Source organism: Mus musculus, chromosome X, assembly GCF_000001635.26.
Source record: "Mus musculus strain C57BL/6J chromosome X, GRCm38.p6 C57BL/6J".
Taxonomy (NCBI): Eukaryota; Metazoa; Chordata; class Mammalia; order Rodentia; family Muridae; genus Mus; species Mus musculus.
The window spans coordinates 140,519,860-140,650,417 of record NC_000086.7 but is presented as its reverse complement, the minus strand read 5'-3'; the positions used below and the strand labels follow the sequence as shown (position 1 = coordinate 140,650,417).

Below are 130,558 nucleotides of genomic sequence, written 5' to 3'. Positions count from 1 at the left end.
AAGAAGAAGAAGAAGAAGAAGAAGAAGAAGAAGAAGAAGAAGAAGAAGAAGAAGAAGAAGAAGAAGAAGAAAAGATAAAGAAAAGACAAACAAAAGACTAATATGTTGTGGATAATGGGAGTCTCATCTTTCATCACTAATAAACCAATATAGAACAGAGAAAGAACAAAATAAATCCTGTGATGCTTAGTTGGAATTAAAGGATTGGTGCAAAGCCATTGCTTTTAATATAGGTACAGCTTGATATAGAGAATATGATTTAGAAATACTGAGCTTTATGTACATTAACGTTTACAGAACTTTATCTGAATGGAAACCCATGCATATGCACACATAGATATATACATAATCTATTCTGTAGCTCAATCCACCAAGATAGATTACAAACAAAAAGAACACAATATGTGTCTTAACTTCCAAACCTGATGTAAGTACAGAAATTGGAAAATTAAAATGGGACCATTGGGGTGGGAAATAAAGAGGAAAACAACAAAAGTACTCGTGATCTGTCTGGTCAGGGAAGGGAAAAACAGCAAGGGGCTCTAATTAGGGAAGGAAGAGCAAGTTAATTTTTTTTAAAATCATGTGGGATAGTAGAGTGACAATAATAATTAAGAAGTCATAAAGAATCATACTACTAACTCTCTACCTAGATAAGTTGGTGTATAGATATATACATGCACTTTTAGTAACAAGGTCCTGTCTAGAGCAGAAGATCATCTCACAAACACCTTAATGTGAGGCATGAGAAGCACTTTTCTGAGTTATTGGCCAGGGTAGTGAGAGATTTTCCAAAGGCTAGCTAGTGTTATTGCCCTCAGTTGTTCCTTGAAGGTAGAAAGTTATTGCTGAAGAAACTATTTGCTTTAGACACAAGGTCCTAAGGACCCCCAAGCTGGAATGGGCCTGAAAGTCTCCTCCCTGAGGACTAGCTTTCATGGTACCAGAAGTTACCATGCAAGCTTCCAAAAGATGGGGAGAAAACATCAGTCCTACCCAGCTATGATGCCTAGGAACCACAAGGACCATCATGGCATATAGTCATAAGGGTGCAGCAGTGGCATGCATGCCTTGGCAGTAACCAGCATCCTTCTAATTGGACTTAAGATCTGCTCAACAAGAGGAAAATGATGCCTGGTACTGGAAACCTAGACAACTACCCATAGGAGAACCTATGGACATCACTTTACTAAGCCAGGACAATCCCTAACTATATTCTAAATATCTGTCCTTGTATACACAGATAAATGGAGTGCTTACCCTTCAACAAGGAAACTTCCCAAAGACTGTTAGAGAAACCCACAGGAAGAACAACAATATCATCCAAGCAGATAAGCAGATCCCCCAGAGCTCCCAGGGACTAAATCACCAACCAAAAAGTACACATGGCTCCAGTTGCATATGTAGCAGAGGATGGTCTTGTCAGGCATCAATGGAAGGAAAGGTCCTTGGTCCTATGAAGGCTCAATGCCCCAGTGTAGGGGAATGCAAGGTCAGGGAATCGGGAGTGGGTGGGTGAGTGTAAGAACACCCTCATAGAAGCATGGGGAGAGAGGTTGGGATAGGGTATTTCCGGGGGACAAGGGGGGAAACCAGGAAAAGGGACAACACTTGAAATATAAATAAAGGAAATATCCAAAAATGAAAGAAGAAAAGAAGAAACAGTGTTGTGGGGCCCAGTACCCACTGATACATTTACAATACAAGTCTCTTACTTAAGGCTCAGAGATTATTGAAAAGAAGGGGCTGGGAGATTTGCAAGAGCAACGGAACAAGAAATTTGCTGTGAAATTACATCTTCAAGGAATATTAGAAGATCCATCCATAAAGTCTCACCAATATAGCTCCCTAAATATCACCTAAACAAGGACACTGCCAGTATTTCCTGCCAATATGGATGGGGGAAAATCCTCATAAGATCTCAATCCTAGACAATAATTACAGCCAATGAAGGAATTCTGAGAGCTAAAGAAATAATCTTCCCCAGGGAAGAGCACATCAATTGGTTATGCAATACCAAATCGTCAGTCCTGAAAACATGTATATAGAAGTAACATTATACAGACTGAATAGAACAGATAGTATTTATTTAGGAGAAAGAGAGAGAATAATTAAAGAAAGAAAAAGATGTTATGGTGGTTTGAATAAGAATGGCCCCCATACTAAAGGGGTCTGAAACCCTACAGGAGGAACAATATGAACTAACCAGTACCTCCCCCCCCTCCCAGAGCTGTGTCTCTAGTTGCATATGTAGCAGAGGATGGCCTAGTCAGCCATCAATGGGAGGAGAGGCCCTTGGTATTGCAAACTTTATATGCCCCACTACAGGGGAATGCCAGGGCCAAGAAGTGGGAGTGGGTGGGTTGAGGAGCAGGTGGGGGGGGGTATAGGAGGCTTTGGGGACAGCATTTGAAATGTAAATGAAGATAATATCTAATTAAAAAAAAAAGAATGGCTCCCATAGAGACTGTGCCAGCCAAGACCCACAGTAATTTGATGCGCGGGGGAGGGGAGGCTTCAGAGGAGGATGGCAAGATGGAATTGGGGGGGACTTAGGTGATGAGGTACTGGGAGGAGAAGAAGGGCTGATAAGTTGGTTGTAAAGGTAATAAATAAACAAATTTAATAAAAAGAAAGACCCCTTCACCTCAGGGGGGGGGGCAATAGGGACAAACTTATAAGGTGGGACTGAGAAGTGAGGAGGGAAGGGGGCTGTGATCCAGATGAAAAATTAATTTTAAAAAAATTTAAAAAAGAATGGCTCCCATAAGCTCATACATTTGAATACTTTGTCATCAGGGAATGAGGCTACTTAGAGGGATTAGGAAGTGTGGCCCTGTTGGAGGAAGTATGTCATTGTGAGAGCAGGCTTTGAGGTTACAGAAGCCCAAACCAGCCCCACTGGCCCTTCTCTTCCAAATGCCTTTCCATCCAGATGTAGAACTCTCAACTACCATTTCTGCCTGCATGCCACCATGCTCCCTGCTATGAAGATAATGGACTAAACCTCTGAAACTGTAAGCAAGCCCCCAATTAAGTGCTTTCTTTTTCTAAGAGTTGCCGTAGTCATGGTGCCTTTTCACAGCACTAGAACACTGACTAAGACAGAGGCCATAAATTTGAAAGCAAGCGAGCTGGTACATGAGAGGTTTTTTAGGGAGGAAAGGGAAGGAGCAATAAAAATGGAATCATATTATAACCTTGAAAAAGAAAAATAAATAGCATCTAATTAAACATTGGCCTGTAAAGGCCACTCACTACTAAAAAGAGCAGGAGTTCTTAGAGAAATGACTGGTTCTGAGGCTGGGTTTCCCCCATAATAACTGAGTCAGAACAACCCTGAATGATCTTACACACATATCCATGTAACAAAGAATAAAAAGAGCCTGAGTTTGACAAGGAGTGGGAAGGGCACTGGAGGAATTGAAGGAATGGGGGTGAAAATGATGTAACTATAATGTTCATACATAAAGGTCTCACAAATAAATACAATTTTAAAAATAATACTTCAATCAGGGAATAATCCCCAGTGACTGATAAAACTATCAGATGAAAGTTTGGAGAATAATGAGAAACTTGTATCATTTCAAAATATCTCAAACAAGTGGTCAAACTTAATATGGCCATTAAAGAAACAAAAACTTATCCCATGCTATTCCTTTTGAAAGTGCATAAAGTCAATGTAATAATGAATTTTGAGGGAATTCCTATATGCTCATAGTGCATACTGGGGAATGCCCTACAAAACAGCTGGCCTGTACTCTTCTAAGTCGTCAGTGTTATAAAACACATCCAGATTAAATGACACATGAAAACTGAGTACATTATTTGAACAATAAATGTAGTAAAATCTGAATTAGACCTGTACATTAACTAATCCTTGTTAATTCTACGATTCTGAGTAGCTATACCTGGCCATTTAAGAGGATGTCACTTGTCTTCAGATAGATGTTGATGACAGGATTCAAGAATAAGTGGCATTGCTTCAGCCATGCACTATCAGATCAGAACAAAAGAGCTGTGTATGAGAGTATGAGTAGGTGTCTGGACACTTGTATAGAGGGTGGGAGAGAGGAGGAGCAAGGGGGAGTGGAGAAAATATATACGTAACATGTCACAAATGTACATTTGAGGAATCTAGGCAAGAGTAAATAAGTTTTTCCTGCTACTCTTGGTGCAACTTTCCCATAAATCTGAAGTTATATCAAATAATTAGCTAAAAGAAATTATTATGAAGTGAAGAAGTGGAGAGAGCAACTTAATTTCAACCAATATGATTTTTCTTTCTGACTTCATCAAGTTTGACTGAAGGGACCTGCTGGTTTGTAAGGCTGAGAAGAATTCTTGCCTGTTTATAGTCTCCAGAAAACATCAAATGGCCACAGTATAACAATGAAGGAGAGGTCAGACAATGTTGACATCAGAAACATTGACAGGATGCAGCCTTGGATGGGAAAATAGACACATACATTCCTGCTCATGAGAACATGGAAGAATGTAGAGGGTTGATCTGAGAGCTTTCTCTCCCACTAGAGCAGTGGTTCTCAACCTGTGAGTGGCGCGACGTTTGGGGGTCAAACAATGTTTTCACAGGGGCTCACATATCAGGTATCCTGCATATCAGATATTTGCATTATGATTCCAAACTGGCAAAATTATAGTCATGAAATAGCAATGAAAATAATCTTATGATTGGGGGTCACCACCACATGAGAAACTGTATTAAAGGGTCACAGCACTAGGAAGGTTAAGAACTGCACTAGAGTATTTATGGAGCCTTAGCAAAGTCATCTAAGAAGTGTAAAGAGAGTGGCAGAAGAGTAACATGTTTGGAATGTGGTATACAATCAAAATAGCTGTTCTAAGAATGGAAGAGGAAAACAAAGAAGAAACGCTGACTTATCTAGTATGTGGCATACAGCTGTGGTTCAAGAGAGTTAAACTCGAATTATAAAAAACTGATTTGAAGCCTAGCACAATGGTACCAAGCCTTTAATCCCAAGAGGTAGGCCAATCTCTGAGTTCAAGGCCAGCCTGGTCTACAGGACAGCCAGGGCTTTTACACAGAGAATCCCTGTCTTAAAAGACAACAGACAAACAAACAAACAAACAAAAACTGACTTGAAATTAGATGTATTGCCAACAATTAACAAACGGATGCAGGAGAATCTGGAGTTCAAGGCCATCCTGAGCCACATGGCATGTTTGCAAAAGAGCAAACATACTTCTTAACTCACTATATAAAATAGTTCGACCTCCTACTCCAAAAAGTTGGTGCTTCAGTATTCATGTTGGTAAACCACAGACTTTCCAGTCCCTTTACCTGTTTGTCTCCCATGGTCTTTATCTTAACTCCAACTCAGCCATCTACATCCACCCTACTTCCTTCCAACTTCAACTCTGGAATATTTTTATAAAAAAAAAAATATGCCACTTCTGCCATCTTTATTGGAATACCCAATTCTCTACCACCCACCATCACTGACAATATACATTCCTTCACACACACTGTTTATTGCTAGTCTCAACATTCAGCAGCCTGCCTTCTGACTTCACTCCTTAAGCAAACCTGAATGTATGTTTCATCCTTACAAATAGATTCAACTCTTTAGGCCATTCATTCAGTCCTCTGCCTCCAGACAAAAGCCTAACCCTAAATGCACCCTGGCAGTCGCTTTCTTTGAGTCTGACCCAAGCTACTGAAGAGTGAAGGAGACTATCACACAACAGAGCTGACTGCTCTCACTTCAGAATTATGAACTTAAACCTCAAACAGTAACCCAGTCCCTCTCCTGTTCTTGGAGTCACATCTTATTAATCTCAAAGAATCTGCTCTTTTTATGATTTCCCCCTTTTTCTTTTGTGATATCAATTTTTCCCTCTCCTTTGGACCATTTCTGTCAGGTTCCATTTAGGCCTCAATACTCCTTAACAAGTAAATATTCTCCCTTGACCATATTTTCAATTCCAACTTTTCATGTATTCCACTTTCGCATCAATTTCTCATATTTGAAGCTGTCTACATATGCTATCTCAACTTCCTGCCCTTACATTCAACCCTCTGTTCATTTTAATCAGAACTCCCCACCAAAATAGCCGCCCTCATCAGTAACCTACATCTTACCAAATGTACTGGGTCCTTTCAGGGCCTCATCTACTTTGTCTTGTCAGTCCTCTTCAGCACTGCTGAGTGAGCGCTCCTTCCATTTTGAAATGCGCATGACTCTTGCCTTTCTAGAAACTATAGTTACATGGCTCTTGTCTTAAATACTCAGCTCTTCCCCCTTCTCCTTTGATGTCTGCTCTTCCTTTACCTTCTTCAAAACTATTGGTACTCTGAAGCAAACTTCCTGTACACTAGTCTCTTTCCACTCTATATTCTTTCAGTGGGTGAATACATCCACTATTATGGAACACAACGCTTTTTATTTTGCAGCAGTCCACAAAGATACCTCACACCCATTAGTGGTCACTCTCCCTCTACCGGTCTTCAGATTTGACTCCTTAACCAGTTTCATCTCAAAACTTATCTTTGCAAACACACTCAACTCCCTTAGGCATTTCTTATTTTTTTGGTGTGATACCTAAGAAGCCACTGCCTAGTCCAGCCTCCTAAAATATATACTTGTGTTTTCTCCCAAAAAAATTATAGACTGTTTTTAAATTTGTGGTTTTGATCCATTTCGGACTAATTTTTGTTGATGTTGTTAAGTAATGGTCTAATTCCACTCTTTGCATGAATATATGTAGCCATACATCATTTGTTTAATAGGCTATTCTTAAGTCAGATGGTGATTTCTTTTAGGCCTAGATACTTACTGTCACACAGATATTCCAGACAAGGTTAAGAGCATTAGCTGATCTTCCAAAGGACCCAGAGTCAATTCCCAGCCATCTACATGATGGCTCACCAATGGTTTATATCTCCAGTCCCAAAGGGTCTAACATCTTCTGGCCTCCACAGATACTAGGCACATAAGTGATACAGGCATACATGTAGGTAAAACAGCCATACTCATAAAATGGAAATATAAACACCAAACAAAAATCCCACTCTCAGACGATTTCTCTCACTACTTTTCTGCTGTTCATTACCTGAGGACTTTGTTCCATATCATGATTTTTCCTCATTCTGGGGCTGACCATTCTCTAAAATGTTGGTAATAGGGGATTAAAAAGTGACAAAGTATATACCATCTATTCAAGCTTCTACCTCTAAATGACACCTTTGCTAAAAATTTTGGCTCTCAAACCATATGGTCAAAACCAACTTCTGGGATTGGGGAGTAGGTGGAGAGATACCTGCAGAAAGAGGCTTTGAATATAAAATGGGTTCTTCAAACCTCTCATGAAACTTTTAAATGAAATGCGCCCCACTTTGGTCCCCATAATCTTAGCTGTCCTTGTATAGGGCTTCTTAACCTTGGTTCTATTGCCCTTTGGACCGATGATTCTTTATTGTGGGTGCTATTCTGTGCACTTTAGGATGCTTTACAGCATCCTTGGCCTCATACCTATACCAATTACATATAGTAATCATGTTTTTGTACAATTGCTTACACAGACATACACTCATAATCCAAATTATGATGAACAAAATATCTCCAGATATTGTCAATTGTTCCTGGCATCATAAGCTGTGTTTCATTTTCTTTTCACTTACTATGATGGTCTTTCAAGCAAAATTTCCAATTAAGAGATTTTTTTTTAATCTTGTTCTTCCTCTCCCTTTTCTCTGCTTTACATATGATCTCTATTTGTTAGACAGTGGAAATCTTAGATTAAATATCTAATTTCCATAGGCTTAATTTATGAAAATCAGCTATGACTACCCAGTTGATGGTGATCAGTTTAGGAACACAGGCATGAGGAAATCAGAATTGCTAATCCTGTGATAATAGTTATTCCTAATTTCCAGGTGGGGCATTACCAATGAGGATCCTAGAGAGACCAAAAGAAAGGATTTTTACTTCATTCCTGAAAGAGAGGCAGGTAATGGGAACAAGCATACATATAGTAATAATATGGTAATTGCTACAAGCTAGACATGATGGTTCATACCTTAAATCCTAGCACATAATACATAATGAGTTCAAGGCCAGCCTGGTCTATATAGTGAGTTCCAGGAGAGTCAGAACTACCTAAAAAAGCAAAACAGATGTGAGGGCGATCTGGCTGCGACATCTGTCACCCATTGATCACCCAGGATCGATTGGCTGATCTGGCTGGGAGGAGGGTGTCCTCTTCCTCCCTTTCCTCCCTCACCGCCCCACATGCGTGCGTCCTTCCCAAAGCTAGTGGGAGCTTGGGCTTGCTCAAAGAGGACGACCTTCCCTGAATAGAGGAGGACCCCTGTTTAGTCAAGGGTACGCTCCCCTGCTGGAACCTCCAAACAAGCTCTCAAGGTCCTAAAAAAGCAAAACAACGAAAAAACTGCTACAAACAGCATTCTTTCTTTTCTTTTTCTTCAGATCCACCTGCCTCTGCCTCCCAAGTGCTGGGATCAAAGGCGTGCGCCACCACTGCCCGGCTACAAACAGCTTTCTTATGAACAGGAAAAACAAGGCTAGGATGACTGGGATACTTTAGATGGAAATAAAAAGGACTAAAAATCTTGTGTAGTTCTTGAGATTATCTAGCTGTTGAATTAACAAATCCTGTTGCACACAACTATGTTTGGATGTCCATTATGTTAGATTATTATTATTATTTATTATTATTTCATCACAGTTGTTATTTAAAATATTTTTCTCACTTTATATGCCCCAGTACAGGGGAACGCCAGGGCCAAAAAGGGGGAGTGGGTGGGTAGGGGATTGGGGGGTGGATATGGGGGACCTTTGGGATAGCATTGAAAATGTAAACGAGGAAAATACCCAATAAAAAAATATTTTTCTCATTCATGAACTTCCTCATAAAAAGTTGTTAATAAAAACTCACACACTGAAATTGACTAGAAACAAAAATCTATAAATCTCATTGAACATCTATACAGTTAGAATGGCCCCTTGGAATATAACCTGTGTAGCTTCATATTTGATTTTTTTTTTTTTTTTTGGTTTGGCTTTTCGAGACAGGGTTTCTCTGTGTAGCCCTGGCTGTCCTGGAACTCACTCTGTAGACCAGGCTGGCCTTGAATTCAGAAATCTGCCTGCCTGCCTCCCAAGTGCTGAGATTAAAGGCATGTTCCACCACTGCCCAGCTTCTTATTTGATTTTATACTTTCACTACGGAATATATTTTTTACCCAGTTATCCACCACCAGTCCTGAAAAGCACATGACAGAATTAGGACAAGAAAAACAATTAGCTTTCTACCATCTCTCACGTGTAGAATCTAGCCATATATAGAGAACAAGCAAGGCTAATGATTAGGGGGTACGGAAGAAGTGGATGCAGGTCATGGGCATGAGTTCTAAAAGGGGACGTGCTTTATTGTTTAAAGTTGATGTGGCAGGATTTTCTGTTTCATCAGCACTCTGATAGTAAACCTCTTACATTTCACCTTTAATTGTACCCTTCTGTTTTTGTTTCATTTTTGAGACAGAGTTTCAAGTAGCCCCAGCTAGCCTTGAACTGACATTATCGTCAAAGATGACCCTGAACTACATGTTCCTCTTGCTTCTACTTCCCAAGCCTGAAAAATTTTATTCTTGCATAACAGAATTAAAGAAATCTTTCAGGGCTCGTGATCTTTCAACTGGAAACTTGAATGAAATTACTTTCTTAGTCTTAACTCCAAGTTGGTGAGCTGAAGTCATTGTCTCGGATCAAAAACACTATTTGCTGAATCAGGAAGAAAATGGATATCCATCTGACTTTTGAAATTATTGTGTGTATGTGGGCTTGTGTGTACCACGGTGTTCATGTGGAGGTGAGAGGACATTTCTGTGTAGTCACTTCTCTTTTTTCACCTTTATTCCAGATCTCAAATTCAAATCATCAGGCTTTTGAGGGAAGGGCTTGTACCCATTGAACAACGTCACCAGCCTGGAACATTCTTTGTAAAAGATTACTGTGTGCTAGGTACTCAGCGTTAAAGCACAATTTCCCTTAAAAACAAAAACAAAAAACAGAAAAACAGCTCCATGCTTATTGCAATAGGCGAAAAAAACGAGGACTGGGGAGGTAAACTACTTAACATCATCATAGTAAAAGTGGCAGACTTACTTAGGATTCCAACCCTGAGAATTTAGTTTCAAGTCGGTACCCTTAACTAGGGTACATTATCCTATCTTTCCATTTCCTTTATTCAGGTTGCTAGAAATCAACTTCTGAGTTTTCTTTATTCTCTGAGAACCAAGTATCTCTAGCTACTTCTCTCTGGATCTCTCCCACAAACAAGTATGGTCTCCTTTCTGACTTGACTTCTAGAATGGCTCAGATTCCACAGTTCTGCCACCCAGCCATATTATCCTCTCTGTTTGGGAGGAGGCCCATCCGTCAGTTTTTTTTTTTCTGGCCAATTTAGTGTACACTACACTCACCAGTGAAGTTTACTGATTTTTTTCAGCATCTTTAAAATAGTAAAAAAAAAATAAAGTTACAAAATTAAATGATTTTTTAATCACAGGGTATTTCTAGATGGGTTCTCTGCGGTATCTCTCAAACTCTCCCTCTAGTGGCTTCCCACATAAATTGTATCTGAGTGTGTCTAGGTTCAGAAAAACTTTTGACAAGGTCCTGTGAAGAATACTTCAAGGTAAGTTAGGGAACTTTCTAGCTGTGTGCCTAGAAGACTCCTGTAACATTTCTTACAATGTACACTTCAAATTCATGCTGAGTACACCAATGGAATACAGAACCAAAACTACATGATCATCTCAGCAGACTCAGACAAGGCATTTGAAAAAATTCAATACTTTTTCTTTATGAAAAACTCTTAGCAAACTATAAATAGGACAGAACTTTTTCACCATGATTAAGGGCATTTCCAAAAGTCCTACAGCTGCTATCATCAATAGTGAAGACTAAAAACTTTCCTGAGAACACAAACAAGACATTTATATCCAACATTGTAGTGGAGGTTTTACATTAGGGCATAACGTTAGGCAAGATAAAATAAAAATAATTTAGATTGGAAAATAATAGTTAAATGATCAGTTTACAAGTACTATGATCTTGAGAAAGAGATACATATATATGCACATATGCATGTATAGATATAAATATACCCTAAGGAGTCCACAAAGAGGACTATGGAGATTAACAGGTCAACAAACCTGCAGAGTAGGAAGTCAATACCCATAACTGTATTTTTAAACAGTCCAAGAAAAAAAGTCCAAGATATAATTGAGAAAGCATCTATGAGGGGGATTTAAATGGGAAAATGGGAAGGAGGGAAATATAAAAGGAAAAGAGGTTGAGATAAATAACCGTTTTTATTACTTGAAAAAGACATAGGAAATTATTATTTTATATTTACCTAAAATTGCATTTAACATATAACACATATTTATACATTGTAATACAAATTACACTTACATATAATACATATTTAATTGAAGTTACATCACTGGGATGATATATAATTCTCCAGGAGCCATAAATTATCTAACAAAAACCCCAATACTGGGTATGAGAAATGTCTTTATAAGTTGTCACTGAGAGGAGACCAAGACGCTCTAAAAGCAATATAAACTATTGCTATTGCCCTTGGCTGTCTCCCAGAAGCTGAAGATAAATCTCTATTGCCAAAGATACTACACACTTTGGACATAGAATTTCAGGGATTTGCCACATACACCCATCAAACAAACCAAAACAAAACAAAACAAAACCCTCTTCCTTTATGATACTGGAGGTGATATGCAAGCTGTTAAAAGAGAGCAACCAACAGTCTTACCCAGCTGGAATGCAGTTGTGTGACAAGACTTTTCCTGGGAAGATGCCACACATATTTCTACTCAGGAAGCCTATGACAGACCAACCAATGAGTTTTTTTGGAGGGTTACTTACAGGAGCAGAAATAACTCAAAAGAGAGTTGTATCACCAAAGCCCACCTCAGCACAGGTGACAGGGCATCAAAGCTAAGAACTTAGAGCACACTGCATACCCGGCATCACAGGTGACAGGGTATCAAAGCTAAGAACTTAGAGCACACTGCACACCCGGCAGGCAGCTCGGCATGTTAAAGCATGTCCTTTCCAAGTGACTCAGGTTGAAACCTCTTCAAAGCAGCTCAACTGGTTTCAGTCTTTTTCCAGCTTGGCTGTACTGGCGTGACTCAGCAGCAGTTTGGCTTGTTTGCTCTTGGGAAGAAGGGACCTAGTGTATCTGGTCAGTTTCAGGTACTTCCTGGAGTTATTTTAAGTTGTTTGCTCTCTGGCTTAAATGTTTCCCTGCAGGATGGAATGTTTCAATTTGGTTACTCAATACTAGGTGGGTCGGCTCCAAAAACATTCACATTTAGACAACACTGAGTGAACTCAGCAAATTGTACTTACATGTTTATTCACTTATATTTATACTGAACAAAATGGTTTCAAGGAGGGAGAACCATGAATTTGAGCAGAAGGGGGGGCATGGGAAAAGGAAGAGGAAGGAGGAAAAACCAATATAATTGTGTTTTAACTAAATTTAATTTTTAAAAAGAAAGCAACTGTGTTCATAATAACATCATTGTTATCCAAAAGCAAATCATTAGCCTTAAAAACTTTTACATGCAAGCAGCATTACACAGACTTATCAGGCTGTATTTAATGTATTTTATATAAATATTCCTATTTATATAAAAATAATAATTAAAGAAAAGAAGCCATAGATTTGAGAACAAGCAGAGGTAGTGTGGTGTTTTGAATATGCTTGGCCAATAGGAAGTGACACTATTAGGATATGTGACCTTGTTAGAATAGGTGTGGCCTTGTAGGAAGTATGTCACTGTATAGGCAGACTTTGGAGGCTCTTAGTGCTCAAGTTCCACGAGTGCATAAGAAAGAGCCTCCTCCTAGATCCCTGCAAAAGAGTGCCTTCCTAGCTGCTTTCAGATCAAGATATAGAACTCTCAGCTCCTCCAGCACCATGTCTGCCTGCATGCTGCCTTGTTTTCTGTCATGATGATAATTGGTTAAACCTCTGAAACTCTAGCCAGATCCAATTAAATGTTGTTCTTTATAAGAGTTGCCTTTGTCAGGTGTCTCTTCACAGCAATGAAATCCTAACTAAGACAGGTAGAAAAGCATTGAAAGTGTTAGCAGGAAAGGCAAAATGATATCATTATATTTTAGTTAAACAAAAAGAACACAATTACTTAAAATAATTTAAAATGTTAGGAAACAATATCATTCACATTGTACTATATGTTTGAAGAAACTACTATAAAAGTTCAAGTTCATCTTTTTTTTTAGAAGAAATTGACAAAATGATCTTAAAATGTATGTAAAAATGCAATGGAATAGCTAAAAATTCTTGAATAGAGCAAAGTTGAGAGAGTCACACTTCCTCATTATAAACTTACTATGAGATATAATTAACAATCTAGAAGTGACTTTCTCATTTGTAAACAATAGATTTTTAATTGATATTTAAATTATATGTATTATTTTATTTTATGCATTGTTCCATTCCCAGCCTGGAGTAGTATTTGGCCACCAGACTTTTGAAGATTGTGACAGAGACCATGAAACAACAGAAAAGAAAAAGTTGTCAATGCTCTTGAGAAACTCATGAGTACAGAAGTATAAACAGCAGCAGCATGTATGCAAAGTCTCCCTTCACGAAGGAAGAAAGTCAAATTAAAATAAACAGTCATTTTATTTAGAGCTAAGAAATAAACTCCCCTGCTCTTCCGAAGGTCCAGAGTTCAAATCCCAGCAACCACATGGTGGCTCACAACCATCTGTAACAAGATCTGACTCCCTCTTCTGGTGTGTCTGAAGACAGCTACAGTGTACTTACATATAATAATAATAAATAAATCTTTAAAAAAAAAAAAAGGGGGCTGGTGAGATGGCTCAGTGGGTAAGAGCACCCGACTGCTCTTCCGAAGGTCCAGAGTTCAAATCCCAGCAACCACATGGTGGCTCACAACCATCTGTAACAAGATCTGACTCCCTCTTCTGGTGTGTCTGAAGACAGCTACAGTGTACTTACATATAATAATAATAAATAAATCTTTAAAAAAAAAAAAAAAAAAGGGGGCTGGTGAGATGGCTCAGTGGGTAAGAGCACCCGACTGCTCTTCCGAAGGTCCAGAGTTCAAATCCCAGCAACCACATGGTGGCTCACAACCATCTGTAACAAGATCTGACTCCCTCTTCTGGTGTGTCTGAAGACAGCTACAGTGTACTTACATATAATAATAATAAATAAATCTTTAAAAAAAAAAAAAAAAAAAAAAAAAAAAAAGGGGGCTGGTGAGATGGCTCAGTGGGTAAGAGCACCCGACTGCTCTTCCGAAGGTCCAGAGTTCAAATCCCAGCAACCACATGGTGGCTCACAACCATCTGTAACAAGATCTGACTCCCTCTTCTGGTGTGTCTGAAGACAGCTACAGTGTACTTACATATAATAATAATAAATAAATCTTTAAAAAAAAAAAAAAGAAATAAACTCCCAATTAAAAATGATTTAAAGATTAAATTATTGGTGGGGCAGGCATAGGATAGTAAGGGTTGAGGTTGAAGGATTCCCTCATTCATCAAAATCTCTTCTGGATATTTTACAGCCCAAATTAGTGTTCTCACTCTCCTTTGGTGACTACTGAAAATTTCCATTTATTTAACTTTATGTCCCAGGAACATAGTTCTAGAGACCAAGTGAAGGCTTCATAACAGGAAGATACACTTTGGAGGACAAATCTTATGTATCTAATTCATTCCTTAAGAACATTTCACTCTTGACCTCTTTATGGTCTAACTGCTAATCTGGCAACCGTCTTCAAAATTAAGATGACAACAAAATATGCTATTTGTGTTTATTCATCATTTAACGGCCTTTTAGAAAGAAAAGGACATCTGAAGGATCTCTGCTCTGTAAAGAATGTAACTTGAAGGTGTTGAAAGATTTGCACACCTAGTGTTAGGTTCTGTTGATAGACTTTTCAAGAAGAGTATGCTGCAAGGCCTTTTTGTAGTGGATATTCACCTACTGTGGATGCAAACTTGATTCCAAAGCACCCTCTACTAGTGCCAAAATCTTTGTGAAACTCTTTTACCTCTCCTACAAATTGGCACTAGACATACTAACTTCCTTCTCTAACACTTCAATTCTAGTCTGTGCTGATGGCATGGCTGTCTAGGCAGGTCTGTGAGAAACTGCATGATATTTTCCACATGTTATGCATGGTATTCTGTGAAACAGAAAAGACTTGCTGGGTTTTTTTAATTATTATTCTATCCAATCTCATAAATACATTCTTCTGTTTTTCATTATCATTGCTATTTTATTTTTCTTTTTGAGACAGGGTCTCACCATGTTGTCTTGGGGCTCACTAAGCCCAAACAGTCCTCCAATTTACATTTATTTTGTCTTGGTTTTCTGAGTATTGGGATTGCAAATGCAGGCCACCATGCCCAGCTGCTCATAACTACACTCTCGCTATCTCTAAATTCATTACAGAGATCATATATCTAGTCTTGGATCATATAAAGAATAAGTATGCCCAGATACAATGTAGACATTCCTTTTAGTATGTTTTCAGGTTCATTGTCTCTACTAGTGCTCAATTTACTCCAGAAGGGACTCACTACACACAATTCCACTCACTGGATGGGATGTGGAATAGGTAGCAAGCAGACATCTTCTCTCAGTCTGGTTTAGAAAGAGTGTCATGATCACAGAAACCTTAAATTAAGTTTAAAATTTAAAAGAAGGAAGGGGAAAGTACACACTTGGGGATATTTAAAAGAGTTGTGTCCAGCTGCAAGGACAACCTCAGTTGTTCTAGGCAAAAAACATGATCATAAATAAAATCTGACATTTAAAGTCTTTCTGGACAAAAAAAAATGCTGCAGTGTTTGATTTGTTCTGACTCAGATTTTATTTACTATTTCACAGGGACAATTTCCCCTCACTGTGGCTGGACTAGAACCCAAAGCCTTGTACATGCTTGGCAAGTGCTTTACTACTGATCCTCATCCCCAGCCCGAAGAACACTGTAACGATGTGCTCTTGGGAACAACCACATAAGACTGTTAAATGTATCAAATGTTCTCAGAGAGTGAGCCCTACATCCCTGAGCTAGAGCAGGTATCAGGGCCGTCAAGACAGCTCAGGAGGTAAAGGTCTGCTAAGGCAGATGACTTTAGAGACGACTGACCTGAAAGTTGTTCTATGACTTTCACACACTTATCTTGACACGCATGTGCCCCCCTATATGTGCACACACCCCAAAATAAACAAATAAAAACTAATAAAAACAAACTTAAAGAGTAGATATTAGGGCTGGTGAGATGGCTCAGTGGCTAAGAATACTGACTGCTCTTCCAAAGGTCCAGAGTTCAAATCCCAGCAACCACATGGTGGGTCACAACTACCCATAATGAGATCTGATACCCTCTTCTGAAGACAGCTACAGTGTACTTATGTATAATAAATAAATCTTTTAAAAAAGAGTAGATATTAGATAAATCATATGCAATCAGTATGAAAGTACTTTTGGGATGCAGATTTGTGCAGCCACCCATAAGATATTTTCTTCCCCCCAGAAATTTTCTTTATTTACATTTCAAATGTTTTCCCCTTTCCAGGTCTCCCCTTCAGAAAAAAACCTACCCCATACCCCCTCCCCCTGCCTCTATAAGGGAAGATAGTCTCATTCAGAGTAGATTTATAGTTCAAAGTCTACAATATGGGAGTCAATATACTATATTGTTAAGTCAAACAAAGGGTCCCTGTATACTAGCTATCAAATATGTTCAAGTAGCTCTTTAAAAATGAGACCCCTCTGATATTATAAATTTGACCTGAAATAAGATTAGATTTTATTAGCAATAATTCTACTTGTCATCTTAGACTTTAGAGACACTTTTCATCTAATTACTTTAATAATCAAAGTCTATTTTATCAAACTTCAGAGAGAATTTTAAGTAATTCTCCTTTTCTAAATTTTCTAACAGAAGTAAGAGCCACTAAATTATTTCACTGGAGCTGGTGGCACATGCCCGTAATGCCAGCACATAGGAAGCACAAGCAGTAGGATTGAAAGTTCAAGGCCAGCCTGAGGTTCACAACAAAACTGTATCTCAAGCAAACAAAGATCCAATTGTTTGCCTCAATTTTCCCTCTCTTATTTTCAGCGACTCCAATATATTCAAAGACCTATGCCAAGGGCTAAAATAATAAGTAAAAACTGCAATTGCAGGAGGTTAGCTAGGCTTCCTAAAAAAAATCACCCAATGAGGAAGTCTTGGGACCTTGAGTTAATGTCATACTCACCTGGAGAATATGCAGATAATGTGTAGAGGGCTCATAATTTTACTTATCAAAAATGAGTGCTATGATTTTATGTATGATATGATAATATTTCCTTAAATAGTATTTAAGGGAACTGAAGATTCATATTGTTGAGCTGTACCTGAAGATTGTGTTTATTATGATTTCTATATTTTGTGTAGACTTTAACAAACTATAAGGCCTCAAAGGGGTGAAAAACAAATTCTAAAATGAAAAAATACATGGATTATATATGTGTGTGTGTGTGTGTGTGTGTGTGTGTGTGTGTGTGTGTGTGTGTGTGTATGGCACACCTTTAAGAAATTCTGACTCTGTAGATGTAGAGAGAGACAACACAGGAATCAGTGTTTAATGTGCCCTCTCATTGATCCAACTGCAAGCAGTCCAAGAAACTCAGTTAATAAATACTAAATAAACAGGAATGAAAAGTCACAATGAATGGAAATATTTTAGCAGTCATCTCAGGCACCAACTTGATATGACTTGTACACACAATAGACATGCAATAAATATCTGTTGAATGAACAAATGAATAGCTGAATGAATGCATTCTTAGATGGGGCTGGACAAGAAAATGTAATACAGTATTATTAATACTATTTTAGAGATATTTGTGACAGAGAAGAGAAAAAAGGTAACCTTTATTTGGGTTCTACTTTGTGTCAAGGGTGTCAACTTTCTACTATGTCACCCAGGAGAGGCAGTTAATTTAGCTTAGGGACAACAGAGGATGCACCTACAAGAAAAGCTACATGTATTGGCTTTCAAAGGACCAGGAATGTGTGTGAGGAGTCAAAGGGATTGTCTATTAGCCCTTACAGGGGTATGAGAATTTGGAAAATTAGACAGGCAGAGGACATAGATCAAAACACAGAGACAAATACAAGCATAGAGAACTGAGATGAAAGCCTGAAGAACCCACATGTCTTAGTAACATGTAAATAGCTATGATGAGACACCAATTGTCTTAGTTAGGGTTTTACTATTTTGAACACACACCATGACCAAGGCAAGTCTTATAAAAGACAACATTTAATTGGAGCTGGTTTACAGGTTCAGAGGTTCAGTCCATTATCATCAAGGTAAGAATATTGCAGCATCCAGACAGGCATGGCACCCAAGAGATGAGTTCTACATTGTGTTCCAAAGACAAACAGAAGACTGGCTCCCACATGGCTATAAAGGTCTCAAAGCCCACCCCCACAGTGACACACTCCAACAAGGCCACACCTACTCCAACAAGGCCACTCACTGGGCCAAGCATATTCAAACCACCACAGCAACTTTTAAATTAAAGCACTTAATTTAGGGGCTTGCAGTTTCAGAGGATAGTAAAGTCCATGACCAGTATGAAACGGAGCATAGCAGCAGGCCAGTAGGCATGGTGCTTTAGCAATAGCTGAGATAACAGCCAGAGGCAAGGGTGAGGGGGGACGAGATGTGTTAACTTGGATTGATGTAGGTCTTTGAAACTCAAAGCACATCCTCAGTGGCACATCTTCTCCAACAAGGCCATGCCTATTAATACCTCCCAAACATTTCTATCAACTAGAGGCCAAATATCCAAATATATGAGCCTATGGGGCCATTCTCATTCAAATCACCACACTAAGGGTCAACAGTAGAATTTTATAATTTTAATGTGGTGCACTGCCTATTGGACAAGGAAATATATCCTCACATATGGCAGAACCTTCCCCTAATGAATAAAGATTTCAGGGAACTGGGCAAGGAGTAGGCAGCACTTCTGGGTGGGAGAGAGGAAGAGGGGAAGGAGGAGAAAGATACTGGCTTTTTTGGACAGGAGACAGGTGTAGGTCAAAATGGAGGTAGCAGAGACCCATCACAACCCCTATCCACCATTGAGGTGGCAGATCAGCTACAGGAGAATTTAACTTAGAAAGGCTTATAAATTAGGATGATAGTTGCTGTGCCAGCAATTGTGCTACCTGTTAATTCTGAACTAAGTTTGTGTGGTCTTTTCCATCACCCTACGACTCAACTGGTTTCCAGCAGAAAAGCATGGGTTTGTGACAAGTGCATTCCAAAAGGCCATGGGAATTTGGAAGTGTGGGGCTGGCATGGCATCAACCTATCAGTGGAAACTTAGCTAGTTGGGTGGAGAGATTTTGGAGCTCTGGGTCAGAGTCTGCCTGTCCACTGTTGTCTTTCTGGCATAGCGTGGATTGCTTTTTTATATTTCCTGCTACATCACACACCAGACACACACACAAACATATGTATACATACATATACATATATGCATATACACATGTATGCATATATGTGTAACTAGTTGAATAACTATAGTCAAAGAAATAAAAGAATGGTTTGGTCATACTGGAGAAGAAGTTTTAATAGAAAATCAAGTGAGAGGCCCAAAGTGGGACCCAGCTCAAGGGGAGATCCCAAGACCTGACGCTATTACAGAAGCTATGAAGTGATCACAACAAGGAACCTATCATGACTGCCCTCCGAAAGACCCAACAAGCCGCTGAAAGGGTCAGATGCAGATATTTGCACCCAACCAAAGGACAGAAGCAGCTGACCCCTGTGGTTGAATTAAGGGAAAGCTGGAAGAAGCTGAGGGGGAGGGCAATCCTGTAGGGGACCAGCAGTGTTAATTAACATAGACCCCCCAAGATCTCTCAGACACTGGACCACCAAACAGACAGCATACATGAGCTGATATGAGGTCACCAACACACATACAGCAGAGGACTTCCGAGAATGTGTTCATTCAGAGATGATGCATCTAACCCTCAAGAGACTGGAGGCCCCAGGAAGTTTAGAGGTCAGGTGGGGTTGAGGTGTGGGGTGGGGGTGGGGGCATCCTCATGGAGACAGGGCAGGGAGGAGGTATGGGATATGGAACAGTTGGAAGGTGGATCAGGAGGAGAATAAAAATCTGGAGTTGGGAAGGAAGGAAGGAAGGAAGGAAGGAAGGAAGGAAGGAAGGAAGGAAGGAAGGAAGGAAGGCAGGCAGGCAGGCAGGCAGGCAGGCAAGCAGGCAAGCAGGCAAGCAAAGCAAGGCAAAAGTCTCTTCTCTAGCCATGTCTTCTTTAGCTAATTGATAATTTTGGCTCACTATAATAAGAGGTTTAAAGATGCTTACAAAAGTCCAAAGATAGAGTGTCTACCTTGAGAAATAATGAGCTCTAGACACCAAAGGATTCAAGCCAAACTTGAACAGCCTATATTGTCTGGTAGCCAAATAGTAAACAGAACCTTTTAATTAGTGTGGTATTTCTAATCAAGCATGAACTTGCAGGGGGAAAAAGCAGCTGAAGGGTGGACTTGATGGAGCATACCTGAAATTCTATTCCTAATGAGGCTGAGGAAGGACGATAGCTAGGAATATGAGATCATCCTGAGCTACATAGAGATCGCTAGACCAGCCTGGGCTACAGAGAGAAATCCTGCCACAAACAAGCAAACAAACAAGACTTTAATTCACATTTCAGCTTCACTACTTACTAAGAATGGGGCCCTGGGCAGGACGTGTAACTAAATTAGTGTTAATTTCCTCATCTGTAAACAAGGGAATCAAAACACTTAACCTGGGCTGGAGAGATGGCTAAGCGGTTAAGAGCACCGACCACTCTTCCAGAGGTCCTGAGTTCAAATCCCCGCAACCACATGATGGCTCACAACCATCTGTAATGAGATCTGATGCCCTCTTCTGGTGTCTCTGAAGACAGCTACAGTTTACATAGATATAATAATAAATAAATCTTTAAAGAAAACATTTATCCTGCCGCAAATACTTTAACAACATATATGTAAAAATACAAAACCCAAGGCTTGGGACATTGTTAGTATTTAGTAAACAGGACATCTTATACTAGTTATTTTTTGTTCAGTGACTCGAAGGACATACATACAATTACATCTCAAGTCTACCTACGACCTAAAGATGTAAAAGATTTAGAATTGAACTGAATAATCTTAGTTTACCTCCCCTCCAATTTTAAAGTTAGATGAGATGGATCATTAGGTAGGTAAAAGTACTTAACCACCAAGTCTACTGACCTGAGTTATAATGTCAGGCCCCAAGTGGTGGAAAGAGAGAAACAACTCCTAAAAGTTGTTTTCTGACGTCCACATGCCAACTGTGGTACTATGTACCAGAAAATAAAATAAATAAAATGTATTAGATTTTGCCATGCTCACACTGGCAAAATGATAGATAGTCCTTATCAAGAATATATGTAAAGCATTATTTCTATGCTCAACATATCATTAAAGGATAGAATAGAGATGATCTGACATGATCAACAGGCTTAGAAGCTCTGTTTAAAAATAGAACACTCAATAGCTTACTTGTTTCCACTCCTTTCTTCGTTTGTACAATAAATACTTGTTGAGCATTCTCCTGGATCCTGTGGAAGCCATTAGAAATAATATGCTTGAGATGGGGAGATGGCTAAGTGGTTAAGAGCACTTACTGCTCTCCCAAGGGCTTCGGATTTGAGTCCCTGTACCCTTTTCAGAGACCCACTTCTTTTTCTAACCCTCTTCTGGCCTCCTCCGGCTCTGCATGCATATGATAATCAGACATTTATTCAGGCAAAGCATCCATATCCAGAAAAGCAAAAGTTAAAAAAAAAACTGAAAGCAATGATGTGCCCCCCCCTTCCTCAAGGAGCTCACAGTATGGGACAATACGAACGAAGACAGTGTGATTATTTTAATCACAGATGCTTGTGGTGACTCAGAGAAAAGTACTCTAAAGGGGGTACAAAAGTACAGGGTTGGAGGTCAAGTGGGGAGATAACTTTTACAGGACATGACTCCTAAGCCTTTTAAACTCTTTTTTTCCCTTTTTTACTTATTCTTTCAGAAAACCATACATTATGTTTTATTATATATTCCCATCCTCTGACTTATCCCAGATTCCCCACCCCTACTCTCTCTGTACCCACATAACTTCATGTTCTTTATCTCTCTTTACAGCAAAACCAGGACTGTTTATAGTCCAGTTTGTATTGGCAATCGCCTCCTGAGCATTGGGCCTATACTAGAGTATAGTTGATATACATTGTCACTCCACTGGTGAAAATGTAGTTTCCTCTCTCCCAGCAGTTATCAATTGCAAATAGCTTCTTAGTTAGGCATGGGACTTTGTGCCCACCTCCCCTCCTTCGTGTTGAGAATTCTGACTAGCTTGAGTCTGTGCAGATCTTGCCTATGCTGTCACAGTGTCTGGGGATTCATATGTACATCTGCCCTGCTGTGTCTGGAAAATTGTCTAGAACCTCTGACTCTTACAGTATTCTTTGTGCCCCCCTCTTCCACATTGGTCCTCGAACCTTGATAGGGGTGGTGTAACCAAGACATCCCCGCAGGACTAAGTACTCCATAGTCTCAGTGGTGGGACTTTGTGTTCACTGATGGCAGTCAAAGCTTCTCTCAGGAGGGTTGAGTGAGGCCCTCATCTATAGCTACTGCATCATGGCATTAGGAGTTCATTCAGCAGAATAATAGTAGTAGGCTTCCCCTAGGCCCATGACTTATCTCGTCAGGTTCTGCACTTTAGCAGTGTCTGGCATGGGTTATGGGTTCCATTTTAGGGAATGGGCCTTGAATCCAATAAAAAAATGGTTGTTTATTTTTGTAATACATTTTTGTAATACCCATGCCATTATTATACCAATGTGCATATGTTGTAGGCAGATTGATGTTATAGCTAACAGAGTTCATAGCTGGCTGAAATTGGTGGTTGCTTTTCTCCTGGAATGCAGAATACTTCCCAGCACCACAAATGCTAGTCAGTAAGGGAGAAGCTTCCAGGTGAGCACCTGCTCAATTTTTCCGTGTTTTATGACATAAGTGATATATTCAATAGTAGGGCCTTACCATCCAGTGGTGGAGGGTAACCAATGGCCTCAGCAATAGTCTATGATGTTTGGGTGGGTCTGTGGAGCCCCTTTGGACAGTGAATCCATAAGATATAACCCATTCATGCTACTTGGAGTTAATCTGGTAGCATATGTTATCTAGGTAGGTTATTGTCTCTCCCATGTGGTGACTCCATTTAAACTTCTTTTACATATGTACATATTTTAGGAAACTTCTGCAGTAGTAGGCTCCATATGTCTTTTCAAAAAGCCTTTAGCACTTGTTAATTATCCCTCCTCATATCCTCTCCTCTACCCTTCCTCCATTCTATATTCCCTTTAATGCTCATTAATTTAATTTAATTTACATTATTGATTATGGAGAAAACCATGTTAGTATGTCAATAGATGCAGCAAGACCATTTGATAAAATTCATCATTCTTTCATGCTTGTAAGAAAAAAGCCAAAATGGGGCATTCAGAAAAAAACAAAAACACAAAAACAAAAACAAAAAACCTTAAAACGGTTCTGACGTACATGGACAGAATGGGAGCTCAAAAAATATATCCGCACATATATGCCCAACTATGTTTTGACAAAGGTGCCAAGAATAAACAAAAGGAAAGGGCAGTCTTTGCCACAAATATTCTTAGGAGAATTAAATATCCACATGCCAAAGACTGAAATTAGATCTTTATATTACACACTGATGGAAACTCAAAATAGATGAAAGACTTTCTTTTTATTTTTTAAAGATTTGTTTTACGTGTGTGTGTGGTGTGTGTGTGTGTGTGTGTGTGTGTGTGTTGATGTGCATTGAGGCCGGAAGAGTACTAACTCTCCTGGAATTGGGATTGCAGGTACTGTGAATTGTGTAATGTGGGAGCTGGGAAACAAATTCAGATTCTCTATATGAGAAACACACAGCTATTTTAACAGGAGAGCCATTTCTCCAGGCCCTTACATGTTTTTACTGTGAGTGTGGCGCTCGCCTTTAATCCTAGCACTTGGAAGCAGAGGCAGGTGGATTTCTGAGTTCGAGGCCAACCTGGTCTACAAAGTGAGTTCCTGGACAGCCAGGGCTAAAAGAGAAACCCTGCCTAGGGAAAAAAAATCACTTTACATCTTGTTCACTGTGCTTCTCCCTCCTCTTTCCCCAGTCCTACCTTTACAAATCCCTTCCCCTCCCCAACCTTCCCCTTGGGTACCACTCTACCCAGGAACATCTACTTCCAGGAGGACTAGGCACATCCTCTCCCACTGAAGCCCAAACAGGCAGGCCAGGTAGGGGGAAGGAGATCAAATGGCAGGGAACAGAGTCAGAGACAGCCCCCCTCCCCGCTCCAATTGTTAGGGGATCCACATGAAGACCAAGCTGCACATCTGCTACAAATGCGTAGGGGGCCTAGGTCCAGCTCCCTGGTTGGTGGCCCAGGCTCTGTGAGCCCCCATGGTCCCAGGTTAGTTGACTCTGTAGATCTTCTTGTGGTGTCCTTGACCCTTCTGGCTCTCTCAATCCTACCCCCCACTCTTCCACAAGGCTCCCCGGGCTCGGGCTCTGCCTGTTGTTTGGCTGTGGGCCTCCTTGTCTGCCTCTATCTGCTGCTGGATGACACCTCTCAGGAGGTTCCTGCTAGCTTCCTGTCTTCAAGCATAGCTGGAGGGAATTCCGGAAGAAAAGGCAGTTCAACAGAAGTCAAGTAAGTTAAACTGCCTGTTTGTACTGAACGCCCTCCAGCCAACTGCTTATCTTACCTCCTGTTAAACTGTTTGCTTCAAGCTGCTTGCTTCTGCAAAGCCCCCTGCAGTTACTGAGGGAAATGCCCCGGGAGGTGGTTTCTGCCTTTCTGGACACGTAGGTCCCTAAACGCTTGGGTGTGGTCCCAGCCAGCTGGAATAAACACTTTCAATTGCCTACAAACTGGGTCTGAGTGGTTATCTTTGGTGGGCTTCCCATAACACTAACTTCAGTTTGTGGCTATGATAAAACAATCCGGTGAAAGAAATTTATGGAAGAGAAGGGGTTCGTGTGGCTTACACTTCCTGGTCACACACAGTCTATCATTGTGGGAAGTAAAGGCAGGAGCTCAAGCAGGAAGTTTGAAACAGAAACCATGGAGGAACACTGCTCAGTGCTTGCTCATTCTCGGGTTCAGGCTGAGCTAGCCAGCTAACACAGCCCAGACCCACGCACCTGTGGATGGTGCGGCTCGCAGTGGGCTGGGCCCTCCTGCATCAATTAACAACCAAGGAAATCTCCCCGAAATACACCCACAGGCTAATGCTGTGTAGGTAATTTCTCAGTCTAGAGGCTTTCCTCACAGATGATTCTAAGCTGGGTCAAGTTGACCAAGCAAATCAAGAAAAGCAACCTACAAAATTGGTTTAAAAAATATTCCTACTAAGAGTTGATAGCTAAAACAGGCAAATAGAATAAGAACTTGGATCAGCAACTTCAGTAAATCAGCCAGTGGCAAATCAAAATATCAGTGGCTTATCACCGTACACCTGCTGTATGACTATGAATGGGAAAAAAAAGCAGCAAAATACATGTGTTGTGGAGTCATAAGGGAATTGGAACCTTTGATAGGAATGCAAACTAGTTAAGGTTCTATGGAAAGCACTATGGGGGAGACCCTCAAAAATGAATTTCGATTCTGAGCATTGACATAAAAGATGGGAACAATCTTTAAGACATCTGTACACAAGGAAATAAGGGACAGTGAAGCAGAGACTGAAGGAAAGGCCATCCAGAGACTGCCCCACTTGGGGATCCATCCCATATACAGTCACCAAACCCAAACACTATGGTGGATGCCAACAAGTGTTTGATGTCAGGAGCCTGATATAGCTGTCTCCTGAGAGGCTCTGCCAGAGCCTGACAAATACAGATGTGGATGCTTGCTGACAACCATTGAACTGAGCACGTAGACCCCAATGGAGGAGTTAGAGAAAGGACTGAAGGAACTGAAGGGGTTTGCAACCCCGTGGGAAGAACAACAGTATCAACCAACCAGACCCCCCAGAGCTTCCAGGGACTAAACCACCAACAGGGTACACATTGGAGGGGGGGGACCCATGGCTCCAGCCACATATGTAGCAGAGGATGGCCTTGTCAGACATCAGTGGGAGCAGAGGCCCTTGGTCCTGTGAAGGCTTGATGCCCTAGTGTTAGGGAGATGCCAGGGAGGGGAGGCAGGAGTAGATGGGTGGATGAGAAAATGGCCTTATAGAAGCAGGAGGAGGGGGAAAGGATTAGGGCAATTCTGGGGAAAACTGGGAAAGGGGATAACATTTGAAATGTAAATAAATAAAATAACCAATAAATTAAAAAAAGACATATCTATACACTAAGGATCATCATACTATTTACTATAATACTCAAGGTTTATAAACAACACAAATGTCCACTGACAGATGATACATTAATGTTGGATCCAGATATATAAATAATATTTATTCTGCCTTAAATAAAGAAGGAAATCATACCACACAGGCAGTGTGGATGATGAACCCAAACATTTATACCAAATGAAATAAGCCACTAAAAGGGGTTAAATTTCGTGTGTATGCACTTAGACAATTCATCTGAACTAATTTGTGAAAGGAAAGAACACAATGGTATTTTTTGTGAGCTGGGAGAGAGAAAAAAAGTTGTTAATACATGAACATAAAATTTCAATTATGATCAATTAGTTAATTCTAAAAATCTGCTGCAAACCACTCACTATAAATAACACTAATACACTATATCTTTAAAATGTGTTAAGGAGGTTTATGCCATTTTAACTGTTTGTTAACAGTAAATTTTAAATTACTATCCAGTAACAGTAAAATCCACAATATTATATATCCAGTTAAAATTTGTAGGTATATAATTAAGATGAAAAGGTCTGTAGAAATCTCTGAAACCATAAGACAAAATAAATCATTCATCCTTGAAGGTAATTTTATTATTTGGTCAGAGCTGGAAGTCTGACAATAGAGGAAAAACTTTTTATAGAAGAGAGTAAAAGAAATGTTGGATAACCAAAGCTTTGGGAAACCACTATCCTTATTACCTTTATGTGTATAAGATTCTTGGAATCCAATATGTTTGTGAACCAAGTGACATTTAGGATGATGGGATACATGCCACAAATATCTTATTTCAGGCTCCTTCCTTAAAAAGAAAAAAAAAAGAACTGGTATGGGGTAGGGGATATAACACAGTGATAGAGTACTTGCCAAGTGAAAAACACCCCCTTCAAGCAAAGAAAAACAAGAATTAGCATAAAAGTTGAAGCAATTATGTTACTTTGTGTTAAAAAAGTAAAGTTACTCTTCTGCCATCCCTCCTCCACCTTCATCAGATCCTTGAACCATACAGGTAAGCTTCCCTTCCCCCACCAACCTTCCCTGCTCTCGGAGCTCTCTGGGCCAAGCCAAGCTGCTCTGAGCAGCCTGGTAGCCCAGGGAGACCTCCACTCTCCTGCCACCTCTCTGCCACCTTCATTGGACCTGAAGCTCCTGAAGCAGATAGACCTGAATGTCCGGAACCAAATAGCCCACAAATAGCCAATAGAGGCCTGCCACATCTGGACCATCGAAGTTCATCCCCCACACCCAATACCCATTACAACAAAAACATCCAGAGACCAAAACCATCCAGATTGCTAAAGGCTTTCAAAAGAACACAATCAACAAAAGTCAAGGCAGTGCACTATGACACGTCCTAAGCACTGCTACTCCACTACAGAAAGCCCGGGGATATCGTTAACACAACAGAAACACAAGAAACTGACCTTAAATCCAATCTTATAGAGATGATAGAGGCTGTTTGTTTGTTTGTTTGTTTGTTCAAGACAGGGTTTCTCTGTATAGCCCTGGCTGTCCTAAAACTCACTCTGTAGACCAGGCTGGCGTTGAACTCAGAAATCCGCCTGCCTCTGCCACCCAAGTGCTGGGATTAAAGGCATGTGCCACCACTTTAAAGAGGAAATGAATAAATCCCTTAAAGAAATACCCTCCAGCCTGGGGGAGGCGAAGTGCAGTTACCCTCCGGACCTCTGATCATGTCGCTGCAAGGAGCTTGTGGGTTATGACCTACAGCCTGCTAACTGCCCTGGCCTTCTCACCGGATCTGCTTTGCTGCCGGTGCGTGCGTAAATTCACAAACATGAATGGATAACAACAGAAGAAGGGATTGGAACGGTGGGAATCAGCAATTTTGCACAGGAAACTTTGGGAGATGTTGTTTACTGTAGTCTGCCTGAAGTAGGGACAAAATTGAAAAATCAAAGGGAGTTTGGTGCTTTGGAGAGTGTGAAGGCTGCCAGTGAGCTCTCCTCACCTCTGTCAGGAGAGGTAACTGAAGTCAGTGAAGCCCTTGCTGAAAACCCAGGGCTCACTAACAAATCCTGTTAAGATGGTTGGCTGATCAAGATGACACTGAGCGACCCTTCAGAGCTGGATGAATTCATGAGTGAAGAAGCATATGAGAAAGATGTGAAGTCTACTGAGGGGTGACCATGGCACCCCTCCACTTCCAGATAAAACTGGATGTGACCTGCTCCAGCATGATTGTCTTAAACCAGCAGAGAATAGAGGACTTGAAATAACTTAGCAGTACTGATGGAAAGAAACTGTTCTTGATTGACAGTGCTACTTAAGACCCACCCCTAACTTCCTAATGGATATGGATAAACACAGCGTACAGGTTTTTGATAATCGCCATACTAAGTATTTAGACTAAGAGTTAAGCCCTGGTGTTTAGAATTTTTAAGATCATCTGCAGTGAAAAGTGGTTATGAGGCTAGGTTTGGTGACAGACCACCTAATCCTAGCACTCAATAGGCAGATGTTGGTTCAAGGTTGGTCTACACAACAAGTTTTAGACCAGCCATAGCTACATGGTGAGTGAGACCCTACCTACTGGTTATAAGACTTTCATAATTCAAGTTAACAGTGCTGTCTATATTTTGCATAATTTTGTAACTTGCCCATATCCACCACTGGATTTGGGTCAGAGACTTGGTGTCTTCTTATTGGAAATGTCTGGGAATGCAGGGAAGTGTTGTACAGTGTCAGAGGCAGGAGAGTACTATCTTTGTTTCACCATGTGCTGTGTTGGCTGTTGTTTTCGCACCATAAACACAAGCTTTGCAACACTGAGAAACAAATAAAACATTCATCCTCTTAGAAAGAAAGAAAGAAAGAAAGAAAGAAAGAAAGAGAGAGAGAGAGAGAGAGAGAGAGAGAGAGAGAAAGAAAGAAAGAAAGAAAGAAAGCAAGCCAGCCAGCCGGGCGGTGGTGGCACACGCCTTTAATCCCAGCACTTTGGAGACAGAGGCAGGCAGATTTCTGAGTTCGAGGCCAGCCTGGTCTACAAAGTGAGTTCCAGGACATCCAGGGCTATACAGAGAAACCCTGTCTCAAAAAACCAACAACAACAGCAAAAAAAAAAAAAATACAATCAAACAGATAGAGGTCTTTAAAGAGGAAACAAATCCCTCAAACACATACAGGAAAATACAATCAAATAGGTGAAGGAAATAAATAAAACTGTGAAAGACCTGAAAGTGGAAATAGAAGCAATAAATAAAACACAAACTGAGGGAATCCTGAAGATGGAAAACCTAAGGAGGAGAACAGAAACAACAAATACAAGCATCACCAACAGAGTACAGGAGATGGAAAAGAGAATCTTAGACATAGACGATACAATAGAAGAAACTGATACATCAGTCAAATATATGTTAAATCTAAAAAAATTCCTGACACAACACATCCAGGAAATCTGGGATACCATGAAAAGAGATAACCTAAGAATGATAGGAATAGAAGAATGTGAAGAGTCGCTCCTACAATCACTCTGGAAATCAGTCTGGCAGTTCCTCAGAAAATTGAACATAGTACTACCTGAGGACCCAGCTATACCACTCCTGGGCATATACCCAGTAGATGTTCCAACTTGTAATAAGGTTGCATGCTCCACTATATTCATAGCAGCCTTGTTTATAATAGCCAGAAGCTGAAAAGAACCCAGATGTCCCTCAACAGAGGAATGGATACAGAAACTGTGGTACATTTACACAATGGAGTACTACTCAATCATTAAAAACAATAACTTCATGAAATTCTCAGGCAAATGGATGGAACTAGAAAATACCATTCTGAGTGACGTAACTCAGTCACAAAAGAACACACACGGTATATACTCACTGATAAGTGGATATTAGCCCAAAAGCTCTGAATGCCCAAGATTCAATTCCCAGACCATATAAAGCCCAAGAAGAAGGAAGACAAGACCAAAATGTGGAGGCTCCAGTCCTTCTTTCTTTCTTTCTTTTTTTTTTTTTTTGTAGCTCCAATGTCACCTGTAACTTTCTCTTTTTTTACATTTCTTTTTTCATTAGATATTTTCTTCATTTATATTTCAAATGCTATCCCCAAAGCCCCCTATACCCTCCCCCCACCCTGCACCCCAACTCACCCACTCTTGCTTCCTGGCCCTGGCATTCCCCTGTACTGGAGCATATGATCAAAGGGGTCTGCAACCCTATAGGAGGAACAACAATATGAGCTAACCAGTACCCCCCCAGAGCTGTGTCTCGTCTCTAGTTGCATATGTAGCAGAGGATGGCCTAGTTGGCCATCAATGGGAGGAGAGTCTTCAGTCCTTCTTAGAAGGGTGAACAAAATACTCACAGGAAGAAATATGGAGGCAAAGTTTGGAGCAGAGACTGAAGAAAAGGCCATCAAGAGACTGCCCCATCTGGGGATCCATCCCATATACTGTCACCAAACATAGACACTATTGTGGATCCCAAGAAGTGCTTGCTGACAGGAGCCTGATATAGCTGTCTCCTAAGGGGTTCCACCAGTGCCTGACAAATACAGAGGCAGATGTTCTCAGCCAACCATTAGACTGAGTACACGGTCCTGGATAGAGGAGTTGGAAAAGGGACTGAAAGAGCTGAGGAGGTTTGTAGCCCCATGGAGGGAGCAACAATGTCAACTGACCAGATCCCCTGAAGTTCCCAGGGACTGGACCACCAACCAAAGAATACAAATGGAGGGACCCATGGCTCCGGCTGCATATGTGGCAGAGGATGGCCTTGTTGGACATCAGTAGGAGGAGAGGCCATTGGGCCTGAGGGTGTTTGATGCCCCCAATGTAGGGCAATGCCAGGGAGGGAAAATGGGAGTGGGTGGGTGGAAGAGCACCCTCATAGAGGAAGGGGCTCGGGGATGGGATAGGGAGTTTCCAAAGGGGAGACCTGGAAAAGGGAAAACATTTGAAATGCAAATAAAGAAAATATCCAATAAAAAAAAGAAAAAAACATGAGTCCCAGCTCCAAGGCCCAGAAAATATTCTCAACAAAATCATAGAAAATTTCCCCAACATAAAGAAAGAGATGCCTATAAACATAGAAGAAGCTTATAGAACACCAATCAGACTGGACCAGAGTTCTCCATCTTGATCAGCAGGCAGCAGGAACTGAATTGACTCACTTCCTCCGAGACCATGCCTACTCCAACAAAGCCACACCTCCTAATAGTGTGACTCCCTAGAGGCCTATAGGAGACATTTTATTCAAACTACCACACTGTGATACCTTCTGTCATATGTATAATTGACAATGATTTTTTTTGCCATTCTGTAGGCTGGCTCTTTGCTCAGAAAATGTTCTTTGCTCTATAGGGGATTTTGTTGTTGTCCCTACTTGTTAAATGTTGGTTTTAATGCCTGTGCTACTGGGACCCTATTCAGAAAGTCCTCTCTTGTGCCACTGTGTTCAAGGATAGTCCCCACTTTCTCTTCAATTACATTTAGTGTATCTGATCTTTTTTGAAGTTTTTGATCCATTTGGAGTTGAGTTTTTGTGCAGGATAATAAATACAGGTCTATTTTCACTCTTTCATATCCAGTTTGACCAGCACCGTTTGTCTTTTCTCCAGTGTAAATTTTTGGTTTCTTTGTCAAAAATTAGGTGTCTGTGGTGTATGGACTTATGTCTGAGTTTTCAGTTTGATTCTATTGATCAGTGTGTCTGTTTTTATGCCAAAACTGTTTTGTTTTCATTACTATATCTCTGTAGTACAACTGGGTATATTTGTAGTGTGATGTGGGATCCGAATACTTCCAGCAGTTCTTTTATTATTAGGTTTTTTTTTAAACCGTGTGTGTGTGTGTGTGTGTGTGTGTGTGTGTGTGTGTGTGTGTGTTCATAGAATCTGAAAATAAGGATGCTTTGACTTTTTCTTTCCTATTTGTATCCCTTTAGTTTCCTTCAATTGTCCTACTACTCTCACTAAGACTTCAAGTGCTATATTGAATAAGTATGGAGAAAATGGAAGTCATTGTCTTGTTCTTGATTTTAATGGAAATGCTTGAATTTCTCTCTACTTAGTATGATATTGCATATAAGCTTGCTGTAAATTGTTTTTATTATATTGAGATATGTTCCTCATATCCCTAGTCTTTCTAGGATTTTTATTGTGAAGGAACTTGGAATTTTCTCAAAGGCTTTTTCTGTATCTACTAATATGGTCACATGGTTTCTGTCCTTTAGATTGTTCATGTGGTCAATTAAATTTATTGATTGACATATGTTATACCACTCCTACATCTCTGAGATGACTCCAACTTGGTCACGATAGATAATCTTTTTGATGTGTTCTTGAATTTGGTTTGCAAATAGTTTGTTGAAAATTCATATGTCTATGTTTATAAAGGATATTGATCTATATTTTTTCTGTTGAGTCTTTGTGTAGTTTGGGTATTAGAGTAAGAGTGGCTTCATGAAAAGAATTTGAAAATGCTCCCTCAGGTTCTATTTTGCAGAATAATTTTAAGAGTATTGGCATTATTTTTTCTTTGAATGTCTGAAGAATTCTTCACTGAATCTATCTGATTAGAGGCTTTTCTTAGTTGGGAGAGTTTGAATTACTCTTTCTATTCCACTAGTAGTTATGGTCAGTTTAAATTGTTTAGTTCATCTATATTTAACATTGGTAGGTCAATACCAAGAAATTTATTCATTGTTTTAGATTTTCCTTATGATTCGCTAAATTTTCTCAATGTCTGTTATTATGTTTCACCTTTAATCTCTAGTTTTAATCATTTAGGAAATTTCTTCTATAACTTCATTAAAAATATTTTCTGTGCCCTTAATCTGTGTTTGCTCTCCTTTCCCTACACCTACTCGTATGTTTGGTCTTTTCATAGTGTCCCAGTTTATTGGTTGTTTTGATCCTGGCAAGTCATAGGGAGACTAAGAAGAAGGACTGAAGTGGAGGTAGCATATCTAAGGGTATTTACCATAGAGAGACTAGAGTGGAGGAGGGTAAAGAGGGCACAGGTGTCCTACCTGGGTCCTCACAAAGTGTGGCCTGATTATTTTTAAAAGTCATGTTTATTTTAAAATAAGTAGCTTAAATTTACAGTACAAAATGCACAAAAGGATTAGCAAAGTAACACTTCCACTCATCCCTGTGTCCTCTCCATCTAGTTCTTTGCAGAGGAAAATCACTGTTAGCAGATCTTGTAACATACTCAGTATCCAATTTTGAAAGTAGAATAAGGGTTTGACTAAAAAATGAGAAATGATCTTAGACAGAAAGAAGAGTGTGTGGAGAGGTGAGACCTGATGCTGTCTGTGTTCAGGGTGACAGTACTTTGGCAAAGAAGATTTTTTTTAAATGGTGATAAGAAAGCAAGGTCAGGTTATAAAGGGTCTTATGAAGCATGGAGATCAGCTTGGACTCCACAGGTGGGGAGTCATGCTAAGAGTTTAATTGGAAGTGGTAGGACCTCATTTACATTAGAGACAACACATTCATGAAAACAATGTGGTTTAATCAGCATAGGTAAAGAAAAGGGAAAACAGTTATTTATATAATTCAGAAAAAGACATGATGGCAATCCAAGATGGTTAATGATGCAGCACCACAAAGGAGAGGTGATTCAGATACTTAGAAGATTTACGTAATAGGTCATGCTGACTGACTGACTGACTGAAGGAATTATTATGACTCTCAAGTTTCAGGGCTAGACAACTGTGAAGATAGATGTGAGTCACCAAATTGGTGGCAGTGAAATAGATAAGAAGGATAAGTAGAAAATTAGGAGAGGTGGATTTGTGTAAGGAAAATGACATTAAGACATAACTGTTTTGCCTGTAGGTATCTGTGGGATATATGTGACCTACGTGTCTGGTATCAACTGAGTATATATGGTTTGAATCTTAAAGAGAGAGGTGGCCTGGTGATACAGATAGAGAGTTAAGGCTCAATAATGCAACTGGAGTATATGAGGTGGGTGATCAAGGGGAGATATAGTCTAAGAATAACCCTGAGAAAGACTGGCATTTATGGAATGCTGAGGAAGAGTCCAAAAAATAACATGAGAAGAATGAGAAGAATCAGGAAAGGGGTGTCATCATGAAACACAAGGAGGTGCTTCCAAGGGAGGCATGAATCCAGAAGTAGGTTAAGAGTGATCAATTACAATCCATGCAGCAGAAAGAGACTTTAATTTGTTCATTGGGTTTGCCAGTAGGAGGCTACTAGTTTTTCTTTTAACAGGAGCAGTAGAAGTAGTGTTCTGATCCACAAATAAGAGGCTCTCTGTCTCTCTGTCTCTCTGTCTCTGTCTCTGTCTCTTACACACACACACACACACACACTATATACACACATAAACATACATACACACACATATATATACACATACATATATATATATGTGTATATATATGTGTATATGTATGTATGTGTATATATATAAAGATTTTCATTGGTCCACGTGTGGTGGATCACAGAGAAAGTTGAACATATCTAAATGCTATTGGGAGGACTGCAGTAAAAGGAGGAGGAGTTCAAGATACAAATAACAAAAAAGATAACACTGTGTTTAATAATTATCTGTAACACAAGTTCCAGGAGATCAGATGCCCTCTTTTGACCTACTTGGGTACCACATGCCTATTGTGCACAGAAGCACATGCAGGCAAAACATCCATGCACCAAAAATAGATAGATGGATGGATGGATGGATAGATAGATCCTGTATTTAAAAAATACCTGGATATATTTAAAAAATAAAGAAAATATTCTTTAAGAAAGTGAGAGCCCATGGGCTCCAAAGCATAGGTTGATGGGTTACATTTAAGCTAGAGAATGAAGGTTTTTTTAAGCTAAAATGTTTTCAAGAGAATAGGACACATGGAAGTGAAATATTGTGATGTTATGAAGTGAAAACGGGAGGAAAAAAATCAACACTTTCTTCTTGTTACCTAGATGCTTATAGTATAATAAGAAGTGGGGTTTTCTGCTTGGAGTAAAGTAAATCGTGAAATCGGGCTGGAGAGTTGAAGTGGGAGTGAGAATAACCGACAGGATCGGGGTATAAGGCAAGGTTGGAAGTGAGAGAAGTACAGGGTAGCTAATAGTAGAAAGGATCAGAAGAGATAAGCCGTACTGTGTGCTGGCCTCATGGGAGAAGAAAAACCTCTAAACATTGCTCATTTGGAAAGGTTGGTTTCTTGATAGATGGGAGATATCTGACCAAAGTTGGTACCCAATGAACATGAAGTGACTCTGTCTTATTTAAGCTTTTGTGATCATAAAACTATATCTGAAGATCACAGGAAGTAACAGTTCCAATGTTCCCAGCATTGGACAAAACACAGAGAAAGCCTTATTTTACAGTGCATATTTACAACACATGCTGTGCCCAAAGAACATCCAATCCCTAAGGATTTGAGGATGTCGTTCTGTTAAGTACTTGCTTAACATATGAAAGGCCCTGGGTTTGATCAGAAGACCTGCAGAGATATGAGATATAGAGACAGAGAGGCATGTGGGTGGGGGACAAGAATTAACACAGGAAGTGAGTATGCCTAGTCTACGAAAAGATGCTTACTGTGGGATATGACAGCTATTGTGACACACTATGTGGTAGAAATAAGCTTGCTGCATAAAAAGCTAGAAGGTTGCAATTTTTTTAGCAGTGATGAAATGTGAACTCGCCTCATTTTTCTTAGTAAGCATAAAATAAACAGCTACCTTCTAGGGGTTTTAGAAAGGCTACCCTCCAAGACTAACCTCCCCCAAGTTAAAGAGAAGATGGAAAAGTTGTTAAGGGCCACAGACCATCGAGTGGATTTGTAGACATTTATGAAAGACTCTATTCTCCCTAAACATATAGCTTGGTTGGCCTATAAGGCCCTCTCCCTGATGCGTGCTATTGGGGAAGAGTTAGTCATAGACTCTAAAAATAGAAGAAAACTTGAAGAATACTTCAAAATGGTCACATTCAAAACATAAAGGGAGGGAGGTGGCAAGAAAAACCAAATAACCTTCCAGGAAACAAATTTTACTGGGCTTCTAGAAGTGCCAAGAGGGCTCTGCAAAGAATCTTTCCAGTGACTGCCTTAGACTAATACTTGGTACTGTTTCAACTATGTGAAAAGAGTACGGATTTGGACTCTTTAAAAGGCTAGGCTGTTTCCTGCTGCAGATGAAGGCAGTGGCTCTGAGAAAGGAAATTTGAAAGAGCTTTACCTTTATAAGACTGCTCAGGGGGTAGGGAGTAGGGTAAAGGATGCTTAGAGCAGCTGTTGAGGCCTGAAGCTCTGTGGCCAGGGTTCTAGCTTGTGCTAAGAAAAACTAATGAGATGGCTTGGAGCTTACAATGGGAGAATGTGCTCATATATATTTAAATGAGCAGTTAACCATAAGCTAAAACAGACTGGCAGATCCAAAGCAGAGACAGTGGCTTTGAGAGCAGCTTGCAGAAGAAAAGAGAGTAAGTGACTGTAGTGTAGAAAGTTATTTCAAGGGAGTTAGGAGGAACCAAATGTTAATGGATGTTTGTCATTTATAGTATATATAGCCTTGCTATTCAAGGTGTTGTCCTTAGATCCAGAGGCACAGCGTTAGCTGAAAGTTTGTTAGAAAGGCTCAGGATCTCAGGCTCCTTCCCAGACCCGCTGAACAATCATCTGCCTTTTAATAAACAATGGGTGTGGTTTGCATGCACAGTACTGTTTGAGATATACTGCTGCGTGGAGTTTCTCAGTTAACTCATTTGAAAATGCAGAACACTATATGCTTTCCTTCATAACGTGAAGATGAAATGAGAGGGAATCATTTAAGCTGCCTACTAGCATAGTATCTGACATACAGTAGGTGCTCACTGTATAGTAGGCATTATTATTAAAAATCATCAGTTTTGAGCTGGGCGTGGTGGCGCCCAGCACTCGGGAGGCAGAGGCAGGCGGATTTCTGAGTTTGAGGCCAGCCTGGTCTACAGAGTGAGTTCCAGGACAGTCAGGGCTATACAGAGAAACCCTGTCTCAAACAAAACAAAACAAAACAAAACAAAACAAAACAAAACAAAACAAGACAAAACAACCCCATAAAACCCCAAAACATCAGTTTTAAAGCAAAATTAGAATTAGAAAAAAGTAAGCTTGGGAACTCTGTCTACCTCTTTGACCACAATGCTAAAACATTTCATGTTCCCTTGGGTTTTCTTCTGATTCTTGTGGAATTAGCAAGATTTCCTACTTTGCATTGCAAGTGGCCCATGCTTCTAGTATATTGGAGCTTTAAAGAAACATTCTTCTGTGGGCTGGCCTGGAAATATAATTCCATTTACCACATTTTTTTCTTCTATGGAAAAAATGCATGTCACCTTCCAAATAATTGACTTCAGAATGAACTTGGAGAACTTAGCCTGCCTATAGGGTAGAGGCTGCCTGTATGTTCATGGATTAAAAACCAAACCTAGAATTTCAGAGATGCAAGTCAGAAATAATACAAGGGCTAAAGAAACCCTTCCATTGGTAAGGTGCTTGCTAGGCAAGCATGAAGGTCTGTATTTGATATCCATAAAAACAGCCGATGTAGCAACTGGTGCTTTGGGGCCAGACAGTCTAGCCTAACCCAAGAGCCTGAGGCCTTAGTGAATGATCCTGTCTCAAAAATGAAGGTGGGTTTTTACTGTACTCTCGCCCTTCATCCGTCCTCTGGTTTCTCCTGATCATTCCTGTTCCCATCCCTTACTCACCCCCCAGTCCACCAGCAAAATCTATTCTATTTCTCCTTTCCAGGGAGATCCATACATTCCCCACTTGAGTCCTCCTTGTTACTTAATCTCTCTGTTCTGGGGATTGTAGCATGATTATCACTTCCTTTACAGCTAATGTCCACTTAAAACTAAGTAATAATTTATTTGTCTTTCTGGGTTACCTCACTCAGGATGATTTTTCTTTTGTCCAGTTCTATCTCCTTGCCTGCAGATTTCAGGATATCCATTGTTTGTAATAGCTGAATAATACTCCATTATGTGAATGTAGCACATTTTCTTTATCTATTTTCCCATTGAGGGACATCTGAGTTGTTTTCAGGTTGTGGCTATTACAAATAAAGCTGCTATGAACATAGTTGAGCAAGTGTTCTCATGGTAGGATAGAGTGCCCTTTGGGTATATGCCCAGGAGTGGCATAGCTGAGTGTTGAGGTAGATTGATTCCCAATTTTAGGTGATAATCACGGAGCCTGGAGGGGTCTGAAGTAGATCCTCTGCATATATGTTATGGCTGTGTAGCTTGAGGTTCTTGGAGGACTCCTACCAGTGAGAGTGGGAACTGTCTCTGACTCTTTCACCTGCTATTAGGACCCTTTTCCTTCTACTGGGTTGCCTTGTTCAGCCTTGATATGAAGGTTTGTGCCTAATCTTATTGTAACTTGTTGAGCATGTTCAGTTGATATCCCTGTGAGGCCTACTCTTTTCTCAAGGGAAACAGAGGAGTGATGGGGGGGGGGAACCTGCAGTTGATGGCTCCTGAGGAACAATGCCTGAGGTTGACTTTTGGCTTCCACATGAATGCTCACACAGTGATGTACCCAGACACACTCAAACAGTCACACACGGGCATACATACACACACACACACACACACACACACACACACTCACACCACTAAAAGAAGTGGTAAATTGGGCAATCAGATCAATCTGAGTTCATAGTATCAAGATTCAGAGAGCTAATGTGAAGGGAGCTGCATCTCAAATCAGATATTTTTTTAAAATAGCAACAGTGAGACACAGCATTTTCTACTATATTGGGTAAGGGGCCCCTAATCAGTAGCTTAGGCTTTGCAAACAGTACTAGTAATGGGTTTTTGTAAAGCTCATTCTCCAAAGAAGTCACCTACTTCTTGCCACTCAAGTAGCAGCATGTATGGGCAGCTGCCCCAGTCCTATTTACCTCCATACTCTAGCATCCAGCCTTCAGGTTAACTCATCTGCCATCTGCCCTTAACCTGTCACATTATGGTACCAGGAAAAACCAGTATAGGTTTTCCATACAAAGGAAGAAGACTGCTATATTGTGTAAAATGAACTGGCCAGTAAAAAGGTGGTCCCAGGATGAAGAGAAATGGAAAGCCCAGAACGAAAGGCCATGAAAAAGCAAAGGAATTCAGAATCTTCCCACTGAACGTGTTACTAATAAAATGAACTGTATCTGAAAGAGCTCTGGGTTAATGTGGCAGCAAGCTAGCAGTGTCTGATGACCACTATGTATGGATGTCCATTAACATAGCCATGAAGTTGTAAAAAGACACTAAAATTTGTACTAGCTTAGGAAACATGGGGAAAGTAACCTACTGAGGATTTCTGCCAGATGTTGTAGGAAGATGGCGTTGGATTGACAAACATAGTTCTGGCCTACTTAGACTCTACTGTCTGATCAGAAAACATCGAGGGTACTCAAGAAAAATTAAGAACACTTTGGATTTACTTCTATCAATCTGCTTTCTTCAGCTTTGCAATACAGAAACTGTGCTGATGAGAAAACTTGAGTCGTGTCTTTGCAGAAAATATTTTTGAAGGCAACCAGAGTTCTGATCTACTTCATATGCATTTTTAGAAACTATTTGAGCATTCCATAGGGCTGGTGTCAGTTGCAAGGGGCAGAAGTTGTTATCAGGAAAAGCTCTAAATAGAAGCACACTTGAAGGCATCGTATCTGAAATAACATAACATGACAAACTGCAGAGTCATACAACCCAGAAGATCAAAGAGAAAATTTTATCTCAATCCAGGAGAACCTAAAAGATGACCGTACTGTTAACTGTCGCCATTTAGTGTATAATTGTCATACTCTAGACACCAAATTAAATACTAAATTACACATGATCTTATTTATTTCTCATATCAAATAAACATAATGAAATGTGTTTTAAATGTTCAGGTATAATGACATCTACCATTTATTGAACACTTACTATGCTCTGGGCACCATGTTTTATACACTAGCTCCTTAGATGAATGAGAAATCCAAGAATAGTGATAAACATCTGTAATCCCAGTTACTTGGAGATAGAAAAAGGGGGACTTCAAGTTCAAGACCAGTTTGGACAACTTAGTGAGGCTCCATCTCAAAACACATAAAGCTGACAATAATTACCAATTGGAACTACATGGAATTTTAAAATTTCTGTACACCAAAGAAACTACTGGCACAGTGGACAGCTTACAGAACAGGAGAAAAATCTTTGCAAGATATACCTCAGGTTAATATCCATAATATATGAAAAACTACAAAAATTCACGCATGCACACACACTCAAACAAACAAAACATGCCAATGAACACGTGGGCTTAATAAATGGATAGTTTTTTTTCAAAAGAAGAAACATACATAAATGGGCAATAAGTATTTTTAAATGTGTTCAAAAATCTTAGACATCAGAGAAATGCTAATTAAAACTATTTTCAAATTCCATTTCACCCACTCAGATTGGCTATCATCAAGAAAATAAAATCAGGTGCTGGTGAGGATGAGGGCAAGGAAGAACCTCTATTCACTACTAGTAGTAGAACAGCCTAGTACAGCTACTATCAAAATCAATGCTCATAGTACCCAAAGGACTGGCACACAGATACTTGCACATCTGTACTTATTGCAGCATTGTCTGCAATAGCAAGGAAATAGAACCAACATAGATATCCATCAACAGAAGGATGAGTTATGAAAATGTGCTATATATACATAATGGTATTTTATTCTACTAAATAAACATTAAATCGCCAGGCGGTGGTGGCACACACCTTTAATCCCAGCACTTGGGAGGCAGAGGCAGGCGGATTTCTGAGTTTGAGGCCAGCCTGGTCTACAAAGTGAGTTCCCGGACAGCCAGAGCTACACAGAGAAACCCTGTTTCAGAAAAAAAGAAGAAAGAGGAGGAGGAGGAGAAAAGAAATGATGAAAGAGAGAAAGAAAAGAAGGAAGGAATAAAGGAAGGAAGGAAAAGGAGAAATGCCATAATTAAACATAATACTGTGTGTAACATACTAATTAAAATCATAAAAAGACAACTCAGCAAGGTGGAGAATGCAGTGCAGGGAGTCAGTACTTATACCTGGTTTTGAGCACCAGGTTGGGTGTGGACCTCAGTTGGTACAATACTTGCTCACGGGACATGAAATTCTGAGTTCAGTGCCCAGCACCACATAAAAGCAGATATGATGAAGCACAGAGATAGGAGTTCAAGATCATCTCTAGCTAGTTAGTGAATTGGAGGGGAGAGGAAGGAAAGAAGGAGAAAAATAGATTCAAAACTACCTTAATCTTCCCAACTGATAATTCGATGCTCAATTCAATATGCCTCTTACAGAAAGCCTTCCTTGAATCTCCCCATGTAGATTAGATATGCCTACTTCATGTTTCTTCTATCAATACTTCTGCATCTTTCTTACACTATCTTTATTAAATATATGTTGTGAATGGTTCAAGAAAAGAGCTTTTATTCTCACTCAGAAAACACACACACACACACCTCAACACTAAAAGCTCCAGAGTGTGTGTGTGTGTGTGTGTGTGTGTGTGTGTGTGTGTGTGTGTGTTTATGCACTAACATTTAATCTCTGCCAAACAGTTCTATAGAGACAAGGATAGATATTTCACATTTTTTTGCATATACCAAAACATCACTTTGTATACCGTGCATGCATTTTTGTCAATTATACCAAAATAAAACATAGGAAAATAAATAAAAGTGCCTACAAAGAGAAAAAGACACACATGCAAAAGGTGAACTGATTTCTCTCTGATAGACTCAAAATTATGAGCTCTGAACCCACAGGGACATGGATGTTGTAACTGTCCAAGGCTGCTTTCTTCAAGCAGGTGCCTCTGATGTCCTGCACTTGTATCTCTGGAGTCTTTATCATGAAAAGGATGTGAACACTTCCAGGTACCCACCCTGTACTTAATAAAAGCCAGAAGCCTCAGGTATTAGAGTTAAGGATCAGGGGTGACCCGAGTGTGCTACCATCCTAGTGGAGCCTCAGCAAGGGGGCTTTGTCATCAAAGGATTTGCTTCTGCACAATGTCTAGAGAAGAGAGAAAGAGCTAAAATCAGAGGCCCTGAAATGTCAACAATAGCTGCCTGTGGTGGGAGTCTGTGTTCTCCACACTATTAAGTTTGTGTCGTGAAAATGCACAGATAGAAGGGGAAAGCTGAGAGAAAACTTGCTCTTGGATGGCAAAGTCGTGGGTGAGCTGTGAGGATTCATCATCCCCTCCTACACCATCAGCTTCCTAAAATCATCTTGTATTGCCTTTCCAATAAAACATTTATATGGGCAAACCATGATAACTCTGGCAATTAAGAAAACTAAAACAAACAAACAAAACAAAACAACCCCAAAAGCAAAAAACAAAAACAAACAAACAAACAAACAAACAGCAACTTTCTCCTTCATCCCTTTTATCTAACACCCAATATCTCCTCCAGAGGTAAGCACTGCCAACACTTTAGTTGGAAGCCTTCTACAGATGAACTATGTTAACTTAAGGAACAGGAAAACATGTGTGAATTTTGTGTGGAGCAAACCTTACTTGCGATAGAAGGTTGAAAAACCACTAACTTTTGGAGTAAAATGAAGAAATATTTAAAGATCCAAGTTGCTGGCTATAAGAGGCTGTGACTTCTCTGAAGTCTGCTGTCCTGAAAAGAGAAAAAGGAGGGGGGAGGAGAAGGCAGGGGTATTAAAAAGTCAAAATTCTTGAAGACAAGGACTTGATGCCACTATTACACTCCGATTCTTATTACTACTTTCACTTTCATGATTTTTTTTTTGAGATAGAATTCTGTCTCAAAGACAGGATACATTCCTGACTGTCCTAGAGTGCTCGCTCTAGCTCTCGCTCTCTCTCCCTCCCTTCCTCCCCCTCCACTTCGCCCTCCCCCTTCCTCCCCACTCCCCTCTCTCTCTGGCTTGTGGATCATATGTATGCTCTCAGCTACTGAGTTCCCTCCTTTCTGATGACTATAGCTTGTGTCAACTAACAGCAGCAACAACAACAAAAAGCCTCACTAACACAGACTCCCATTTTTCTGTAGTGCACACCAGAGTCGTGCACTACTGTGCTAGATTTTATGTGGGTTCTGAGGATCTGAACTTTAGTAGTTGGACTTGTATGAACAGTGTTTTCCAAATTCCCTAACAGCTCTATCCCTTTAAAAGTAGTGTCTTCTGTCCACTATTTTTTATTTAATTTTGGCAATTTAATAGACGTTTGAAATGTTCTGTTATGCTTGTGTTTGTCTGTGGGCCACCTATGTGCACATGTATCTTCTGAGGTCAGGCAAGGGCATTGGATCCCCTGGGACTGGAATTACAGCCAGCTGCTCACAGCCTTGTGAGTGCTAGGAATCAAAGCCCATTTTCTAGAAATATACCCAGTGTTCTTAACTACTGAGCCATCTCTCCAGCATCCCATCACTCATTTCTCTGTGAAAGTAGGTCGTTTCCTTTTAACTCTGGTATATTTATCGTGCCTTTTAATTTTTATGTAAAAAAGTAAAATTCTGAGAACTTTCAGAATGGGCGGACACTAAGATCTTCTGGTTTACGCTTCTGTCCTGGATTACGCTTATAGCATCCTATTTGAGATTTGTCTATTTTCTATTTGATGGTCCCCAAGGACAACCTTAACATTTTCCACATTACCCATCTCCATGTTTCATTTTTCGTTTCTCCTTAGTCTATCAATCAACAAACTTCTCCTCGAGCATTTGCCAGACCAAAGCACCATGTTGAAAATATGTGTGGAAACAAAGTAAATGTCCAATAATGGATGAATGAATAGCCAAACTGTAGAGCAGGAGATATAGTCCAGTTGGTACAGTGCTTAACTAGCATGCATTAAACCCTGGTTCTAGCTCAACATCCCATAAGCCAGATGTGGTGGCATATTCCCGTAATACCAGGAGTCAAGAAGTAGAGACAAGATGATAAGTCCCAGAATCAGCTTCCCAGTGGGTTCAATGAGTTCCAGCTTCGAATTCCTAAGTCCCTGTCTCAAAAAATAACGTGCATGTGGATTCATGTGTGAGTGCATGCTTGTGTGTGTGTGTGTATTTGTATGTGCATTTGTGTGTGTATGCACGTTTTTGTGTTCACATACACCATAGGGAACATATGTTGGTTAGAGGACAACTTGTAGAAGTGGTTTACTCCTACCATGTGAGGCCTGGCTCTCCAACTTAGGAATCCAGGATTGATGAAAACCATCTTTACCTACTGATCTGCGTTCTCAGCCTCAAAACTATTCTGAGCTATTAGTATTAATATTGTACAGGGGTAGGCTGTTTTTAGATGGAAAAAATACTAAATCTTCATTTTCTTCAGTGTCCAACTTAAAATGTTTCACTTACAAAGGCAAAGAACAGACCATAGTATTACTACTACCAGAGGCTATGATTTCCCATCCATAGAAATCAAAAATAGTTGCATATCCATTGTACATCACGCGTGTGTAGTGCTTGTGTGTATGTGTATTATCATCTGTGTGTGTGTGTGTGTGTGTGTGTGTGTAGACGCCAGAAGTTGTTTTATAGATCATGTACTATCTTACCTCTGGAAACATGGTTCCCTCACTGAACACATGGTTAGAATGGCTGACCAGAAAGCTCTGGTGATCCAACCTCAGTACCCTCCCTTCCATCTGGGTGCTTGTCTCCAGACTCCACCTCCTGCCTACGATGAGAGAGTCTTGTGGTAGCATGCCAGGTTTTATTTGTTTGTTTCTTTTTTTTTTTAAACATGGGTGCTGCCATGCTTGCATTTTTTTTTATTGGAGATCTGAACCCAGGCCCTCATACATCAGGAACATTCCTGACTGATGCAGCTCTCCTGCCCTAGAAATAATTCACAGTTTTATGTCACATTACTGCTCTTTTGATTATCTTTAACTATATTCCCATCTATCATTCTGAAGTTATCACAGTTATCAAAGCTGCATCTAGAATCCTATTTTTTTATATTAACCAGGCACTTCTATAATTTTCTACTTTGTACATCTTAAAGTCTGCACTTCAGTATAATTGATTTCCTTTGTAATCGTCTGTGTTTTATCTAAGAATACCATTTTGACAAGGTGTTCCTAAGCTTCCCTATACTGTCATAATGATGTGTGGCACAAAATAGGAAAAAAATGTTATAAGCAGCCTGATCTAGATTTTGTACCATTACCAGCTTTACAAATCTGTGACACAAAGGTGTGTGAGTTTTAATGAATCTGATTTCCCCCTGTGAGGAGAAGCTAACAAAATTAAGTATTGATGATATGAAATGAACTTGCCTACAACTCCCTTGGAAATATTGATTTGAACCTAACTAGACTCTACGTGCTTAAAGGGGAGCTACTTACAGTCCAGGTGTGCTGTATCTTCTCTTTCTAGCTCAGTTTTCTGATATATTAAATGAGAGTGATGGTAGCATCAAACTCAGAAGGTTGTTGGGATAATTCATTTGGATGATGCTATATAAAGCACTTAGCTTAATACATGGCTCATAAGCCAGGCGTGGTGGTGCATGCCTTTAATCCCAGCACTCTGGAGGCAGAGGCAGGCGGATTTCTGAGTTTGAGGCCAGCCTCGTCTACAAAGTGAGTTCCAGGACAGCTAGGCTATACAGAGAAACCCTGTGTCGAAAAAACAAAACAAAACAAAACAAACCCACAAACATGGCTCATGATGGTCCTTCGAAATTCCAGCTATAATAATGTTATACTAAGGTCACCAATTTCCTTCTTGGTGCCCCACAGTATAAATGCAGCCTTTCAACATATTAGGCAGTAAGTCATTGGATGCATATATGCCTCTGTACAATCTTCTTAAAACAGATGTTGTAACTTTGTAAATATTTGACAAGCCTTCATTTAAAAAGTCACCTAATGGATAAGAATATAAGCTCTAAAGTTAGAAAATTGTTTAAGTTCAAACCCTGACTCCATCAGGGATTCTTTGTGTAACCTGAGAGCATATTTAATTTATCCAAGTTTGCATCATCACCTAAATCATACCTATTTCATAGTACTATTGTGAGAAATTAAATAATAGTGTATGCACATACATATAGATGTGTGCATTTGTGCTCATAGTTAGTATCCAATAAATGATATTTATCCTTTTCTTAATGGTTATCTAAAGCAAGGTAGATTTGTGAGACAGATAGATTTGTGGTTCGCTGATTTTAGCCAGGGTCTCTTATATAGTCCAAAGTCACTTTGAGTGTGGGATTGCAGATGTAAGGCACCACACTAGGCTCAGGACAAATTTTTCTTTAATGTTTTTTTTACACTGGGCCCCCTAAGATGTGGGTTCTAAATCTCTTCCAACTCTCGATTTTTATCTCTCATATTTTATCCTCCAGTAACACAAAACTCGTTTGAAATTCACACAGGATCCCAACATACTATTTTCATACATAGACCTCACTCCACTGGTCCCTGGGCTTTAAGGATTCTACTTACGGATTTTGTGTTTTATGATGGTGCAAAAGTCAATATGTATTCGGTAGAAACTCTACTTCACATTTAGGATTTGCATGATGGGCAGCTCCCAGTAAGCCATATGACTAGGACACATATGACTAGGACACATATGACTAGGAGGGTCATATGGACTCCTGTGTTGCTAAACTCTGGTGCTCAGTGAACTACGTAGAAAATTTCATTTTTTTTAACTTATGATATTTTCAGTTCATGGTGGATTCATTAAGATGTATCTATACTAGAGACACAGCTGGGGGGTGGGGTACTGATTAGTTCATACTGTTGTTCCTCCTATAGGGTTGCAGACACCTTTAGCTCCTTGGGTGCTTTCTCTAGCTTCTCCATTGGGGGCCCTGTGTTCCATCCAATAGCTGACTGTGGGCATCCACTTCTGTGTTTGCCAGGCTCATATGCCCAGTGCAGGGGAATGCCAGGGCCAGGAAGCAGGAGTGGGTGAGTTGGGAAGCAGGTCGGGGGTGGAGGGTGGGGGTGGGGAGGATATAGGGAGCTTTAGGGATAGCATTTGAAATGTAAATGAAGAAAATATCTAATAAAAATGCCTTCAAAAAAGATGTATCCATACTGTAATCCAAGCAAGGAGAATGTGTGGACTGTCCTTCCATTCCCAAGTAAAGCCTCCTCCACCTTCTCTAGCACATACTTTTGCCTGCCCACAAATCAGTAAGTGTCTACCTCTTACCACTTGTAGTGGTAAGCTTGGGTTTTATTTCTTGGACTTTTTAAAGGTGCTCAATTGGACCTAGAGCTTTTTTCATGTTAGCCACGTACTCCACCATTGAACTCTATCCTCAACCCTTAACACACATGCCTGTGCAGTCATACGACAGAGAGAATGACTCATGTACCTGTGATCCTCCTGCCTTAGTCTCCCAAAACCCTGGGGTTTCAGGCTCAGCTTGACGTGGAGTATGTTGTTTGTCTGTATGTCTCTTTTCCCAGCTAGATTAGGAGTTCGTGGCAGCAGCTTTGGAGTGTATCTTATTTTTCTCTGAATTTCCATTAACGCTGGACCTGGCACAGAACACGTGTACAGTAAATGGCTGTTGAATTACTCTAAGAAGTAGATGTGTTTCTTTTTTGCCCCACCCAAAAAGCCACCATCTTTGTCTGCTAGTGCCCCAGGCCCCTGCATTCTGAATCTATGCAAGACCATTTGCTTGGAATCTCTCCATCCACTACAGTGTATGACAGTAAAGCAAGGCTTCACAGAGGAGAGCCCAGGAGGCCCTGTCCAGTCAGCCTTCCCTCACGAGGTATGCAGTCTGTCAACACAGGCTGGACTTGTATGCACAGAAATGGCGGCTCTCTGAACTCTATCTCTGTACTATTTAGATTTTTCTGTGTCCCAACTTTATTTGCTCTTGATCAGTCTTGATATGTTGGGCAAATCTGTCCCGAATTATTAACAATACTTCTTGAGAGCAAGGACTACACAACAGGGAAATGTCAAGGGGACAAAAATCTTGAATTTAATGGTGCCAAATGTCAAGAAGAAAATACTTCCACCAGGGCCTCATCCCAAGGTTACACAAAGATAAGAGGGCTCAGGCAAACATAGAAGCAAAAGGTCTAGCTGTTCCCAAAACGCAAATAAACATTTATGGAACTAATATATTTTATTATAAGAGTTAACATAAAATAATTATAAACAAGAAGGAAAATAATAAACACTGTAATTAAAAAACAATTCAGAAGGCTATAAATCTACACAATGCAGATGAAATTTTATATTCTACTACCTCCTCTGGCTTTTATCCAAGAACATTTAAAAAAAAAGAAGAAGGAAATACAAGAAAAATGACGTGATGGGCTTTTAAGAGAAAAAAATAGAAGTTTCATAGTCTATGGGGATGTATATATACTCGGGTATAGTGCTTTACGCAATAGCCACAATCCTCTTTCATCCTGGGCCTTGGGATCCTCTCAGGAACTGGAGATACAGCACGATTTGGGGTCTCTAGCCACTATAGCACAGAGTACTGCCTTCCCCAGTTACCCATATTTTGGGCCTCATGTAACAGTTGCAAAGAGTGGGAAACAGGAATTAGTTGGCTGCACTTTGCTCCTAATTAATTTCAGGGGTGGCTTGAAGGCTCGTTTTATGTGGCTTGTGTTTTTTGAGACAATCTCACTGTTTAGTTCAGCCTGGCCTGACACAAACAAGCCTGCTTCCGCTTTGCGAGTAGCTGGGATCTTGGGGTGCGCTCTGCCACAGTAGTCTAGGAAATTTCAAACGTATTTAAGTCACATTTATCAGGGTTCAGGCAACTGGAACTTCAGCTTTCTTAAAACTGAGCAACTCTTGCCCCGGCTTGGAGTCCCAGTGGATTCTTCCACCAGGAGGCACCTGTAGTGTCCCGCTGAGCGGCGGAACCTTACACGGGAACAGAAAATAGTTCAGGTTTTGGGCAGAAGATGGCAGCATATACTGCTGTATTTCAAATGCCCTGGGTTCTTGAATGAAGCAAATGAAGGGGGCGGAGGGGGGTTGTAAAGGAGTAGGAATAAATAGAAATTTATTTGGGTTTTATATAAAAACCCCCTGAATATTGTGAACGGGTTTTCATTTGTCCAAGACTCAAAAACTGCTCAAATGCTCCGCATTCGACATGTTCTAAGTTCTGAGACATTCTAAAAAAGCTGTCTTACATGGTCACCTTGCGCGTCCCCGCAGCTCAGACAGCAGGGGCATCACCCCAGGGCACCAGGCTGGCCCCTATATGTGCCCTTTCACTATACCTCCGCCCCGGGTTTATTCTCCCAGATCCCTCCGCCGCCATTACGGGACAGACGCATCACTCCCCTTCTCACTCTGCGTGCGTGCGGGCTGCTGGGCAAGTCTCTCGAGGGGTCGACGGAGCCGGTTTACCTGAAGTGGCAGGTAGGGGGCTTTGGGACGCGAGGGGACAGCTTTCTGGGGTCGGGGCGCATGGAGAGAGCAGCCAAGCTGAGTGAGGAGAAAGAGGGGCGCTAAGGTGAGGTGCGGGGAGAGAAATCAAGGAGGGAAATAAGAGGGGAGGGGGTCAAGGCGCGAACGGAGAAATGGAGGCGAGGGCCGGCCAGAAATGGAGGGGCGCGGCGACACACGGGAAGGGGACAAGGTGGGGGAAAGTAAGGAGTGACCCGGCCCAACATGGGAAGAAACTTAGAAAAAGACGCCCGGTGCCCAAAATAGCGGGAAGAGCGGGAGACGCGCGGCGAGGGAGGAGAGGCAAGGCCCGGGGGAGCCCGCAGCGCGGACAGCGGGGGACCGGGAGTGATGGCGTCGAAGGGGACTCGGGGCTGAGACCCGGGGTGGGGAGCGAAACAGAGCTCAAGAGGAGGGGGCGGAGGTGACAAGTGAGGAGGAGCGGGCTCGGGCCGCTGGGGACTCGGTTCTTGGGAGTTTGGAGTTGGGGCATTTCTCAGGTGCTTGTGTTTTCTGGCACTTTCTGGGGGGTGGCGCCGCCGCCGCCACAGCCACCGCCGAGGCCTCGACACTTGGGTCTCTTGGCGCTTCCCAAAAAGAAAAAGAAAAAAAAGGAAAAAAAAAAAAAAAGAAAAGCCGGGCTGCATGGCGGGGCGGGCGGGCGGCGGTTTAAAGGGCCGCTCTCGGACGGCCGCCCGCTGACTCGGTGGCTCTCGACAGGGCCGCGAACGCCGGCGCTCCGGGGGACACCCCCCTCAGCGAGCGGTGGCGGTGGCGGCAGCGGCCCCGGCGGCGACCTTTGGCCCACTCGGGAGAGCCCTCGAGACCCCGTGCGGTGAGGGGGCGGGGGCGCTGCGTGAGTCTCAGGCGCGGTGGGGGCGGGGAGACGGGCGGACAGATAACTGCCGCCGGCCGGCCAGGGCCGGACAGGAGAGGAGCGAGCGGCTCCGCGGGGGACACCAGACGACAGCGGGAGGCGCGCGCTGCTGGACGTCCCGGCCATTCAGGCGGTGAGCGCCAAAGCCACCCAGCGCTGCTGAGGCGCGCGTCGCGGGGGAGCCGCTTGAGGCGGGCTCCTCAGGAGCACGGGCGTGCGAGTGAGCGGCCGGCGGGCGGGCGGGCGGTGTGGGGAGCGGAGGGAGGAGAACTCCGCGCGCCAGGGGGCCCCCTCAAGCTCCGGCCGGGGAGGCGGCGGCGAGTGGCAGAGGCGGCGGCGGCGGCGGCGGCGGCGGCAGCGCGTCCTCCGCCTGCCCCTCGGGGCTCATTTACATGCTGTCACGGCCCCGGCGCGGACTCCTGAGCTCGCGGCTAGCTCACACGCTCGCCCTTGGGCCACCGGCCGCGGCCGCCGGCGCCGCCACCGCTCGAGCCGCGGAACCCCGCGAGCCGGGAGAAGCGGGGCTGCCGCCGCCGAAGGGCGCGCGCGCTGCGGCTCTCTCTCGCTCTCTCGCTCCCTGGCCGCCCGCCCGCCCTTCCTGCCGCCTCGCACGCAGGTCCGGCCGGAGCCACGCGCGCACTTGGGAAAGTTGGGAGTGCGTTCGGGGTGGGGGGGGGGCGTGGGGGGGGGACGCACGGGGATCCTCCGGGGGAGGGGACGGGGAAGAGGGGGGCCGCCGCGGCTGCCGGAGCAGGGGGAGGAGGAGGAGGAGGAAGTGAGCCCGCAGGAGCCGCTGGGAGCTGTTTGTCCAGCTGTTTCTATTCGCACCCCGAGCGCTCCAACCAGAAGGGGGCCCGAGCCGACCCGCGGCGGGCACGGCTTTTTTTTTTTCTTTTTCTTTTTTTTTTTCTTTTCTTTTTTCTTTTCTTTTTTTTTTTTTTTTAAGGCGCTAATTTCTCCAACTTTGCCCGCAGCTTGTTTTTCCGGGCACCCTGGAGTCCCAAAAGGCTAGCTCCGCAGGTGCGCACCTGCCGGCCGCCCCCGACCTCCCTGAGCAGGCCGCCGCCGCCGCTGCCTCCAAGCCGGAGAAGATGGCCCAGCCCAAGACCGAGTGCCGCTCACCTGTTGGCCTCGACTGCTGCAACTGCTGCCTCGACCTGGCCAACCGCTGCGAGCTCCAGAAGGAGAAGAGCGGGGAGAGCCCGGGCAGCCCCTTCGTGAGCAACTTTCGGCAGCTGCAGGAGAAGCTCGTCTTCGAGAACCTCAACACTGACAAGCTGAACAACATAATGCGCCAGGATTCCATGGAGCCCGTGGTGCGCGACCCCTGCTACCTGATCAATGAGGGCATCTGCAACCGCAACATAGACCAGACCATGCTCTCCATTCTACTTTTCTTCCACAGGTGGGTGGCTGGCCAGAAGGACCTCGAAAGTGGCCCTACGGGATCTTTTCCTCTGACAGGGTGTGGGGTGGGGTGTGGGGGGGAGACACACCAGCAAATTCCCAGGGGACATGGGGGTGGGGGGGCTCCTAGGCTGTCATGAATAGGAGACCTCTTAGCTAGCTAGAGCCTACCAGAGCTCACAGCATTCTAGCATCTGTAAGTGTGTTTTTTGAATGGAGCCTGGAAAGGCTTGCAAACCCCGGGGCCCACAAAATGGGATGACTCCATATGGGTTGAAAGTAACTGTACGTGCACCCTACATTTTCTGTAGTCCTTCAGACAGTTCTGCCATGGGCTTCTCTTGGAATTTGAGTTCCACCCAACTCAGTGGGACTGAAACTAGAAGGACTGGAAGTAACTTCAAGTTACTCAGTGGCACTGGCAATTGACTAGTCAGTCGTTCACAAATCAGGCTTCAGATGGGGGTTGATCAGGGGAGAGGGATGGGGAAAAAGGTCAGAAGCCTGTGAGACTCAAGGTAGGGAGGAGCCCATCTACTCTAGATTATGGCCCTCCATTCTGATGCAAAGCAACCCCAGAAAACTTAGTTTAGGATTATCACTTTGAGCACGTCAAGACCTCAGAATGGCAGGAGAGTGGATGAATCCATTTCCATGTAGCCTCTGTGTTGGAGTGTGTTTCAGATTTTCTGGAAACTGAAGGTAAGAATGGGAAAGGGGGAGAAAATAAACACAGTGGAAATGCTCAGGGCAACTGTTACAACATCCCCAACAATGAGATACTCTGGTGTTAGTGACTTAGAACTCAGATAATTTAGGGGCAAGAACTTCAGGAAACCCTATGGGTTTTATGTTCTTTGAGACTGTGTGTGTGTGTGTGTGTGTGTGTGTGTGTGTGTGTGTGTGTATACACAAGCTCGAACATGTATATGCATGCATACGAGCATGTGTCTGCATGTGTGTGTGTGCATGTTGGGGTGGATTTTTTTTTTCTTGCTTAATGACACCAGTTATGTAAGAGCGACATCCCTGCTGTGGGAGACCTGGGTGGTAGTGCAAGTTATGCTTCTATCTTTTTGTATGAGCCTGAGCAAGTTACGGGACCTCAGTGCTCCCTGTACAGTGCCTGTACAGTGCATTCTATCTCTCAGATTCTAGGTCTTGGGCAGGTAGTGTGCCCAATGTGATGGGAAATGCTGAGCACTCATTCATTACGTGCATGGCAGTGAAACTCAAATAGGACATTGTAAAAGGCTATCCAGACATGCAGGAGGCACTCTTCATAACTATCAAGAGTGTCTCCCAGACAAATCTACTTTCCTCACTCCAGCCCCGTTGATTTCCTGGTGGGGACAAGCAAGGCTTAATGTTATATCGAGATGTATCTCTGAGGCATAGTCAATACCATTGAAGCATTTTTCACGTACCTCATGATAGACATCAAATTATTTCATGGCCTAAAATAAAGCCAAGCTATAGATAGAACAGGTTTCAAGAGAATTTTCCTTTTTGGTAAAATATTACTACAAGTGTATTCAGCCCACAGACACTGAAATCGTGAAAAGCACAATCCTTAATGGGTGTGGAATGATCTGCTTGCTGGCACAGCTCAGTTGGAAAGTGGCAAAGGTGGGGGAGAGGGGAGAAACCTGGAGAGAACCTTTGTATTTGCTTCTAACTGGGAAAGCAGGGACTCCTCTCAGACTTTTGGTGGAGCGAGAGGATGATTTCGGTTTCTAGGCCTTAGGAGGATCTAACCTAAGTGAGTGAAGTGGGAGGCTGAGTTTTGCAGAAGAGTTCGCATTGTGTCACACCTCTGGAGTATCCTGATTGTTTGGGGTTCTTGAAAGACCTTTTGTCATCTACTTCAGTTTTGGATACCTGGTTCTTGACAAAGCCTAGAAACATTACTTAATAGGAATATTAAAGGCACTGTATAAGGGAAGAGAACAAACTAGGGGGTATGCACCTCCCAATGACTCCTGTGACCAGAACAACTCAGTGTGCTATGCTACTATCTCAGAACAAGCTAGAAGGCTACCAGGCTTCACTGACAGAAGGGAGTGACATAATAATAATTACAGCAGGACACACCACTCTTTCCTTAGTTGGTATTGGAGATCCAAAATTCAGTTTAAGCTTTGCACATGTTCTTTGCAAACTGCAAGGCTACAATGACATGTTCTTTGCAAACTAGAAGACTGTTATTGCTGGCTATAGGCCTTCTCCAATCTCTAGGTTGAACAGCCTGCTATATGAACATTTCCTTTGTTGCTTTGTTTGATTCCATGGGTTTCTACCTATGTAATCCAGCCATAATTTTTATTCCTATTCCAATTCACAAAAAGACATTGCAGGTCTCTGATTGAGTGTGTTTCCCATTTTAAGTTTTCAAGGCCACATCTATTGGAGAAGCCAATCTTCCAGCCCTTGTCTTGTAGCCTGCTTTTTCTTCTGCTATTTCAAGGCCTCTAGCATTCTTGGGAAGAAGACATGTCCTGTTCTTGATTTATATTTGTTAATCTGTTTTGATCTGTCCCTATCTCCCAGCTTAGGCCTTGATTTTCTTGGAAGACAGCATGTAAGAAATCTGAGGGTAGACTTGGGTTTAATTTGCTTGGGTTCTTTTTGGCCTCTACTTATGCAGCCAGTATTCGGCACAGGTGGTTGTTCTGGTGATTACAAATAACCACTTCATTGTTGGTATACGCGGAGGTAAAGATGTCACAACTTAACATTTTTTTAAATGTTTTAAAGTTTTTGTTGAGGGGTGTGTGCACATGCACACATTCACACAATTGTGCAGATACTCATGGAAGCCAGAAGAGAATATCAGAACCCGTTGAGTTACAGGTGGTTGTGAGCTTCCCGATGTGGGTGCTAGGAACCAAACCCTGATCCTCTGCAAGAGCACCAAGAACTCTTAACTACTGAACCATCTCTTCAACCCCACATCTTTAATCATAGAAAATCCTTACTAGTGTTTAAATGTGGAATTTTCTTTTTCAGTTTTTTTGGGGGGGCGGGGGGGAGTTTGGAGACAGGGTTTCTCTGTATAGCCCTGGCTGTCATGGAACTCACTTTTGTAGGCCAGGCTAGCCTCGAACTCAGAAATCCACCTGCCTCTGCCTCCTGAGTGCTGGGATTAAAGGTATACGCCACCACCGCCCGGCTCTTTTTCAGTTTTAATCACATGTGGTAACTAATAGTATGGTAGAAGTTCAGATGGAGTGTTTGTACATATAGAAATCAGCAAGAATGAATATGCAGACTTTTGCTATATACCTCTAGACTATTGGGGAAAAAATGTATTTTTCAACAGCAAACCTTCAACCTTTTGTAATATAACCAATAACCATAGAGGATTTGGCTAACAATTCTTGTTCATTTATAGTGTATACCGAGAATAGCATCTGTTTAGTCTCATTTGGTATTTATAGCGACACAACAAAACTGGTGTTACACCGATATTTGTTTTTGTTTGAGACAGGGTTTCTCTGTGTAACAGCTCCCGCTGTTCTGGAACTCACTTCGTAGACCAGGCTGGCTTCAAACTAAAAATGTTCCACCTGCCTCTGTCTTTTGGGTGCTGGGATTAAAGCCACCAGGTCCTGCTTGCTTTTCATTTTTAAAAGAAGGGAGGGCTAGAGAGATGGTTCAGTGGTTAAAAGAGGTCTTGAGTTCAATTCTCAGCAACCACATGGTGGCTCACAACCATCTGTAATGAAATCTGATGCCCTCTTCTGGTGTGTCTGAAGACAGTGACAGTGTACTCACATACATAAAATAATCTTTTTTTTTTTAAAAAGGAAATTATTCTTGGGAATTTTAAGTAACTTGCCCTATGTCTCGCAATAAAGAGCAATATCAAAACTCCAACTGAGATCATACATTCTGGAGTCTATTGGATGTCTCTGATGAAAGAATTATTTCAAAAAACTAAAAACAAACAAATATATAAATAAATAAAAAACAAAACTAACACTAAAGAGGTGCTTAATCTTTAATCCCAGCACTCAGGAGGCAGAGGCAGGTGGATCTCTTGAGTTGCAGGCCAGCCTGGTCTAGAATGAGTTCCAGGACAGCCACACTGCACAGAAAAACCCTGTCTGGAAAAACAAACATACATACATACATACAAATGAAGCAAATAAAACTGATTCCAGAACCTTTGCAAATGGTAAAAATGTCCAATTATTCCATGGGACACAGGACTCTGATAATCAAACTGGGATAGTTTCAGGGAAACTGGGATGGTTGGTCACACTATTAGACTTAAATTCATTTATTTGACTATGCTTCTGAATACTAGAAAGTTTAGGAGGAAAGTAGAGTACGCTGGGAAATTAGCTGAATTTTTTCATTTTAATGCAGTGTTTTAAAAAATGAACTTCTTAAAATAAAAGTTTGTGTGAGCTTAATTACCTGAATTTTAAGGTCTAGAAAACTAACATGGTAACTGGCAATATTCTGTTTTTATGATTGCTGTTTTTATGATTGCTGTTTTTATAACCTCAGTTTTACTTCTAAGATTTTTTTTCCTTTGAGATAAAGTTTCATACTACAGACCAAGATGGCTTGGACCTCAGACTAATCTTGGCTGTCCTGGAACTCAGTATAGCCCAAGTTTGTCTTTAACTCAAGGTAATCCTTCCAACTCTGCCCTTCAAGTGCTGGGATAACAGTTATGAGCCACCACACCTGACTAAATCAACCTTTGGGCCCAGAGCATATCTTCTCAGTGTCATCTCAAATACTCTGAGTCTTAATTCTCTTAAGTTCCAAAATTTTTTTCTAGGATTCTACCTGTAAGCTGACTTGCCTCCAAAAGGTTCTCACACAAAATTTCAGAAAATAATATGAAATATTTCTATAGCTTGATAAGCTGTTATACACTAGCATGAAGGAGGAGTTAGATTTAGAGATCAGGCTGGGTTTTTTTTTTAAAGAAAATTTTCATAATATTTAAAATTCAACTCTGTCCTTGTACTGTCTGAAACTCCCCTCTTAAAACATCACTGGCATCTAGACTGCACTGTGAGAAACCCTGAACCCTGTGATTGCAACCCTTTGTCAATTAATTTACCATTTGATTTCAAGGACAGAATTCTTTGTCATAGAGAGGTTTTGAGTTTCTATGTGGTTAAGCCTGTCATTCTTTGCCTTTGTGATTTTTGTTTTTGGTATCATGCTTCGAAAGTTCTTCCTTAGCCCAAAGTAAATTAACTATTTCCCAAGTGTCTAGTAGTCTGACAAAGAATAGGCACTCTTGGATTAAGTGACAACCTCCATTAAAAAATACAAATGCATTTGAAAACTTAACATTCAGGGTTTGGATACCTCATGAGAACCCTACTATACCAAAAAAAAAAAATCCTTGTCATTTTGCCAAGGAACAGATGTGAATTGCATGTGCTGGCAGGCTAGTATATTGAGGCCAGTCCATATGCTGATGAGTAAGCTTAGTGCCCTGCTAACCCCAACCATTACCTGAGTAGGTCTGTGATATATATATATGGTATGGGTGTGCATACACATGTATTTTATGTGTATAGTGGTTCAATATTTGTTAAATTTTACCATTTTTAGCCATTGTTCTCACTAAGTGGTTACATCCCATTCTCTTGAATCTCCAGCTTTTGATAACCTGGTACTTTCTTTCTCTATAGATTTGCCTATTCTTGCTATTTCATATAAGTGGAATTGTGCAATATATGATCCTTTGCGTTCATCTTCTTTCACTCACGTTTTCAAGATTTATCTATGTTGTAACGTGTTGTAACAGTACTTCACTTCTTTTTATGACTGAAAAATATTCCATTTTATTGCTGTAGCGCATTTTGTTTATGCATTCATCTATCAAGAGACATGGATTGCTTCTACTTTGTGTGGCCATTGTGAGGAATGCTGCTGTGAGTACTATACAAGCTTGTGCTCCAGTAACTGTCTGCAATTATTTGGGGGTATATACCTGGGAATGGCATTCTTCACCTATTTTTCATCAAAAAATTTGACCATTTAGAGCCATTATTTGTCATTTATTTCCTTGTGTGGAATTGTTTCTCATCTCTGGTGACACAGTAATATAGTTCATAGAAAGTAGAATTCAATAAGAATGTAACACAGAAAAGCCAAGTTTACAGAATCAAAGTGGAGAAACAGTGCTGGATTCACGAAAGACCAGGTTAGGTGAGGTGCTGCAATGTGGGGCACTAAGCAACAAGAGAGCACAAGCAGTGTACGTGGAAGGTTTAGCTCTTAAAGAGGTTCAGAATGGGGCATTGATTTTATTTTCTTGTCAGTTTAGTCTGGAGAGGACCCATGTGAGCCCATACCTTAGAAGATAACTCTTTCCAGGGTGACCTTATTTTCCCTCCCTGTCTGAAGAGGTAGTTAACACCCTTGCTTATATTTTTACTTCCAGATAAACTGGCAAGCTCTCAATTCCAGGTAGTGTTGGCTTCTTTCCAGACTCACTCCTGAAGGCCAAGACGTCTAAATAAATGGAGATGGATATGTCTGGCCAAGGTTTCCAGGGTCTCTGGGCCACCTAAATGATGGAGCACAGCAAAATACTAGCCCCCGACTGTGAATTGCTTCAGAGGGATGAGGTCGTCTATGTTTGTATGTGGTGGTAGCCATTGGACTGTGTTTGCTCATTGTGAATCTGTTCCTACCTGAACTTTCTCCTCTTATGTAAGGCATCCCTCAAGATAACTGCAAAGCTGTAATCTGCCATGGCTGGCTGAGTTTACATAACAAATTGGTTGGTGTCATGCAATAGTCTTTTGAGCCCTTGAGAAACCAGTGTGCTGAAAGAGGCCAAAGCTTGGGCTCATTTGGAGGGGCACGTTGTGTGCTCAGTGTACTCAAGGGAGAGCATTCCATGACCACAAGGGTCAGAAAGATACTCTCCCATCCCAATGCCTGCAATAATGGGGCAAGGGTTAGGGCTTCGTTTTCTGCCAGAGCTTTGGAATTTCTCCATGGAATCACATAGGTTAGTGGGAGCCCCACAAAGAACTGAAGGCTAGAACCCAACTTTACCAGCTTCCTTCCAGTGAGGGCTCAGACTGCAAAAATGGCTTCTGGAAGTTACTGCTATCCATGCTGAATTAAGGAGTTGGAATAGGGATAAACTAGAAGAAGAAAGAAAGCTTTTGCAAATGTTATGCTAGAAAAGGGATGATTTTATCAGCAGGCAAGGTAAGTTCACTTGTACCTTCTGGCTAGAAATCATCCCCAAAGTAGCTATTGAACTTTTAGAAATGCCGTAAGAGGTGTAAAGTTCCAACCAACACAAAAGACGAAATGAGAAGTTTCCCAGCGTGCAAACACTAGTCCAAGAGAAAACAAGGTAATGTTCAGTAATGACCAAAGCATGTTAATTGCCTCCCTTTCTTGGGAATAACATTTTTTAGATAGATCAAGCCTGAAATCGGTCGCCTGCCTTTAACAAAGTATTGTAGTGACCTTCCTAAAAGGAAGAACTTGCTCATAAAAATAGCTGTGAGTATTCAATATACTTTTTTTGTCTTCACTTCAGAAAGGATGACGAGCAGCTGCTTGCAATGTAGGAGTCTGGTGGAGATTCCACTTTTCTAAGCTGTATAGGCCCGAAATTGGCTCTAACTATCCTTGAGGAAAAGGGACTGAGAAGTGAGAGGGAATGTGGATCCAGTGGCTGCATTGTAGCTTAGCCCCTTAGCACCTCTCCTACATTGCTGTTTAACCTCACTTTCCAAACTGGGCTGAGCCTATGCCAGCCTCAGGGCCCTGACTCATATCTCATGCAGTGACTTATGTAACAGTGCCAGGTTACTGAGGCATCAAGCTTCTGCTTGCTCAGTGGTGGGCTTCCCCCAGGGCCAGGCATTCAGAAGCCGTTTTCAGGTTTAAATGGAGCTCATACTTTCCAAGGAAAAGCTTGCTATTCCCTATGTGAGGCAAACATTTGGCTCAGAGTTATGTGCAGACTTCAAGGTGTGAGTCGAGTTAGTCCCACACTTAGAAGCAAATGTAAACAGACAGGCAAGCTGGAGTGGATTTGGTTTGACTGAAGTCATTTTGGAGGGGTACTGCTACTTTTTCTGAATAGTGCAGTACTAACAGAATGCTGTGAAGGGGCTTCAGAACAGGTCTCAGAAAAGCCTTTTTCCATCTTATTGACAGGCCAGGAACTTTCCTGGATACCCTAGTCTGATAGAAGGTGTACCCCAAGCTAGAGGAACCATTTAAAGAAAAGCCCTCGCGTGCCAGTTTCCCGTCCATTCCTCACAAAGTCTCAAAGTCCCCAGGTTTCCCTGATCGCACAGTGGGTTTCAGGTTTGTTGGTTTGTTTGTGTTTTGTTTTGTTTGGAAGTTTTCTTTTTGCCTATTTAGAAATTCACATTACCAGCTTGGCATCTCTGCCTTAGTAAAGTTAGGTTTGCTAGATTCTGACATTCTTCTTTTAAAAATAAGTCTATATACAACACATATATCCCCACCAATGTGATATTCCATTGGCTCAAAGTGTGTGACTAAGTCAGTAACTCCTCCTCTTTTCCTCCCTTGTGTTTGCCCCACCCTGTTCCACTGTGTTGCCACCAAGTAAGTGGCTCACAGTCTCAGGTTAGCTAAGGAGACTGCTCTATAGTCCAAGTAAAAGCGAGGGAAGCAGGGAAACGAGTTTTCTTTTTTTTTTTTTTCTTTTTTTTTTTTTTTTTAGTGGCTTGGAAATCAGTAGCAGCTGTGTCCAGAGATAGTACTCATGAGTACTTGGACAAGCCCAAAACCATTATCTCAGGACTCAAGAGAGCTAGGCACTCCAAGTTCTGAAGACACATCACAGCCAAAATCTAGGAAAATTATAAACCCTTACCACGATTTTAAACTCGTCCCTCTTCCCTCAGCCTTTTTGGCTCTTAGCTGGAAGGGGAAAGCATAAGAACTGCTGAGTTTTAAGACCACGTAATCTCCCTGCTCTCGTGCACAGAGAAATGAATAATGGTAGTATCTCATTTAGCCATGTATGGAGTGACCAAACACTTATATTAATCAGTCCATCATTTATTGACCAATGTCCTGCTATAACTGTGCTCTGAGTATGGATTTATTGAATTCCTAATTTCTCTGCAAGGCACCATAAAGGACACAGGGAGATCAGAAGCTAAGGCCAGGGTCTGAGGAGGAATTGAAGCTGTGGCCATGGGGAGTAAAGAAGCTGCCACCAAGGACTTGAGGCAAGGAAGTATTGCAGGCTTTGAGCCTCTAAAAGCTGAGTGGTGGCTATGTTCCTTGAGAGAAAGGTCTTAAGCTTAGTAGAGCGTGGGTTGTGCCAAAGCAAACTAGGAAGGGAGAGTCTCTTCATGGCGGCAGCTTCCAGCAGAGCCTTAACGAACGGGTTGGCTTTGGCAGGTGTTTCGTGGCTGGCTGGCTGGATGTAAGACTCTCTGGTTGGGAGAAGAGAGAAGAAACTTGCCAGCCCCACAGGGATCCTGGTAGGAAGGGGCTGGCCTGGGTGGGAAAACTTTTGTCTTCCTGGGCTGAAACCCAGAGTTAGCAAGCTTGAGGAACAAGAGAGAAAGGCTTGCTTTGGCATTCTCCCTCACTGTTCCTTTTTGCCTCAAAACAAGCTTAACCCCGATAACCCTCTCCTCGGGAGCTTGAATTATCCTTATGTAGATGAAGGCATCTAGAGAATGGGAGTAGGATGATACTTCTGTCTTATGGTCACTGGAACCAAGACGGTTGACTTAAATCATCCAGTACAGGGTAAGTCCCAGAAAGAGAACCTGGGGTGCAGCTTCATATCTGGATCTCAGCTTCCATTTCTACAAGGACCCTTTAGAAGCAGGGTGCTATTGTGAGTGTGTGCGTGTGTGTAAAATTTGCCTACGTCTTTCTGGGCAAAAGAGGCTGGCGGCCCAGTACAGTGTCATTTTAGGCTTGTTTACATCTCAGCAAACTCTTTTACAGATGCTTTCTAAATCAAGACCGTTGAACGGGTTAAGAAAAGTGGGAAACTTCAAGTTGGCAGGAAGGGGGAGGGAACTAAAGTAGCCAAAGGACCGACCAGCTTCAGGTCAGCTGAGAAAGTAAGCTGTTGCTCAAGGTCAGCATTTCACCTTTCTTTTCTAGTGTTCTCTATCTACCCCAGTAGAGTCTTGGACATCTGTGTCCATCATCCTTTCTTACAAGTGCTCTGAAGAAGTCACACTTAAGTTCATGAGATGATTCAGTCAACAAGAAATGCTCATTGCATATCTTTCATACTCTAGGCTCACTGAGCTAGACACTGAGGATACAATGGGAAATACATAAAAGCCATCCATGATCTTATCTGAGAGAGTTAGGCAGAAACAAGATGGTGTGATGGTAATGAATATATAAATTTCAAACTACCAAGAGGGAAGAGTATAACAAAGACTTCGAAGAAAGTGGTAACTGTGTTAAAGAAATGAATCTCTAGTATTGAAATACTCATTACCAGACACAGGCCAAAGGAAGACGTGCAGACAAAAGACTTTCTGGGAACCCTTCAAGTCATGCCATGCAAATAGTTTTCACACCCCTAGAAATATATCTAGGCCATGAGTGACCAGCAGGTCCAAAGCAGTAGGAATAACAATATTCTGACAAGGATAATAGATAAGTTTGAAGCCTATGAGGTAACTACCTTTTAATGTCATCCTTTGCTAAAAATAGTCCATGACAGTATGGAAATGTGTAAAGGCTAGCCCTGGGGACCAGGAATAAAGTGGGTATAGCCTGCGGGGAGGAAACTGGCTTTTGTAAATTATTTACTAAACAGAACAACGGCAAAAAAAAAAATCCACACCAAAAAAAAAAAACAAAACAAAATCAAAATAAACGAACGAACAACTGAGGAGAGGTCTTTTTTTCTCCCTCTTTTGAGAGAAGAGCCTTCTTATGAACTATGAATGATTCTTACTGTTCAGGTTTCACTCCTTTCTAGAGCCCAAGGTAATGTCAGATATTTGTCTAGGCTGAAAGAAATAATAACCTGGATGTAGAAGAGAAGCAGGGACTACAGTACTGAAGAGAGCACAGAAATTCATCAGAGGGTCACAAGTAGTTTTCCTTTGAGAGAAGTGATCTCATCACAGTGAAAAGGCAGATGACAGCTAAAAGGTCAGTGGGATTCAAGGGAAATCTGATTGTGAAGAGTCGGGATTGAGATATAGTACTTGCAGAGCCAACAAGAGGTAAACCTGGCTTGGAGGCACCTGTTGGCAAAGCTAAGGAACTAAGATCATTGATACATGGATTTAAGGGCAGGATAGTGGAGGATAATCAAGAGATGGAAGTTTGTTTTCAAATACAAGAAAAGTCACAACTCAGATATGTTGGCTAGCTGTTTCCCAGCCAGACTAGGGACAGAATAAGAGGAAAGAGGCCTATACTATAGCATGAACAACTGAGATTCGATAGAAAAGAGAACTTCCTGACTATATGCATCTAAAGAAGTTAGACAAAATGACCAAAAGGTATTATTTATAAAGTATGGGACAGATGGAGTGCTATCAGTGGATAGGGTGGGTTTAATAAAGGCCATGGCAGAAGGGGACAGACAGGGGAAGCAAAGAAGTTAGAAACAAGAACTTATATAGAAAAGGAAAGCACATGATACAGAATGCCAATGTGGCAGTTTCATAATTAAAAGGATAATGTTTGGCTGAAGTGATAGTTTGGCCATTAAAAGCTTGTACTGCTTTTGCAGAGAGAATCGGATTAAGTTCTCAGCACCCATGTTGGGCAGCTTGCAATGGCCTGTATCTTCAGTTTCAGGATAATCTGACAACTATGGGGTCCATAGGCCCCTTGATTCTCACACAAATCTGTAATTAAAAATAGTAAAACTAAATCTTTGTAAAAACAATTATATTTCCACTAGAGGCAAGTCATTACAGCTAGTATATGTTCCTGTGTGACTGAGTGGTATATGGGAATGAACTAAGGAACCATTAGGACCCCTTCCAGCATCTTCCAACCTTGTCTCCTAGCTAAAATAATAACAATGGATCACTCCTATTCTCTAAACTTAATGATTTGGGAGCTCATTATATTCTGAAGACAGTAGAATAAGATTGCCTATACCCAGGTGCTTGTGGAAAGAAGGAGACAGAATAAGCCATGCGAGATTACCTGCCACAGGAAACTTAAAACTTATTAGTACAGATAGTATCAAATAATAACTACACCTATGAATATATTGTTGTGCTTGATCACAAAAAAAGGCAGGAAGCTGGAGAACACAGCCTAAGAAGTCTTCACTGGGACTAGAGAAATCTCCCTTCTTAAGACCTACGTAGTAATTGCCAGTGACCCACTGTGAATGTGTCTTGGCCAAATTCGGTAGCAAGAAGATTAAAAAGAAAATCTAGTCACCATTAATGTCCTCAAAGGTGGATTTTGAATCTTCTACAGCTCACTGAAGCCTTGTAAAATAGCAGCAACCCTCTCCATGGAACTGGTCTCGCTGCCGAGATCACATAGTCTTGATTTAGCAGATCAAGAGTCTTGATTTGTCACAATGGCCTTGAAATTCTGTGTTTTGAAGAGTTCATTGCCTATCAGATGAGCAATATGAAGGTCAATTAAGTGATTAAAATACTAACATGTTGAAAAGGCTAGTCATGATGGCACATGCCTACAATCCCAGCCCTTGGGAGGTAGAGGCCTGAAGATCAGGCGTTCAAGGTCATGCTCATTTATTTATGTAATATATCTGGGACCAGCTTGGATTACATGAGACACTGGAAGCTGGCACCCCTTCCAAATAGCCTTGTCTCTAAAATTGCTATGTCCTCAAAGCTTTTTTAAGATTACCTTGTTTTGGCTGCATGGTGGGTCCAGTGCTAAAGGGCAGGTAGCTTAGTCCTAGAAATCTAAGGTCTTAGAGAGATTGGGCCACATTTTGCTGTTCTTTTATCTCTTTCTTGAAAAACTAATTGGTTCTGGACCTTCTGAAAAACTAATGGACTACTACTTGTTCAAAAGTAAACTACTAAGTGCTATGTCTTCAGGCATTGTGTGTTCATGAGACATAAGGGCTTCCCATACAATGGAAAGTCATCTAACATACTGTGAGCTTTACAGTTCTTCTAGAAGACCTTAGTGCCATTGTTTAGAAATTGGTGGCTGTATGACTAGGAAATTTAAGGGAGAAGACAGTCCCAGTATTCCTTCATTATCATTAGGCACATCATATGGTAATAGAACATCCTTGCCTCCCTTTCTCCCTAAATCCTTCTCTCCCTAGCTCCTTCCATCTGCTGTCAGTCACAATCCCTCTCCTGCCCAGAACTACAACTGAAATCCAATCTGTCAAGCTTTCTCTATCCCTCCCTTTTGCCTCTATGAGGGTGCTCACCCACCCACCCACCCTTTCCCACCCCACTCCTCCAGCATCCCCCTATGCTGGGGTATCAAACCTCCACAGGACCAATGACCTCCCCTCCCAGTTTTTATCAGAAATCAAAGCATACATAAGCACAGGGGTGCCTTCCTGACATTACTGCCAATTTAGGAAGGTGTTCATAGCACTATGAGGCTCCTGGGGATAGATAATGTCTTTGAGACCTGAACTTTCCAAGATTGGCTGATATTATCTTCTGTACCTTAGACAGAATATAGAGGCTTAGAACTGCAGAGACTTTCTCAATCATCTAGTATGACCCCTCCTACTATAAAGGAGAAATGTGAAGTCTCAAGTAGGGTGGGTACCCACCTCAAACTGAATAGCCAATTAGTGAGCAGCAGGATAAAGAAATTATGTCTCCTGATTCTCTGATCCAATGATCTTCCAACTTTTCATCTCTAGATGGCTGTGCACAGACCATCCCAGTAGGTACACAACATCTCCATGCCAGGAGACCAGTTTAAGGTCCACCAAATGCCAAAAACGTGTTTTTAAAATTTGATTTTATTTAATGGAATTGACCAGTGGTTTGGGTATTAGGGAGCCCCAGCCCTAGAATCCTACTTCTATTCAGGCTGAGGCTGCCTGCCACAGCCACAGTCGTGCAAAGGGGACAGAAAAGCTTGCTGTTCAGGTTGGAAAAGAAATCAGTTGCTGAAACATTGGTCTTTTTGAAAGTTCCAACCACAGGAGCTGGCTGGCAGAGCCTCTGTCTGGGTTCCCCAGGAGGATCTGGCCCTCCTCTTTAGTCTGGGAGTTAGTTTAGGAAACTGGCCCAACTTCCACAGAAGATCCTGAGGGCAGCACTTGCCTTAGGAGCTCCAGTCTTCCCTCAGAGCTCAAGAGCCCCCAAAGCCACTCAGGACTCAGGGCAGGGAACATCTCGCTGCTTCCACAGCAGAGCCAGCTTAGGCTGACCCTAAGGCTCCTTGAACACTTTTTGTTTGGAGTCTATTAAAGTGTTTCTAGTTGCCCTCACCCTATTCAGGAAGCTACGGGGAGAGAGTAAGAGGAGATAGAACAAGAGACAGGAGGAAAAAAACTCTAGCCAGGCAACCAAATCTTTGCTGTGCAACTGGGAAATGAAGGAGGAAATGCTGGAAGAACACCAGCTCATGGAGGAGCCCCAGCTCAGGGAGGACCCAGAGCCCGGGGAGGCACAATTTCTGGAAGAGTTACAGCTCGAGGTAGTAGAGAGTGGGTCAGAGTTGGATCCAGAAGATCTGGTTTCCAGTCCAGACTTTGCCACCAATCTGATGCTTGAGCTTGAGTAAGTAACTCCTGCCATTCTATGGACTGCTTTCCCTCATTGTACAGTTGGGGAGGGAGAGAGAAGATAGTCTGTATGCTCTCTTCCAATTCAGATGTTTGGGAAGAATAAACTTTCTTTGTGTAGGGTTGGGTTGTAGAAAAAGTTGAATCAGTTCCTATACACTCTGATGCCAGAAAGATAAGTTTAAGGAGCACAAGGGATTCACATCGGTAAGAGAGAGAAAACAGGTAATGAATGTGGGAGTTATGACCCCCAAAATACAGGCTTAACAGAATATTAGCTTTGATATTTTTAACTCAAAGAATTAGCCTTGAAGAAAGCTTATAAGTAGAGGGAAATAGGGTGTTTGAGGTCTCCTTGATGTATAGTTGCTAGTAAATCCCTCAATAAAATGTCTCCCAGTGGCACCATTCATCCTAAAATGCATATACTGAACCCGGATTGTGTTTCTTGTGCTTTTTTTCCTATGTAGCTTTGAAGGAATCCTCAGTTGAACAGGAGGGAAGTAATATTGGATATTTGTTCACATCCAGAACTGGCAAACCACAACTGTCACTAGACTCATATCATGTCTCTAGACTATATATCTAAAAGATATATAGATGATAGAGAGACAGACAAAGAGACAGTAATAGATAGATAGAGATACCCCTCTCCACAATGTGTGGCTGAGCTTGGGCTGCCAAAACCTTATCTGCTTTATGTGTGGTAGGTAGTGTTTGGGATATGGCACTGTGTTCAGATTCCTTCAATACTGGTCATCCTGGCCTGGGTTTTAAGGTAAGTGTCTATAGGGCATAAAAGTAGACATGTCACTATGATGAACTCCTCATCATGACAGGCATGATATTTTGAAGTTTCTAGTATATCAAGTTATTTACACTTTCTTCTACTGTCCTTATACCCACCAACATCTCCACTGCTGGGGAAATTGTAATGAAGGCAGTGAGTAGAACGGGAGCCTCCCTCAACTTGCCCAGCTACCTAACCACATCCCTAGAACCATTAATCACGTATTCTTTGAGCCCTGACTTTCACCTTTACACTTGCCTATAATTTTGCCTCGCCTTGGCTGAACTATTTCTTCAATAATTTCTTGATTGATATCTGGCCACTAGATTAATCTTAATAGATTTCTAAGATTAGAAAGGATATTATTTCCACAAAACAATGTTTTTTAAATAACTGCAAAATAAAAAAAATCCTTTCTGGCAACTTGGGGACTGTAGGAAAAAGAAAAAGAATGGGAGGAGAAATTTACTAAGGGGAAGAGAAATTAATTTGAGTGAGAGAAAGGGGGAAGGAAATTGGGAACAAATAAAAAGAAGAGAGGTAGATTATGCTACCACTTTCCCTAAGAGGAGATTATACTTCTAAGTCAAGTCACAAATAAGAGTCTACATGTGTCTTTAATGCTTATAGGGCTCTGGTCCTCACTTGAACTGGTTTTCATTGCCAAAGGAGTTGCATGCTCTCTACATGATGGAGGTACTACATGAGTGTTACGTTTAGGGAGCTCGGAAAGGCTGAGGAACCAGGTGGCCAGAGCTCCCAGCCTCCCATAGAGCAGATCTTCTCCTCTAAAGACCTTGAAAGTTTTTAAGTTAGATTAGGGAGGGGGTAGAAAAGGCTTGGTTATTGTTTAACAGCCACAAAGAGGCATGTAAACTACTAAAGGACCTTAACTCTCCAATCAAACAAGAATCTTACAAATAAATCATCTTTAAGAGGTGAAGACACTGCCTGGACTTGGGCAACTGGCACTAGCACAGCACAAGCCAATTCTCTTGTTGATCAGACTTGCTTGGTTGGTATACAGCCTATCTGTTCAAATCAAATCAGAATCCGTCCTTCTTGCATGCAGAACAGTTTGGCCTTGCAGTACTGTTCCTACTGTAGGCCCTCTTTGTTTCTTTACCACCCTGGTAGCAGGCTAGGGGCCAGAGGTGTTTCTGGCCTCAGTATTCCCAACTAGGGGCATCTTGTGCTTCATGGGGCCTCTATATGTACCACATATGGCACATGGGTGGGCAGATTAGCCACTGATGTGGGCTTGAGGCACTCCAGCCTATATAGCCCCTGGGACCAAGGTGGAGGAAATCCACTCCACAGAATGTATTGGTTAAGTGACATCTAGTGTGGCATTCTGGACAGGGGAAATAGCTCGAGGGAAGGAACACTTGACCAGGAATAAGGGCCCTGTGTTCTGTTGCAAACTCCAGCTTTGGCTGGGGCTGTCACCTGAAAGGAGAAAAATAATAACTGGCTCTGAGAGGAAAGGGGGAGGGAGCCAGGCTTAGGATGGTATCCTGTCCATTTGAGGCAGTCTAAAACCCCGCCGGCTTTATACTTGGAGAAAGAAATAAAGCAGGGCTTGTTGGCTATGGGAACCATCTGTGTGTACGATACAGAAAGCACTGTTTCTCCAAGTGTGGTAAACACACACTGGTAGTGTGCAAGATGACTTTAGGTGGTGTAAAGACTTTTCTATTTTTATAGCTGTTTATTGATTTAACATCTATTGCAGGTAAATGGCTGGTACATACACTCTGATTTTACAAATAGTACTTCTATTTTTTTAAAAGGTTAATGTGCTTAAAGTTAGTTTTGAGAAAATGTATTGGCAGTAAACAAGTCAAGAATATTGTACTACTACACACTGTGTCTTTAACAGAAGTGTGGCAAGAAACCCCGGGGCAAAACAGGAGCCATACAGTAAGGCCTGAGGTCTTCTTTTTCATAAGCACCTGGCTCAAAATCACCCTGACAACCTTATTCCAAGCATAAGATCAACCTGCTATTTTTATATCTTTGGTGTCCTGCTCTGCCCCATGACACTCAGCACTCCAGATTAGCAGTGGGCCTTTCACTCATGGTGAGCACTGTCTCGACCACACTTCAGTAAACATTGGCTAACAAGTATTGGAGAGCTGGTGGGACTGTCCCCACTCGCCTCTGTTGATTTCCTCTCAGCATTACCCATTGGCTTATAGATAGGTATCTTCAGGAAACAAGACAAAAGATTAGTATTTCTTTGAATGTGCAAAACTGCAGAAAGGCAGGAACTGTCACTGAGCAAATTTGCATGGATTTGCACTGATGTTTGGATTCTGTCCAATGTGTGTAAAATCAAATTGAATGGGAGACTTCTCACTTCTGCTGGGATTCTGCAATGGGCTCTGTATACATAAGTTTAGTTTATTTCCTCCTTTCAATCACCTGAGACAGAAAATATGATGCTTACAGAACCTGATGCTTAATCCTAGTTTCTCCCAGGGCCCTGCCTGGCAGATTATAAGGGTTAGCAGAAGCAATGAAGATTGTGGGCTTGGTATATATTTCCTTACGTGAGTAGGTTATATTCAGGAGAATTGTGTGTCTCTTCTGTGTATCTGGTCTCCTGAACTAGCTCAAGTAGAGTTGAGTAATCTTCAGATACATCCAAGCAAGGAAATACTACATTCTAGTGGTTAACTACCCCTTCTCTGAGAATTTTATCATTAGTTCTAGAACTTTTCAGTTCTCTTATATACCACTTTTTGCTTAAGTCATACTTATATTCTTTGTTAGCTTTTTTCATAAATTTGTGAAATACATTTTCTATATTTTTTAATTAAATCTTGGATAATTTCATATAATATATTTTGATCATATTCATCCCAACTCTTCCCAGATCTACCCTACCTTCTCACCCTTTTCCATATTTGTGTCCTTTAGAAAAAAAAAGACAAAAATAACCTGTCCACTCCTAATTTGTGCTGACACCCATATATTCCTGGGATGGGGCCATCTAATGGAGTGTAATCAACCTACTAGGAGCCACAAATTTAAAGAAGACTATCCTAATCCTAGAAGACATCAATGGTTGCTAGCTACTCAATTAGAGGTAAAAAAGTCAGAACCTCCTCCCACTCTATGCTAGAATTTTGAGTGACTTCATCTTGTACTAGTCTTGTACAGGTAAGCACAGCTGCTATGACTTCAGGAACGCAGTGGTCCTGTCATGTTCAGATGACACTGTTTAAGTCTAGTCATCCCTGACATCTGGCTCTTTCAGTCTTTCTGCACCCATCTTCCACAACATGAAAGATAAATTTAGATGGCAGTTTGATATGTCCACTTCAACAAATAGTAGTAATGGGTTCACCCCTGGAGCCTACAAACCCTGGGTTCTTGGCCAGATTTATAGTATTGAAATCTATTTTTTAATAAAACCTTTGAACCAGCTTATATTTCTCCACCCTTTATATAGTTTCCAACTTTTCCAATAGAGATTTTATTCTATTTTTTAAAAAGGCTTGAAATTATTGCATGAACACCTTTGCTTTTAGATAGTCAACCCAATCCCACTTTTGATCAATGAGTTACACTTAAAGGATGCCAGATTTGGAAACGACCAAAAGTAACTGGCCTGTGGAAGGCCCAGTCACCTGCCCCAAGCCCTTCAGCTAGCTGTTCTTCTAGAAACTGGAGCTATGTAGGATTTTATTATTTAACATAATTACTATGGAATATAGAAGGAAAGCAACCTCAAAGATTCTACTTATCTTCATATTCATATCACCTAGGATCATGTTCTTTCCTTTAAAATTACTAGATTATATAGTAGCAATTTATTGTAGCCTCTGCCTTTAGCTATCCATTCATATCCAATTTTGTATATGGTTAGCAACACATCTATACTATCCCTGCTTTTATTCATTTTGTGATTTATCCGTAGTAATCCCAAAATCTCAGGCTGTCTACTCCCATATTCTGTAGCTCGTTTCTGAGAACCTAGGAGTGCTTTGACGCCAATCCAAACAGAGTATAAATTAAGAATGATCTTATAAAAGGTAAATTACGTACTCACACTTAAATTCCATTGAATTCCCCATGGCAGGATCACTAAGGCAGGATATGTGACAAAGGATTAATAGGGAAGAAAAAAGTTGCACTATGGGTTCCATACATTTTAGTAGCTGTGCCTTTCTACTTATTTGAGCTGATATGAAAATGAGTTCGCATCCTTGAAGTGTATAAAACTAGAAGAAACTGGATATAGAGAGAAACTAAGCTAAGACCAAGTATTTGCCACAAAGTAGAGAGTCCACCAAGAAACACTTGAAAGTTGATTTTCTAGCACACAGAAATAATTTGTCTTTGGAATGTGTTATGTGGCTGTTTACCCCCATGGCTTTGTCTAGAAAGATCTAAGGAACCTACCTACTGGGACTTAGTTTGCTTTGGGGAGATAAGGCCAAGCAGTTCTCAGGAAATTAATAGCCCCCTTCACCATCCTCATCATAGCCTATTTGCTGTATCCCTATGCCTGGCCTGATCATTTGACCTGCATGAGTCTGCAGAAGGTGGTGTAATCCATCTGAGGAAAATCACGTCAGAGACAGGAAGGGGCACAGCAGCCTCTTTGGCCAAGGATTTATGTATCTGTCATGGGAGGGAAGTGTGAACTGAGAAATGACTCCCAGAAGTGCAAGAGTTGGCTGGGACAGTATTGCTACCTTTAGCAGTCAGTGGTACATTCATTGGGAATCAGTGGTATTTCAGAAGGCCAGCATATTGACTCTTTCTCCCTTCCTTCCTTGAGTCCATTCTCCCTGTTCCCTGTTCTTTTCCCTCTGGCTCAGCACATACTGAAGAAAGCAACTGAAGTGGTTTAGTGTACCCTGCCACTGGCCAAGCAGTGAGTGAAGAAAGGATAACAAGGCCTTGGACTGCTTTTTTGTGTGGCAATTAGAGGCCATGGGGACTGACACAAGATGTTTGGGTCAACCACAGCAGGCTTGCAGCTGGTGCCATGTCACCATGGCTGGCACTAATGGCAACTAATGGGGTCCTGACAGTCCTCACAACCTACAGAAACCAGCCAGTCGCTCAGTTTGACTCTATATAGTCTTAATTCTTGCTGTCTTTGTGAATTGCTTTCTGCATTTTCGTTAGCCATGCATATCATTGCTTTGGGCTCTCTGCTGAGCCTGGGACTAAGTCTTTGCTTTACATAGTTTCCCCTGCTGTGAGTCTGCCAGACTGGCTCCCTTGGCAACCTCATTAGGCATTAGTGGTGTCCATGGGAATCTAAGCTGGGCAGCAGGACTCATCTTTAGGGCTCTTATCTCCCTGATGGCTTGTAACATCTCCAACGCAAAGGGGTCCCTTCGGAAGTGTATCCAGCTGTCTTGGGAAAGGTCTACTCTGCTCACAATTCAGCCCAGCACTTACTAAGACAGACTAGAGAAATTCCAGGCCTCTAGAAGCAGCTATTTGTTTAACTTATCCTTATTTTTCTTTCCTAATGGCTGTTGTCATCTCCTCCTCTCAAGAAGCTTGAGGTAAGTCTTGACAAGCCTCGAATCTCAGTAAAGAAAGTAGGTGCCACTTAGACTCTAGACTTATTTTCCTTTCTCTCCAGCATGTTTCCTATACTGCATGGGAAAAATAAAGGAATACAGTTTGAGGGCAAATTCTTTGGTGTGAAAGGAGATTTTACCTCTTTGATTGTTGTTAAATAGAAACCATTTTCACCTGGGATGGAAGAAGCAGGCCCATCTCTCAAAAAGGAGCAAATGGTGTAGGATTTGGTTTTAGTACCATCCTTTCTCCCCATTTTTAACAAATGATCCCTCAAACAATCACCAGCTGCTTGGTGTTCTCAATAATAGGGTTATAACTTATGTTATAGAACTTTTCTGATCTCCTGGCTACTTAACCACCCATGGATTTCTACATCTTGCTATCTGCCAATGTTCATGTGATATACTGATGCCCGGTAAGTTGTAAGCAGCAAGCATGCTCTCCTACTCAGGTCACAGTTCCGTTAAACCTGGCCTTTCAAAGGGAGTAAGCCAAGTAAGAGATGCAGGCTTAGCAGGGGGCAAGTAAACAGCTTGGGGCGGGGGGGGGGGGGGTCATTGTCCAACCTATATCCTTTCAAATGGCATTGTACAGGCAGCTACCCTTTTTCCATTTGTATGTAAGGCCATTCCATGGTCTTACATAGCTATAGTGGTTGGCAGAAGGAACTAGGAACATCTTGAGCTAAGTAAAGTCCCCGTTTAAGCCTGCAAAATTCTGCCGAGGCTTCCAGGAGGAGTCACCCTTCCCACAAGCCACCCAGGCACTTATAAAGAGATGCAGACAAGAAATTGCAACTCTTCCTTCCAGGGTACCTGCTTTACTTGACTTTTTAAATATCTGAGAATGCAATAGGCAGTTCTTGCTGTAGCAAACCCACCTTTACTTGAGGGAGGAGCACTGACCACTTACAGAGGAAGGGTTATATCCTCAGAAGGATCTGGTACAAAATGATTTTTGGCTCAGTTGCTCTTCTTTCCTTTTTGAGTTCTGTTTCCTTTTAGTCCCCTCAGGAGAGCCTCTCTCCACCTCCTTCTCGATGTCTGTGCTCACACAGCTTACACAGGGGAAGTAACCCCTAGCCAAATAATTCTCTCATCCAACACATTTTCCAAGATGATCCCAGTGGTCCTTCTAGAAGATCAGAGACAAAGACTGTCTGGGTCAACCTCTTCCCCTCCGCCCAAGCACACCGGAATTCCAAATGTTCTCGTTTCCTTCAAGCTCAAATGGTTTTTGCTGCTGATCCTTTGCTCTGGGTTACCCATTTCCTGCTCAACCCTGGCACAGCAAATGTGTCTCTGTAGCAGCTACCTCAGGGTAATTTGAGAAGCAGCTTTAGGCCACCACATGTGGAAAAAGAATCAGAGGAAGACACATGTGGAATAAGAATCTCCTAGAGAAAGATGTTGGGCCTTTGCAAACAACTTTAATAATGTAGAAATGCCAGCATCAGATGTTTCTAGAATGCCAGCATAATTTAAGGTGATTTTAAACACTTATTATATACTTCCCTAAGTCTAGTGTCTTTACTAAAATCTTTGACACTCTTTCATCTGCCTTGGATAATCAGCTACTGCCCATTTTCTGGCTGTGTGAACATCTTGGGCACACATACCCCTATCCTTTTGGGAGCCTCTAACTTGTTCCTGCAATATCTGATCAGTTTCTGCCGAGTCAGTCAGATATGCCCTGTTGCTGAGCCTGTTTGGGTGGGGAGGATGGGAAAATAGAACAAGCACTCTAGGAGGAAAGTTCTCAGTTTCTACTCTCCAGCTCTTTAATGTGTTCTATCTCCTGTTTCTGGGCCTCTATCCTGATCAGGCCAATTCCCTTGCCTATAACACTAGGTTTGCATTGTTAATCACTATACTCACTTTACCATTTTGGTGCTTCCACCACTACTCTTTGGCTCAGCCCCTAGGGATAGTCGTAAACATCTGCCTGCCTGGCAACTGAGCCCACCTAAAGATGTCCTCTTGGTCTTGTCCTTCTCACTATGGCAGTGTTGCTCATTTGTGGTAGGGCCAAAAATTGGAAGCTGCTTCTTCAACAGACTTATCCTAGAGGGGCAACTGGTTTCTCTTCAAAGCTAAACAAGAAAGCAGATGTGTAACTTACTCACCTAGGCCATGGCTTTTTAAAAAATACATTTTGGGCTCTATATTGTAAATAGCTTTTTTGCATGGATTTCCAAAGCTGTAATTTCATTCTAGAATGATTGAAAAATTATGATTGAAGTTTAGAAAAAGCTGCCAACTAAAGAAAAGATGTTGCACTCAGCTTTGCCTTTCTCTAGCATTCTTTTGCCCATCTTTCCCTTGACCCATCCTCCAATTTCTCCAGTACTCAGCCTATATCCCTGGATGCCTGGAAGAACCCTGTGTTAATCAGTGGTTCCATTTCTACAGTGTCAGTTGGCAAGAGTATTCCCTTTGGAGCCTGAGGCATAGAAATCCACTGGAAGGGATCTCAAGGACAAGTTGGTCTAGCCAGTGAGGCCACATACCCCTGCTCCTAACTCCAACCCAAGTAATCATGCTTTTTGTCTATTTTATAAATAGGGTTTTACATATGAGGCTGCATTTGAAAGAAGAGGTTCACTGGGTTTTTAATCACCACTCTAGACCAGACTTCATGTCAAAGTTAACCTATGCCTTGGCTTCCCTCTGGTTCTGAACTCTGCTAGCAGACAATGAAAAGGATGTAGTACTAATCAAATAATGAACCCTAAGATGCTGTTAGTGGCTCAGGCTTGCTAGAAATGCCAGTTCCTTCACTCAGTTAAAGTGGTGAGGACAAGTTGACACTCTGCTTCTCATCTCATATAACTAACTGCCTCCCCACCCATCATTAATAATAATCTCTCACATTTGCATAGTACTTGACAATTTCCAAAGCACTTTCACAGACTATCTTATTTGATCCTCTGAAAGGCCTATGAGTGCTGCCAGGGTAGGGGCTATTATTTATATTTTGTAGACTAGAAGACTTGAGACCATTTAATCATTGGCCTCACTGAAGAGCTATAGGGAACTAGTCAAGGTGAGATGAAGGCTTAGATAAAGGGAACAAAATTGGGAACAAGAGTTAAGAAAAGAATGGCAAAGAAGGGTGATAAGCAGGCAGAACATATGAAAACTCTACAGTATCCCAGATCTACCAACCCAGTTTAGGAATTTTCAAACAATATAGAGCTTTGAATGCCCACCTAATGAGGCAGAGGTATCCTCTTCTTCATGGTGATGGTTCCTGGGGCTAGTGAACTCACCTTGTCTTAATTCTGTTCCAAAAAGCCTGATCTTGTCACATGATTTTCCTAAAACTCCAGAAGCAGTAGTCAAGTCCTAGAACTGGAAGGGCCTCTCATTTTTCCAGGAGAGGAAACAGAATCCCAGAGACAGAAAAAAGGTTTCCCAAAGTCACAATAAAGTGAAATGGATCTAGTGAAACATGGGGGAGGGGTGTGTGTGTGTGTGAGAGAGAGAGAGAGAGAGGGAGAGAGAGAGAGAGAGAGAGAGAGAGAGAGAGAGAGAGAGAGAGAGAGCGCACGTGCATGTGTGTGGGTGGGTGGGGTATTTTTGTGTGTGTAGGAATCTGAAGGACTGTGGACAGTGTTGGGAATATTTGAGGCCTGGACCTTGTACACATATGCATTAACTGGGGTTAAAGCCATTTATAGGGACTGGGGTAGGACAGGGTGTGAGAAAGAAAGGGTTCAGGGTTTCTCTACCAAGGGGATTCACCCATATAAACTGCTCCAGGTAATTAAGATCCCAGAAGAATTGGCAGCTGCTTGCTGAACAAATTAGGCTCTGCCTTTATGGGCATGTTCTGTGCTGGAGATCAGAGGGCCCTCCCTGATGTTTGGTTCATTAGTCATTGTTCCCTGTCAGAGCAAGCACTCAGAAAATTGGATGTCTGGCAACAGTCTGTATTCAGAAATTCAATAGCAGGAGCAGCAACAGCAACAGCCGAGTGTCTGGGACAGTGCTCCATGCACAGTAGGTGCTTGAAAAATGCTTGTTAGCTAACTAATGAACTGAGTAAAGAAAGTCTTTAGTTTTCTGTGCTATTCAGAGGGAAACAGTGTCAATAACAGATCTGATTGCCTTTCAGCTAAGGCACAGTTGAACTTTTTAATAGACAGGCTGGTGGAACTTGGGGTGGGGGCACTTGCTAAAGGCTTGATTGCCTATGCTGACAACATACCACGGATCACAGTGCCCACCACTTAGATGTTGCACTACATTGTTTGGGTTGCATAAACTCACTGATCCCTAAACTAGCTTATGATTTCCTTCTATTTGAACCCAAATTTTTTTCCTAGTTCTAGGCTTCTTTGGCCAGAACATACTATGTTTGGCAAGGAACAAAATAAAGCCTGAGTGCATGTATGCAGAGAGAGAAGTGAGCAATATTCAAGTGACATACAGGGCCATTGAGATTGAAAATCAGTTCTTCATCACTGACTCGCCATAGGCCAGGCCTGCCAGGTTAGTTTAGTCAGGCAGTTTAATACTGTTCTTAAATGTCAGGGAAAGATTTTTGGTTTTGTTTAGTTTAGTTTTGTTTTATACTAAATATTCCTAGTTCAAAATACCCAGGATTCCTTGCAAAGGTCAGCTAGCATAGCAGGACCAAGAGAATTTTAGAAGCTTTTGGCAGTCACTAAAGGTCACCACTGGTGTCTTGTCTATAGGCCAAGGGAGTGAACTGTGAGGGATTTCAAATGTCCTGATGGACTTTTCCACCATGCTAATAAACTATCAGGAAAATACTTCAATTCATCTAGCTATCTAGTCACTGTTTTATATCTTATTCATTAAAGAAAAACACTAAGAATTTAATTAACACAGACTCTTTTAAGACTTAGTTGGGAAGGAGGGTGTGGGGGTGTGCACATGCATGCCTGTGTTTGTAACTGTGTGTGTGTCAGGACTGTGGGAGTAACTTTTGGTAGTAATATAGATGTATATAAAGAATCTATACCGTATGGATAAAAGGTATAGAAAAATAGATAGTGGGTATATTTGTATAGGAGAATACATTTGATAGCTAGAAGGTAGGGCTGACGTTTCCATGTACATGACTTTTGTAGCTCTACCTGAGCTTCTTGAATATGGGACTCAGAGTTAGGGTGACAATAATATATATGAAGAAGATATGTGTGTCTTCTTATGTTGGTGTATGCATAAGCACTCACACACATGTGTGCACACTTATGCATGTGTGTTTATCTGGTATAGCTATGTATGTCTAAATTCTCAAGTCTTCGGCTTCGAGAACTGTCTTCTGTTACACACACCCAGGCCTCCTTAAGTTCCCTGTCTCTTCTTCTTCCTTCTTAGGGAGATATTTACTATCATGAAGTCTTTCCCTCCCACATTTCTGTTTTTAGCCTCTCCCAGGCTACTCTGCAGTCTTCTAATGAAGTAGGGGTGAGTCTACTAGTGAGAAAGACAGCATTCAATGATTGAGAAACAACTTCCAAGCCAATGAAATGTCTGCCTAAAGATTGTTCTTGGATCAATGGAAATCCTGTGGGTCACCCTTGGATCAACTAACATTGTCAAGAAATGTAATATAGATATTCAATACTTTAGTTTTAGTGAATTAATTAAAACATTGTTTTTAGTTCTGTTGAGAAGGAAAATCATTTATTATCTTTGGTCTGGCCCTATGCCTTCAAGAGAATTCTCATTCCATGAAAATAAAAGCTGAAGTAGGCAATTCACACATACTTGTGAAATCTAAGCACATTATCTCACCAGTGGCTATAACTGTAATAAACTAGAGTGACCTGGGTTTAAATAAACAAATATTTGGAGCTGGCAATTGAAGTACAAACATAACCCTAATTACTGGTTTGGTTAATAGAGAGTAATTCAGTCTTTAGAGATCATTTTTAAAAATCTGTCTTTGGTTATAACATGGGTCTTTAGACTACTTTTAGAGTCTTCCTGTTAGAAACTAAAAATGTCTATCCATTTAATCTATTTTGCTCTCCTGTTTATGAAACAGGGGAAAAGCAAAACAGTTCTCCTTTGTAGAGTGTTTTCCCAAAGGTATTCCTAAATACTCACCTTTCATATCTATAAGTATGGCCATCAGAACCAGTTTCATACATAAAGTCAAAAAAGGAGTATATCTTATTAAGCATTGTTATAGCAAATTCCTAATGGTTTCCTATCTGTAACTCACTATGCAGCCAATGTAGTCACATGGTTAGATCAGATTCAAAGTAACTACAATTTCTAGAAAGCAACCTAAAATGTTGCTGTCCAAGAGATAGATGCAACAGAGTAGAGAATGCTAGGAAGTAGAATGTCCACCAGTTCCTGGGCTAAATGGATGCTTGGTATGAGGTACTCCATCCTTGTTCCAATTGTTTATTTGTTATTTCATGAAGATGAGATGGGGAGGGGCTAGTTAAGTCAACTGAAATGCTGGATTGGGGTGTCAAGAATAGCTCTTTCTTTGCTGCAAGGGATACATCCAGCTGCAGATTTCTGTCATCATTGGGCACACTTGCAGATGAATTCAGAAATTATACTGGCCTCTCCAGTTGTGGCTGAGTTGAACAATTACCATTGAGACCATCCTCTAACCCACACCACTGTTCTGGGAGCCACAAGAATAGGGGGAGGGGAGAAAACTACAGAAGGCTTGCTCCCCACCCTTCACAAGCTTTAGATTAGCCTAGTTAGATGAAATACGCAGACATCAATCTCTCAGGAACAATAACAAGGATATATTGTCCATAGATACAAAATAGTGCAAACCAACACTTCTGTAACAGGTTAAATTAAGTAACAGTTACTACTATCTACAGTCTTGATGGGATTATTATGTATGTAAGAACAAAGAGGACTTTGTTCTGTTGCATGTGTACCACTGAACCTACTTACTATAGGGTATGTTCCACAGTATGTGTTTAAGTGTTCAGAATAGTAGGCATGGTGCTTTCCATGCTGAGTTCTTTATTTTAATGGCACTTATAGCAGATATCCAGATGCTCTTACCTCAGAACATGATATGTACTATTTTTCCACTCTCAAAGTTAAGGGATGGCAGCTTACAAGAGTGGAAAGTTGGTCATACCACAGAGGACAGGTCAGGGAGTGACCTCTGCTTCAGCCCCTGCTCAAAGCTTGAGCACAGACTTGTTTCATTATCATGTTGGCCTAGGCACACTGAAGTTAGCATTGTGGACCTTTATATCTGCCTGTAATCTGACCCTAGAACTTGCTCAAAGCTTAGAAAATTCTCCACAGCTCATCTTCCCAAAGCTAGGAGGTACTCCCACCTATCTACTTCCTCTTCTGTGGTCTATTGCAGGCTGCACAGAGGCTTCAACTAGAGTATATGTACGGTAAGAATGCACAAATTGGGATCTGATTTCCCCCTCCTCTCAAATGATCAGAAAACACACCTGGGTTTGCTCCACATTGTACCTACCCAACCAGTGGAAAAAAATTAGGTCTGGCCTTCTACCTCTTTCCAGAGCTTGAGCCATCCATAGAAAAAATAGTCCAGAAAGGATGAAAGAACAAAGTCCCTAATCCCATTCCGGTTTGATTTTTGAGTCCAGATACACTGTTTATCTGGCAAGCATGCCAATTGACAAAAAGATAACGCTTAAAATATTCTAGCCCCACAATACCATTCTAGCCAGCCTTAGTTCACATTAAGTTGCACTATCTACTTAATCTCTATACATGGATCTAATGCTTCTGGGTCCTGATATCCCTACTTGTTCTTTATATCTTTTTCCAGCTTTTCTGATAAATAAAAATCTCATTTCTACGTGAGACTCAGTCTCCCCATATGGAAGATGCAAACATTGGACTCCAATATGCTTATGGTGGCCTTCTAACTCTGTCCTGTTTGTTTAAATGCCTTCTTTCTTTTAATTAGGTAAACATTTCATGGGGAGGTGTTTGAGAACTTCTAGTTTGGAAGCTGGAACAAAGTTCCCAGGCTAGGTTTGTTTTGTGTCATGTTTGCTTCTTCCTAACTGTTTTTTCCCACTGCTAAGTTTGAAGGATCACTCTGGCTTGGGCTGCAGGTAGGCGAGGTATGGCAGCAGGTCCACCAGGTCAGTGATTCCGGGCCACTCCGGGAGCATGGACTGGCAGAAAAATAGTATCACCTCTATTGAGATCAGGTGCCCAGAGCCCCTTATCTCAGAAGCATTACCACTGACCTGTGAGGTGACCTGAGATCTCTGACAGTCAGGCTGATGGCATTGTGGGGTCAGCTGCCTGTGGAACCAGGAGCTGTTTTCAGAGTTCCTGAGAATCGAAGATTTCTGTAGAAGATATGAAGATCCCATGTTGATCCCAGGCTAGGATCAGATTCATATCAAAAATCTGGAAAATTTGCATGGAAGCCCTGAGGAAGCCAGACTGTGGACCTGGGGATAAGTGCTGCCAGTAGACTATGAGTGGGAGTGAGCAGGGGCCAGGCAGCAGTATATACTCTGTTTCTCTGACGGACCTCGAAGCCAGCCCTTGCAGGCTGCCTTTTCATATTTGGGAACTGTGGAGAGGAAGGAAGAGAGGCCTCCATAAAGCCACAAAACTGGGGTTAGAGTGAGGGAGAATTCTGTTTGTGATCATTTCATGACACCAGAACTCCACTATTTCATAAAACTTTTGAGGGAAGCATTTGTAAATTGGACATAAACTAGTCAAGGAGAACAGTGATGTAGTGACACACAGAAAGGATTGTCATGTACAACAAATAAGCATAGCCTCCCAAACAAATACAGTCTTATTTACAACCACCTTCTTCTTATACATACACATGCACACACTTAAATACACATGCCAACAAGTATATACAGAGATGTCACTGCACACTCATCCCACACCCTGAACATGGTTCCATCACACTAATTTTCTGTGAAGATGTCAGTGACCTAGGCCACATCAACCACAAGTAGAGCTTCACTTTGGACAGTTGTTAGAAAGGAACAAGTTCCTTAGGATAATAGGGACATTTTCTAATACTTACAAAAAAAAGTCAGGAAGAAAGAAAAGAAAACAAAGAAAGGCTGAAGTCCTCCCACAGGCAGGCTCATGCTCTGGGTGTGCTTTCGCAGGCCAGAAACTACAGAACTGGGAGTACTGCCAAGTGCTTTATCAAAGGAAACAGCCTGCCCAACAGCTGGAGATGGTCTTCTGCCAGCTGTGTGTGCCTCTTGGTCTCCTTCTTTTCACTCTTCTCCTATCTTCATCTATCCATCTCCTGCAGCCTTGCACTTTGCATTGGTAAATGCCATATACAGATATCCTTGGAACAGAGAAATCTTCATGCTATAAGTAACTAAGCAGCTCACAACCCCAGCTAGTCTAGAAGAGGCTGTCTTGAGAGGGAATGTATTGCCCAGAAGCTGGTTTCTAGGAATAGAGCAACAGGTGTGCACTATGGGAGCTCTTTGCTACACCTGGAGTCCTGAGGAGACACAATCCAGTAGTTCCTCCTTAGCCTCCCTGTCAACCCACAGTGGGTGGTAGGTGCCTAGGGAGATTGTGTGTGCTGGCAGCAATAGGATATTTTCCAGCAACCTCAGCAACATTACCATCCATATTCATTAATTAGTTAGTTACTTGGATTCACTTCTCTGAGCTTTAGGCTTCCCAATGAGAGAAGAAACAACAACGCTGGGCAGAGGGAAAGCTTAGAGGAAAGGTGTTCTGAGGGTGGCAGGACTACTGCCAGACACTTAAGAAAAGAAGGATCAAGGCAGACCTCCTGAGACCTCACTTCTTTTTTGGGTCTACATCCACTTGAGATTTCTTGTTTGGCAGCTGAAATGGCCAGGACCAAAAGATATACATTGAGATGTATATGTGGAAACAACCTCATGATAATGAAATCCTCTGGGGCTGCTAAATTCAAAGACATTACTGATCTCTGAGTGCTGAAGGCATTGCCACAACTCTAAAGGAAGCCATAGAGGATTCATACTATTCTCTGCTCATACAACCTGTACCTCTTGCCTTAGTTGACCCTAAAAATGACTTGAGAAAAACCTGCACATGCCCCAAGAGCAGGAATCCTGTTCATCTCTCTATCACCAAGTGGTGGGCATATACTGACTGCTTAAGTAATCAATGACCTAAACACCAGAGATACTCACTTTAAGGATTTAAATCAGTGGGAATCAGTAAACTTGGTATGTATTTATTGTTCAAAGTCACCACGTTGGACTTCTTTGTCCTTCAGCCAAATTTCACTGAGTACTAATGAGCAAAAAATGTGAATGGTCTTGGAGCTGGCATCTCAGAGGTATTGTTCTGCCCATCATCCCTGTCCCACTTAACATTATGGTTCTACCCTGGCCAAGATCTCGAATCTTCCTTCCCAGTCTTCCCTTTCACCTTCCCTGAAGCTTCTACAAAGGAGAGCACTCTTCCTCTTAATCACAAGTGGCTCTGAAGCATAATGAGCATACACTTTGTTTGGAACCAGACCTGAATCCTTAGTCAGTCACTTCCTAAACCTGATACAACTTTTAGTTATTCACTCTCTGAGCATCAGCTTCTCTCTGTGTGAATTGAAATGGTACAGATAATATTAACCATAAGACTTTGGGAGGTCTAATTGTGATTACATATGTATTATACATAAAGTGCTTTGGACATTATTCAGTACAAAGCAGATACTCAATGATCACTAGCTGATGATTTTTATTACTATTCCTCTGTATTTGTGTGGTAGTGGAGGGAGTTGGTCCCACACAGATGGGGTGATAGAGCTGACTTTATGAAAAACCAGACACCCTGACTAGAACACTTTGAAGACCTTTCAAGTAATTGCATTTGTCAAACCCTGGCAACTACAATCTTGAATGGAACAAGGAGCAATAAAGTAGAGCCTAACTCTCAGTTCAGTGCCTGCCCGATCATGTCTGTCCCAAGTAATTTCTCCTTTGCGACATAGACTACACTGGCTCCTAAGTTAGGGGCCAAATGTTTTCTGGAAAGTTCACCATAACATCTCTAACCTGACTTGCTTACTTCCCTCATTTCGGGTCTCATCTGTTTCAAGTTTCCTTCCTGCCCTATGTGCTAATAATACACATTCCTTGCCACATATTTCCCAGTGTGTGCTCAAGTTTAAGTACATCTTAAAGTACCAGGAATATGACTCAAAAGGAGTACTACTTCTATCACTGTCTGTTTATGAGAGAATGTGAGTGTGTGCCTACAGCCTTGGAATGCCAGTTCCTCTACATAGTAAACTTTGTGACCACAAAAGTTTCTTGTTCCTAACCCAACTACAGATTGTTTAACCTGCCATTAGCAGGGAACCTCTGGAAATAAGGAGGCCTACATGGAATTGATTTTGTCTTTACAAATGGAGGTTTGAGGGACTTGATTCCTCTAGATCCCTCAAAGAGTACTTCTAATGGTTGGCACCACCAGCATTCAGCTGTGAGGAGCAAATGGCAAGAGGGAAGAGATTTCAGGTCTGCCTTGGCTACCACTGATTTCTTATTTCCTCTCCTTTTCTAGTTTGAGAGCATTTGTTGCTGTCTGAAGGACTGGGCAGTGCCAACACCACAATAAACAGCTTGTCCAGTACACACAAGCTCTTTGGACCCTGAAATGTCAGCTGGCCAACTGGCGCACAGCTAGACCCTGCTGCGTGCTGTTTGCATCCGGCCCCAACAATGCCACTCAGCACTTGTAGAGCCATGTGTCATAGCAACAAGGCTGGGAGTAGGTTACCCACAGGGACCTGGCCATAGCTCTGAGAAGCCAAGCTCAGAGACCATACTTAGGGCCTCAGATAAAAATGACTGCCTTAAAGATCCAGATCTGCTCATCTTAGACCAGCTGTATGGCTGGTCCTTCTCCATCCTGTCTCAGACTTGGCTCTTTGGATAGCAGACAGACAGACTCCCTATGCCCCATATGGCTGGGCTGCTGACTGGTGTTGAACAGAAATGTCTCACCCAGTGAAAGCTTGTGGAGTGTGGGATATGTGCCTCCAGGGTGGTGCAGACTGAGCATAAAGGGCAAGAGAGGAAAGAAAGCGGCAATGGGGTCTGGTGGCAACAGTGCTAGGCCAGGATCCAGGAAGCCTGGGCTGTGCTCCCAGCCTCTGCCACCAACTCCCTTGGTGTCCTTGAGCAAGATCACCCAGAGGGCAGGGTTGGGAGAATAGGCACAGGGCCAAAGCCTTGCCTAGGAGATGAGCTGCAAAACCTTGTTCATACAGCTGAGAAGTGGAGGTTAGGTGTTTAATCAGGAAGTTTTATCCAGCTACCTCATTGCCATTAAGTAACCTGGATGCATTTTGACAGTTAACACAACCAAGCTTGAAGGTCCAGAAGACATATCAGAAAAGATGGGTAAATTCTTTAATTTTCTTTGGAAGTCAACAGGCAGAGATCTGTGCTGTCAGAATGGCAGAGAGTACAGTTGTTCCTTATCCATGCAACTCGTTGATACTGTCTTAACTTCTGCACCTCACAACCACACAGGACATCTTCTCTGGGACAGTAAACTTGTACCTGGTTCTGGGAGTTTATATACAAGGAACATCTCCTACCTCATTTCAGGTACCTCTGTCCCAAAACTCAGGTACCCACAGCATGGCACATATTCAGTCCCAGGACCTATTTGACATCTCATCTCTTTGAGTTTCCTTTCAAGCAGGAGATCTGCTATTTATCAAGTCCTGTGGGTATTCCATGGAAATGAGCTCATGGGGTGCTCTAGTATTAAACTGCACAAAATACAGTTGATAGAATTATACCAGTATCTGCTGACACTCAGTAGATATTCAACATGTATTGTCAAGTGAATGCAGTCTAGAATAAATTTGTAATACTCTTGTATAGAAAGGTTGTATCTACTACTACACATTCCAGGAAGACAGACTTCTTTCCATGGCAGAACCAGTTCAGGGGGGGTGAGGACATGAAAAAAAAAAACCCTGCCAGAAAATAGTATGGAGTGACCCACCTTCTATGTATATATAGAGAAAGTGGGTATAACTATGGTGTGGTGGGGAGGATGTCTGGGCAAAGGACTCACTGCAGTCTGAGAGCCTGTGACACTTTGAATCATAGGAAGGCCACTATGGTAGTGTCTGATTGGCTTTTGGGATCTCTTAGGGAATTGAAGTTCCAGTATGACAAAGCTATGTCAAAGCTGAGATTTTAGCATCTTGTCTGGTGCTTTGGGCAACTCATTATTATTTCCAAGTAGATGCCAGTTGTCAGGAAGTACCTTGGAGTTGGGAAACAGTTCCTGGGGGAATCAGAAAGGTTTAGGTCAGGGTCCTCACCAATTACTGATAATAAACAACATAGTCCTGGTCTTCATTGTTACAGGAATTTAGAGCTGTGTTTTGGTATTTGAAGCTTCTTACAACAGATTTAAATGCTGTCTGTACCTCCACAAAGTGATGGGTAAGAGTGACCCAGAGGGCTGGTGAGATGGCTCAGTGGATAAGAGCACCCGACTGCTCTTTCGAAGGTCAGGAGTTCAAATCCCAGCAACCACATGGTGGCTCACAACCATCCGTAACGAGATCTGACTCCCTCTTCTGGAGTGTCTGAAGACAGCTACAATGTACTTACATATAATAAATAAATAAATCTTAAAAAAAAAAAGAGTGACCCAGAAGGAGGGGAAAAACAAAGAAAGGTCTCCTGGTCTTTTGACGTTATAAGTGCTATTGATTTTACAAGAATTTTCCATTGTGAGGACAGTGAACTGATCTCATTTTGCAGCCAGCTTGAGTTCTTGACACCACTGTCTAGGCCATAAGCTGAAAATCACAAAGGATGTGAATTTATTTCTGCACAGTTGATAGTCACTACTCTCTACAAGGCAATACTGTGCCTCCTGTGGTGGGATATAGTTTGTATGTGTTTCCAGGCATTCCCCACTCCTTCCTGTTTCCCCAGAGATGCCATGTGATCCTAGGCCCACATGTTCTAAACTCTGTCAGTGAAAAGAGATTTTTCAAGAATAAAGGAGCAGAAAAATGATGTTGAGGCAGCAGAAAGATGTCTGAAAGAGCATAGAGCTTCAATTAGTAACTTGTACTTGTCCCTACTATGCCACAGAATTAACCTGAGTTTAGATAGTCAGTTTCTCTTCCTTGTCTGTTTTTTTAACCTGTTAATGAATAGGTAAAGAGATTTCTTTCAACTCTAAAATCCTATAGGCTTGTGAAAAGAAAACACAGCATCAGGAATGGAAAAAGTTTAAAGTAGAAAGTGATTCTGATTGAAAAATTCTAGGACAGTACTGAAAAGAGAAAACTGGGGAAGAGAAGTGTCATGGTGGAGTGGGAGTGGCCTTGAGTGGAAACTCCATGACCTAGATTCTGTTCTCAATTATATCACTAATGAGCTATATGACAATAGACAGGTCACCTCCTGGTTTTATATGTTGTATCTCATGCCCGTGGTTCCTTATTGATGATGGGTGGCCAGCTAAAATCTGACACATAGGTAAGGAAGAACAGAAAAAGAACAATGGCTCTGGAATCAGGCAGACCTGATTTATTTTTCCTATTGAGCTGTGTGACTTTGAGCAAGTCATTTTCTCTACCCAAATTAAATTTTTCTCATCCATAAATGAAGGAAATTAAATCTAGTTGACCTTGAAGGCTCCTTTAATCTCTCTGAATATGTAAGAAAACAAAACATAATAAAAAAGAAGCCATAAGATGCCAAGTAAGCCAAAAGGGACCATTGTGCATTCAAGGAAGCAACCAGCCACTGTGGATCATTTAGAGCAGGAGAGAAAAAAAGGCATTCTCAAAAACTTGGGGAAAGATGTTGCTACATGTTTAGTGAGAGAAGACTTGGTTGGAAATCATGCTGATGAGTAGCCAACACCTGGCAGCAGACTCACAAAAAAAAAAAAAAAGACCAAACCTTAAATGGAAGTAGGGGAGGAACACTTTGAGGTTAGCAGGGTGAGGGAGTACATGCAGAACCTGGTCATGGGTCCTTCAAAACATATTTGGCACTTATAGATTTTATTCTATTGATCAATTGATTGATTTTTGAGGCAGGCTCTCATGTAGCCCATACTGGCCTTGAATTTATCTATGTAGTTGAAGGTGACCCTAAACTTCTTTTTTAATCCTCCTGCTTCCACATCCCATTTATATAGTGCCAGATGTTAAAGCTAGGGCTTCACGCGTGCTATGCAAGCATTCTCCAAGTGAGCCATATCATCAGCCCACTATTAGCTTTTATACCTAAAGAGACAAAGTCTGTGTGTCTATGGATGAAACTTACCAAGAACCCTGTAACAATTTCATGGCAGAACCAGGAGCAAAAGTTGTTGGAGTATTTGTGTGTCATTCTTATTCCATCAACTGGGTGTTCATAAACAAACCCCAAGGTGAAATGTTAGCCTATCAGAAATAGCAGTAAAGAAAAACAAATTCCAGGTAACTGGTCTCTTAAGCTCCTAAGAGGCCAATATACAAAGGCTGGAACTTGATGGTTTGTTTCCTTGTTTGGTTGGTTGGGTAGTTGAAAACTTGAGCCTGGCACAGGCAATAAGGGCTATATAAGGGGGAAGGATATGAGTCCACAGTTAACTAGATCTTAGGCTAGTTACAACCTCTTTAGGCTAGTTACAACCTCTTTAGGTTTCTGCTTATTTATCATCTGTAATGTTTCTCATTGGATAATTACAAATAAATGAATTAATGTGTGAAAAACACTTAGCACAATGCCTAATACATTACAAATTTTCAACAGTAGTAGCTATAATCATTACCATTTTCATCATCCTTTCTATGATTACTTCTACTACCACTACTGTCAGTAAATGACAGTTTATTGTCTACCTTGCCAACATCCCACTCACTTCTCATGTTTTCTTTGGAATTCTGTCCTGCCATAGGTGCCCTGTTTTCTCAGGACCACCTTTTTTTTTCTTTGGTTTATTTCGAGACAGGGTTTTTCTATGTAGCCCCGAATGTCCTGAAGCTCACTCTGTAGACCAGGCTGGCCTTGAACTCAGAAATCCACCTGCCTCTGCCTCCCAAGTGCTGGAATTAAACACACATGTGCCACCACTGCCCTGCCTAGCTATTTTCTTTATTTACAGTTCAAATGTTATCCCCTTTCCTAGTTTCCCCTCCGAAAATCCCCTATCCCCTCTTCCCCTGCTCCCCAACCCACCCGCTCCTGCTTCCTGACCCTGGAATTCCCCTATACTGGGGCATATAACCTTCACAGGACCAAAGGCCTCTTCTCCCATTGATGTCCAACAAGGCCATCCTCTGCTACATATGCAGCTGGAGCCATGAGTTCCACCATGTTTTCTTTGATTGGTGGTTTAGTCCTAGGGAGCTCTGAGGGTACTGGTTGGTTCATATTGTTGTTCCTCCTATGGGGCTACAAACTACTTCAGCTCCTTGGGTCCTTTCTCTAGCTCCTTCATTGGGAACCCTGTGCTCCGTCCAATGGATGGCTGTGAGCATCCACTTTTGTATTTGTCAAACTCTGGCAGAGTCTCTCAGGAGACAGCTATATGCGGCTACTGTCAGTAAGCTCTTGTTGAAATACACAATAGTGTCTGGGTTTGGTGGTTGTTTATGGAATGGATCCCCAGGTGGGGCAGACTCTGGATGGTCATTCCTTCAGTCTCTGCTCCAAACTTTGTCTCCGTAACTCCTTCCATGGGTATTTTGTTCTAAGAAGGACCGAAGTATTCACACTTTGGTCTTCCTTCTTCTTGAGTTTCATGTGTTTTGCAAATTGTATCTTGGGTATTCTGAGCTTCTGGCCTAATATCCACTTATCAGTGAGTGTACATCATATATGTTCTTTTGTGATTGGGTTCCCTCACTCGGGATGATTTAACTCCACCTTAACTCCATTATGACACCAGCATTCTCAGGCAGCTTCTCTAGAGTGCTTGCCCATATAAACCCCAAAAGACGGTCGAAGGTTGGAGACAGGTGGCACGGGACAACCAAATGAGTTCATGCATTGACATCCTGTCCTCAGTTTTCTGGCAAGACCTAGTAAGGTCACCTTTTGCTTCAAATTTCCTCCTTTGGGGAGAGGAGGGTTGAAATGCAGCCCAGAGGGAATACAGATAGAAGCAAGAGCTTTGTCCCCACAAGGGAGGAAGGGAATGGGGGCAACTCTCCAATGTTCTCCAGTCCAAGAGGCATTTCAGACCAAGGGAGTACTTTTGATATGAGCGGGTTTATCGTGTCTCTGTTGTGCTGTGGTGAGACTCATTCCCCTACTTAGCCCTATGGCAAAACCCAAGAGCACTTAGTGCTAGGTGAGAGATTCTGATTGCTTCAGATGAGAAAGATTTGTGGATGTGATCATGCAGAGGTAGATGATTATGGTGAGGAAACTCAAAAGTGTTCTCCATACTTCCTCAGCCTCTCAAATTCCTGGAGGAAAGGTGACGTCACCAGAGAAACTCACTGCCATTAGACCAGCGAGAACTGAAATCACCTTGTAGCATGCAGGTCCTGTAAATTGCCCCTTTCTCTGCCTTGAGAGCTGAAGAGGAAAATAGGTGAGAAGAGCAGACAGGCAGGAGCATAAAGATGGAGGATACGGTTGTCTATGGTTGGCAAACCAAAGTTATCTCTGTCAAAACGAGTCCCCCAACCCATGTAAACAAACATGATGTGTTTCCTGAGCACATGCCGGATGTTCCTCATAAAAGTCTTTGTAGGTAATTTTCCAGTCTAGTCCAGTCATTACTCCCTAGAGTCCCTTCTTTAATGCTTTGAGTTTTAGGTCAATGCTGGGATAGTAGAGAGGTAGAGAGTATTACATGGTAAAAGAAGACCTGAAGGGACAGGATAATAGAAAGAGGTATGAGAGTCAGGCAAGAGCTGCTCTTAAATAGGGTAGAGGTACACAGGAGATCAAGTGGGCTAAGGGCTGGCCTGGGAGAAGGGATGAAAACAGGCCTAAGATGTGTGGGTAGGTTTTTGGTGTTTTGTTAGTTTGTTTGTTTAAGCTACTGTCATGGATCATAGGCAGAAGGAGGCAGCATATCTGATACTAATCCAAGGCCTTGCCCTCTGGGTGACTTGTTCCTTAGCTGGTGTGTGCATGTGTAAAATGTTGGCTAATGAGTGGCCTCCTTTGCAGTGTTGTTTCAAGAATTCTGGGAAGGACCTTCTCAATCAAATCCATCTCTCTCCCTCTCCTTTCCTTGATTATACCTTAATTTCAGTCCCAGATGCTCCTTCAGTTTGGATTTAAACTGTAGCCCTTTAGAAATGAAAGAGGATAGTGAATGCAAAATAGGGAGGGCAAGTGAGACTGTCACAGTACCTCAGAATCTGGGGGTGCTCCTAGGAGTGGGCCTGAGCCATGGTTCAGTGGAGTAGGGCGGGGCGGGGGGTATATTATGAGGGAAGGAACTCAGTGGTGGCTGGCCAGCCTCCACCCATTTGCATAAGGAGTGGAGGAGTTGTGCCTGAGTAAATTTGGGCAATACTGGGAGCGACTTAGTCTGTCCAGAAGCAAGGATGGTCTCAGACAGCCCTAAAAGGTAACTGCACCAACCAGCTAAGCCCTTGGAAAGAAGTTTGGGGAAGACGTTTATGTAGCCTTGGTGTGGGGAAGGGGAAGGAAAAAAAACCTTGGCAGTGGCTTGAGAAGGAAGCAGATTGGCCTAAGAAGCTGGAATTATGGAGGGGCAGAGTCAGGGAGCTATTCAGGGAGCTGGCCTGGAGCCAGCGGCCAGTCCCAAGAGAGTGAGCAGAGGCTTGAGAGCTCTGGGACCCAATCCAACTTCTGACCTTGAGTCACCATGCAACTCGGCACTTTTCCTACCTCAGACCAGACACCCATCAGATCTCTATTATCTTGGCTTTCCATTTTACAGAAAACTATGTAGAAGCTACTCTCCTGGCTTCTCCTCTTGACTGACCCCTGACTTTCTTCAGCCCTTATACCACCTCTTCCACCTAGTCCAGCATCCCACAAACTTCTGGGCCTCTAGAAGTTCATTCTTGTTCCTTTGGCTCCAAGAAACTATCATGAGCCAAATGGTACAAACAAAAACCTAGTCCTGTAAGCAAGGGACTGACTATCTCACCTTGTTTTGGGCCCTTTGACTTAAAAGTATGTCTGAAAATCATTGCATCTGTGATCATGGCAGAAAATTAGAGCTGGTGTCAAATAACAAAGTCACTTCTGCTACTTACTCAATCATTCTTTTTGTTGAGCATATGATATGCCAGATGCTGCTTTGGGTACTGAGAATATGCCTAAGTTTATGGATTTCAAGTCTACATAGGTGTGTCATTTATGAAAGAAGTACTCGAACTGTAAAAATTTGCAGCCCTGGCCCTCTTATCTTACAGTTAAAGGGAACTTGAACCCAAAATGGTTATAGAACTTTTCAAAGTTGTTTTAGTAGTCAGAGACAACCAGGCCCAACTCATATTTCCTCACTACTATTCCACCACCATTTGTACTGTGTACTGGACAGAATATATGAAGAGGACAGTAGTATTTATCCCTGTACATATATACTCAGGCTTACCTTTTGTGAGAGTATAGCATGATTTTCTTGGCAGTACTTAAAAATCCATTCATAACCAACCTTCACCATTACCACCCCTCACCTAAAATCATATCATTGACTTACCTCTTTGGATTAAAGCACCTGCAGTCTGACCAGGGAAAACACAAACAAATTTCTTTAATTTGCTCTTTAGGACTAGCCTAAATGCTCGGTACATTTGATTTATGGATGGTAGACCTGGAGTTTTTCGTAAAGACAGCACTGCTGTGGAAAGGCCAATGCAGAAACAATCCTGAAACTCTCAGGCTGTGCAAGGACAAGGACACAGGTTGCCTGGGGATAAAAGCAAGAGGAAGGTACCTGAAAAGGAAGCAGAAAAGTTCTAATAGAGCTCCTACTTGAGTTTAGCCTGGAGTGCGGAGCAGCCCTGCAAAGACACTTTGATGGGTGACAGTTTGTTTCAAAGTACATGTTTACCTTTGTTCTTTCCTTATACTACACTATACTCACTCTTTTGTCCTTTCTCTAATCTGCCCTACTGGGTAGTTTGCACCTGTTTTCCATTACCAAGGGGCTAGTCACTGCATTGAAATGAAGAATTATTCCATCCTAGCACCCTAGAAGGGCTCACTTGTCCTGGGTGGTTGATGCTTTGGGATTCCTCCCTGATCTTGATAAGGACCCCTTTCCAATTTCCATGCAACTGAGATGAAAGAAGTTTCCCAAGAAGTGACATTGGGTGTGAGTTACAGTAACTGCCAAGAATACAACTGTGCCTAAACGCTGCTTAAAACAAGATACAGGGGACTGGAGGTATAGTAAGTTAGTCATACAGTGCTTCACAGCAAATGAGCAATCACCAAAACTCACAGTGCACAGTTAGAAACAAGCCAATGCTTTGGAATAGAAGTCCAAAGATTCTTATCTGGCCTATGCCACTTACTAGCTCTACAATTCCAGGATAGTCATTTAACGGTTTAACATCTCTAATTCTCATCCATACAGTTGGCCTCAGATCATATGGTAGCCAGCTACTAAGGACTGTTTACAAGACTCAAAATGCTGGGGGATAAAATAAAACCAAAGAGGAAATCAGGATGTGAGAGCTGTTGCCTTTATGCTTTGGCCAGGTGAGGCTTTAGGGTCTCTTTAGGCCTTACAGATCTCTTTTTTATTCCTGCTGTTTTCTTATATCCATTTTGCTTTAAACAAGGCCTACCTGCAGGGCATCCCTTTGCTAGTGATTCAGGGTGAAAAACATTCCCCTCACCTATTTTAAGCTGTTCTACATTTTCTACCCCTGAGGTAGATGTGTTTATGCAGAAGAGGACAGTCCCAGTCAAAACAAGATGAAAATACACTGTTGGCTGGGAGCCCCAGGCTAACTGGTTTCAGGTCCTCTCCCAGCTGTCAGCACCTCACAACAGGGCCCTAGGAGTGGGCGGATACCCAAACTACTCCATGGCTCCTTCAGCGGGTCCATCTGAGTCTTGTGTCTTCTGAGTTACCCCAAGGTGGGATCAAAAGACTGTAAAGTTTATTGCTTTCACAACTGCCCCTTGCATGTAGTTTTTGATGCCTAGTCTTGAATACTTTGGCTCACTTTGACTGTTGATGTGCTACCAGGTAAGCAGTATTCTTTCCAGTTCAGACCAAGTTAGGATTATCACCTTCCTTCCTTGTGACAAAACTAAAGAGTTTTCTCTCTGAAAGGCTTTTCATTTTAGCAGAATGCATGAAGGTTTCAGAACCAAGGTGACGTTGCCAGAGAATTTCCTTTATCTTAGTGAATGTTAGGATATTTTTATCTAGATGGGTTTTGTCTCTCCCTCCCATTCCATCATTCAAGTTATACCACTGTCACTCAGGCCTGCTAGCTCTAAATCCCTCTTTGATATCGGTGCCAATTGAGATTTGGCATCCCTGCTCCTGGACTTTTATCACCCTCTACTGCTCCCTGTGGATGACCTGTTCCAAACTGACTCAGCCCCTTTAGCTAAAGATGGAAACTGACCAGAGAAACAAAAGTACATACTCGGGCAAACTGTCCCTTTTATTTAAGTGGTTGGGACTTGCTTACAAGTTAACAGTGGCCACTTACTCAATTAAACTATATTTTGGTTTGCCAAGAATGCTGTATTTTCAAATGTCTTTCATGTATTAACTGTAGAATTACTCTCAAGAGTATTCCAAAGTTTAAATGTTAATGAAAAGCCACTACATTAATTTGCCTATATTTCTTCCTCACTGAAGCTATTAGCAAAGTTGTAACTTTGCATTTATATACAGTTAGAATAGTCATTCAAAAGTAAAGCTGTGGAACTTCACGTTAAATTTTACATTTTCAGTACTGAGTGTTTTATGTAGTTACACATGAACAAAAATAGTTTTTAAATCCATGACAGCAGCCGGGCAGTGGTAGCACACACCTTAAATCCTAGCACTTGGGAAGCAAAGGCAGGCAGAATTCTGAGTTCGAGGCCAGCCTGGTCTACATAGCAAGTTTCAGGACAGCCAGGGCTACACAGAGAAACCCTGTCTTGAAAAACAAAACAAAACAAAACAAAAACAAAATCCATGACAGGATTAGCACTAGGAAAACAATTAGCTTTGCATCCACATTCATAGCTTATGTCTATTACCTACATTCAGTTCTTCCTCATCCCCCTTGTTTTTAGCCTTTCTTGTTTTTGTTATACACTGCTCCCACGTGTTTATATAAATACATATATTGTTGGCTAGGTTCCACATATGAAAGAGAATGTGCAGGGAAGGGGGTTCCTTTCTGAAATTGTAAGACCTTGGTTGATTATACATTCTAATTTACATATTGATGCCATTTTCATATTAATTCCTCAAACCACTCCCCTGCACAAAAGCTGTGCAAATAACTTTTGAAACCATGAGACCAAACATATTAACTGAACAGAAAGTTTGAAACAGCACTGAAAGACTTGCACAATTACAGAACAATTTTTCTAGATAATGTTTTTAAAATCATGGAGTATATCACATTCACGTGTTCCCTTTTCTTTCTCCAACAAATTAAGATATTTGAACACACACACACACCTACAACATCTTTGTTCTGTTAAAAATAAGCAGAATTATCTCTGTTACCAGATCTTAAGATGTCCATAAAATAGTCCTATGAGGCATAAAAGTTATATGAGAGGAGGAATATAGTTCTATTTTTATGGGTTATATTTCTATTTTATCTAGAACATAGGATGTTTAGAAGCCATCTATGTAGTCTTCCAGCTAGCCAGTAGCCAATGTGGAAAAAAAAATACTCTGATCTCCTGACAGGATTTTCTTCCTGCTTGACAAAGTTTATACAAAACGGGTATTAGAATATCTCTCAAAAAATACATTAGGGGAATATTTCTCTACTCTTCTGTCATTACCACCTGTCTAAGGGACCAGTATCTGTATGTATGTCAAATCCATTATTATAGCTGCCTATAGAGGAATCATTGGTAACATGACAGATACTTCTGGGTTATCTCCTAACTGTATTTAGACCCTGGTTTCTCAGGAACTCCAGGGAGTATCTTTAAAAATCCCTTCTTAGTCAAAGAGGTAATAACACATATACTTGGCTATTCCTCAGTTTCCATATTTACTTTAGTTCTCTTGCAACTCTGTCAACAAACCCCACAGTATTATTAGTTCCAACAAATATCAGGATGCCAGCCAGAACTGTTGACTGGGATTCATTAGGTTGCTGTTAGAGCACTATCACAGGATAAAGGGACTAGTGTTCATCTTATTTTGAAAGTGTATGAGCTTTGACGAGAAACTTTTCCAGGTCAGGCCCACCAGCTCTGATGTCTGTAGGTGTTAAAGACTTTTTGTGCCCACAAAATCTCCACCCACAATGACCCAGGCACTTCTGTATTTGCTTATTGGCACAAAGACAACAATAAGTTGATCTAACAAAAAAAATCTATGTAGCACTTTACATTTTCCATTTCCGTGCTTTATCCATACAGCCTTCTCGTGGCCTTTAAAAGAACTCTGTACTTGATAAGATGACTTCTTCTTTCCATGCATGTTGTCAGGAAGAGCTGAGAGCTAGTTATAATAGTAGTACTTTTCATTGACATCTGACAAAATCCATAAAACAACTACAAATCCATAGTGTTTGGTTTTTTGATTCTGGACCTATGGCTAGTCAGAACAATATGGTGGCAGGAGCATGTGGCAGAGGCTACTCATCTAGTAGTGGACAAGAAACTATAAAAGAAATGGATGAGGAATGGATATATTCTTCAGAGGGCAGACTAACATTGACCTCCTCCTTTCCAGTTAGGCCCCAACTTCTCCTGAAACAGTGCTAGACCAGTTGGGTACTAAACATTCAATACATGAGTCTTTTGGAGTAATTTCATAGTCAAACCATAATAACTGGTGTTTTAGGCTGGCACTAAGATTTTCAAGGTTTTTGACCCAAAGTATCTCTCTTTTGACCCAAAGTATCACCCATAACATTTTTTTAAGAAGCAACAGAAGAGAAAAGGTTAAAAAGATCATTCTGTTGCTGGCAAGCCACCAGGAAATCCAGGCCTTGGGGAAAAGCATAGCTTTTGCTTATTTCTAAGCCTCAAAATACAGCAGTGAAAAATAAAAATAAAAATGAAATATAGTGCCCAAATAAAGGTCACAGATCAGATGCATATCACAGAGAGCAGTGAATTCCCCTCGTGCTACTCCTTGAGAGGAAAGAGTTAGTGAACAGTAGGGGCAGCCTCCTGGCCAGGGACGGGCTCATAAATCGTAGCATAGGGTGATAGCGGTGATACAAGTAGGTAAGTTTCAGCCTTTGATCAGGGTAGGGATGGGCATGTCTTGCAGCAGAGAACTCAACTAGTATTTTTTTAGTCACCCCTAGCAAGTTGCTGATGGGGAATGAGTCATATCCCTTCAGCAACATAGGAAACACATTTGATTGGGTAGACAGCAAACATGGACCTTCAGTTAGAGCTACTTCTGTAAATGGAGTTAAAGTTGATTCATTGACCAGACTGTGATGTTCCAAAAAGTCACACCTCTCCTATTATCTGGCCTGAGTTCTCTCTTCTCCATTGTGATGCCCCATTTCCAACCTCCTTGGCTTCGTGGACTGAGAACTCCCAAAAACAGCTATGAGGTGCTTTAGAATCTATTCCTCATAACAAAGAGGCAAAAATTCTCCAGCATTTAGATATAAATCAAAGTACTTCAGGAAGACTGGCAATGGTGGCGCACACCTGTAATCCTAGCCCTCAAAAGGCTGAATGAAGCAGAGTGATCTCTGCACATTCAAGGTCAACATTGCCTACAAAGCAAGTTCCAGTCAAGGCTGTATAGCAAGAAGCTGCCTCACAACCCCCGACCCCCTTAAAAATAAAAGACATAAAACAAAAAAAATAGGTTTGGACTTACTCCTCTAATAATAGCTTTCGTGTGGTCTGATGAAGTTTCTGAGTGGGGAACCTAGAAACTTAGGCAGCTGGCCATGATTTGAGCACTGACTAGATTTAAAGTGCCCTGTCTTGCTATATTGCCTCATACTGTGGCCTTATTACCTTACTGAGAGTCATAGGGAAGCTGGCAACCAAGGAAAAAGAGAGATGAAGCCCCTCTTTGGCTGTTTATTTCTAGGAATCAGATTGTGTGAAAGGCTGGAGAAGGTGGTATTTGCATAAGTAGGTATATGTGTGCTTTGTGCTTCTCTTTCTTTCTGATAAGATATGTGCATTCTTTGTCCACATCCCTTAAAAGCAGTTCTTTAGTGTAGGAATTGCATTCAAATCACATTTTTAAAAAAAGTAACCTTCCCCTTCTCCTGAGAAGTCTGACTAGTTAGAGCTAGAGCCAGAGCAGCTCAATGCAGTGGCCCATCACTTTTTCCTCCGTGGCTACTGTGAAGATGCATTTATTTTCTGTGAGTCTAAATTGTGATCTTTCTTAGATTGTCCACCAACTGCAAAAAAATACTTCAATAATTTTACTTCATACTGATTCTAAATTTTACTTCATACTGATTCATACTGAGTCTAAATTGTGATCTTTCTTAGATTGTCCACCAACTGCAAAAAAAATACTTCAATAATTTTACTTCATACTGAAGCACTTCTGTTAGTGGCTGCATGCAGCATGTCTTTAGGGTTGCTTTCCATTGATAAGGAACTTTTCTAATTCCTCAAAGTATAACTCCAAAAGATATAACTAAGACCCAGAATCATGACAATAATGGCTGTCTTTAGACACCACAGTTGCAGGTCTGGAAAACAACTGAGTTTTTTCCTCTGCCCTTCAAATCATCCTTAGAGGTAACCAGTCACAGAAGGCACTTTTGCCAGGACTGGACCTAATTAGAACTATCCTCAGTAATAAGAACTTGTAGAGTCATTCCTTAGGCATCTCATATGATTTATTGTGCACAAATGGCACCTGTCTTTATTTCTCCTATATTTGAAAGACTCCATTATATGTATGATTGAAAACTTTGAAAACTAGTCCTGGGAGTGCTAAGGATATCCTGTTCCCAGTGTGCAGTGCTCATAGCTGGTTCCTCTAGTGACCATCTGAATGCCACTCCAAGTTTCTTCTAAGATCCTGTCACCTGTGACTTCTTCACAACACATACCTAGCTCTTAATGTCAGAATAGAGGCCATAAATTTTGACACTGACTCAAACTCTAGAATTTGTTGTCTTGTCATTTCCTGTCATCTTACTACCTCTTTGAGGACATAAGGAAGCTGGAAACAGCAAAGGAAGAACAGAGAAAGATAAGGAGGGGGAGACTGTGGAAGGAATGATCTTCTTTTCCTGTGGGAAAGATTGAGGAAAATGTGTGTGTGTGTGTGTGTGTGTGTGTGTGTGTGTGTGTGTGTGTGTGTGTGTGTGTGTGAGAGAGAGAGAGAGAGAGAGAGAGAGAGAGAGAGAGAATGAGAGTGAGAGTGTATTCTATTTTTCCTCTTTCTCCCTGAGAAAGTGTATGTATTCCTTGTAGCATTTCTTAAAACAATTGAGAGACCTTCCTTAACCGCTCCCAACACTTCTTTGAGTATTCTCCAGCAACAGTTTCTATGGTTAGGGGTGAAGGTGGGGCTGCCCAAGGAATAATTTGATCTATTTCTTTGCTTTCTGTTTTTTTTTCTCTGCTTTCTGTTTTAAGAGAAGTGCACCCTTACTTTCCAAACATTCTCTGTATCCCCCACCACTGCCTTTCACTCCATCTGGGCTGCTTTTTCACCATCCAGGAAGCCCAAGGGTAGAGAAGGATAGATCAGATCCTTTGAAATCTGCATAGCCTCTCTCCACACATTGTAGAGTCCCACAAAAGAGGCCCAAGGATCCACCTCAAGTGAATGTTGTTGAATAGCTGCTGTGATATAAAGGGGACTCTACTGAACACAATGTGAGACCTATTGTGGCTTCAGGAGCCAAAAGCCCTGAAGGGGCTGGCATTATTAACCATCCTTAGATTTCTGAAAGAACTTGTATCACTTCAAAGGTCATCTGTTCAATTGTGGGACACATAGTGGAGCCAGGTGTTCTACTTTAGAGTCTCTGCCCTCTTAACAACTCCTTGCTTGCTAGCTCTGCCTCCCTGACAAAGTCCTTATTAGTAAGCCTCTTGTCTGTTGGCTCTGCCACCCTAATAGAGTCCTCTTGGGTTTTGTCTCCTAAGCATTTTTAGTAGCCTCAAGTCCTTGATATACCAATCAAAGTAACCTTGGCAACTGCTAGAAAAAATGATTTGGAATTTTGACTCTCAGGATGGCTTTACAGAGCTATGTGGGTAAGAAAAAGGCCCTGCCAGTGTCTCCTTGGCCTGTATAAGCTGGAGCAACTAACAAACATGCCTATCTGACATATTATACTCTTGTTTTCTCCAGTTCTTGTAAGATTACAGTGGACCAAGATCTTCAGAGAGCAATTACTTGCCTTTGTGAACAAGTCTCTTAGCCTGAGGGTAGGGGTGCAAAAACAACCTCATTACCTACTTCATAAATCATATAGAATGAGAGTAAGACCAAGAGCTGACCTAGGGAGAAAGGCCAAGCATATGGCAGGGAGAGGTGAACCCTGTTAGCCTTGAGTTACAAATTCTTTTTCGCACTGTCAACCACAGTGTCAGAAAAAAATAGTTCTTACAGAAACTCCATATTCTGTGGCTGCTGTATTATGGGCTCCAGGTAAGCAATGGCCAAAGAGAGGACATGAAGCGATTAACGAAAACTCAGCCCTTGCTATGGAATGAACTTAGGCCCAGAGATGGGAGTGATATGGTCTCATGAACTACAAGCTACTCTCCTGTGCCAAGCTCTTGTTCTTGTTTGGTTTGCTTGGCTTTTTTTTCCCTTTAAATAAACCTTTCACTAAGATCTAACTGTAGGGAGAACTTCTGACCTTGTCACAAACTAAGACATTCTAGAAGGAAGCATAATGTATGTGTTGAATTACCTACTTTGCTTTTACCTAGGTTAATTTTACAAACTTCTTTTTCAGGAAGTTTATAGATCAATTACTGGTAAGGGCAAAAATGAGAAGGCTTGGAACAATTGTGGAGGTTGATTGTGCCAGCCACAATGCATCAAGGAAAAGGAGACAGGCATAAACACTTATACAAGGTTCATGAGATTTAAGATCCACAGAGGTTAAACTGCATTCCTGAATAAATCATCAATATTTCTAGTCCTAATGACACTCTTAATACAAGACATCTCAAAAATTAGCCATCAAAGTTGGGGTAATGAGGGTGGTTTTGACGAGCAGTTTTTACTTCTGTGAATGAGGGCCAGGGGAGAGCAGAATGCCTTTTTTAAATGGAGTTCAGTTCTGCCTGCCATCCCTAGTGTCACTCAAAGATTGTTTGTGAAGCTCACTCGGGACCCTGTCCAGGAGGGAGCTGAAAGGCACAATTCATTGCTCTTGCCATCATCCAGTGCCAGGGTGTGCCCCAAATCATTTGCTAGAGCTGCTTCTCCAAGAGAGTATCTTTTTATTAGGGTTCTCCTTGCCGTCTCCTACACCATTGCCTTCAGCATTTGCATCTACATCCTTCCCACTTTCCTGCCCAACAAAGTTAGGGCTCTAAGCCCTGGCCATGCAAGGCAATTCACATGATCTACAGAGAACAAGGCACTCGCTCTGTCAACGTCTTGTCTTCTTGCTTCCCTCCTTCTGGACTTTGGGGATTTTCCATGGAGTCAAAATAACTATGTAAGTGGCAGTTGCCTTCCTGTCTATAGTCTCCCACATTGGAGTGGAACCAGAGGGGAAGAGAGAAGATAAGAAACAAGGACAGATTACACCATGACATTTCAGCCTCCTTATTCCCCCAGCCTCTTCAGAAAAGGGGACAAGTAAGTAGTAAGAACTAGATAGAGCCTCAGATAGGAGGGTTGTGGTTGAGGAGTAAATGGGGAGAGGTGGTTTTGACCCATCCCATTAACACTGTACTAATGCTCAGACGCTCAATATCCTTTTTGTATTTCCCTTTCTAGCTCCTAACCCAGTGTTTGTTTTGTGGCTGGTCCCACACCTCTCGCATCATGTCCTTTTCCGCTTCTCCTGACATAGGACCCTGTGTTTTGCTGGCAATATTGCTGAATCCTTGGGTGGAACATTCCCTGTAGAAAATACGGAAGACTTTCCTATAAATAGTTTCCTTCTGGCTATGTGGTACACAATGCTTCAAGTGTGACAAAAAGGGAAGTAAGATAGATGTTCCCCCTCACTGCCTCCTCCAACCTACCACACCCACCCAAAGCCTGCTCTCCACCCTTTTTCAGCATGCTTCGATCCAGTGTGAGACTTCTGATGCTGGGATTTTTCCCAGTTACCCATCTACTATCTAGTTGGAACCCCAAGTAGCAGGAGCTCTTGTCCTGATGACTTTGGCTTTTAAAGTAGAACAGACCAATGGGAACGTGATTGCATTCTCCCAACTCAAACAACACATTACCTTTCAGGGCTCCTGAAATGAGGAGAGTTGATTCCATCGTCATTACATACTCTCCTTTAGGAGGTCACCCCTGAGGGAGGCAGGGCCAGTTATGTCTGCTTCCTTGCAAAATACTGTGATTAGAGCTAAAAGGAAAAGCCAGTGAAGGGCCTAGCTCATCAAGTGCTGCTGGTGTGCTCACTCCAGGTCTAGGCTGTATTCATAAGTTGTGGGATATAAAAGGCTTAGAAATATTTCTCAATATTGATGCTGCTGGGCTGTTGAAGCCTTACGTTACTAGTTTCTTTATGGAGTCCACTTGCACAGGACACAAGAATATATATGATCAGCACTTTACTAGGAAGTATTAGACCAGATAATGGATATTAATGTACTGTGCAATCTTCTACCCCACTCCAAGGTTTCGTGCAACTATTTTGAGCAGAAGCATTTTCTAGTGTGTTCAGAGTTAACCCGAAAGTTAACCCTTTAGGTTCTTCCCCCCTCCTTCAACCTTCCCTGTGCTTGTTATCAGAAAGTCTTTGTGTGGAGACATTTGAGTCAGTTGTTTCCCTTCATCCTACACTGAGGTTCTGTCTTTCTTTGGAACCTGAGCTACAGCCTGCTTTTCATATGACAAAACTATGGGCATATACAAGAAGAGAGACTTGTCTAAGTATGGGTTGAATCTACAGGATAGTAGATCATTCAGAAGAAAAAAAAAACTTCCTGGTATAAGCTTGCTCCTTCCTTCCTTCCCTCCCTCCCTCCCTTCCTTCCTTCTCCTTTGACAAAGGTTTACTGTGTAGCTCTGACTTTGTACATCAGGCTGGCCTTGCACTCACAGAAACATTCCTGCCTCTGCTCCTGCCTCTTGAGATTAAAAGCATGTGCCACAATGCCCAGCAAAGCTTCTTTTTTTACCACATTTTAAAGGCTGGGTACAGAAAGAATAAGAAAAAATGGGTAGATTTAATTGAGGATGCCAGTAAGTGGGGGCCCAAACTTAGAGGTTTGATTAAATTGTAATTGTTATTACAAGACTACACACTTTATTTAGAATAGCCTGTGCTCTGGAACTATATATATTCGTTCTTTTCTAAAGTTCTTTGGGACAGTTTGAATATTTTTTAATATTTTCACCATCCCTAAATGTCAAAAAAGGTGACTATGCCTAAAACTTAAAGTTGGCCTTAGAACCTCTTGTATACCACCAATGTTTGCTAGCATCCTAGAGGCATTTTCTCTTCACCCTGTCTTCCTCCTTACCTGTATTTGACACCTCCAATTCATCCCTCTAACTTTGTGACTTCTCCTTTTTCAGTAAACCCTCTTTTTGATTCACAATTATCCAATAGCTGGTATAGTAGAAAATAAACTTAGTTTCTAGGTCAGTATATTTGGGCTGAAATGTAATTCACTATCTTGGACAGGGGAGCCAAACCCTCAATTTCTTCATTTGTAAATGGTAGTGACAGTGCCTGTAATGCAGGGTTTGTGGTACATCCATCACAATGTCAACCCATAGTTAGTATGTCATTGATGGAAACTATTACAGTCAGTGAGTTGCAAACTCAGCTTGGTTTTTTTTAATTGAAGTATAATTAATTAGTGAGCAATTAATTAATTATTATTCAATGCAACCTCGTGGGCAACCCCTATTTCCTCCTTTCTCTTTTTTTCCTCAAAGTACCTGAATTTCTCTGTCACTGTTTCCAAATGAGGGAATCTGCACCAAAATGATTGTTTTACTTTTGTCCTGTACACCATTTTTCTGGTGTTATTTTGCCTCTGCCTACCTGTCTTATCCCTCTCCCGCTGCCTTCCCACCATCTCCCTTGGAATTTTGAGGTGAGTAGCAGTAGTTTAAGAATAATTTAACAAAACAATAAAAAAATTAACTCAGAGATTCTCTCAGACCAAGAAAGCTCTAGGTGGCAGAGGGCAGATAATAGAGCAGGGAACTCTAAGAACAGCTAATCAGCTAATTTAAAAGTGGTTGGTTTGGTTGGTTTGGTAGGATTTTTTTTTCCAGACCTGTTTTTCTGCCTAGCCCTGGCTGGCTGTCCTGAAACTGTGTAGACCAGGCTGGCCTCAAACTCCAAGATCACTTTTTTTCCTCTTTCAGATAACACTCCCGACGACCTATAAATACTATCTCTACTTTGTTCTGCTTGCTGGATACCTCTTAGTTGCAAATACCAGGTTCAAAGAGCCTGAAGTTTAAAATGTCCAGAGGTTGGCATTATTTCCAGACTAAAATGGTCTGAAATGGGCTTATGCAAAAGGTTTGCTTGGAGAGTTTATTGTTCAGCTCTCTGCAACTGTAGTGAGAATTGAATATGTTACCATTAAAATCTGCTAGTTGAGCCTTATTTCATAGTTGAAAACAGTGACTGTTAAGTTATAATGCACTAAAAGCCAGGAAGAGGTCAAGGCCTGAAGATTGGGCTTGGCTGGGGCCTTGGCCAGGATGTCAGTACCAGGTACCTGTTTAAGAGAAATAACCTGAAGCAAATAATTACCTCCTTTGCTGATAAGAGGTCCCAGTACTTTTCCAATAACGTGATTGCACTAGAATATTTCATTGGACCATAACTTGTGGAGCACTGATTTATGGGTACTTACCTTAACATCATGCAAACTATTGTATATGTTGGTGGAACCTAATGTTCCTCTAGTTCTGGTTTGGTTGGTGTAAACAGTATTGGTTATTGCATCACTTATTCCTTTTTCTGCCCATGCTGTTTCTTACATTTGCCGTTCAGATTTTGTCCACCAGGTGGCCTTTCTTAGGAAGGAGCAGGAGGAAAGAACCTTTTAAGTCTTAGATGCCGCCTTCTTTTTCATTCCTTCCTTCCTTTCTTTTTTATGCCAAAAGAATGAAACTATATTTTAATGCAAATGTGTAATTTTTATTAGACAACAGTAACCTTGTTTCTTTACAGCATCGCTACTCTTAAATGGTATATGGATTTATTTTGGCAAAAATATTTTGCCATAATATATTTTGGCAAAATTTCCCCTTGGGATGGAGGTTCTCTTTGGATTCCCTGATCATTCATTATTTCATATTTTATAGGAATAATGAAACAAGTTGAAAGGAAACTAGAAAGTCTGAACATGTAGATGGAGCTGTTATCAGCACGTTGAGATTCCTGGGAGGCACGTCCCCTTGGTGTTAATACTTCAGGGTTCTCAGTTTGGGAACTCCTGGGGAAATCCTAAATCTTGCTTTCTTCTGGCTCCTGTTTACACGGTTACATTATCGCAGGAAAGGATTTTCCTGAGGCAGTTGATATGTCACTTTGCATTGTAGTTTTCTTTTCAGCTTGTTGTTTATTTTAAAAAGTAACAAAATTTTGCTTTTAAAAAATAGTGAAATCATGTTGCTATAGCCTATAATCCCAGTATTTAGAAGGCTTGTGATTAGAGGCCAGCCTGAGCTATGTAGACAGACCCTGTCTAGAAAGACATTAAGGGAGGAAAGAGGGAAAAGAGAGAAGGAAGGGCTGGAGAGGTAGCTCAGCGGCAAGAGCACTGGCTGTTCTCCAGAGGACTGGGTCGATTGTTGCGAGGTTGGCTCACAACCTTCTGTAACTCCAGAGAATCCAACAAGGCACTCATGTGGTACAGTCATTCATACCAGCAAAAGACCCATACACAAGAGATAAAAATAAATAGGGACAAGAGCTCTCAGGTAATGGTGTTGAATGTATTTTCTTGGCAGAGTAGGATAGAGAGAACAAAGAGAAAATGACTGGTATCTGTTGTCACTCCATTGTCAACTGTCAGCTTTCAATATCCTCTGTCATCCACCCACTGCTCCTATTATGTGTCCATCCTATATCTCATGCAGACCACCCATTATTCCCATAACTATACTTTTCAAGGAAGAAATAAACTGAGTGGGTTCTAAAATTTGGACCAGGCTCGGTAAGCATCCGGCTAGGTGAGGTGACAGCTGCGTTTCTCAGTGCGTGAATATGCAGATGGAAAGCCTGTTTCCAAGGAAAGAGATTGACTGAGGGGTTAGTTGGCTGGAGAAAGTGAAGAATGGTGGGAGTAGGCATTCAGAGTGACTGGAGAGCACTGCAGAGCCAGTTAGAGCATGCCGACTGGCACCCGAAGAACTTTTAAATGCAGTACCGCCCTCTGCTGAATGCTTTCTACCTCCTGTTAGAGCATTTCTTCTTTCTCTAGAAATCGGCTCCGGTTTGGGTTTTGCCAGCCTCCAAAGTCCTCTTTGGAAATGCCAATTGGCACAAGAAAGTGCTGAACTGTTTACAGTCCCTGACTAAGGTTCAGGGAGGGGATGTGGTTTAACTGGGCCACAAAGCCCAGTACAGGACTCATTTGCATGGCCCCTGACGCCATGTGACGCAGCTGGCTCCTCCTATATAAAGAAGCAGGAGCCGAAATTATCTCTGAGTCTGGGTTGGACTGGCTGCTGTGGAGTTTGTGACATACTAGGTGACACCCTTGGAGTCACTTCTCTTCAACTCCAGCTTAGAAGTGCCTGCCTGGCTCAGGGTCTGCACTGCAGCCTACTCCTTGCTTCAGGGCCTGACTGCAACGCCAAAGCCTATCCTATAGCGGCGCGCCAGCAGCCACTCAAACCAGCCACAGCTCCCCGGCAACCGAACCATGAACACCGAAATGTATCAGACCCCCATGGAGGTGGCGGTCTATCAGCTGCACAATTTCTCCATCTCCTTCTTTTCTTCTCTGCTTGGAGGGGATGTGGTTTCCGTTAAACTGGATAACAGGTAACCACTGACTCTAACTCGAGCGCTGAAGTGAGCCAGGGAGCCTGCAGGGGCTGGACTCTGAAGTGGACCTCAGAGCTAGCTAGCTAGCCTTGCGCTGGTCCCTGTTCCCCGCGGTGTAGCATCCTGGGAAGGGGCGGGGGTAGGGGACGCAGGAAGGGGGGTCACCTCCGCGCTGGGATCCGCCGGCGGAGCGTCCCTGCGGCTGCTGCGTGGTGAAAAACAGCAGCTGCAGCCGGGAAGGCAGAGGGCCGGCGAGCTAGGCAAGGCTGGGGCAAGGAGAAGGCCGAATACTTCTAAATTGAGAAGGAATTCCTAGCTAGGTCCGGAGTTCGGTAGGTTTGCCTGGGACCTTAGGGGCCTGCAATAGGGACTTCCCTTGGGCATGTGCTCCATTGTTTGCAAATCGCCCAAAAGCAGGCCGCTCAGGCCAGGGAGCCCCATAAACCGCGAGGCTCCAATCCTTTGGAACTCAGGGCAGGGCGGAGCCCTCACAAGGCTTGTGGGGGTTGGGGAAAGTGCAGCTTCCTGCAGGGGCTGGAGAGGGACCTAAAGACTAAAGTGTCTGTCTGGACTTCAGGCCAGGGAGGTAGGAGAGAGGAAGACCCTAGGCAGATGGAGGACTTCGGCCACAGCTGTCTTGTACACTTAGAGTGACTAATAGGTGGCTATGCTTTTTGTCTTTGCAGTGCCTCCGGAGCCAGTGTGGTGGCCCTAGACAACAAGATTGAGCAGGCCATGGTGAGTAGCATCACTGCGTCCTTGCTGTCCTCTGCCTTAGCTGCAGCTTATGTAACTCGGAACAGGTCTAAGGGCATAGGTGCAAGGGTTTTGCCAGGACCCATCCTCATTGGAGACCTTAGAGTACAATTAGCAGGATACTCCGTCTTCACTCCTCCATCCCAGGGCTTTACAGCAGCCTCTGGCTTCCTCCTGAATGGTGCAAGGGGAGAGCTATGACTCTTGAATTTGTCTGCCTCCTGCAGTTGGCAGAGACCAGAGCTCATTGGATGCAGTTGCACTGCAGTGCCTCTGCAGAACCTGGACTAGGGTCAGGAGTTGGGAGGAAACAGAAAGTAAAGCACCCCACCCTTTTGCTGGCCCAGTTCTGACTAGGTAAAGGTTATATTCCACCAAGCAGCTAAAATGCTGGAGAAGCTTGAGACTTCTTTCAGTGAGAGGCTCTTAGAGTGTGCTATAAAGCTTAATGTCACAATTCCCTATCCCTCAGTAGATTCAAAGAGTATATTGCAAGCTCTGTCGTCCCTCCCCAGACCAAGGTTCCTGTGTCCTGTCTGAGTGTGTAAGACAACTGTGACTCGGTGTACTGTGTTACGTGCAGAGGAGGAAATGCCAAAATAGATGAAATAACAATTTCATATTCTTGGAGAATATTTGTAAAGGTGCACTATCGGCTTACCGCAGATTTGTGCCAGCACCAGGACAAACTTAAGAGAGTTCTTACTCTAGTCAGACTTGAAAGTCATTAATAATTTTGAGGGAACCTGCCTGGAACAAAGCTGGACTCCCAACCCTGGTATGGCACAAATCCTGTAAGTCTCCCGGACAAGAGTCTTAAGCGCTTTGGAGAAGAGAGCGTAAAGGATAGAGCTTCAGGCACAATATAGTGTAGGAAGGCTACATGATGGTGGCATGAAGACCAGTTCAGTGGAGTGGTGGCAGGGTGGCAGCGCCGCGGACGGGCTGTGATGACTAACATAGCTCTGTCCCACGGCAGGACCTCGTGAAGAACCACCTGATGTACGCTGTGAGAGAGGAGGTGGAGGTCCTAAAGGAGCAGATTCGTGAGCTGCTTGAGAAGAACTCCCAGCTGGAGCGCGAGAACACCCTCCTGAAGACGCTGGCAAGCCCCGAGCAACTGGAAAAGTTCCAGTCCCGGCTGAGCCCTGAAGAGCCAGCACCTGAAGCCCCAGAAACCCCGGAAACCCCGGAAGCCCCTGGTGGTTCTGCGGTGTAAGTGGCTCTGTCCTTAGGGTGGGCAGAGCCACATCTTGTTCTACCTAGTTCTTTCCAGTTTGTTTTTGGCTCCCCAAGCGTCATCTCATGTGGAGAACTTTACACCTAACATAGCTGGTGCCAAGAGATGTCCCAAGGACATGCCCATCTGGGTCCACTCCAGTGACAGACCCCTGACAAAGAGCAGGTCTCTGGAGACTAAGTTGCATGGGGCCTAGTAACACCAAGCCAGTGAGCCTGTCGTGTCACCGGGCCCTGGGGGCTCCCAGGGCCTGGGCAACTTAGTTACAGCTGACCAAGGAGAAAGTAGTTTTGAGATGTGATGCCAGTGTGCTCCAGAAAGTGTAAGGGGTCTGTTTTTCATTTCCATGGACATCTTCCACAGCTTCACCTGACAATGACTGTTCCTATGAAGAAGCCACTTGTGTTCTAAGCAGAAGCAACCTCTCTCTTCTTCTCTGTCTTTTCCAGGCAGGGGCAGAGATGGGAGAGATTGAGCCAAATGAGCCTTCTGTTGGTTAATACTGTATAATGCATGGCTTTGTGCACAGCCCAGTGTGGGGTTACAGCTTTGGGATGACTGCTTATAAAGTTCTGTTTGGTTAGTATTGGCATCGTTTTTCTATATAGCCATAATGCGTATATATACCCATAGGGCTAGATCTATATCTTAGGGTAGTGATGTATACATATACACATACACCTACATGTTGAAGGGCCTAACCAGCTTTGGGAGTACTGACTGGTCTCTTATCTCTTAAAGCTAAGTTTTTGACTGTGCTAATTTACCAAATTGATCCAGTTTGTCCTTTAGATTAAATAAGACTCGATATGAGGGAGGGAGGGGAGACCAGCCTCACAATGCGGCCACAGATGCCTTGCTGCTGCAGTCCTCCCTGATCTGTCCACTGAAGACATGAAGTCCTCTTTTGAATGCCAAACCCACCATTCATTGGTGCTGACTACATAGAATGGGGTTGAGAGAAGATCAGTTTGGACTTCACATTTTTGTTTTAAGTTTTAGGTTGTTTTTTTTTGGTTTTGTTTGTTTGTTTGTTTGTTTGTTTTTGTTTTTTGTTTTTCTTTTTTTTAAGTTCTTGTGGGAAACTTTGGGGTTAATCAAAGGATGTAGTCCTGTGGTAGACCAGAGGAGTAACTAGTTTTGATCCCTTTGGGGTGTGGAAAATGTACCCAGGAAGCTTGTGTAAGGAGGTTCTGTGACAGTGAACACTTTCCACTTTCTGACACCTCATCCTGCTGTACGACTCCAGGATTTGGATTTGGATTTTTCAAATGTAGCTTGAAATTTCAATAAACTTTGCTCCTTTTTCTAAAAATAAACTTGGTGTGTGAGTGCATAAATGAACTGGGTGACACCTGGTGGAGGCAGGCTTTTCTAGTCCATCCAATATTTGTTGACTACCTGGTAAGGGCCAGACCTATGCTACCTTCATTCTCATATCCCCTACGTGAAGAACATGCTTGCGCTCTTGTACCTCACTGTCCCAATAAAGGAAGCTGAGAGTCAGCAGGTCTGAGTAACTTGTCCAGAGTCACACAGCTCTCACAAAACTTTGGACTCAACCTGGCAGCCTTCCTACTTTGTCCTGTTCTTTTATATGAAAGCTACAGAATGAATAACTATGAACACTCCACTTTAACTTGAGGGGAGATTTGGAAAAGATATCCCCCAAGAGTGCTCCAAACAAACAGGCAGGGTGTGCTTGTGAAGGAACAGAGAGGAACCAAGTTACCACAGGTGGGCCTCTTCCTGCTTCTGAAACGGTCACCACAGACTGCATTTTAATATTCCACTTGGAGCTCTTGAGCTTGACAAAGTGTTTTGGTGGGAAAAAGGAGACAGTGTGAGGTGGAAAAGCTACATTCTTTTAGTCTGCTTTCCCAGCTCCACCTAAAAAAAAAAAAAGATAACCTTCCAATTCCTGCTTCTCTATTGGTATTCTCACCAGCTGTGTGGGCAAAGTCTATTCCAACTTCCCTCTGCGCCTCTTAAGGGCTGCTTACTGCTGCCTTCCCTGGCTGCATTGCCCTGCACTTTCTCTAATCAGCTAGTAAACATTTAGTGTCTCTTCTGACAGACTCAACTGGACACTAGGCCAATTCTGAGCCTCACGTGTTCCCAAAGATCTCATCCCATGTAGTTATTTCATTTAATCTTGGCTGTCTGTAGAACACACAGCTATCATTTGGACACATGCTGTTGAACAGAACTTTTCTTTTTTTTTAACACAATTCCAGAACTTTCTCTTAAACCATGATCCTCAATATGACTAAGATGACTTGGCCCAATTACTGCCCAAATTAGTTCAAAATAATGTGTCTCTCTCTCCATCAGATTCACACAGATTGACCTTTTCCAGTTGTCAAAACATTTTAACATTAAATATCTCTGCTTGCTGGCCACCTGAGCTCCAGTTTCCTTACCTTATTTCAACCACGCTAGTAAGGATGTTAAATTCATTGTGTACACCTATCAGTTTGCTCATGGTATACGGAATGCATAGATTTTGGCATATATAACAAACTGAGGTCAGCCCCCAAGCAACTATCCCTCATCTGACCTGGCTTCATTCCCAAGCCCTTTACCTTTAAAGCAAGCTGAGGGGTTTTTGGACTATTCAGGACACCTATAGACTTCAAACCCCTGTGTGAGGCTGAAAAATAGCAAAGAAAGGAGGTTTGATTCATAGTGCTGTATGATTGGGGGTGGGGGTGCAAGTGGGATTAGAGTGTGGTGGGACATGTCTGTTATAATTTCAGCACCTGAGAGGTAGAGGCAGGAAGAGAAGTTCAAGGACAACTTGGACTACATGAGACCTTGTCTCAAAAAAGAGAGGACATGAGAGAAAGAGGCCTGAGGGGGGAGGTGCAGAAAGTAGCCCATCAAACCCTCGGGTCAACAAGCACTTTCTGTACTAGAAAGGGGAAAAATCTTGTCCCGCAGTCACTTAGTGGTGAAGAGAACAACTTTGTTCCCTAGGCAACCCCGCCTAAACAGAGACAAACACTGCAACCTCGGAGGCCACAGCAGCTACTAGACCAGATAAGAGGAACTTTAGAGGCTTGTTGTTCACACACGGGAACAACTCTTTGTAATTGCTGCTCCACAGAAAACCAGCTATGGTGGAGAAAGGCAGAAAAACATATTGGACTTTTATGGCTTTTCGAGATCTGGGTTCAGCTGATAGAATTAGACCCAGATACAAGGATACAAGGATACAAGGATAAAAAAAAAAAAAAAGGATAAAGGAAAACGAGCGGGGCATGGTGGCATACACCTTTAATCCCAGCACTCAGGAGACAGAGGCAGGTGGATTTCTGAGTTCGAGGCCAGCCTGGTCTACAAAGGACAGCGAGCGCTACACAGAGAAACCCTGTCTCAAAAAACTCAAAAATAAATAAATAGATAAATAAATACATAAAATAAGAGCTGCAGCAGTAATCCTTCTGGGTGTGCCACCTTGCCAGGTGACCTATGATCTACTGTCTCATTGATCATCCTCCTGGCAGTCCTACTGGCATGACCAAAACGAACACAAAAACACTTACTCTGTAGCCCTACTGAAGGCAAAGCTCTGTGTTTCCTAGCCTTACAAAAAGGCAGTTCCAGATTAGTTCCATTAAACAGACATGAAAACTGAGAGCCCGAGAGCTCTGTGCAGCTCCCGTGGTTCTCAAGAGGCAGTGAATTCCCCGCAAATGTCAAAAATACTCTCAGAACCCCCCCTCAGGTCCATGGTAGTTGAACTTTTAATCTTTACTGAGAGGAAGAGGGAAAAGGAGAGGATGAGAGAGAAAGAACAAAAGTAGTGAGTTGAATGTTGCTTTTAAAAGAAGTTTGTATTTACCCTGAAAGCCAGAGACATCCATGTGAATACTAAAGCAGTAATGCATATGCTAACTAGCTAGCTACACACACACACACACACACACACACACACACACACACACACACATGAACTAGATAATTTACAGAAAAGGGCTTAGGTCTAAGGAACAAAGCCCCCAGGCTAAGGACAAGCACAGCGGACGCTGCTCCTGGGAGAGAGGCCTGGAGAACCAGTGGAGACTGAATGGAGGAGGAGACTTTGCCCCTGGGGTATGGAAAGTAAGACTAGAGAAAGCACACAGGGCCCACTGGCTCCTCTGGTATTTTGATGGTCATCCTACTTATTCAGGAAACCCTTGCCTTCAAATCCTACCTCTTCTCCTCCTAGCAGGATAGGAATTGATGGGCCAGTAACAGCTCAGTCCCTGGGGAGGGGTGCAGAGAAACCCACTCAGGCCCAGACACTGAACTTTTATGTCACATACCACTATAATTAATCATAAATAAATATATATACATAAGTATATGTGATATATTTAAATAATATATATGATATATTTAAATAAATATATGATATATTTTTAAATATATTGTATTTAAAAAGGATATATATATATACATACATATGTGTGTGTGTGTGTGTGTGTGTGTGTGTGTGTGTGTATACTTTTAAAATCTCCACAAACCTATGAGGTATATCCAACTAAGATCCCTGTTTAAGGACAGTGTAGCTCAGTCAGTGTTAGAGAGCATACCCAGTACAAATAAGGAAGAGCGTGGGTTTAATGTCTAGCTGCAAACCCACCAATAATCAGTGTTCTCATTCTACTTACCAATGAGAAAATGAGAACACTAAGTAAATTACAGAGAAGTTAAGCCCCTTGGCCAAAGTCATACAGCTAGTTCAAGGCCAAAGCCTGGATGTGGAAATGAGACAGATACCTGAAGAAATAGGATTAAACAACCTCAAAAGTTTTCTTAATTTCCCCCTTGTAGTGTAATGCTTCCCATTCCAATGGATGATGGTTATAACTTGGAGAGGTAGAAAGGAAAGATCACCAGTCCAAACTAGTAGAAGCTACCATTAAAAAAAAGATCAGTGAGTTGGGTGGTGTGGACCTCATGGTGACCACTGCTGCTTGACAAAGTCCCAGCATGTTGACATAACAGATCACATTTCCTTGCCGACTTCCCATCTTCCCTTAGGGATCTGAAGCCTGCTGGAACTGGACTCCAACAGTTGGGAAAGGATGGGAGTGAACAGAGAAGAAGGAAAGGGGAGGGTGGGAAGCTGGCTCTGTCCCCAAGCCAAATGTCTTTAGATAGCATCTATCTAAGAGGTCTCAGGAAAGCTTCCCAGTAGGGAAACTGTGTGAGCCAAGAATTATTCTGGCAGCTGGGGAGGCTGGAACTGGGAAAGGCTAATGAGAGGTCTGCTGCTGTTAGAATCCAGGTGTGAGGTGATAAGGGCCAGCCTAGGGAAGGTTGAGAACAGAAGTGGAAAAAGAATGTCTCAAGTGTGATCTGTACTCCACCCCCATCAGGACTCCCTGGAGGTTCCAAAATGCGGATTGCAGCTCCACTCAGGGTGGCTACAGAACCTTTCTTTATCTTTCGCGAGTCCATGTTGCTGGTGATTCTACACTATGGAAAACTTGGAGGATCTACCAAGTGAAAAGTTAGCACGGCCTAGGAGCAAAATGAGCCAGGTAGGGAGTGGATAACAAAGCAGTCTAACTCAAAGATGCCACGGAATCTGATTACTGGTTTTATATGATTTTACATATATGAAATTATTTGCCAGTTCAACCAGGTTTTACTCTTATAACTCAAGATGACAGAGCAATCAAGATGTCTCTGCCTCCTCTTTCTGAATGCTAAGATCACAGATATGCCACACCATACCCAGCTTTAACCAATTAAAATGTATTCATTCTATGCATATGGGTATTTTGCCTGTATGTATGTCTGTGTGCCACATGTATGACTTGGATGCAAGAAGAAGGTGTGGATTCTGTGGAACTGGGGTCCACAGACAGCTGTGTGCTTCAGTATGAATGCTAGAAATTGAACCTGGGTTCTCTGGATCAACAGCCAATATTCTTGCTGCTGTGCCATCTCCACCACTGTAACCGCTTTTCCTTTTTAGATGAGGATGTTCCTGCTACCCCTAGACTCAAGTCATTCTCCTGCCTCAAGATTTTGAAGCAACTAAGTCTACAGGTCTGAGCCACCAGGCCTTGCTTAAGTTTAACCAATTTAAAAGGTACTGGCCACTGGTGCTAAGAATATTCACACTGGTATTCAACCATCACCAACACATCTCCAGGACGTGGTCAGTATCCTAAGTTGGCAGGCACTGTGTCCCCAGGAAACACTCCCCCCTCCACTGTATTTACACCCCACCATGAAAATGATGCCTCCTAGATTGAAAGGGCTTTGCAGAAAGAAGGTGAATTCCAATTTGCATTTCCAGCTGAGCTAAGCATATTTGCATATGGAAAGATCCTGTAACAAACTGTGTGGACAGAATTGTGAAGCCCAGGGCTGAAGCACATGACAGCCCATGTCTGCATGTCATCGAGCTGAAATGCTGCAGTCATGTGAATGGACATAAGCCACCACCTCTGGGAGAAATGGCTGCAGCAGAGAAGGATGAACGGAAGGCAGAAAAACCAGGAAGGACCCAGGCTGACTGTGACTCAAGAGCTGGGGAAAACACTAATGTTTTCTGACCACCTCTCGTTTTTACCCTTTGGTCCATTCTTTCTGAGGTTTCTTCTTCAGAGGCCTCCTTATCATAGATCCTGTCATCCTGTAAAATTGAACACATTCCTAAAGGTCACCTTGAGGAGGACTGAAACCACTAAGGTAAGGAAGAGGCAGCCAGGGGCTCTGAGTGGCAGTCCTTCCTTGTCTTTTCACAGCTAACTACATGTATGACTGTGGCTTTGCACTGGCTTCTCTAGACCCCAGGCTTCAAAACAAACTGATTCCACTGGATCCTTTCAAAACCCACTGCTCAGCAAGCCCAAAGACAGCTGTCTGGCTGTAAAATTTGTGTGGATTACCAACTTGCTCTAGGGACCTCAGTTTCTCTTCCAGCCTTCACTTCCTATTCATTATATTGAGTTATCAAGTTAAGATGTCTTTAGAATTCTAAACAACCCTTCATATATATCTTGAAGCTAGCGTTACAGGTGTGATTCACCATACCTGGTTTATGCGTTTATGTGGTGCTGTGGAGCAAAGTCAAGGTTTCATGCATCCTAGGGCCATTTCCTTTAGCCCCCATCACTGCATTTTCTTTTGTTTGTTTGTTTGTTTGCTTGCTTGTTTGTTTTTGGTTTTTCCGAGACAAGGTTTCTCTGTGCAGCCCTGGCTGTCCTGGAACTCACTCTGTAGACCAGGCTGGCCTTGAACTCAGAAATTCGCCTGCCTCTGCCTCCCAAGTGCTGGGATTAAAGGCGTGTGCCACCATGCCTGGCTCATCACTGCATTTTCTAACAGCACATATGACAACTCTCTGAGCAAATGTTACTGCCTAGAGATGGTGTTCACATTGACTTTGTACTTGAATTGACTAGGTTCTAGACGACATGGAACCGTGAAGAGTATTTTGGGGAGAGTTTAGGATAGATCTATTTTAATGACCTACACAATACAAAGCATTGTGGTGAAGACCTGTAATCCTAAGACTTCAGAGACTGAGAGAGGACATTCTATGCAAAGCAAGCGTGGACTAAACAATAGGCCCTAAACTAGCCTGTGTTATACAACCAGACTCGGGCTCAAAACCTAACAAAATAAGAAATAACTCTATTACCCGGCTCAGCTTCTGCCTTCTGAGTGTTAGGATTAAAGGTATACACCACCACCCCCAGCTATTCTCAGGATCTTAAGTACCGTTCCCTTGTCAATGGCCCCAAAAATCTCTCTGTCCAGTTTTCCATAATTCTCTGGAACTTTTGGAAACAGGTTTGCAAAGCGTTCCTTCTCACTTTCTTTCATGTGTTTCATAAGGACAATGATATCCAAAAATGGAAGTCTTGACTCCACAGTTGTAGATTCCCAACTATACAACTATTCAAGTTCCAATCCTACCTCCACCACACACACACATGTGTGTGTATGTGTGTGTGTGTGTGTGTGTGTGTGTGTGTGTGTGTGTGTGTGTATATATATATATATATATATATATATATATATATATATATATGCATGCATGTAGAGAGAGGAGAGGAGGAGAGGAGAGGAGAGGAGAGGAGGAGAGGAGAGGAGAGGAGAGGAGAGGTACCTTCTTTCTAGCACCATAGCCTAAGCAACCCTCACACCACCTCAGACGCTGGGGCTCCCTGCTTCCACGCTGGACCCTGCCCATCCCATGGAGCAGCTACTTCGACCTTCTTAATGCCAAATCAGATCGTGGTGTTCCCTTACCTTAAGCTTATCAATGGCTTATCATCATACTTTGACTAAAGTCCAAATTCCTTCCCAGGGCACACAAGCGCTACATGATCTAGCTTCCACTGACCTCTCTAGACGTCCCATGTGCCACTTTGCTTCTCTGGCCAACCTCCAGCCCCACTGAGCCCCCTCCTTCCCAGCTACTCCTCACCCACTTTGGTATGTGCTTCTCTGTGCAGAATTATCCAGCAGTCTGGCAGCCTACTTAGTCTTGTCTTTTGGTTCTCTCTCTCAGATTTTTGCTCACTACCCTCTCCAAAGAAATGTCCCCCATTGTCATCTCTTTAGTGGCACTTATCACGATTGCATGATTTATTATTTTGCTTGTGCCTCATGACTTTGAAAGCTTTCCTTAATCAGGGCACCTCTTCTATGGAGCTTATCACAGTATGTGGCACCCGCCAATCAATAAAGAAATCTTTGGGTGTTTTAGATACTTTATCCAGTAATGGGAAGTTGGGCAAGAAGCTTTTTTGATGGAGGTGGGGTGGCAGATATGTCTCAAAGGCTTCCAAAAAGCACAAGTAAACTGGTCTGTTGATCATGTCACTTATGAATTTCTTGTTCTGTCAACAACTTTTAACTGAGCTCATTCTATGATTCTGTCAAGCAGCAGGCTCAGCACCGAGAATATGCTGTTGTAAGCCTAAGAGATATGGAGGAGACTTCGTAAGGGGTTACTGCAAAGGGAGACTGCAGGTCTCCGTGCTGTTATCCTAAATATTTTGTCGTTTCCTCCCATCTCCGTGTTTTAACCTAGAAAACTTCTGCTATCTGGAGGTCAAGCCACATCTCGCTGGAAGACAGGGTCATAGTTACTGGGATTGGCTCTGCCTGTTATAACAAAGACAGCAGCCACAATTGCGTTTAAGTGATAGTTTACTTATCAATCTCATATAATAGAAGTCTGAAGGTAGGCAGCCTAGAGGGGTGGGTACCACAGCTCTATAGTCACCAGTGAGTTTACAGTAGCTGATTGTTTTATTGTCTAAGATGGTTGTTCATGCTCTGGCAAATCTACCCACAGCAAAGGCAGTAAGAAAGAGCAGGGAAAACCACACCTCATTTCTGAGAACTCTTTCTAGAATACTGCACAACACTTTTGCTTACCTCTCACTGGCCAGAATGTCATGTGCTCAGTCTCCTTTATAAGAGAGGCTTGCTTTTATTACCACTGAACGAACTCATGTTTGCACCAGAGAACACAGACACTGGACAGGTGGGAAGCATTTCTGCCTTCAGATATTTAGATACACCAAAACATAATGAAGGAAGGGAGAAAGAAGAGGACAAGAACATAGAAAAGAACTTCCTTCATGGGAAGGTCTGGAACCACTAACCGCCACAGTGCCTTCCTTAGTGGGCCACAGTTGCCTGCGAGGCATTAGTGTATGCCTGGGCGACAGAGTAAGCAGGGTAAACGCATGGGATGACTGGTGTCTCTCCTGCGATGGACTAAGTTTCCTGGAATGATTCATATAACATGGCCCCAGAAGGTGATCGAAGGAACTCCAAAAATAGGGAGCTCAATCTATCCTATTAAATGTCTTTCTGCCGGCAGAAGATAGGCATCTTTAAATGTTTTCAGCTCTCAGCCCAAAGCTGGGGCTCATTGTTCAAATAGGCTCATTGTTCTTTTCATAGGAAAAGAAAAAGCCTTATCATGTAAGGCCTGGAGAGGCCAGGAGGGTCGTCCTACCTTATCTCTTCCTAGCCCTCATAGCTTTCCGTCCTACAACCTCCTGCCCAGGATGCATGGGTTGTACAGAGATGTTCAGTTCTAAGCAATGTTTTCTCTGGGAATGTAGCTCATGTGTGTGATGTGTGTTGATTTTCGAGGTGGGAAATTGCTATGGAGCCCAGACTATCTCTTAACTCCACACTCTCTGTCTTCGTTAGGGTTTTACTGCTCTGAGCAGACACCATGACCAAGGCAAGTTGTATGAAAGGACAACATTTAACTGGGGCTGGTTCAGAGGTTCAGTCCATTAGCATCAAGGAACATGGCAGCATCCAGGCAGGCATGGTAGAGGCAGAGCTGAGAGTTCTACATCTCCATCTGAAGGCTGCTAGCAGAATACTCACTTCCAGGCAGCTAGGATGAGGGTCTTAAAGGCCACACCCACAGTGACATACCTACTCCAACAGGGCCATACCTTCTAATAGTGTTAATCCCTAGGCCTAGCATATACAAATCATCACACTCTCTTTCCCCACTTTCTCAAGTGTTGGGGTTATAGACAAAGGCCACCAAACCAGGCGCATGTTCTGAAGTAATATAGCTTTCATATTTTAAAGATTATGTATGAATTAATTGTGCAACAACAGCCAGTCCCCCAAACCTAGGAGAAGAGATTCATTTCAGCAGTCACTGTCATACAGAGGATGACATACAAAAGGAGATGTCATGGAAGGCCTGATGGCTCCCTATGATTTCCTTATGCCACTCCCTCCAGAAACCTCCACATGATCTTAGAAACTTCAAGTCTGCAAGAGAGGCAGAGACGTCTGCTCCTTCCACGTTGAGAGAAAAGCAAGAGGCCAAGTGTGATGGTGCACAACTGGTATTCCAATCCTTGATAAAACTGAGGCAGGAGAATCACTATGAGTTCCATGGCAGCCAGAGAGTGTGTGTGTGTGTGTGGGGGGGTGTTACATAGTGAGTTTGAGGCCTGCTTGGTCTATGTAGTGAGATCTTGTCCCCAGAAAAGAAGGGGAGGTGGGCCAGAAGGGGGAGATAGGTAAAAAGACCAGGGTCAGGCATAGTGTTGAGGGCTCATGTCAGTACTCTAGAAGAGAAAGGGGGTGGGTGATGGATGGGATGCAGGTCCACCTGGACTGTACAGCCTCAGCAACAGCATGGTGTGTGTGTGTGTGTGTGTTTTGCAGGTCAGGGGCTCTTTAGCACTTGGTCTCAAGGGCTCCCAAATGACCTCTTCAGTACCTCCAGTTTCCCAACAGGGCTTAAAGCTTTTAAACATGTCTAGCCTTCCCCGTACAGCCTAGGATATGGGACACCAGGGCAATGTGACAAAGGTCTGGGGAAACTAGGGTTTCAAGAAGGTATTTACCCTGCCTCTGGGCAGGGCCCTTTCTGGTGCCAGACCTAGCTATGGAAGTTTGTCACCTGACCCTGTCTTTCCAGTGAGCAAGAATTACTCAGGCAGAACCCAACTCCTGCCCCTCCCTTGAATGCTGAACATTCTGTTTTTTGCCCTTAGAAAGGAACTGGTAAATAACCACATTCTCTTCTCCCAGTTGCATTCCCTCCCCCCACTCATCCTCCGCCTTCTTTATAAAATCAAGGAACTGGGTCACGTTACATAAGTCCGTGTGGTTTTGACGGGCTGAACATCAAGCTTCAAACTGTTGTCCCACACACATGTTGGAGCAGAGCCCCTGTTCTCCTGGATAACACAAAGGGGAAGCTGCTGAGTTCCAGAGTTTGGTGAATTGTTTTTCCATACACTTGAGGCCAGTTTAACCCATGTGACCCCATTTGTGCTATTCTCCTACAAGGGTATTAAGCCCTTAGGAGTAGTCACAACTCGCCTAGACAGGCACCCCATTGTGGAACGGGCAGGGGAAACTTACCAGAATCTGCCATCAAAGCATCAAGGCCAAAGCCCTCCTTCTGTAGAGTCAGCCATTCCACTAGGCATTTGTTCAGTGAACAAATCCTTAGCGAAAACCTCTTACATTCATGGCACATGGACAAGTTAGACTCCTGAACTCGTGTGGCTTCATCCTAGTAAAGGGGAAATGGGAGAAAGAAAGAAAGAAAGAAAGAAAGAAAGAAAGAAAGAAAGAAAGGAAGGAAGAAAGAAAGAAAGAAAGAAAGAAAGAAAGAAAGAAAGAAGTAAGAAAAGTATCAAATGTTAAGGAAACCAAGGGGTTAGGAGGGAGGAAGAGGACCATTCTAGATCTCACAGCCCAGGTCTTGCACTGTCCAATGTGGTTTTTGTCCTTTGTGTGTTGTTGTGGTGGTGGTGGTGGTGGTGGTGATGGTTGCTGTTGTGTTTGGTCACTGAACATATACTGTGTATTGAAATTTTAGTACCAGGCCCTGAAGACAGCAAGAGAGTAACACAGTTAAGTAACTAGGGTATGGGGGTGCAGGAAGTTTGGAGTTCCAGGATACCCAGGGCTACATGGTGAGAGCCTTTTTTTAAAACATAAATATTTCTGTTCTAGAAAAACTGTTTAATCAGGGAGGCAAACTGAACACACATGCACACACACATACACACATGCAAGCATGCAAGCACACACACATGCACAGAGGAGTTCTGGTCTGGTGGGAGGAGGTTTGATGGCTCAATGTGTAAGCGCACTCGTACGCAAGCCAGAAAACCTGAAGTTGGGTCCCTAGAACTCATATATTAAAAAAAAAAAAAAAAAAAAAGGACATGGCCATGTGTCCTCCTATAAGCCCAGCCATGGCCGGTACAGAGCCAAGAATCTCACTGCCACTTGCTGGCCACTCAGTCTAGTGGGAAAACAACAATATCATCATCATCAACAGCAACAACAAAACAACAAGATCCAGGTTCAGTGAGAGACTCTGTCTCCAGATGATAAGTCAGAGGATGAAAGAGCAAGACACCTGAGTTTCTCTTTTGTTTTCCGTGGGTACACGCATGTGTATGTGCACACACACCCATATGGACACACAAAGTCTCCATACAGTCTTAGCAAATGAAAGGCCATGAAGACTAAAACTCTAAGGATGTGCCTCTTCCTCCTTCTTCTGCATTTGAGAAAGGGGTTTCTGCACAGCCCAGGCTGGACTAGAACTCTTGTTTATAGCTGAACTCCAGATCTTCCTGTGAGTAGTGCTATTACAGACATGTGTCCCTGTCCTAGTTAGCCAACAATACTTGTAAAATCCACAGGGCCAACTACCACCAAACTTATAATGACACCTCTCAAAACAAAAAACCCCGTTTGCAGAGGCCAGCGCCAGGTCAGAAAGACCTGGACTGTAATTGAAAAATTGCTGGAGGCTGTGGGCAAGCTTGAGCGTTCCAAATTCTCCGTGCAACCCTCCCTGGGTAGCACCAGGCGTTTGTTTTGCCTCCAGGAGCTTCACCAGCCCACAGCCAGTATCAGAAACACCCCACCCCGGCTTCTGGAAGGGGGTGGGGGAGAGAAAAGAAAACATGCTGAAAGATGCCAGAGCATTCTGTTCTTCTTTTAAAGGCCCCAGGAAAAACAATTTTACTAGAACTTAACTTGTTGACATGACAGCAGAGCCTAATCAACCTTGGGGAATGCCATACTCAACTCCAGTTCTCTGGAGCCTGCCACATGGATGTGGGGTGTGTGTGTGTGTGTGTGTGTGTGTGTGTGTGTGTGTGTGTATGTGTCTGTGTGTGTCTGTGTGTGTCTGTGCCTGCCTGCCTGTCTGTGTATCTTTGTGTCTGTGTGTGTGTGTCTGTGTGTGTGTGTGTAGGAGGTGGGTGGGTGGGTGGGTGGGTGTAAGGAAGGAATAAGGATGGGAGAAATAGCCAGCTCGAGCCTCCTCTAGCCATTCTGCCGTGCTAAAGGGACACAGGGATGGAGAGACACTAGGGAAAGTCACAGTCAGTCTCTTGGAGAAGTTGGGGTGCCCAGTCTACACATTGTTAGGGAACTGCAAATTCAAGAAAAAGAATAATCTAACAAGAATTACTGTTTCGCATTTGCCTAGATGACCTGAAAACTTAGATCTGTACCAGAGACTGCGGACAGGTGTGTTTGTAACAGCTTTATCCATCAGGGCCCAAACCTGGAAGCAACCAGGACATCCTTGAGCAGATGAATTGGATAAATAAATCGTGGTAAATTCTGTTAGTGGATTCTCTCCCCCCAACCAGGTTGTAAAAGGAGCTGTTGAAACCACAAAAAGACAGCACAGCAGTTCTCAACCTGTGGGCTGTGACCCCTTTGGAGGTTGAACAACCCTTTCACAAGGGCAGCCTATCAGATATTCACAGTACGATTCACAACAGCAGTAAAATTACAGTTCTGAAGTAGCAATGAAAAAATGTTATGGTGGCGGGTGGTGGGTGGGGTCACCACAACATGGGGAGCTATGTTAAAGAGTTGCAGCATAAGGAAGGCTGGGAGTCAATAACATAAAGCAACTTTAAGTGCATTGTGTGCAAGAAGCCAAAGTACAAAGGCTACGTACAGGCTCTATGGACCTCATTAGGGGGCATCATGGCTACCTCAGAACTTCGGGGAGGGTGAGAATATCTAGGAGTGCTAGGAATTGATAGAAAGCGGAGAGAATGGGTATCATACACAAGATGAGGGGGGCAACAAAACTATTCACTGTAATATTGCCAGGGAACACACATAGCTCAACATTGGCTGAAACCCATAGGATACACACACCAAGTTTGAGCCCCACGGCAAGCTGTGAAGCTGTGGCCTTTGGGTTGATGAGATTGCATCAGTGCAGACTCATCAATTTTAATGCATTTTTTTCCACTCTGGTAGGGAATGTCAACAGTCAGTCATGGAGAGTGGTATGTGCATGGAGGACAGGGGATGGGCGACAATTTTCTGGAGTCTCTGATAAACGTTGCTGTGACCCTACAACTGCTGTAAACTGTAAGTGATAGAAAACTATTTCTGGACTATTGGAGGTTGGAGTTTTCAGGCACCCAGAGACCATCTGCCTAGTCTACTTAGTTGGTAGCTAGACTGGCTGAAGCTCAGTGGGTGGAAGGGACTTGCCCAAAACAAATAGAGCAAGTTCAATGCCAGGGTCAAAGCCACGTACATTGCCTCACAGTTCTATGCGGGTCAGACGCAAACCCCACAAGCAGACAATAACAACAGACCACAAATTCAAGCTGTTGGGAGTATCAGGCCTAATTTCTGCCCTAAATTCTTCTAAACCTTTAGGGTTAGAAGTGGCCTTGGAGGAAAGAACCAGAACCAGGAAAGGATTCGGAGGAGGGGGCTGGAGAGATGGCTCAGCGGTTAGGAGCACCGACTGCTCTTCTGAAGGTCCTAAGTTCAAATCCCAGCAACCACATGGTGGCTCACAACCATCTGTAACAAGATCTGACTCCCTCTTCTGGGGTGTCTGAAGACAGCTAGAGTGTACTTACATATAATAAAGAAATAAATCTTAAAAAAAAAAAGATTCAGGGGAGGTTTGTTGCTGCTGCTGCTGCTACTACTACTGCCTGGCTATCGTCATTTGTTTGAGAGAGAGAGAGTCTTGGCATATAGCCAAGGCTAGCCTAACTCTTCAACTTTTCCTCCTTTTGCCTCCCAAATACTGGGGTTACATATATAAGTCAATCCACCTAAAAATATTTTAAATTAACATGTAATACCTCAAGGCTGGAGAGATGGCTCAGTAGTGAAGAGAAGAGCACTGGCTATTCTTCCAGAGGCCCTGAGTTCAATTCCCAACACCCACATGGTGGCTCAGAACCATTCATAACGGGATCTGATGGCCTCTTCTGGCATGAAGACATGAGTGCCAATAGAGCACTCGTATACATAAATAAAGAAATCTTTTTTTAAAGAAAAAGAAAAATATAATAATTCTACATATGTGTGGAGGACAGTGTAGCATCACAATAAATGTTAGTATGTGCAAAAAAAATCATTAGATCATGTACTTATCACTTCATCGTGATAGGAATATTTAAAAGCTTCTTTAGGGCCAAACCTGTTGGCACATGAAAGGATCCAAAGTTCAGAAGCTGCCTGTCTACAGAGTACATTTAAAGGCAGTCGAGGCAATTTATTGAAAGCCTTTCTCAACTTTTTTTAAACACTCAAATCTTCTCTTCTACTCCTTCTGAAATCTACAATGACCCAGAACACCTTTCCTTATGTTCAAGTTCCAAGCCACCGTCGTCCTCTCTGGTTTGACCTCAGTGGTCCCACAAGCCTCCTAATGAACCTGTCTACTGTTCCCTCCTCCTGTGCAATCCACACCAGACCCTTCTCGCCAGAGGAAGTGCTGTGACAGAAACTGGCCTGGATCACTCCTCTGCTCAAAATACTCCTATGGCTGCCTTCTCATCTCCAATGAAATTCATACCCTGGACCATTGCCTCACAAAATGTCCAGGCCTCTGTCCCCCTCCTGTGACTCTTCTCACAAAATACCCCCTCCCACGCAATGCCCGGGTCACCTTACATGCCAAGCTGTTCCACTTCTGGGCCTTTGCTCATAACCGTTCCACCTGCCAGTAATAATCTCTCCATTAAGGTCAGCCAACCTGGTGATAACATACTCATCTTTCAAGACAGCAATAGAAAACATTCCCGAAACTCCATGACTAAATAAGCCATTCCCTCTAGTGTGCCTTCTACATCACCAGAAATGCCTCTGTAATACCTACTATGTATTGATTTTCCCTCTTTGTGTAGGTAACCAATTCCATTAGTTTCTGGTTTATTCTTCTGTTTCCTTCTGTATCTATACATATATCTTTTAAAAACTTCTTGTCCTTAAGCAAAAAGGAATGTAACATAGACATATTTTTATATTTGTCTTTGTTTGTGATGTTAGGGATAGAATCCAAGGTCTCACACATATGCTGGACAAGGACCCTACCACTGAGCTACACCCCACTCCCACACTTGTGATTTTATTAACAATATACCTGCCAGGTAGTGGTGGTACACGTTCTTTAATCCCAGCACTCAGGAGGCAGAGGCAGGCAGATCTCTGTGAGTTCAAGGCTGTTCTGATCTACAAAGTTCCAGGACAGCCAGGACAACACAGAGAAACCCTGTCTCAATATATATATTTCTTTTTTCACATGTATAATCCAAGCACTTGAGAGGCTGAGGCAGGAAGATTATAAGTTTCAGGCAACTTGGGCTATCTAGCAAGAACCTATCTCAAAATTTTTAAATATTTAAGGAACAAGCCTAGAATCAGTCTATTGGTTCATAGGGAGTATCTGCATTATTTTCACAGCTGCATAATACTCCAATGTGGGCACACTGTTGTTGTTGCAGTAATAACTGTTTTATCTGTAGACATTCATGCAGTTCCTAAATTTTGTATAGTAGGGGGAATGGAACCCAGGACCTTTTGCAATCATTAGCAGCAATGCAATGAGTACCTTTGTACATATGCATTTTTAGACTATTGGAGGCAGGTTCCTAGAAATGGAATTGCTGAGTCAAAAGATGCATGCATAGATGATTTTGTGAGATATTTGTCAAATTCCCCTCCAAATGATCAGACTGATTTCCTTATCCCCCAGCGCCTTAGGAGAATCACCTCAGATTTGGAGAAGAGGTTTTCTCAGAACATCTCTGTGTCTGAGGCCGCCTTGTCTTTACAGCTGGTCTCCGAGCCTGTGTGTACACAGCCCAGCTTGCCCCCTTGAGCACACACAGCAAGCATTTCTCAGGAGCCAGGGACAAAACCAAGTTCCTACATTTCTAGAAATACTTTTTCATGTTGTGTCTTTTACAGTCCTTGTTGGGGAAAAAGAAAGAAAAGGCAGATTGTAGTGAGCTGAAGTGAGCAAGGCTCACACTCAAGCAGAAAGCAACGAATTCCAAGTCCATTGCTTTGAGAAATATGGAGAGAAGGAGGGGAGAGGGAGAGTAGAAGGGGAGGAGGGAAATTTACTGCTATTCCACATTCAACAAGTGCCAATTTGGTTTGTTCAAAGGGCCCTCATAAGATTGGGCATCCATCTTATAAATAATATGCCATTCTATTGAGGAATATAATAAAGTCGTTTACTGTGCTTCAAGGATTACACAGCGCTTTCACACACATATTATCTCATTTGATCCCTACAGTGAAAACATCTACATAGGGACACTTGCGCTGCTGGCCAATCTTTGATGTATATTAAATGGTTTGCGAGTTTGAACCGTGATATGCCTACCCAGACTTCAAAGGGTTAACTAACGCTGCGAACTGGAAACAACCTGGACTTATTAAAGGCACACTGTTGGAGGAGGCTTGGGAGCAGGAAGTGGTGAGGAAGCCAAGTGAGCCCCAGGCTCAAATTTCCCTGACCAGGAGCCTCGGCTGGATGATGGTGGAAAACCCCCAACTGCACTGGATCCTCCCCATTAATTTAGACATTTCATAAACAGATTGCATCGTTCTGCAGAAATGAGGATAGTTAATCATTTCCTCGGATTGAGAGTTCCAAGAGGCCCTTGTGGCTTTGTGTGGACCTTCAAAAGAACTTTATGTAGACAGAGTCTGTGAAATGTTTTATACTTGTCTATTAAATATTCACTGGGCTCCCCTGCCCTCGTTAATATCTTTCGAGAGGAGGACCAAGAACCCATCCAAGATCTGACAGGCACCGAAGAACCTAAGGACACATCACAGGGCTCCTTTCAGCCAACTTCCCAGCTGTCCCTGCTTCTCTCAGTTTGCCCACATGTGCCCTGCCCCCGCCCCAGCAGCCTGGCAGCAGATCACCCGGCCACCACCAGGAGAGCTTTGAAAGAAGCCTTCTCATGACAATTCGCCTCATGGCATTGATGTGTCCACCTGCTTCCAGTAATATGAAACTCCAGCACTCCAAAGTGTGAAACAGACAGACAAGGGGGTCATTTTCTCTGTTAGACAGGACTAACTTGTCACAGTATAAGACTAATGTGGATGGTATAAAATTTCTAAAGACACTACTCAGGGAACAAATTATAACTGTAGGATGTGCAGAATTAGAACTGAGTCCAGGCCCTAGTTCTATATTTGGTAAGTTACGCGTTCATGGGTAAATGACTCAACAGTTCACTCATCTTTACTGTATTGATACGGGTTCTCATCTCTGCCATTCCAGTACTTGGGAGGTAGAGGGATTGTAAGGAGTGCACTGTAGGCCTTCCCTGAACCACATACTTACAGACCAGTCTGCTCTATGAAGTGAGACTCTGTCTCAACAAAATAAGTTCTTGGGGGTGCATCAGCAATACTATGTTACAATAGCTGTTGTGGAGAATATGTGAACTCCTAAAATAAATTTTTTTAATTTGTTTTTTTTTTTTTTGAGACACGGTTTCTCTGTGTAGCTGTGGCTGTCTTGGACTTGCTCTGTAGGCCAGGCTGACCTTGAACTCACAGAGATCTACTTGCCTCTGCCTCCTGAGTGCTGGAATTGAAGGTGTGTACTTCCCTACCTCCTCCTCCAAAAAGGGTTTTAAAGTCCAGCGGTGATGGTGCTCTTCCCAGTACTTCGGAAACAGAGGAAGGTGGATGTCTGTGAGTTCGAGGCCAGCCTGGTCTACATAATGAGTGCCATTCAGGACAGCCAGAGCTACACAGAGAACCCCTGTCTCAAAACAAACAAACAACAAACAGAAAAAAAATTTTTTAAAAGTAAGATGTGGAATAGAGAAGTCTAGGTGTCCAAGGCCCTGAGTTTGATTCTCCACCAGGACAATCCTCGCCCCCAGACAAAAAACAAAAACAAAAACAAACAAACAAAAAACCCTAAAGTTTTTAGCCTGATCTTGGTTGCATAGACTATTAGCATGCCACACCTAAAAGTGACTTCAGAAAGCATCGACTTCACAATTTTTAAATGGAGAACGGTAAGAAAGATTCCTCGCCATCTGCAGTGCACCTCGTTTCTCCTCCCCAGCAAGCAGCTGTTCTGGAAAGGCAGATGGGCAAGGCAGTGCGGCCAGGCCCGGAGAGGTGGAGTCTAGGTTGGGGAGAGGCCAGTTTGGCTGGCATCCTGTAAGTTGGTAGTAATGCCCACTTGAGGGCAAAGCGTCCAAGCCTCGTGAGAGAAATATTCTTAAGATCTAAACCTTGGTGGAAACCCCTTTGGTGACTTTTCCCCCTAATTTCTCTGCAGCCCGGTCTTCCCCTGAATAACACTCCCCCCCCCCCCTTGCATCAGGAGAGGCGCAGTGTTCATCTTCCTTGGGCTGCTAGCGGTGTTTACTCAGTGAGTGGTAATCAGTCACATTTCTACTATTTTTTTTTTAAGACCAGGGGTGGCTGGAGAAGCGAAGAAACTTGTGGTGGGAAGTTATGAGGCGATCCTCCCACCCCCACCCCTATCCTACAAAGACAAGCAAGGGAGGGGCCGGCCAGAAGCCGCAAGGAGGCTGAGCCTCCCATGGCCGGCGGGCTCTCAAAGTGGTGTGTCAAACAGTAGCCAATCCGTTCACAGCTCAGGCTTCCGTGCCCCGCCCCACCTGACCTCACGTGGCCCTGCATGAGGTTTCTGTTTGCTTGCTTTGGGACCCAGGGAGCACTGGGAGTTCTGCCCAGCTCAGCACTTCGTTAGACTCCCCAGGCAGGAAGGAACTGGCCCGCCCTTAAGAACGCAGCTCCTGTCTGAGCAACCGCCAGACTAAACAGGGTTGGGATGTAACTCAGGGCTGGTGCTGGCTGGCTTTACTGCACCCCTACCCTGTGGAAGGACAAAGCACTTTGAAGAACATTGGTATATGTTCTTCAAAGTCTCTTTTCCTTCCCTATCTGGGCATCTCTGCTTCCAGAACTCCACATTTCCCAACGTGCCCTAGTGAATTCATCCTACCACAATCCACTTCGCTTTTTTTCCCCTTAGTTCTCTGCTAGCTTTTCTCTTAATGGGAGACTAGACCAGAAGTGAGATGATCTTGGGCAAGCCACTCCCTATTTCTGGGCCTCATTTTCCTCATCTGCAAAGTGTGTGGGCCGAACCCACAGTCCAGTTTCACTAGCCACCAACGTAGTGTAGGTCACCA

At 42.5% G+C, this 130,558-nt stretch overlaps 1 protein-coding gene, 1 long non-coding RNA gene and 1 pseudogene across 10 annotated transcripts; all 3 read left to right on the top strand.

Annotated features, from left to right (window-relative positions):
* Nucleotides 28,240-29,414, top strand: Gm15047 (predicted gene 15047; annotated as a pseudogene).
* On the top strand, nucleotides 49,896-110,890 carry Tsc22d3 (TSC22 domain family, member 3). Of its 8 annotated transcripts, none has more exons than NM_001077364.1 (4): nucleotides 49,896-49,981; nucleotides 51,860-52,290; nucleotides 108,262-108,313; nucleotides 109,311-110,890. In NM_001077364.1, the coding sequence occupies exons 2-4, from the start codon at nucleotides 51,977-51,979 to the stop codon at nucleotides 109,548-109,550; spliced, it is 606 nt and encodes a 201-aa protein (NP_001070832.1). In that variant the 5' UTR covers nucleotides 49,896-49,981; nucleotides 51,860-51,976; the 3' UTR covers nucleotides 109,551-110,890. The 8 variants fall into 8 exon arrangements, 7 of the variants coding, with proteins under 7 accessions (NP_001070832.1, XP_006528567.1, XP_006528562.1 ...); XM_006528504.4 differs by lacking the exon at nucleotides 49,896-49,981 and adding an exon at nucleotides 50,711-51,018; XM_006528499.4 differs by lacking the exon at nucleotides 49,896-49,981 and adding an exon at nucleotides 50,955-51,105.
* Nucleotides 110,891-115,985: 5,095 nt separating this feature from the next.
* Gm39538 lies at nucleotides 115,986-128,853 on the top strand. Of its 2 annotated transcripts, none has more exons than XR_003953088.1 (3): nucleotides 115,986-116,270; nucleotides 124,353-124,466; nucleotides 127,652-128,853. It is a non-coding gene; the product is annotated as a predicted gene, 39538 (long non-coding RNA). The 2 variants fall into 2 exon arrangements; XR_878253.1 differs by lacking the exon at nucleotides 127,652-128,853 and adding an exon at nucleotides 124,764-124,877.
* Nucleotides 128,854-130,558: the final 1,705 nt, after the last annotated feature.

What these genes read in the sequence shown, in the direction of transcription:
- Tsc22d3 (NM_001077364.1), top strand. Translation starts at nt 51,977, where the DNA reads ATGGCCCAGCCCAAGACCGAGTGCCGCTCACCTGTTGGCCTCGACTGC. An exon ending in ATTCTACTTTTCTTCCACAG is followed by an intron (nt 52,291 to 108,261) that starts GTGGGTGGCTGG and finishes TTGTCTTTGCAG; the next exon opens with TGCCTCCGGAGCCAGTGTGG. An exon ending in ACAAGATTGAGCAGGCCATG is followed by an intron (nt 108,314 to 109,310) that starts GTGAGTAGCATC and finishes GTCCCACGGCAG; the next exon opens with GACCTCGTGAAGAACCACCT.